This window comes from Carcharodon carcharias, chromosome 10 (genome assembly GCF_017639515.1).
Source record: "Carcharodon carcharias isolate sCarCar2 chromosome 10, sCarCar2.pri, whole genome shotgun sequence".
Classification (NCBI taxonomy): Eukaryota; Metazoa; Chordata; class Chondrichthyes; order Lamniformes; family Lamnidae; genus Carcharodon; species Carcharodon carcharias.
In genome coordinates this window covers 113,207,563-113,325,470 of record NC_054476.1, presented here as the reverse complement: position 1 = coordinate 113,325,470, position 117,908 = coordinate 113,207,563, and the positions used below count along the sequence as shown (strand labels likewise).

Here is a 117,908-nt window from a genome sequence, read left to right as displayed (position 1 = left end):
TCCAGTCACAAGCACACATTTCAGTGCTTCCAGACTGCCACTGCTGCACAGAGAACATGGCCCTGAAACTGAAGAAAACTGAAGCCCCTGGGTTCAGCGAAACATCCCTCGAGCACCTTTTGGATGCCGTGGAGGCCCGCCAGGATGTCACCTACACCCGCTCTGGCCGCAGGATGGGCATCACCAACCAGGTTTGGAAGGCGGTGGTAGTGGTGGTCAGCCCCAATGCCCTTCAAAAGAGAACAGCCACCCAGTGCCACAAGAGGATGAATGATCTCTTTCATTCCACCAGAGTAAGTCACTCTTTTCATCACTCTCAACTCACACACTCTCAAACCCATCACACACCCACAGGGTCTGCACCCACTGCCAGCTCAAGGGACATCACCATTTACTCTTTCACACACATGTTCATTGTCCTCATCCCGTCCATGGGATCACTCACCACCCACACACGGCAGGCATACTTATCATCTGGCCGGCAGCCTCGGGATCACAATCTGATGAGCACAGTGCACTGTCTGATCCACAGCAGGTGGTGGCAGGGATTTCCCAGGTCCCCGGCGCTTGGAGGACTGCTGGAGGCCAGAAATTTGCTGAGTCCGAGGTGCAGGCATCAGTAGTGTGTCCAGGGAGTGTGAGGCCGGACCATCACTTTGGTCCAGAGGTTGCACAGAGCACAGGGAGGAGGCTCTGGACTGAGACACCTGCCTTTATCTTGTGCAGAAGGGTTTCACATCTGAGTGACAAGAACACTGCTCATCAGAATAAGGAGCCATGGGCAGGGAGACATCCTTGGGAGTTTATTGACAATAGTGAACAGTATGTACAAGTGATTAACACCCATGCTTGGGCTGTGATTCTAATCTTAACTTTCCTAACCCTGCTGTTACATCTTGGGGCTCCCTGGACATCCACTGCTGTGGAGGAGGCAGCCTGCTGACTGCTACACCCTGTCTGTGATGGTCTTGGTGGGTGTCCTCTAGAGGGCCGAGACCTGGAGGGCCCCGGCCTGCTTTCGGGATCCTGCTGTGTAGCAGTGGCACCTCCTCGGCCTGTGGAGTTGGAGCTGCTGAGGTCACAGGAGTCACCTGGATGGTTGGCCCTGGAGTGTGCACCTGCTGATCCCCCTCCTTATGGGTGCCCGAGGGCCCCAGGCTGACTCCTTGAGGAGAAGGAGTAGCTGGAGTGAGATCGGCGTGACCCCCCCCACCCATCTTGTGTTCACACTGTTGGAGGCTAACTATGGCCTCAGCGATGGAGTTGAACCTGCGCAGCAGTGCAGAAGCAATGACCTGGACCGAGGTCTCCATGGCAGCCACCATCTTGCCAGTGTTGACCTCGGTACATTGGCATGCTGGCGATATCACCTCAGCTTGAAGAGAGATGCCTTGGAGTCTGAGGAATGCAGTGGACATCCCTTTCTGATGTTCCTGAGCTTGCCGTTGCAGCTCCAGCAGCTGAGACATGACTGAGTCCAGAAGCTCGTCATCTGACTCGGACTCAGCAAATTTCTGGCCTCCAGCAGTCCTCCGAGCGCCAGGGACCTGGGAAGTCCCTGCCACCACCTGCTGTGGATCAGACAGTGCACTGTGCTCACCAGATTGTGATCCCGAGGCTGCCGGCCAGATGATAAGTACGCCTGCCGTGTGTGGGTGGTGAGTGATCCCATGGACGGGATGAGGACAATGAACATGTGTGTGAAAGAGTAAATGGTGATGTCCCTTGAGCTGGCAGTGGGTGCAGACCCTGTGGTTATGTGATGGGTTTGTGAGTGTGAGTTGAGAGTGATGAAAAGAGTGACTTACTCTGGTGGAACGAAGGAGATCATTCATCCTTTTGCGGCACTGGGTGGCTGTTCTCTTTTGAAGGGCATTGGGGCTGACCACCACTACCACCGCCTCCCAAACCTGGTTGGTGATGCCCATCCTGCGGCCAGAGCAGGTGTAGGTGATATCCTGGAGGGCCTCCACGGCATCCAAAAGGCGCTCGAGGGATGTTTCGCTGAACCAAGGGGCTTCAGTTTTCTTCAGTTTCAGGGCCATGTCTTCTGTGCAGCAGTGGTGGTCTGGAAGCACTGAGATTTGTGCTTGTGACTGGAATTTAAATAGGGCACCCAGCGTGATACAGTGGCGGGGTGATGGCGGGCGGGCGAATGAGAGCCCTCCTGCCATCGAAATGGCGTGTTTCCTGGGAGTGTATAAATAATTTGGAGGGTTTGGGACAACATGGAGGCGGGTCAAATGTTGTTTTACCCGCCTGCTACCACACTTAGTGCTACCACACTCCAAATCTGGGACGCCCTTGGTCCCCGCAACCGTTTAAGGATCTCAAATGCAGTAAACCCAGCTCCTTTGCTGCTTATTGTAATCCAACTGGTTGTGGATGCTTGGGGTCAATGTAAAATTTTCAACCCTGATGTTGATATATTTTTGTTAGGCAGGTATATCAAGAGTTAAGGGATACAAAGCCATATAAATGAGGAAGAGTTCAGCCATAATCTAAGTGAATGGCAGAACTGTTCCTTTGTTCATGTGCAGAGTGCATCAAGGAAAATTGCATCTCAGTGAGTGCCAGACCTGTGCAGTCTGATTTTCTGCTCTGTTGCAGGGTACGGTTCAAGCAAATTGTTCCCAAAATAAGCTGGTGCTACAGGTTCCAGTGTTGCCATTGTTGTAGGTACTATCTGTCTCAAAGGGATAATTTGTTCTTGCCAAAAAAGATCTTTATTCTTGGCCTTTTAAATAAAAATTAAGTTTTCAGCCTCAGAATGCTTGAACTCCTCTTCATCCACTGATGGAAGCCCTGTTTGGTACATAGGTTCTCACTTTTTGAGAGATGGCTTGTTTGGAACAGGAGGGAAGCAAATTACATTTAAGACAACCCACAAAAGAAACAAAGGGGGGAGATGAGAAGAATTTTTTTTTCCACGGCGAGTTGTTGTGATCTGGAATGCCCTGTCTGAAAGGGTGGTGGAAACAGACTCCATAGTAATTTCAAAAGGGAGTTGGACAAATATTGGAAAGGGAAAATTTTGCAGGACTATAGGGACAGCGCAGGGGAATTGGAGCTAATTGGATAGTTCTTTCAATGAATCAGCATAGGCATAATGGGACGTATGGCTTCCTTCTATGTTATGGTTCTATGAACAAATGCAAGCCCCTTTGACAAATCCTGAAGATATTCACCTCACCCTCTGCAAAGCCTCCATCAATTGCTTCACTGGCAGAGGACAGGAATCCTTCTTCCATCTTCCTGTTTGCAGTTCAACTGTCCTTTTTGTGATCTGGTGGAATTTACTTGGTGGGGGCACAGCCTGCCTACTTCCGTCCGTCCATTCATCCCAAGGGATTGAAAACTGAGAGGGAGTGTACAGGTGATTTCTTTATCAAGCCACCTGCTGGTGACATTGGGATCACAGAAAATACAATCTTAATGTAAACACTAATAACCTTTTTTAATTAAATAAATCACAAAAATGTGTTGCCACTTTTAAGAATTTCTGCTCTCCTGCGCAGTTTCTCTTGGTCCCATTACAAAAGGTGCTGAAGAGAAAAAGAGCAAAACGATGCAAAAAACCCCACATTTGTGCCTTTCCAAATTTTTTTGTGTGAATTAACAGTCATTACTGAAGCCTCCCACAACTACACCACTCTGTGGCTCATGGGAGTGCAGCAGATCTCAGGCTCCCACCCCACATACTGCAGCAGCATGCTTTAGTCTGCTCATAAATGCCTAAGGTATATACTTATCTTGGACAGTAGTGTTAAAAGGAGCTTAGTGAAACGGTCACCCATTAATGGCCCGATTTTATGATCTGCTGATTTTACACAGGCCAAGATGAATGCTGACCCCATGGTGTGTTGACAGTGTTATGTGTAAAACACTACGTGCATTTATAAAAATATAACTCATAATGGAAACAAATTTCTGTGAGCTCTTTAAAAATGGAAGGCATTAAAGTTGCTTTTATAACAAAACTGGTTTCTAGGATTGTATGGACTACACCCCAACTGTGCGGGTGGCTGTGCTCACTGCACCACTATCACGGTGCATCTCAGAAAACTTCAGATCCAATTTATATCATTCTGATTTTAACTGTTTTTTCGAAGTGTTTGGGAAGAGCTGGTGGGTACTGACATTGACTGACTTTCCCTTACAGCTGAGGTCACAGGATCCACAATATCCTCAGAGGATTTGCAGACTGCAGTGTCTTGACTACAGATGGGTGTGTATCGATGCATTTGTGTGTGTGCGTGTATACCTGGATATATGTTTCTGGATGTGTTGTGAGAGTCTGTATGTATATGTCAGGGTGACCAACTGTCCCTTATTTTATGAAATTGTCCCGTATTTGAGGCCACCATCCCATGTCCCAGTCAAACGCTGCTAGCATGCTGCTTTTCCCATTTTCAGCCCTATAAATCTCAAGCATGCGTATGACCTGCTCTCCTCCTATTTGCACACTCTCACACCCCTGGCAGCCTTTGCCCCCCACCCCGCTCTCACAGCCCTGGCAGCCTCCACCCCGCTCTCCCAGCCCTGGCAGCCTTCACCCCCTACCCTGCTCTCATAGCCCTAGCAGCCTTCGCCCCCCACCCCAATCCCACAGCCCTGGCAGCCTCCCACCCCCCATCCCGCTCTCACAGCTCTGGCAGCCTTCAACCCCCCACCCCGCTCTCACAGCCCTCACCCCCCAGCCCGCTCTCACAGCCCTGGCAGCCTTCACCCCCCCCCCCCCCCCACCCCGCTCTCACAGCCCTGGCAGCCTTCACCCCCGCCCCGCTCTCACAGCCCTGGCAGCCTTCAGCCCCCCACCCCGCTCTCACAGCCCTGGCAGCCTTCAACCCCCAGCCCGCTCTCACAGCCCTGGCAACCTTCAACCCCCCACCCCGCTCACAGCCCTGGCAGCCTTCACCCCCCAGCCCGCTCTCACAGCCCTGGCAGCCTTCACTCCCCCAACCCGCTTTCACAGCCCTGGCAGCCTCCCCTTCCCCATCCCACTTTCACAGCTGCCCTGGCAGCCTTCGGCCCTCACCCCGCTCTCACAGCTCTGGCAGCCTTCACCCCCGCCCCACTCTCACAGCCCTGGCAGCCTCCCACCCCCCAGCCCACTCTCACAGCCCTGGCAGCCTCCACCCCCCAACCCGCTCTCACAGCCCTGGCAGCCTTCACCCCCCACCCCTCTCTCACAGCCCTGGCAGCCTCCCCTCCCCAACTTTAACATACCCCCAGAGTGATCCTTAATCTTCTCCGCAAGAGTTGTTCACACTGGTATTTGTGTGTATTTGTATATACATTTATATGTATCTCTGTGTTGTGTGTATTTTTATGCATATGTATTCTGGGAAGAGAAGAGGAACTTCTGTTTTTGCAGCAAGAGTATCTTGAATCACTGACACATCTGATTTTCCTCCCTTCCTGTTGGGAAGTGTGTCGCCTCTGCTTGGTAGCATTAAAACAGCTTAGGTCAGGTTAGGAGCTTGTAATGTGATACAATTATTATCATAATCCCTTCATAGAACACAGTAAATAAGAGCAGGACTAGGTCATTCAGCCCCTTGAGCCTGCTCCGCCATTGAACTAGATCAAATCATCTGGATGGGGGGATGGAGGAGTGAGGAGGTTGGGGAGGGAAGGAGGGTGGTAGAGGTGGGGAAGTGCAAGATGGGGGAGGGGAGGTTGGGGTGGGTGTGCGAAAGCTGCGGAGACAGTGCAGGGGGGATTTGTAGGGATTATGCCAGAGCAGTAGGGTTGTGGCTATCAGGAAGGGATGAATGGGCTGGGTCTCTTTACTCTTGAAGGGAGATAGCTGAAGGAATGGCCTAATAGGGGGTCTTTTAAATGCTGAAAGGTTATAATACAGTAAACACAGATAGAGTGCTTCTAGTTGTGGGAAAGAGCAAATATAGACACCATCAATATAAGACAGTCACCAAGAAATCCAATAGGGAATTCTGAAGAGACTTCTTTACCCAATGAATGGTGAGTATGTGGAATTTGCTATCACAGTAAGTAATTGAAGTGAATAGTATCGATGAGTTTAAGGGAAAGCTTGATAAGCATATGGATGGAGAAGAGAATAGATAGATGGTTATGCTGGTAGTTAGATGAGGAAGGATGGGAGGAAGTTGGCATAGAGCATAAAAACCAGCATGGAACGGTAAGGCCGAATGACCTGTTTGTGAATTGTATATACTATCCAATTCCATGTAACGTAAATGCCCCCAGCTCCCTGAACAACCATCAAAAATCCCAATGAGCATTTACAGCCTTCCAATCTTTGCCCTCCAAGAATGTAATAAATTTGGCTTGGTCACACAACTCATGGGCTGGATTTTATCAGGTGCCATGGTTCACACACCCCCTTCCCAACCCCCAGCTAAAAAGATCCCAATGGCTGCTCACAGCAATTTAATACACGGAGCAGCATCAATTGCTTTAAACCAAGGGTTCCACCCCTTTCTCATGAAGTCCCACCTTAGAGAACTGCCAGTCAATCCAATTGCCTGGTCAGGTGAATAGAAAACTGGCACATGGAATTCAGTCTGGAGATACACATTAAATGGTGAGATTCTGAGAAGTGCAGAGAAACAGAGAGACGTTGGATTCCGAGGCTAAAACAGGCTATTCGCTTGGTGCCATATTTGACTTGGAGATGAGTTTCCAACCACAAGTAACTAAGAGTGTCTAATTCCACCTCTAGAACATTGCTCAACTCTGCCCTGGTTCAGCTCAGCTGCTGCTGAAACGCTCATCCATGCCTTTTTTACCTCTAGACTTGCCTATTCCAACACACACCTGGCCAGCCTCCCTCATTCTACTCTCCATAAACTTAAGGCCATCTAAAACTCTGCTGCCTGTATTCTAACTCGCACCAAATCTCACTCATCTATCATACTGTGCTCGCTGAACTACATTGGCTCCCAATTAAGCAACATCTCAATTTTAAAATTCACATCCTTTTTTTCAAATCCTGTATTCTCCGCCAGCCCCACAACACTCTGAGATTTTGGCCCTTTTCTAATTCTGCCCTCTTGAACATCCCTATTTTAATGTCTTAAAGGAGGAAAGGGAGGTACAGAGGTGGAGAGATGTCAGGAGGGAATTCCAGAGCTTGAGGCCTAGACAGTTGAAGGCATGCCCACCAATTATGGGATGATTAAAATTGGGGATTCTAAAGAGGCCAGAAATGGAAGAGCACAGAGATATAGAGGGATTATATGGCTGAAGGAAGTTACAGAGATGGGGGGGACAAGGCCATTAACAGAATTCAAAAACAAGGATGAGAATTTAAAAATTGAGGTGTTGGTTAACCGGCAGCCAATGTAGGTCAGTGAGCACAGAGAAAATATATGAAGAGAATTGGTGTGAGTTAGGACACAGGTAGCAGAACTTTGGATGACCTCAAGTTTACAGAGGTTGGAATGAGGAAATAAAAGCAAAAAACTGCAGATGCTGGAAATCCAAAACAAAAACAAAAATAAAAATACCTAGAAAAACTCAGCAGGTCTGACAGCATCTGCAGAGAGGAACACAGTCAACGCTTCAAGTCTGTATGACTCTTCAACAGAACGAGGAAGGCCAGCCAGGAGTGCATTGGAATAGGCAAGTCTAGAAGTAATAAAGAGCTGGATGCAATCTCATAAGGGTAAGCGGCTGTGTATGTGGCGATAAAATTCTTCAGGCACGAATTTCAACTACATTGGCGCAGTTTGCCACAGCAGAACAGCTGGAGTACCACCAGTCACTTCCAGTGTGGCCTGTGAGGCCCACTCCATTGCGAAGGGCACCAGCATGGGGCTCCGCAGAGGGTGCCAGAAGCCTGTGGAGGAGCACTACTCTAGCATCGCACAGCCCAACCTGCTGATTTGACACCACTATACCTAAATTGGACAAAGCAAATCCATGCAATGAATATGTATGCCACTCTACTAACAACAAGTGCCAAACTGCAAGAGAGGCTAGGCACACAAATGTCAGGTAAAGTAATATTTAAGAACTTCTGCTCACACCAGAATTTCTAGCCCCTGGCCTGCTTTTGTAATCACTGTATCTAAGTAACTCGACTAGTTAATTTTCTAGTCAATAGGGAGTGCCCCACCCCCAATAGGATGTTGATGGTGGAAGGGAGTTCAGAAATGGTAATGCCATTGAATCACAAGGGGAAATAATTAGATTCTCTTAGTTGGAGGGGCTTATTGTCTGGCACTTGTGTCATGTGAATGATACTTGCCACAATCAGCCCAAGCCTGAGTTTGTCCAAGTCTTGCTGCTTGTGGGCACAGATTGTTTCAGTAATTTGGTGCAAAGCGGGAATTGAATTGGTAAGTCTTTCTCTTTAATTTCTCATTAATTTTTGTAAGTTCAGTAGTCTAGTTAAAAGGTTGGTAAGGTAGCTGACTCAGTTGCCTGTTTGACAGTTAACTGTCAATCACCTGAAGCCTGATTAGGTGTTAATTACTATTTGAAGCTAAATTAGTGGTGAGTCACTTCAGCTCTATTTAAGAAAGGGACTATCTAGAAGGCTTGCACACAAAAAGGAGAGCGAGCACATCCTGAGCGGGTATTGGCAATTTGGTGCAAAGCAGGAATTCAGTGCATAGGGGACGAGGTGCTCTTTGCATTTTTTCCTTGCTATCCAACTTCTTAAATCTTCAGCATGGATCTTGCCCTGCTGCAGCAGTAGAGGGTACAAGGGAAAGGAATGACTGGTAAGAAGTGGATAAGGTATTTACTACTTTAATCGCTTATAGTTTAAGGTCTTTTTGTGGTTTATAGTTTGTATATTCTACAGTAACAAGGATCAGGAAAGAAGGGCCCTGGAGTAATTGACTTAAAAGATTTAATTTAAAGGGATAAGTCATGGCAGGAGCGCTGAAAGCTGTGGTGTGCTCCTCGTGCTCCATGTGGGAAGCTGGGGACATTTCCAGTGCCCAGGACCAGCATGTGTGTAGGAAGTGTGTCCAGCTGCAGTTCCTGGAAGCTTGGGTTTCAGAGCTGGAACAGCGGCTGAGAACACTATTGAGGATCCGCGAGTCTGAGAGCGTCATGGATAGTATGTTTAGAGAGGTGGTCACACCAAAGATGAAGGAACTTGAGGAAGAAAGCGAATGGGTGACCACCAGGCAGACCAACAGAAAAAGGCAGGAAGTTCAGGGGTCCCGCTCACAAATCGGTATTCCATTTTGGAGGATGATGAGGCCACTGGTTCTTCCAGGGTGTGCGGACAGAGCCAAGCTTCTGGCACCACAAGCAGCCTGTCTGTATAGGAAGGGAGGAAGAGCAATAGTAATAGGGGATTCTATAATCAGGGGAGCAGGCACTACTGTGGCTGTCAACATTACTCCAGGATGGTATGTTGCCTCCTTGGTGCCAAGGTCCAGGATGTCTCTGAACTGCTGCAGGGCATCCTGAAGGGGGAGGGTGATAAGGCAGAGGTCATGGTACATATTGGTACCAATGACATAGGTAGAAAGAGGGATAAGGTCTTGCATCAAGAATTCAGGGAGTTAGGCAGTAGACTAAAAAGCAAGACCTCTCGGGTTGTAATCTTTGGATTACTCCCAGTGCCACGTTCTAGCGAGCTCAGAAATAGGAGAATAGCGCAGATGAATACGGGGCTTAAGCGTTGGTGCAGGAGGGAGGGTTTTAGATTCCTGGATCACTGGGACCGTTTCTGGGGAAGGTGGGATCTGTACAAGCGGGACGGTCTACCTCTGAACCAGAGCGGGACTAACATCCTTGTGGGCAAGTTGCTAGTGCTGTTGGGAGGAGTTTAAACTATTTCGGCAGGGGAAGGGGATTGTTAGCAGAATAGGAACACATCGTAACACCGTAAAACAATCAAGTCAGAGGGAATACAGCTGCATTAAGCTTCAAGGGAGTAAGGTAAGGCTGGATGGCCTCTACTTTAATGCCAGGAGTATTACAGGTAAAACGGATGGGTTAAGGGTGAGGATTGACACGTGGAATTGTGATATAGTAGCCATCACTGAGATGTGGTTGAGGGAAGGGCAGGATTCGCAGCTCAACATTGCAGGATATAGAATCTTCAGGCGAGACAGGGGAGGGGGTAAAAGAGGAGGAGGCGTTGCATTATTAGTTAAGGAATCAATTACTGCAGTAAGGAGAGATGATATCTTGGAGGGGGCATTGAATGAAGCTTTGTGGGTAGAGCTTAGGAATAAAAAAGGGGCAGCCACATTGTTAGGTGTTTATTATAGACCCCCAGATAGTCAGCGGGAAATTGAGCAAATATGTGCACAATTTGTGGAGTTGTGTAAAAACAATAACAATAGGGTAATTATATTAGGTGATTTCAACTTTCCCAACATTAATTGGGATAGACATAGTGTTAAGGGCTTGGATGGAGTGGATTTCTTGAAATGTGTACAGGAGAACTTTTTAGGTCAATATGTAGAGGGTCCAACAAGGGACGGCATAGTGCTGGACCTAATTCTGGGGAATGAAGCTGGACAGGTGGCTGAGATGGTGGTAGAGGAGCATTTTAGCAATAGCGATAGCGACCAAAACATGGTACAGTTTAAAACAAAAACACAAATACCTGGGAAAAACTCAGCAGGTCTGACAGCATCTGCAGAGAGGATTACAGTTAACATTTCGAGTCCGAATGACTCTTCATCAGAACTAAGGAAAGTTCTTAGTTCTGATGAAGAGTCATTCGGACTCGAAATGTTAACTGTATTCCTCTCAGCAGATGCTGTCAGATCTGCTGTGTTTTTCCAGGTATTTTTGTTTTTGTTTTGGATTTCCAGCATCCGCAGTTTTTTGCTTTTAACTATGGTACAGTTTAAGTTTGTTATCGACAAGCTGCAAAAAAATGTTTTGGATTGGGCGAGAGTGGATTTTAGTAAAATAAGGCAGGATCTGGCCAAGGTAGACTGGGGACAGTTACTTGTGGGGAAATCTACAGAGGAACAGTGAGGGGTGTTCAAAAAGGAAATGGGGAGGGTACAGGCTCAACATGTTCCCTCTAGGGTGATAGTAAGGAGTAACAAGCCCAGAGAACCATGGATGACCAGAGATATTCAGGTTACGATGAGAAGGAAAAGAGAGGCTTTTAGCAGGTACATGGGAAGCAAATAAGCAGAGGCATTAGTGGAGTACAGAAAGTGCAGGGTGGAGCTTAAGAAAGCAATTAGGGAGCAAAGAGGAGATATGAGAAAGCTCTGGCTGGTAAAAGTAGGGAAAATCCCAAGATATTTTACAAGTATATCAATGGGAAGAGGATAACAAGGGCCCATAAGGGACCAAGGAGGCAATCTATGGGTGGAGCCAGAAGACATCGCTAGATGTTGAATGAATACTTCACGTCCGTCTTCACCCAAGAGAATGAGGATGAAGGTATCGAACTCGGGAAGCGAGACTGTGAGGTTCTTAAGCAAATTGATATAGGGAGTGACAAGGTATTGAAGGCTTAAAAGTGGACAAATCTCCAGGTCCAGAACATTTGTGACCCAGACTGCTGAGGGAAGCAAGGGAGGAGATCGCAGGAGTTCTGACCCAAATTTTTAAATCCTTTCTGGCCACGGGGGAGGTGCCAGAGGACTGGAGAACAGCTAATGTGGTTCTGCTATTTAAGAAGGGTTGTAGAAAGAAGCCAGGGAACTGCAGGCCAGTGAGTCTCACGTCAGTGGTAGGGAAACTATTGGAGAAAGTTCTGAAGGAGAGTATCTCCACTTGGAGAGGCAAGGTTTGATCAGGGATAGTCAGCATGGCTTTGTCAGAGGGAGGTCATGCCTAACAAATTTGATTGAATTTTTTGAGGAGGTGACCAGGTGTGTAGATGAGGGTAGTGCAGTTGATGTAGTTTATATGGATTTCAGCAAAGCCTTTGACAAGGTCCCACATGGGAGACTTATAAAGAAGGCAAAAGCAAATAGGATACAGGGTAATTTGATAAGGGGGAATTCAAAATTGGCTTAGTTGTAGGAGACAGAGGGTGATGACAGAAGGATGCTTTAGGGACTAGAAGCCAGTGTTCAGTGGTGTAACCACAGGGATCTGCGCTCGGTCCCCTATTATTCGTAATTTAAATAAACAACATAGATGACTATGTGGGGGGTAGAATTAGTGAGTTTGTGGATGACACAAAGATTGGCCGGGTGGTTAACAGTGAGGCTGAGTGTCTTGGGCTACAGGAAGATATAGACGGGATGGTCAAATGGGCAGATAAGTGGCAGATGGAATTTAACCCTGAAAAGTGTGAGGTGATACACTTTGGAAGAGGTAATTTGACAAGGAACTATTCAGTGAACGGCATGACACGAGGAAGTTCTGAGGAACAAAGGGACCTTGGCGTGTGTCCATAGATCTCTGAAGTCAGAGGGGCATGTTAGTGGGGTGGTGAAAAAGGCATATGGGACACTTGCCTTTATCAATCGAGGCATAGATTACAAAAGTAGGGAGGTCATGTTGGATTTGTATAGAACCTTAGTGAGGCCACAGCTGGAGCATTGTGTGCAGTTCTGATCACCACATTATAGGAAGGATGTGATTGCACTGGAGGGGGTGCAGAGGAGATTCACCAAGATGTTGACTGGGATGAAACATTTAAGTTATGAAGAAAGGTTGGATAGACTTGGGTTGTTTTCACTGGAGCAGAGAAGACTGAGGGGGTGACCTGATCGAGGTGTACAAGATTGAGGGTCATGGACAGGGTGGATCGAGAGCAGCTGTTCCCCTTAGTTGAAGGGTCAGTCACAAGGGGGCACAAGTTCAAGGTAAGGGGCAGGAGGTTTAGGGGGGATGTGAGGGAAAACATTTTTACCCAGAGGGTGGTGATGGTCTGGAATGCACTGCCTGGGAGGGTGGTGGAAGCGGGTTACCTCACATCCTTTAAAAAGACCTGGATGAGCACTTGGCACGTCATAACATTCAAGGCTATGGGCCAGGTGCTGGTAACTCTTTCGAGTACAAACACGTTTCCATCTGTTCCTATTCAGATGAAGTTACATTGTTTCATAGTTTGCCATTGTGAGCTTTGAACTCTTGATCTTGGGGTTACAAACCCAGTACCATAACCACTTGGCTATTTAGGCCAAGCTCCCAGGTGCTGGTAAATGGGATTAGGTAGGTAGGTCAGGTGTTTCTCACGTGTCGGTGCAGACTCGAAGGGCCTCTTCTGCACTGTGATTCTGAGAGTTTCAAATGATACTGAATACTGTGTAATCATCAGCAAACATCCCCAATTTTGACCTTATGATGGAGGGAAGGTCATTGATGAAGCAGCTGAAGATGTTTGGACCTAGGATACTACCCTGAGGAACTCCTGCAGCAATGCTCAGAGGCTGAGATGATCCCTCTCCAAGAAACACAACCATCTTTATCCTAGGCATGACTCCAACTAGTGGAGAGCTTTCAATCAATTCTCATTGACTTTACTTCTACTAGAGCTCCTTGATGCCACAATCAGTCAAATGCTGCTTTGATGCAAAGGGTAGTCACTCTTGCTTATGGGTCAGAGGATTTTGGGAAGAAGACCCCCCCCTGGTGCCACATAATGGACTTGTGAGCAAAGTTAGAGGTCATGGAATAAAAGGCACAAAGCAACATGGATATGGAATTGGCTAAGTGACAGGAAACAGAGATGGGTGTTAATGGATGCTTTTCAGACTGGAGGAAGATTTGTAGTGGAATTCCTCAGGGGTCAGTGTTGGGACTCTTGTTCTCCCTGATAAATATTAATGACCGAGATCTTGATGTACGGAGCACAATTTCAAAATTTGCAGATGATATGAAACTTAGAAGCATTGTGAACTGTGAAGAGGATAGTATAGAACTTCAAAAGGATATAGACAAGTTGGTGGGATGGGTGGGTAAGAAGCAGATGAAGTTCAGTGTAGAAAAGCGTGAGGCGATTTACTTTGGTAGGAAGGACATGGAGAGACAATATAAGATAAAGGGTACAATTCTAAAGGGGGTGGAGGGACCTGGGTGAAAGTGTGCATAGTTAATTGATGGAGGCAGGACAAGTTGACAGTGTGGTTAATAAAGTATCCTGGGCTTTATTAATAGGGGCACGGAGTACAAAGCAAGGAGGTTATGTTGATAAAAGCAAAACACTGCAGATGCTGGAAATTTGAAATAAAAACAGAAAATGCTGGAAAAACTCAGCAGGTCTGACAGCATCTGTGGAGAAAGAGAAACAGAGTTGACATTTCGAGCCCGTGTGCCTTTTCTTCGGAGCTAAAGAGAAGTAGATGTGATGAAATTTATACTGTTTGAGAGGGGGGGAGCAGGTAAAGCAGGATAGGTCAGCGATAGGTGGAAGCTAAGGAGAGATTGACAAAGATGTCATGGACATGACAAAGGGAATGCTAATGGTAGTGGTGGTGACTAAAGAAGGTGCTGATAGTGGCATAAAGGTAAGAAAGCAGAGTGTGTTAATAGCAGAACAAGGGTCAGCACTCTGAAAGAACAACATGGAACAAGTAACAGATGGCCCTTTTGGAGGGTCGGTGGGGGATGGGGTGGTGGTTGAGGTAAAAGGATAGAAAAGGAATTTAAAAAGGGGATAAAAAATGCATAAATATAAAAATAAGTGAATAAAAAATAAAAATAAATTTTAAAAAAGGGATTAAAAAAGGGGTGAAGATGGAGGAAAGAGTTCATGGTCTGAAGCTGTTGAACTCAATGTTAAGTCTGGAAGTTTGTGAAGTGCCTAATTGGAAGATGAGGTGCTGTTCCCCCAGTTTGCATTGGGCTTTACTGGTACATTGCAGCAGGCCAAGGATGGACATGTGGGCATGACAGCAGAATGGTGTGTTGAAATGGCAAGCAACAGGAAGGTCTGGGTCATGCTTGCAGACTGACTGAAGGTGTTCTGCAAAGTGGTCACCCAGTCTGACTTCGCTCTCCCCCAGAGACCAAGGGGGAGACCTTGAGAGACCTCTGGAGGTCCCCAGCATCACAGACGCCAGTCTTCTGCCAATAGTGCAAAGACTATGGGGCCTTGACAATATTCCGGAAATAGCACTGAAGACTTGTGCTGCAGAACTTGACACACCCCTAGCCAAGCTGTTTCAGTACAGCTACAACACTGACATCTACCCAACTATGTGGAAAATTGCCCAGCTATGTCCTGTACACAAAAAAAAGGACAAAGCCAACCCAGCCAATTCAACCCCCATCAGTCTACTCTCCATCATCAGTAAAGTAATGGAAGAGGTCATCAATAGTGCTATAAAGCGGCACTTGTTTAGCAATAACGTGCTCACTGACGCCCAGTTTGGGTTCTGCCAGGGCCACTCAGCTCCTGACTCCATTACAGCATTGGTTCAGAAATGGACAAAAGAGCTGAACTCTCGTGGTGAGGTGAGTGACTGCCCTTGACATCAAGGCCACATTTTGCTGAGTGTGGCATCGAGGAGCCCGAGCAAAACTGGAGTCAATGGGAATCATGGGGAAAACTCTCAGCTGGTTGGAGTCATACCTAGCACAAAGGAAGATGGTTGTAGTTGTTGGAGGTCAGTCATCTCAGTTCCAGGACATCAGTGCAGGAGTTCCTCAGCGTAGTGCCCTCAGCCCAACCATTTTCAGCTGCTTCATCAATGACCTTCCTTCCATCATAAGGTCAGAAACGGGGATGTTCGCTGATGATTGCACAATGTTCAGCACCATTCGCAATTCCTCAGGTACTGAAGCAGTCCATGTCCAACTGCAACAAAACCTGGACAATATCCAGGCTTGAGCTGACAAGTGGCAAGTAACATTCGCGCTGCACATGTGCCAGGCAATGGCCATCTCCAACAAGAGAATCTAACCATCGCCCCTTGATGTTCAATGGCACTATCATCACTGAATCCCCCACTATCAACATCCTGGGGTTACCATTTATCAGAAACTGAACTGGACTAGCCGTATAAATACTGTGACCACGCAAGAGCAGGTCAAAGGCTAGGAACCTTGCGACAACTCACCTCCTGACTCCCCAAAGCCTGTCCACTAACTACAAGGCACAAATCAGGAGTGTGATGGAATACTCCCCACTTGCCTGGATGAGTGTAGCTCCCACAACACTCAAGAAGCTTGACACCGTCCAGGAAAAAGCAGCTCGCTTGATTGACACCCCATCCACCATCTTAAACATTCACTCCCTCCACCGCCGATGCACAGTAGCAGTAGTATGTACCATCCACAAGATGCACTGCAGCAACTCGCCAAGGCTCCTTAGACAGCACTTTCCAAACCCATGACCACTATCATCTAGAAGGATAAGGGCAGCATTTGGATGGGAATACCAACACAGGAAATTCCCCTCCAAGTCACTCACCATCCTGACTTGGAAATATATCGCAGTTCCTTCACTGTCAATGGGTCAAAATCCTGGAACTTTCTTCCTAACAGCACTGTGGGTGTACCTACACCACATGGACTGCAGCAGTTCAAGAAGGCAGCTCACCGCCACCATTTCAAGGGCAACTAGGGATGGGCAATAAATGCTGGCCCAGCCAGCGAAGCCCACATCCTGTGAATGAATAAAAATAAATGTAGAGGAGATCGCACTTGGGAGCAGCGAATACTGTAGACCAAGTTGAAGGAGGTGAAAGTGAAGCACTGGTTCACCTGAAAAGAGTGTTTGGGCTCTTGGTGAGGAGGGAGGAGGTAAACAGGCAAGTGTTGCACCTTCTGCGATTGCATGGGAAGGTATCGAGGGAAGAGGATGAGGTGTTGGAGAAGTGGACCAGGGTGTCACAGAGGGAATGATCCCTATGGAATTATGATTTGGGGGGGGGGGGGGGGGGGGGGGTGAAAGGAAGATGTGTTTTGTGGTAGCATCATGCTGGAGTTGGCGGAAATGGCGGAGGATGATCCTTTGAATGCAGAGGCTGGTGGGGTGGAAAGTGAAGACAAGGGGGACCCTATCATGACTGAGAGGGAGGGGAATGGGTGAGGGCAGAGGCGCAGGAAATGCGTCGGACACAGTTGAGGGCCCTGTGAACTACAGGGGGCGGCGAGGGGAGAACTTCAGTGAAGGAAGACATGTCAGAACAGCTGTTTTGGAAGGCGGCCTCATCAGAACAGATGCGACAGAGGCGAAGGAACTGAGAGAATGGGATGGAGTCCTTACTGGAAGCAGGGTGTGAGGAGCTGTAGTCGAGGTAACTGTGGGAGTTGGCGGGCTTGTAATGAATATTGGTGGACAGTCTATCACCAGAAATGGAGACAGGGAGGTCAAGAATGGGAAGGGAAGTGTCGGAGATGGACCATGTGAAGGTGGTAGAGTGGTGGAAATTGGAAGCAAAATTGATCAATTTTCCCGGGTCCAGATAAGAACATGAAGCGGCATTGATGCAATCGTCAATGTACTGAAAAAAGAGTTATTGCAGGGGGCCTGAGTAGGACTGAAACAAGGAATATTCCACATACCCCATAAAGAGACAGGCATAACTGGAGCCCATGAAGGTACCCATAGCCACACCTTTTATTTGGAGGAAGTGAGACAATTTAAAGGAGAAGTTGTTCAGTGAGAGAACAAATTCAGCCAGGTGGAGAGTGGTGGTGGATTGGGATTGTTCAGGCCTCTGCTCAAGGAAGGTTATGTTTAACTTGTATAAAACATTGGCTTGGACCAACTGCAGTATTGTTCCAGCTCTGGGTGTCACACTTTAGGGAGGATGTAAAGGCTTTGGGGAGGGTGCAGGATAGATTCACAAGAATGATTCCAGGGATGAGGAACTTCAGTTATGTAGATAGATTAGAGAAGTTGGGACTGTTTTCCTTGGAGAAGGTTGAGAGGTGATTTGATAGAGGGGTTCAAAATCATGAAGGGTCTGAACAGATAGGGAAAAACTGTCCCCATTGATGGAAGGATCGAGAATGAGAAGACATAGATTTAAGGTAATTGGTAAAAGAAGCAATGGAGACATAGGGAGAAACTTTTTCACTCAGTGAGTGGTTAAGATCTGGAATGAGCTTCCTCAGTGTGGTGGAGGCAGGCTCAATCGAGGCTTTTAAGAAGGACTTGGATTATTATTTGAAAAGGAAGAATGTGCAGGGTTACGGGGAGAAGATGGGAGAATGCCATTAGGTGAATTCCTCATTCGAAGAGCTGGTGCAGACATGATGAACTGAATGGCCTTCTTCTGTATTCAAACAATTCAGTGAGTGGTGGATCTATTCTAGTGGTTAGACAGGGCACTAATGTCTTAAGGGTAGAGAGGTGCCCTGCCCCAACATTGCATCTCTATTAAACACAGTTTGCAGTTTAAATGAAACCTTCCCATTTGCAAGTTGCTGCCCTTTTTGCCATCAGTGTCTGCACTTCAAAAGTAATTCATTGTACCTGATGCATTTTAAGATGCCTCTTACTATTCTCCTATTACAAATAGGTTGCAGGCTTTTTTTTTTGCATCCTACTAATCCTTAGGAAGGAGAATAAGCAGAGAACACATTTCTAGATCTTCATTGATGCAATTTTAGTCCTAATGACTGTGAGGTGTGGAAGTGCTTCCTTTTCACTTTCTGGTGCATCGATCTTTTACAGCTGGACTTACTATTGCAGCTTGCCCCCAACTGGCCCTGCAAAAGAAAATGCCACGTAAGGGTGTTGACAACAATGTTTGGGCATATTGGAGGAGGTTTCATCCCAAAAGTCCCTCACCCACCCCAAATTCTAACCATGGGTCATTCGACATCAATCCCCACAGCACATACCATCTTGCCAATTGGAAAGAAAACAGGCTGTTCATCATTTGATTGAGTGGTTCTTGTCAATTTGTCTTTATGTCAAACAGCCTTTTTTTGCCATCTCCAATATCTGTGTAATGAATAAATGAAAGTGTTCAAAGATTTCTTAATGAGCCTATAAATTATCTCCTAGGTCACTTGCAGCAGTGTCCTGCGGATTAATTCCTGCAGGCTCCAGTAATGCCACCCCAGACTTTATAGCTGCAAACGCCAGAGTAAGCACTGTGGGGTTGAAGGGGAAATTGCCCAGCAGTCATTTTTTGAAATGAGAAAAAAGAAAAAATGCTGTAAACATTGAGCAGGTCAGGCAGCATCTGTGGAGAGAGAAACGGAGTTAATATTTCAGGATCTTTCATCAGAACAGGGGATGTGTGTTTTTGGGCAAAGGTTAGTCCCCTCACTGGGTAAGATGCCAATGTCCCTAATCAACTCGTTCCACCGTGTTGCCCCTGTTTGAAAGGCAGGGATAAAATACATGAAAATGAAGTGAATAATGTCACTTCGCTAACAAGATTTCACTGTTATGTAGTAGGCACGTGGAAAGATTTTCAGCTGTTAACAGTAATAAGTCACCGAGGTGTTAACATTCAGGAGCCTCTCAATGCATATTAATTGTAGGCGACATCGTATTTCTTGAACAGAGGTGCAAAAAAAACCTCGCTGCTGCACTTGGCAATTAATTTAGGAAACAAATTGCGCTACCAATCTGCAGAGCGCTGTGCATTTCCGACCAAATTTGGGGAAGAAGGAGGAGCCGCTTCAACCACACTTGACGCACAAGCCCCCGGGGGGGTGGGGAGAGAGAGAGAGAGAGAGAGAGAGAGAGAGTCGTCCGCTTGATTGACACGCAGTCTAGCCAACCAGGCGCCGAGAATCCAGCCCCACTGGCCTAAACCTATCAATCAGGATGTGAGGTGGGTTTGACGGTCATCAGGTTCGGTTGCACGGCAGGCTGGGCGGAGTGCGCATGCGTGTAGCAGGCCGGCCGCTGAAAGTTGAGGAGAAAGCAAGCGGGGAGCTGGTGCGTGTCGGTGCCGATCGCCAGAGAGAAGGGGGGGAGAGAGAGATAAACAACAACCGTCTTTGTGTGCTTCACGGCCCGTTGAACATGACAGAGCCGCAGTCGGCATTGTTACTCCGAAGGCAGCTGGCAGGTAAAAGGATATGATCAGGACGGGAGCCCCCCACCCCCCCGGTTATCCGCCACCGGGATCCTTCCTCCCCTCCCCCCTCGATGGCGGCGGTCGCTGCACAACCGGGCGAGCGACGCCTGAGCAATTCCACCCGCCCCCTGCTCCAGAGACGGTTTATTCGGAACGATTCTCGGCCCGCTTTAAGCGCCGAATTTTCGGGGTTGTTTAGCGCTCACCGCCTGTTTGAAGCCAGAGGCCGCGTTTCTTTGTCCGGTTACGGTTGCGCTTCCTTTTTTTTTCGTTTGTCGTCGCTCCTCTTCCCCCCCCACCCCCCGTTATTCGTTCTCCCACAACCCCCCTGGCACATATGGACCGGCTTGCGCATGCGTATGGCGCCAAGCATTTCAGGTACTGGCAGTGCTGTCCTGAGCTCTGTGTCTCTATTGTTGCTTTGAGTTCCTCCACCACCCTCCCTCAATTTCTTTCCAGTTCTGCGCCCTCCTGTTCCCAAAACGAATCTCACATTGACACAGTGATGCATCAATTGTTTTATAATGCAGGAGCAGATTTTTATAAACCCATTCGTTATCAATTCATACTAGCAGAACTATTTTTGTTAGTATTGTATTCACGTAGAGAAGGGTTCACTCGATATTTCAATGGACAGCTTGGACCAATAAGTTGTCTCTTTTTCAATGGGCATGGTAAGTTGAATTGAATATTTCCTTCCCCATGCCAAACGATATTACTGTTCTCCTGAGTAGGTACATTGTGTTCATAGGGAAACAATGCCTGAAGTTTGTTTCTGTCATTGGAACATTGCTTTATTCTCAACATGGAGGAGTCCTGCTCCACTAGTTATTGAATATATGGGAAGTGCCCTAGGCACAATGTTGGTCAGGATACTGATCTTTAAATTGTGCTCGATTAGGTGGTTTGATCTTTTGGTCTCCTGTGATAGATAGCAATATGACATTTCCTCAGAGTTGTGCTGAAGATTGTGCCACCTGGAGTGGGCTAGAAAAGATATTCTAAATCTGTGCTATAAATAGTAATGGAGAGCCAAAGGAAGAATGGGGGCTGGTTACAAACGGAGGGGATATTATCTTAGAGGCTTTGGTAATGCATGAGTACTTTACATCTGTCTTCACAAAATAAAGAGGATGTTGCCAGTGTCATTGTAAGGAAGGAGTTAGTAGAGAAAATGAATGGGATAAAATTGATAGAATACTGCCAACCACTTTTAAGTAGAACCCTATCTGGTATGGATGGGTTGTACCCCAAGTTCCTAAGGGAAGCAAGGGTGAAAGTAGCAGAAATACAAGAGTCAAAAGGAAGTTAGTGCCTGTGCCTAGTGTGAACATGCCAGCTATAATGTTGTTTACTGCCTTTCCTTTTCGGACTGGAACAAAATTTATAGGGAATTCCCAGGGGTTGGTGTTAGAATCCATGCTCTTCCTGATATATATTAATGACCTAGACCTTGGTATCCAGGGCACAGTTTCAGAATTTGTGAATGATATGAAACTTGGAGTATGGTGAGCCATGAAGAGAATAGTGTAGGACTTCAAAGGTTGATGGAATGGGTGGACAAGTGGCAGATGAAATTTAATGCAGATAAGTGTGAAATGATTCATTTTGGGAGGAAGAACTCAGAGACAATGTACAATTCTAAAGGAGGTGCAGGAGCAGAGGTACCTGGGTGTATGTGTGCATAATTCACTGAAGGTGGCAGAGCAGGTGTAGAACGCAGTTAATAAAGAACATGAGATCCCAGGCTTTATAAATAAGGACATATGGTACAAAAGCAAGGAAGTTACGAGCCCAAGCCCTGTGCACCACATTTTACGAAAGATGTGAAAGACGTCGGAGAGGGTGCAGAAAAGATTCAGAAGAATAGTTTCAGGAATGGTGAACTTCAATTGCGTGGATAGACTGGAGAAGCTGGGCTGTTTCATTTAGAGAAGAGAAGGCTGAGAAGTGATTTGATAGAGGTATTCAAAATCATGTGGTTTTGGACAGGATAGATAGGGAGAAACATCCATTTGTGGAAGGGTGGAGAAGCAGAAAAAGTGGATTTCAGGTGATTGCAATTGGTTCTTTTGCCAATGTGAGGAAAAACTTTTATGCACTGAGTTGTTAGGATTTGGACTGCACTGTCTTGTGTGGCGGAAGCAGATTTACTCATGGCTTCCAAAAGGGCATTGGATAATTTACCTGAAGAGAAAAAAATTGTAGTGATATGGCACAAAGGCAGGAGAGTGGTGCTAGCTAAATAGTTCTTACAGAGCGCTAGTACAGACAACGGCCTGACTGGCCTGCTTCTGTGCTCTTGACAAGTAATTCAGCTGTTTGCCTGTTCTGGTGGCTGTACATGTTTGCGAGATGTATGTGTATGCTTTGGGGACTGGCTCAGTCTGTATGTAACTTTTTTTGCCCTTGGAATGTCTCAGAGGGCTTCCCATCGAATGAATTACTTTTTTGAAGTGTAGTTACTACTATGAGGAAATGTGGCAGCCAATTTACACACAGCAAGATGTGACAAATGGAAAATTTTAGTGAATAATTTTTTTAGCAAAGTTTAGTCTAAGTACCAAGAAAGCAACCTTCCCTTTTCAATATTGATATAAGATTTTTACCATATACCTGTCCAAGTGGATGAAGCATAGTTTTCTGTGGCAGCCATATTGCACAAAATCACCATTCCTTTCAGAAATGAGGGTTGCAGAGGAATCTGGCACTCAAATTCAGGAGTTTACTATTTGTGGCATTAGGTGATCTTTATCTGAGCACGAACAATAAACCTGAGGATCCTATAACTTTATATCTTGTACCTCTTGTGTACTGGCAAAGAACAGTAGAGATTTCATGGATTAGAAGAGATATAAACAACAGGGTAAGAGCTGCAAGAGGAAGGAAGGGAAAATTTTGAGTGTATCAAGTACACTTTTTCACTCCTCTTAAAATAATTTTAAAAAAGATAATTGAAGAAATGGCAGGCTTACAAAGTAGCTACTTTTGTATCTGTCTTCTTAGAGGATGAATAAAAATGCTTGAGTTTCGAAGAAAAATAAATCAAGGGGAGGCACTAACTAGATTTAATTTAAAATAGATGGAGATATAGAGACTAATATTAAAGATAGACAAATCTTGAGGATCTGATAGTCCACCCAAAGTATTGAAGCAGGTTAGAAAATTGTTGATGCGTTAACCATCATCTTCCAAAAGCACCAATTAAGAATTGTCTCCTTGGATTGCCAATGTCATTCCATTATTTAAGACTAAGATATAGACTAATAGGCATATAATTTCCTAGTTTAACATCAGATGTGAGGAAGTTACTAGAATCTTTGTTTAGGGACAGTGAGCATTTGGACATATATGAGCTGATCAGAGAGGGCCAATACAGATTTGTAAAGGGTAAAATATATTTAATGAACCCCCAGCTGAACTTTGAGGTTGTGCCTGATATAGTAGATAAGAAAGGGTTACTTGTTTATATGGCATTCAACATGGTTCCACCTAAAATCCTGTTAACAAAAGTGAGTGTAGATGGAATTGGAGGCAAACCTATTGAGTTTGGAACTAGGAGATATGGATTGGAGGCTACACAGTTGGCAGGATGTGACCAGAAGTGTCCTGCAGGGATTTGCGCTGCAGCCACAGCTTTTCACTAATTATATATGACTTAGGTGAAAGAATAGGGAGCCATTTATCTAAGTTTGCTGATGACACTGCGTTAGATGGCACAGTAAATAGTATGGATAGGAGTGAAAAATTGCAAAGGGACATGATGTTTGTGAGCGTGCAAGACTGCAACAGATGGAGTTTAGTGTGGGGCAAGTGAGGCTATCGCTACCTTGAACCCTAAGAAAGATGGATTAGAGTATTTTGTAAATGGTGCAAAGGTAGGAACTGTGGGGATCAGAGAAATGCAGGTGTCCAAGTACAGAAATAGCTTAAGGTTAGTGCATAGGTACAAATAAACAATTAAAAAAGCTAATAGAATGTTGGCCTTTATCTCACGGACTGGAATACTAAAGGGTAGATGTTACAGCTGCACGGAGCTCTGGTTAAGCTCCTTCTGGAGACCTGTACTCTGTTCTAGCACCGTACCTCAGGAAGGATGTATTGACCATGGAGGGGTGAAGTGCAAGGTTAAAAAGTTAAATTATGAAGGCAGATTGCTAAGACTAGACTTGTATTTATTTGAATATAGAAAAGTTAAGGGGTAATCTTATTGAGAGGTTTTAAGAGGATTTAAGGATTTGATAGAAAAAGTACATCTTTTGACTGTCGGAAAAGGGGAGAGTAACCTGAACGTAACTGTAATCTGTGATGGTGGGGACTTCAAGAGGAGGCCGGACCCTAACAACATTCTGGCAATGGTATTGAAGACTTATGCTCCAGAAGTAGCTGCACCCCTAGCCAAGTGTTCCAGTACAGTTACAACACTGGCATCTACCCGGCAATGTGGAAAATTGCCAAGGAACGTCCTGTCCACAAGGCAAGACAAATCCAACCTAGCCAATTACCGCCCCATCTGATTACTCTTGATGGAATGGTCATCGACAGTGATGTCGAGTGGCACTAACACAGAAATAATGTGCTCACTGACACTCAGTTCAGTTTCTGCCAGGGCCACTTAGGTCCTGGCCTCACTACAGCCTTGGTCCAAACATTGACAAAAGAGTTGAATTTGAGGTGAGTTGAGTGACTGCCCTTGACATTAAGGCAGCGTTTGACCGAGTATGGTATCAAGGAGCTTGCAATACTGGAGTCAGTAGGGATCGGGGGGGGGGAAATCTCTCTGCTGGTTGGAGCCATACCGAGCACAAAGGAAGATGTTTGTGGCTCTTAGAGGTCAATCAGCTTAGTCCCAGGACATCACTGCAGGACTACTTCAGGGCAGTGCCCTCGGCCCAATCATCTTCAGCTGCTTCATCAATGAGCTTCCTTCCATCATAAGGTCAGAAGTGGTGATGTTTGTGCGTTCACTGATGATTGCACAATGTTCAGTACCATTCACAGTGACTCAGATACTGAAGCAGTTTGTCCATGTGCAGCAAGACCTGGACAATATTCAGGCCTAGGCTGATATGTGGAAAGTAACACTTGTGCCACAAGTGCCAGGCAATGACCATCTCCAACAAGAGAGAATCTAACCCATCTCCCCATGACATTCAATGGCATTACCATTGCTGAATTCCCCATTGTCAGCATCCTGGAGGTTACCATTAACCAGAAACTGAACTGGACTAGCCATATGAATACTGTGGCTACAAGAGCAGGTCAGAGGCTGGGAATTCTACAAGGCACAAGTCAGGAGTGTGATGGAATGCTCCCCGCTTGCCTGGATGAGCAAACTCAAGAAGCTTGACACCATCCAGGACAAAGCAGCCCGCTTGATTGGCACTCCATCTACCACAGACACATTGGCAGCAGTGTCCTACCTACAAGATACGCTGCTGCAAATCACAAAGACTCCTTCTAGACCCATGACATCTACCAGCTATAAGGCAGCAGATGCATGGGAACACGATCCCCTCCAAGCCCCACACCATCCTGACTTGGAACTAAATCACCTTTCCTTCAATGCTGGGACAAAATTCTGGAATTCCCTTCCTAACAGCACTGTGGATGTACCTACACCACAGGGACTACAGCGGTTCAAGAAGGTGGCTCACAACCATCTTTGAGGGCAATTGGGGAATGGCACTAAATGCTTTCTGGCCAGCGGTACCCATACCCCACGAACAAATACATTTTAAAAAAACCTTAGAATTAGAGCTAGACCATTCAGTGCTGATGTCAGAAAATGCTTCTTCACATGAAGGATAGTGGGAATCTGGAAAAGCTATCCAAAAGTCTGAGGCCTGGTAAATTGCAAAGTTTCAAAATTGCAATTGTTTCTTTCGATAGAATATATAAAAGCAAAATACTGTGAATGCTGGAAACCTGAAGTAAAAACCAAGTGCTAGAAATACTCAGATCTGATAGCACCTGTGGAGAGAAACATTGTTGACATTTCAAGTTGAATTATGACTTCTGAATAAGAATTTTGGGCTAGGGTATTAAGGGTTATAGGTCTAAGGTGGATTTAAGATATGAATCAGTTATGATCTAATTGAATGTTGGAATGGCTTAAGATGCTGCATGGCCTACTCCTGTTTTTTTATTCTCCTGCCTACTACATAACCCGTAAGTGAATTTGAAGAATTGAAAAGGTCTATGATGAATTAACTGATCTTTACCAGGGCAGTGTAAGGATGCTACAGTTTGTACCTGGAGTGATGGTAGATGTTTTCACCAGGAACCTCACTAGTTAACTTGTGATCCAGCCAGAAATGTGTCAAATTATGACTAGTCAGATTTTCAGATTCAGCTCCAGGCTGAATAGCCTGCCAGTCCAGCCCATAGTTGTGTAAATAGTCATTTGACTGAAGCTGAGGAGTCATACGGACTCGAAACGTTAACTCTGCCTTCCTCTCCACAGATGCTGTCAGACCCGCTGAGTTTTTCCAGCCAATTTTGTTTTTGCTTTTTGTTTCAGATTTCCAGCTTCCGCAGTATTTTGCTTTTGTCATTTGACTGAGGTGTTGGAGCACAAATGAGAGAGGGGACAAAAGTCTTGGCAGTAAATACTTATTTCTAGATCATCTTTAGAAGCACAAAGCCTTTTTAAACAGAACAATGCCTGTCTGAAAATTGACTTTTGATATATTTGGAATTGGTTGAACTAGGAGAGGGTGGGAAACTAGTATCTCCCCTTGGATGTGCCAGGCTTGGGTGGGGGTAACTTTGACCAAAGTTTCTTTTTGATGGCTAAGTTGGCTAGGTAATGATGCACAGTTGATGAGTCATGTGAGTGGATTGTTAGAGGGCAGTTGGCACTAATTCAGTAAGATCTGCAGATGCTTGCTGTAAAGTAAAAAGACAGTCTAGAATTTTAATGCTGTTACATATATCATGGTAGGGAAGCATTTTGTGCTTTACACAATCTACATCTCTGGCAAAAATAAATGTGCTGGTCTTGAATTGGAAAATGCAATGTGCCTTTACAAAACTATGTAACTTGGTACCAGGAATCCACCACTTTGAAAAGTGTCCAGAATTTGCAATTGTTTGTTTTTTAAATTGCTGTGACTACAAGCTGCTTTTAGCTTTTGCCTGCTTTTGAAGGTTGCATAATACAGCACTTTCTAAAACGTTGACTGGAGAAATTTTTTAAATTGTAGCTTTATCCTTTTTGCAAGTTAACTGCCAATTCTCCATCCCCCCACAGATGCATTAATTTCATTCTTTCACAATACCAATCACACCACAGGTGAAATGTCCTCATCATTTCCACCTTTACCCAAGTCATCTTTCACCTCATGAACCACAAGCTAGGGAATGAAGAATGTCTCAACAGGTGAAATGACAATGTCATTTAGTTGCAGTCTGTGGGTAACCTAGGGTTGTTTGCACTCTATTCCTGTGTGCCCACATGACTGTCAAGAGGTCTTGAGGCTCAGTCAGTAGCACCCCTGTCTCTGAGCCACAAGGTTCCACGTTCAAGCTCCACTTCAAGACTTGATGGCCACTGAAGGAGTGTTCATGATGAGATTCAAACAGGTTGATAATCAGCCTGCTAGCCCTTCCACTTCCACCCTATTCCTCAAAGGGAGAAAGTGTTTGAAGATTGCTTTCTGAAGAGATTGCCGAAGGTTCTCTGGCTTGTTATTGCTCCATTTTTCTGACACAACTTGGATTACCTCAGATTAGGCAGACAGGAACTTCACTGCTTGACTATTGGCTGCTGTATTTGAGTTGCTAATCTTGAGACACTCTGTCTTGGAGTACCAATAAACAGTGTTGCAAAAGAAGTGTCACTGAATGATCTAAGCTGCGAAGGAGCCCTAGCAAGATTTAGTGCCTCCTTGCTGATAAACTTGGGTGAGTGGTGCACTTCCCAGTAATTGGCCAGAGTTCTTCAAAGAAGTAAAAGCTGGCTGCAGTTGAGGCCTGGTCAAGTGTGACCATAAAGTGGCCTTTTTAAGTTCCTGGAAATGAGCTTCTCTGTCCTTTGAAAGTTTAATCTGCTGTATTAAAAATGGAAGGTCTATCTTTTTGTGATGGTGCAGCCCTTTGAATTGGTAATTTTTGGTCTATTGGGCAGTTTCTTGTTAACCATCTTATTTCTCCTCTATCACTAATCTGTATAGTGTTGCGCAGAATGCTACACAAGCAGCTAAAATGGTTATACTGCATTTGTACAGCATTAGGTCTCATATTTGTGTTAACTGAAACTACCATCATAGAATCTTACCTAGAAATCATAACTTTCAAAAAGTTAGGGAATTTGATTTGCAAATACATATGATTTCAGATAATTATATGGCTTAGAACTCTACTTGCTGAGAAGTTAAAAGTTACATTTATTCATCAAACTTAATGTATTGCCTTTCGCTTATGTACCCATGAAGAATGGCAGATGCCTATCATTTTCAGTCTAGGTTATGTGAGCATGGCACTTTTTAGGGATGGTGTGAACATTATTTTCCAGCTAGTGGTACTAAGTTACAGAAGTAAGATGCACTGTTTTCATACCCTTTCAATCACTTTTGCCAGAATTTCTCTTTGAATTTGTTCACGATATCTGCTTCCGTTGAAGTGCTACAACTGAGATGCAAAGAGAGGTGAACTGATTTAAATGCTTTACACAGAGCTTGGTGACTATATTCAATAAATTCCGTATAGATCCATTCTATTAAATTTGTGGTCTGTCCACCTTCCCTTATGAGCCTTGCGAATTTGCACTGATTTCAGTGAGTAATTCAAAAGTACCTCCAAGTTTCTCTCTTGCTTTGTTCTGTGCACTAACACTACTTTGTTTCTTACCATAGCTGTTTTCCCATTTCCAACGCTTGATGTTAAATGTCGTCTGCTTGTCATTTCCCCCATACACAATGAAAAGATTTCAGAATCTGTGATTGAAGCATTCTCTGCCTCAGCAACAAGGGCAAGAAACTCAGATGACTTGATGTTCTTGCCAGCATATGATTTATCAATATAACAAGTTCATGTAATGTACTTTAATATGTATTTATACTCTTACAACATTCTGCCTGTTTAATCAATTTGAATTAAGATTCAGTGTATCTACTACTTCTGAAGGTGCTGGCAATAATGCTAATTATACAATGCAACCTCTAGTTTTTAAAGTTGGGTTTCCTTATCTAGACTTCCCTGTTTAAAATGTCCCCACAGACCAGACCTTAACAGTTGCAGTGCCACAGGGTTATCTTCAAGACCTCTTTCCAAAATGGGCCATTTACTCCAGCAGGTCTGTGCCAGCATTGCCACATGCACCCTCCCACCTTGCTTCATCTCGCCCTATCAACATAACCCATTATTCCCTCCTGCTTCAAGCTTAACTCATCTTACTTCCCTTGAGTGCATCTGTTATTTACCTTGCTCTTCTATGATGTAACAGGTTCCACATTCTGGCCACTCTTGAGGTGGGGGGGGGGGAAAGCTTCTCCTGGATTCCTTTTCTGGATTTATTGGTGACCATCTTGTATTCATGGCCCTTCACTTTGGATTCTCCTGGAAGGAGGCATCTCCTCTACACTACCCTATTAAGCACCTTCATCATTTTAAGACCTCTATCACAATTGCCTTTCAACCATTTCTTTATGGAAAAGAGCCTCAAACTGTTCAGTCTAACTTGATAGAACTGAGATTATAATCTTATCAGATTTGATTTTCCAAACTTTTGGTATACCCCAAAATATTTTGTGGATCTTGCCAATAATGGCAGATACTGGGTGTTTCACTTTATTAGCAACTTTAATTTGAAAGCTGTACTTTCCCTTCTCTCCATTTTTCTTCAATCAGTGGAAGAAAAAGGTGACCTTTCCCAAAGCTGTTCTTTCTCCAATGTGTGGAAGACCAGCTGTTTTGTTTCTGCCCTGTGCAGTACAGCATGTTTTCTGATGAAAACTACTGATGTGGCTGGCATTGGGAACTTTTGTTTATGAACCTGTTGCTCATAATTCTAGTAGGGCATTTTAATGCTCAAACTACTGTTCCATGTTTACAAACTCAGCTTCTGAATTTTTGCAAGGATACTTGGGCATCAGTTCTAGGAGCGCTGTGGGGAAAGTGGCTGTACAGAAGATTATTGCCACAGTGCCACAGCAGAATGGCCTCAGGCCAGATAAAATTAATCTGCTTGTAATGGGGAACAGTTGTACAATTGGACAGTTAATCTCAGCCAGCACAGAATCTAGTGGAATGGGCCACAGTAAAACTACAAATTGTGTTCTTTACACTTGAAACTATTAAACACAATTTTAATTGTTAACAACATGGAAGAAATATACAGTGGTTACTGTCAAATTGATTTTCAGAATTGAGCATGTCCTTATGCTTGCATAATAATGGCCCTGGTGTTCTCCAATAGAAAAAACTACTGCAGAGCAACTTGTTTCTCCTGTGTATTAGTATTTAGTGAGCAACGGATTGTTGGAAAAGAATGATTTCTTATTGATCTTGCATTACAGACTGCAGTTAATTATGGGCGGGAAGAATACGTGTGTTCAGACAAAACCTCTCCAGTCCTTTAGAATACATATAATTTTTTAATATAAAAAAGGTTTTATACTGTCTGTAGAACTTCAGGAAATGTGTGAACAAAAACGCAAACATGAACTTCATAGTACTGCACTGAAAATTTCAGGAGTTATTGTGGCATAGGCAAGATATCTTTGATATACTTTAATTGAGCTTTTGAGGAATTTTTCTTCTCTAGAGATCTACACAAGGACATGGCAGTATTCTGCTGTACAGTTCAAATGACATTTATTCACTATCCACAGTTTGAGAAGGTGATGGGTTTTCTTGAAGCACTGAAGTTTTTGTAGCAATAGTATTCTCGCAGTGGTATTGTGTAGGAAGATTAGAGGTAATGGTGTTTATGATTATGCTTTTGTTTTTGCACAGAATTTTGTTAACGTTGGGCCATTTCACATCTCACTTACATTGGAAGTCAATTTAACCTGGCTTTCTTTCTGTTCATTGTACCCTGTTTGTATTGTGGAGCAGGTGAAGCAACAAAACTATTAATCTGACAGTTGCCATCTTGGATGTGGGAAGCTACATACTTTTTAGGAAGGACGTGAAAGCATTGGAGAGGGTGCAGAAAAGATTCATGAGATCAATCTGTGAAACCCTAAGGTGACAGATCTGATGCAAGACCCATTGTGGGCAAACTCTTCCTAAAGAAGATTATCTCTCTGCTAGTATCCCTCCTTTGCTGAGGTTGTTTCTGGTGCTCTTGGCAGAAAGATAAAACAGGTTTTTTTCCCCATCTTGCTGCCCTAGGGTTGGGGTTTGAGGTGAATCATGTGTCAGTAGGGGAGCGTTTGGGGGGCTGGTGATCATTGTATAACAAGGTTTAGGTTAGCTATGGAAAAGAGCAAGTGAGAACCAGGCTGAATATAGAAAGGAGAGGGGAAGTGAAAAAGGAAATGAGCAGCAAAGAGTGTGAGAAGAGACTGATAGTTATCATAAATGGGAATCCAAAGGTCTTCTGTACACATATAAGTCACAAAGGGACAGTAAGAGGAAGGATGGAGCCGATTAGCAACTGGAGGAATGTATACCCTTTCGCCCCAAGAATAGAAACTAGGAGCAGGAGTAGGCAATTCTAAAGAGGGTACAGGAACAGAGACCTGGAGGTGTGCACAAATCATTGAAGGTGGTAGGACAGGTTGAGAAAGCAGTGAATAAGATATATGGGATCTTGGGCTGAAACATCAGCTGGTGCATGGTGTCCAATTCTGGGCACCACACTTTTTTTAGGAAGGATGTGAAGGCATTAGAGAGGATACAGAAAAGATTCATGAGAATGTAGAAGTTGCTCTACTTTGGAATAATGTGAATGGACACTCAAAACCATGAGGGGTCAGGACAGAGTAGAGTGAAGCTGTTGCCATTCTCCAGAAGGGCTGAGAACCAGTGGACACTGATTAAAGGGGAATAGCAAAGACATTGAATTTTGTTTTATGCAGCGAGTGGTTAGTGCCTGGAATGCACTGCCTTAGAATGTGGTGGAGGTAGATTCAGTTGTGGCTTTCAATGGGGAATTGGATAAGCACCTGAAAAGAAAATTCACAGGGCTATAGAAGAAGGACAGGGTAATGAGACTCGCTCTTGCAAAAAGCTCACATGGACACCAGGTCAAACGGCTCCCTTCTGTGCTGTAACCATCTTATGATCCTAGGCAATATGATCCATGTTCTTTATGCAGTTAGTGTGGCATTAACTTAAATCACCATCTTGCAGATTAACCTGTTCTGAAGGCTGATCCCGAGGTTAGGTTGCTTGGGCCACTTCACTGTATTGGCAGTCAGTGATGGAGGTGACTAGCAGGCACAAATCTAGATGAATTCTTAGTACTTGGAAAGCTATGACTCACCTGGGAGGCACCAAAATGTGTAATGGACTATACTGCAGTCGAATTAGTGCCAAATCTGGGGCCTAAAACTAGATGGAACTCATCTCTTTTTTTTGTAGATTTTCTAGTATAAGTTGGAACTCTTAATTGATGCATTTAAGTTTTGTGTTTTGGAATGATTATTTTCACTTTAATCCAGTGAAAGGATTTTCAAGAGTGCAGGTTTTTATGCTTTTGTTTGATATAAAATACATGTTTATTTAATTTTTATAACTAAATCTTGTATATCAGGTGCCCAATCAAAAGCTTGATCACTGGTCTGTACAGCTGAAACCTGCTTGGCACGTTTCTCTGTCACGTCTGGAGGTGTGGTCTTGGCTCCCAAAACATGCGTTAGAAAGTGGTGGTTGGCTCAAAATCACTTACCTGTCAAGTTACTAATAAATATCTAATTGAAAGTTGTACAGATAAAAAGTAACGAATAATCAGTGTTAAATAAAAAAATCATAAAACACAATTATTGATTCCTAAAGACATTTCAATTCCTAATAAAGCATTAGACACTTTTCTTGCATCTTATCCATGGTTCTTAAAATTTCTGACTCACTTTTAAATATGACAGTTTTTGCAATGCACATAGCATCTTAATCTTTAGTGAATTTCAGATGTTAATATGGGTGCTGGTGGCGGACTTTGACCTAGAAGGCTGTTGGAATCTGAATTGCTATGCCAGTTACTACTCCAGGGATGAATATACTTCAAAGCTGCTAAAATTCAGATACCGTAGATCACAGCACATAGACTAGGTGTGTAAAGTGATCCCTGGTTTTGGATGCGAAAATACATGTTTATACCTGATGTATAACTTGGTTCCCCCTAAACCCCCACCATTTTTTCAGCTAATTACAGCATGTCGATGCCTGCATTAGGAGTTGGCCTCAATTTTTCAACTCGGAAATACACGTTTAGGGTTATATTCCTGCGTCAGCACATGGGATCAAACAGGTGGTATAGGCTATACTTCCAAGAAGAATCATGGGAGTTTAAGACGCCTACACAAAGCAGACTATCAGAAAATTTTTCACATTTCAAAATGGCATGGACCTGCACCAGTATCAGTGGTTCACATTTTATACTCTGCATATAAGTTGACCCCTGTTTCTGGAAGGATTTTTCGAAGCTTAAAAAGTCGACTTATACTCTACAATATCTACAGTATCTATTATAACATTTCCATTTATTTAAAAAAATCTTCAACCATTTTTACTATTTTGATAGAGAACCCAATAGTTTAGTTGCAAGAAGAACTTGTATTTATATATCATGTAGCTGTATAGCATTATATTGTATTTTTATATGATACTTTTCACAACCAAAGCACTTTACGCAGAAAATATTTAATTAGTTGTATAGTTACTTGTAGTGTAGAAAACATGATAGCTGATTTGCATACAGCAAGTGCCCACAAACAACAAGAGTTATTTGATGAACTTTTTTTAAGTGATAGCAGAAGAATAAAATTTGGACAGGGGACTGTCCAGAAGAAAAAGTAGAAGCAGTTTGACCCCTGTATGTCTTGGTGACCTTGTTGAATATCGATATTGCACCCACTTATAATGTTAAATTCTTCAGCTAACCATTCTTGTGTTTAGATTAACACTGCAAGTGAATGCAAGTTTTATCAACGTAGCTTCATTTTAAAGCAAGCAGTGAGCTAAGGCACACACTGGTAATGAGTGGCCTTAATTCTCAATTTATTTCATGTTCACATCGCTTCAAATGTTCGCCAACAAAATTCTCAGTTCTACTTCAAGCCCCTTTCTGTATGAGTAGCTGTTTTTCTTTGCCCTGTGTGCACCTCCATTTATTTTAGATTCAATCCTCAGTGAAATGAAGTTCGAAATATAATTTTTTTCCCCTTATCTGTCAAAATCCTTTGTTCCACGTGAAGGGATACACCAAGGTTTAATTGCTTTAAGAATTTCTTGCTGTTGATCAAGTTTGAATCTAATGCTGAGTGCAACAAAATGCCACTTGTTGCAAGTTACTTAACAAATTGCACATTCTTCTCTTTTATGCTGTGCCAGGGTGTTTTTCATTCTTGGTTCATTTAGCCTGATATGCTGCTCATGAAGATACACAAGTCTTCAAAACCTTGGCATGAGGGAAATGGCATTAGTGACAAGCTGCCTGCTAGCTAGACTGGTGATGCCATGTAGTTGCTGGTATTAAGTTGGGTGATATTGCAGTTGTGAAAGACGAGTGTTGAACCTTGTAATCAGTTACTGAGGTGGAATGGAACCTCTTTAGGCTGCATAGCCTGAACTTCAGATTTAGCATATGTTTGAAGGAAGTTTCCAGCCAATGGTACTTGTAAATTTCCAGGTTTTGATAGAAAGGGGGAAATGATAGGAGGAAAGGTGTTACAATTAATACACAGTATTGCAGTCTAGAGATGGATGAGTAGCTTAAGTTAATTGTGCTGTGTACGTACTGCAGCAGCCTGCTCTTTTTGTTGCTCAAATGTTTTTAGTGGGAACTCTAAACTTCTGGTTTAGGAATAGTTGCAGTTTAAGAGATCTTAATGTCCTCTGTCAGATTGTGTGCTGCAAGTCTGAAGTTAAGTCCTGCTGCCGAAAGCTGAAACTGCAATTTCAGCTTATGATGTAGAGTTGGAGGAAACTGAGCTATTTGATTCTGCTTGACCTAATTATCCCACTGCAATTTGGGAAAGTTGAGAACCTGTACAGAAAACAACTTTTTAAAATAAGTCAGTACCAGAGTTGTATTCCTCACTAATGTTGTGCCTTTAAATGTTTGCAGTGTGGGCCAATTCAGAAATGAATTAAAAAAAAAAATCGGAAAAATATTGCTGCACTAATAATTGAATGTTTGATGGAACTTTTTAAATTGTATTTGTGGCCACCTTACTAACATTGATATTTATACTTGTGAAGTTTTCCTCACTTATCATTTTTTTTTCTTCCCCAACCTCCATGAGTGCTGACTCATGCTGAGAGCTCCTCAGTATCTTGCTGATGATGCGCTCACCTGGGCATGTAAACCTAGATGGTGACAATTTCATACTTAACATAAAGTCAGAAATAGGAGCAAGGGTAGACCATTCAACCCTTATGCCTGTGTTGCCATTCAGTAAAATCATGACTAATCTGATTGTGGCCTTGGCATTACTTTCCTGCCTGCCACCCATAATCCTTGACTCCTTTGTCAATCAAAAATCTGACTCGGCCTTGAATATATTCAGTAACTCAGTCTCCACTGTTCACTGGGGAAGAGAATTCCAAACACTAATGACCCTCTGAGAAGAAATTCCTCCTCATCTCTCTTAAATGAGACCCCCCTTATTTTTGAAACTGTATCTCCTAGTTTTAGATTCCTCCGTGAGAGGAAGTGTCCTCTCAGCATCTACCTTGTCAGGCCAACTCCAGTGAGTATTGGCCCAACTGCTCAACCTTTCCCCTTCATCCCAGGAATCAGCCTAGTGACCTTTCTCTGATCTGCTTCCAGTGCAAGTATGTCCCTCTTTGAGATGACTAAAGCTGTACACCTGTACTCTAGGTGTGGTCTCAGCAATATCCTGTACAGTTATAGCAAGACTTCCCAACTTTTATATTCCATCTCAATAAAGGCCAACATTCTGTTTGCCTTCCTAGTTACCTGCACACTGACATTTTGTGATTCATGTACAAGGGCACCCAGATCCTTCGCCCTGCAGCATTCTGTAGTCTCTCTCCTCCATTTCAATAATAGCCTGCTTTTCTATTCTTCCTGCCAAATGGGACACCCTAACATTTTCCCACCTTATACTTCATCTGCCAAATTTTTGCCCACTCGCTTACCCTATGTCCCTTTGCATACTCTTTGTATCCACCACACAACTTGCTTTCTCACCTCACAACTTGCCTTCTTACCTATCTTCATATTGCAAATTTGGCAACAATACAGTCAGCTTCTTCATCCAATTCATTAATATAGATTGTAAATGCTTGAGGCTCTAGCAATGATCCTTGTGGCAACCCACTAGTTACAGTTTGCCATCCTGAAAATTATCCATTTATCCCAACTCTGCTTCCTGTTCCGAAGAAGTCACATTGGATCCTAAATGTTGACACTTTTTCTCGTTTTCACAGCATTTTGTTTTTGTCTGTTTCCTGATAGTTAGTTAGCTAGCCGTCCCTCCATGCTAATATATCACTCCCAATACCATAAACTCTTATCTTGTCTAGTAACCTTTGTGGCATCTTATCAAATGCATTTTGCAAATCCAAATATAATACATCTACTGATTTCCCCTTTATCCATGCTGCTTGTTACGTTCTCAAAGAACTCTAATAAATTTGTCAAAGAAGATTTCCTTTTCACAAAACCATGTTGACTCTGCCTGATCCATACCGATTTTCTAAATGCCCTGTTACTACCTCTTTAACAATAGATTCTAGCATTTGGAAACTATAGACCAGTTAGCCTACTTTCTGCCTCCTTCCTTTTCTTGAAGAGTAGTGTTAAATTTTGCAGTTTTCCAATCCACTGGGATCTTTTCAGAATCCAGGGAATCTTGGCTACAACCAATGCATCTGCAATCTCTGCATCTGCTTCATTTAAGACCTTAGGACCTGGGCCATTAGGCCTAGGGACGATTAGTCTTCTATTACTTTTTCTCTAGTGATAACGATTGTTTTAAGTTTTTCCAACCTTTTTGTCTTTCAATTTTTTTCCACTATTCTCAGGATACTTTGTGTCTTCTACTGTAATACATCCTTATCTTCCTTAGCCATAGATGTTGCATCCTTCTCGGTTTTTTTTTCTCAATAGAATGAGAGTAATGAAATATCTTAAATTCCTACCACTGCTCCTTTGCCATCTTCCACTTTCACCCATCTCCCCAGTTCACTAGCCAACTCTGTCTTTACACCCTTGTAATTGCCTTTAAGTTTAAGACACTAGTTATGGACCCTCATTTCTCACACTTGAACTGAATGTGAAATTTATCATGTTAGGACCCCTGTTGCCCAGAAAAGCATTACTAGGCCCAAAATAACCTGTTCCCTGGTTGGTTCCAGAACGTATTGTTCTAAGAAATTGTCGAAAAAACACTCTGGCAAAGATAGCCTGGAGAATGAGTTCACAATGTGATTTGTCCAATGTGAAGATTAAAGTCACCTGTGATTATTTCAGCGCCTTACTTGCAACCCCCATTATTTCTTGATTTATACTTTGTCCTAATCTGTAGCTCTGCTAGGGTGAATGTAAACTACATCCACCAGTGATTTTTTGTTTTGCTATTACTTCCTCCACACACACTGATTCTACATCTTGAGCTTCTGAACCAAGATAATATATCATTATTCTACTGATCTCATCCTTTATTAACTACCTTATTAGCTACCCCGCCTCCCTTTCCTCCTATCCTTCTGGAATGTCAAATATCCTTAACACGTTCAGGTTCCAGCCTTGGTCACCTTGCAACCATGTCTCTAATGCCAATCATATCATACTTATACTTATTTATTTCTATTTGCTCTGTCAATTCATCCATCTTGTTACAAATGCTGCAAGCACTCCGAAAAAGACCCTTTTAAGTCTGTCTTTTTACTTTTTTTTTGTCTGATGAGCTTATTTCTGGTGCACTATGTTTGTACACCTCTGTGCCTCCCTGTCATGCTCTGTTACCCTACACTATTGCCCTGTCTTTTCTCTTTAACTTTCCAAATCTCCCCTCATGTGAACCCACCCCATGGTTAATTTGCTCATCCTCCCTGTAGTCCCTGCTCTCGTCCACACAAGCTGCAAGAACATCAAACCTGTTGGACAGTAGCAAAGCCTGAGGCATCTCTAGTGCTACCTTCTGGATCCCAATACCTGCCTCACCCTTCTGTCCCTGACCACAGACCAAATTTTAAATACCTAGCCTAAGGGATGTGACTGCCTCTTGGAACAAAGTGTTTGGGTAACTTTTCCCCTTCCTGATGCATCAGTGTCTGAAGCTCAGACTCAAACTTATCAACTCTGAGCTGCAGTTCCTCGAGCCATGCATACTTACTGCAGATGTAGTTGTTGTAGGATCATATGTCCACCAGCTCTCACATGCTAGAACTGCTACTTATCACCTGCCAGTTGAGATTACTGTGTTTTATTTAACAAATTAGGTTTAGAAATATCACTTAACCATTATCTGTAGTTATATGAAATGATTTAACTTATTAAGCCATAAACTTAATACAGTTCTTACCCCCACAGTACCAGTTTAAGCTACTGACTCAGTTTATAGAGGGAAAAAAAACTTATAAATCACCAACCATTCCCCTACCCACTCATCTAATTAATGCTTCTGGGTTTTGGCGTTCGTTTCCCACCACTGGTCTCTGGCTCCTCCTCTCATGTGGCTCTTTTTTTTTGTAAAAGATCAGAGCAGCACCACCTCCCTCACGTACCAAATTCCCTCTTCTATCAAATTTCCATGCTTCCACTCAATTAAAGCAAGCATGAAAATAGCAGCTCACTTCATACATACTTGCATACAATTGGGAAGTATTGCAGTGACCTGTCCAGTCATATTTGTGCTTTATGGCATAGGTCATTGGTTTTTGTTCCCAACTGTTATCTATTGTCCTTCCTTTCACTAGGTCCGGCACCTTCAGTTCAAATATTTAAGGATAATTAAACCCCTTCTACTACCCTGAGCTGTTAGCTAATTTGAGACATTGATTCTTCCTGGTCTGTGTGACTCCCTTGTGATTGATCTGGGACCTGCTTCTTTAATTGCAATAATGCTGTGTGTCAGTATTAAGTCTAAAACAGCATTCTGCTTTGTTAATACATTGAGCTTTTTAGTAGATTTCTTCAAAGTCCAAACTGTTTTATAACAGTTGGGAAACATGGAAACTTCCATTGTGATTTGGTGTAAAAACTATTTTGAACATAAAGTGTTGACTGGTCCTTGAATATGTGCAGATTTGATAGCTACACTCAGCTGCAACAGCTAGACATTTTCATGTTGTGTTACTTAGTGGTGAATCAGAGATTACTTTCTTGCTGGGAGGAGGTACACATCAAGTTAAATTTAGAAAGTTCGTAAAATCTTAGGAATGGAGTTTTTGACTGTCACATGGAGAATAGTTTTCCATGCCACTAAATTTTATGTAATTGGGGATATAGCTTTGTACTGTCCGCAATTTTAGAGTCATTGACCCAAAACTTCCAATCTCTGGGGTGTTGCACCTGGGGAGTGGAGGGGGGGGGAACCCCAAAAATGTGCTGGGGACCCCCCTCCCCCTATCCCCACATAAGAATTACACAGTAATTGCCCAGGAAGTTCAAACTTCTGTTGGGCAGTTGCCCTGCACTGGGAACCATCGGTACCCAGGAAAAGTTAGAATTAAAAGCACTTCTTAATTCCTTTGTAACAATAGTACTGACACCCACCGCTTGCATCCTACCCCTGCTGGCCAGAACTCCTACGGATAAATAAAAAGAAAGAGTGGCTAAAGTGAGCGTGGAATCCTTGGAGAATGTGACTGGAGAATTGATGATGGGGGAAACAGGGAAATGTCAGATAATTTAAACCAATATTTTTGCATGTGTCTTTAGTGGAGGACACTAAACATCCCAAAGATATCAGATGAGCAAGGAGCTAATGGGAGGAAAGATCTTGTAACGGTCTCTGTCACGAGAAACAAAGTTTTTGGGAAACTAATGGGACTAAAGGCAGACAAGTCGCCAGGACCTGGTAGCTTGCATCCAAGGGCTTTAAAGAACGTGACTGCAGAGATAGTGGAGACATTGGTCAAAATATTCCAGAACTCACTGGATTCCGGGAGGGTTCCAGCGGATTGGAAAACCACTAATGTGACGCCCCTGTTCAAGAAGGAAGGGAGACAAAAAGCAGGACACTATAGGCCAGTCATAAGAACATAAAAAAAGGGAGCAGGAGTAGGCCATTCAGCCCCTCAAGCCAGCCCCATCATTCAATAAGATCATGGCTGATCTCCCCCAGGCCTCAACTCCCCTTTCCTGCCAGCTCCTCATAGCCCTCAACTCCCGATATTTCAAAAATTTATCTACCTCCTCTTTAAATACTTTGTGATCCAGCTTCCACAACTCTCTGGGGTAGAGGATTCCAGACATTCACTACCCACTAAGAGAAGAAATTCTTTTGCATCTGTTTTAAATGAGTGTCCCCTTATTCTGTAACTATGTCTCCTAGTTTGAGATTCCCCCACTAGTTGAAACATCTTCTCAACGTCTACCCTGTCAAGCCCCCTCAGAATCTTGTATGGTTCAGAGTCAGCCAAAAACTGTCGTTGGGAAAATGCTAGAGTCCATTATTAAGGAAGAAATAGGACATTTAGAAAAGCCTAATGCAATCAGTCAACATTGTTTTGTGAAAGGGAAATCATGATTGACAAATTTGCTAGAGCTCTTTGAGGCTAAAGCAAACAGAGTTGATCAAGGGGAACCAGTAGATGTAGTGTATTTGGCTATCCAGAAGACATTTGATAAGGTGCCACATAAAAGGATATTGCTCACGGTATTGGGATAATGTATTAGCATGAATTGAGGATTGGTTAACACAGAAGACAGTCGGGATTAATTGGTCCTTTTCAGGTTGGAAAGACGTAACTAGTGGAGTACCACAAGGATCACTCCTGGGGCCTCGATTTATTTACTATCTATATTAATGACTTGGAGGAGGGGGCAGAATGTAATGTGTCCAAATTTGCTGACGATACAAAAAATAGGTGGGAGGGCATGTTGTGATGAGGACATAAGGAATCTGCAAGGGGATATAGACAGATTGAGTGAGTGTGCAAACACTTGGCAGATGGAGTTTATTGTAGGAAAGTGTGAGGTCATGCGCTTTGGTAGGAAGCATCAAAAGGCAGACTATTATTTAAATAGAGACTCCACAAAAGTGCAGCACAGAGGGTTCTGGGTGTTCTGGTGCATGAAACACAAAGTTATGTGGTGCAGCAAGTAATTAAGAAGTCAAATAGAATTTTGACCTGTATTACTTTGAGGTTGGAGTTTAAAAATAGGGAAGTTTTCTTGCAACTGGTGTCGGTGAGGCAGCACCTTGAGTACTGTACAGTTTTGGCCCCTGTATTTAAGAAAGGATATACTGGCATTGGAGGCAGTTCAAAAGAGATTCACTAGTCTGATTCCTGGGATGAAAGGGTTGACTTATCAAGAACGACTAAACAGGTTAGGCCTTTATTCATTAGAGTTTAGAAGAATGAGGGGTGATCTTATTGAAATGCACAAGATTCCAAGGGGGCTTGACAGAGTAGATGTTGAGGAGATAAAAACAAAAAAACTGCGGATGCTGGAAATCCAAAACAAAAACAGAATTACCTGGAAAAACTCAGCAGGTCTGGCAGCATCGGCGGAGAAGAAAAGAGTTGACATTTCGAGTCCTCATGACCCTTCGACAGAACTTGAGTTCGAGTCCAGGAAAGAGCTGAAATATAAGCTGGTTTAAGGTGTGTGTGTGGGGGGCGGAGAGATAGAGAGACAGAGAGGTGGAGGGGGTTGGTGTGGTTGTAGGGACAAACAAGCAGTGATAGAAGCAGATCATCAAAAGATGTCAACGACAATAGTACAATAGAACACATAGGTGTTAAAGTTAAAGTTGGTGATATTATCTAAACGAATGTGCTAATTAAGAATGGATGGTAGGGCACTCAAGATATAGCTCTAGTGGGTTTTTTTTTTAATAATGGAAATAGGTGGGAAAAGGAAAATCTTTATAATTTATTGGAAAAAAAAAGGGGGAAACAGAAAGGGGGTGGGGATGGGGGAGGGAGCTCACGACCTAAAGTTGTTGAATTCAATATTCAGTCCGGAAGGCTGTAAAGTCCCTAGTCGGAAGATGAGGTGTTGTTCCTCCAGTTTGCGTTGGGCTTCACTGGAACAACGCAGCAAGCCAAGGACAGACATGTGGGCAAGAGAGCAGGGTGGAGTGTTAAAATGGCAAGCGACAGGGAGGTTTGGGTCATTCTTGCGGACAGACCGCAGGTGTTCTGCAAAGCGGTCACCCAGCTTACGTTTGGTCTCTCCAATGTAGAGGAGACCACATTGGGGGCAACGAATGCAGTAGACTAAGTTGGGGGAAATGCAAGTGAAATGCTGCTTCACTTGAAAGGAGTGTTTGGGTCCTTGGACGGTGAGGAGAGAGGAAGTGAAGGGGCAGGTGTTGCATCTTTTGCGTGGGCATGGGGTTGTGCCATAGGAGGGGGTTGAGGAGTAGGGGGTGATGGAGGAGTGGACCAGGGTGTCCCGGAGGGAGCGATCCCTACGGAATGCCGATAAGGGGGGGTGAAGGGAAGATGTGTTTGGTGGTGGCATCATGCTGGAGTTGGCGGAAATGGCGCAGGATGATCCTTTGAATGCGGAGGCTGGTGGGGTGATAAGTGAGGACAAGGGGGACCCTATCATGTTTCTGGGAGGGAGGAGAAGGAGTGAGGGCGGATGCGCGGGAGATGGGCCGGACACTGTTGAGGGCCCTGTCAACGACCGTGGGTGGAAAACCTCGGTTAAGGAAGAAGGAGGACATGTCAGAGGAACTGTTTTTGTATGTAGCATCATCGGAACAGATGCGACGGAGGCGAAGGAACTGAGAGAATGGGATGAAGTCCTTACAGGAAGTGGGGTGTGAGGAGCTGTAGTCGAGATAGCTGTGGGAGTCGGTGGGTTTGTAATGGATATTGGTGGACAGTCTATCACCAGAGATTGAGACAGAGAGGTCAAGGAAGGGAAGGGAAGTGTCAGAGATGGACCACGTGAAAATGATGGAGGGGTGGAGATTGGAAGCAAAATTAATAAATTTTTCCAAGTCCTGACGAGAGCATGAAGCGGCACCGAAATAATCATCGATGTACCGGAGAAAGAGTTGTGGAAGGGGGCCGGAGTAGGACTGCAACAAGGAATGTTCCACATACCCCATAAAGAGACAGGCATAGCTGGGGCCTGTCTCTTTATGGGGTATGTGGAACATTCCTTGTTGCAGTCCTACTCCGGCCCCCTTCCACAACTCTTTCTCCGGTACATCGATGATTATTTCGGTGCCGCTTCATGCTCTCGTCAGGACTTGGAAATATTTATTAATTTTGCTTCCAATCTCCACCCCTCCATCATTTTCACGTGGTCCATCTCTGACACTTCCCTTCCCTTCCTTGACCTCTCTGTCTCAATCTCTGGTGATAGACTGTCCACCAATATCCATTACAAACCCACCGACTCCCACAGCTATCTCGACTACAGCTCCTCACACCCCACTTCCTGTAAGGACTTCATCCCATTCTCTCAGTTCCTTCGCCTCCGTCGCATCTGTTCCGATGATGCTACATACAAAAACAGTTCCTCTGACATGTCCTCCTTCTTCCTTAACCGAGGTTTTCCACCCACGGTCGTTGACAGGGCCCTCAACAGTGTCCGGCCCATCTCCCGCGCATCCGCCCTCACTCCTTCTCCTCCCTCCCAGAAACATGATAGGGTCCCCCTTGTCCTCACTTATCACCCCACCAGCCTCCGCATTCAAAGGATCATCCTGCGCCATTTCCGCCAACTCCAGCATGATGCCACCACCAAACACATCTTCCCTTCACCCCCCCTTATCGGCATTCCGTAGGGATCGCTCCCTCCGGGACACCCTGGTCCACTCCTCCATCACCCCCTACTCCTCAACCCCCTCCTATGGCACAACCCCATGCCCACGCAAAAGATGCAACACCTGCCCCTTCACTTCCTCTCTCCTCACCGTCCAAGGACCCAAACACTCCTTTCAAGTGAAGCAGCATTTCACTTGCATTTCCCCCAACTTAGTCTACTGCATTCGTTGCCCCCAATGTGGTCTCCTCTACATTGGAGAGACCAAACGTAAGCTGGGTGACCGCTTTGCAGAACACCTGCGGTCTGTCCGCAAGAATGACCCAAACCTCCCTGTCGCTTGCCATTTTAACACTCCACCCTGCTCTCTTGCCCACATGTCTGTCCTTGGCTTGCTGCATTGTTCCAGTGAAGCCCAACGCAAACTGGAGGAACAACACCTCATCTTCCGACTAGGGACTTTACAGCCTTCCGGACTGAATATTGAATTCAACAACTTTAGTTCGTGAGCTCCCTCCCCCATCCCCACCCCCTTTCTGTTTTCCCCTTTTTTTTCCAATAAATTATAAAGATTTTCCTTTTCCCACCTATTTCCATTATTAAAAAAAAACCCACTAGAGCTATACCTTGAGTGCCCTACCATCCATTCTTAATTAGCACATTCGTTTAGATAATATCACCAACTTTAACTTTAACACCTATGTGTTCTATTGTACTATTGTTGTTGACATCTTTTGATGATCTGCTTCTATCACTGAGATAAAAACAAAAAAACTGCGGATGCTGGAAATCCAAAACAAAAACAGAATTACCTGGAAAAACTCAGCAGGTCTGGCAGCATCGGCGGAGAAGAAAAGAGTTGACGTTTCGAGTCCTCATGACCCTTCGACAGAACTTGAGTTCGAGTCCAGGAAAGAGCTGAAATATAAGCTGGTTTAAGGTGTGTGTGTGGGGGGCGGAGAGATAGAGAGACAGAGAGGTGGAGGGGGTTGGTGTGGTTGTAGCGACAAACAAGCAGTGATAGAAGCAGATCATCAAAAGATGTCAACAACAATAGTACAATAGAACACATAGGTGTTAAAGTTAAAGTTGGTGATATTATCTAAACGAATGTGCTAATTAAGAATGGATGGTAGGGCACTCAAGGTATAGCTCTAGTGGGTTTTTTTTTATATTTTATATAATGGAAATAGGTGGGAAAAGGAAAATCTTTATAATTTATTGGGAAAAACAAAAAAAGAAGGGGGAAACAGAAAGGGGGTGGGGATGGGGGAGGGGACTCACGACCTAAAGTTGTTGAATTCAATATTCAGTCCGGAAGGCTGTAAAGTCCCTAGTCGGAAGATGAGGTGTTGTTCCTCCAGTTTGCGTTGGGCTTCACTGGAACAATGCAGCAAGCCAAGGACAGACATGTGGGCAAGAGAGCAGGGTGGAGTGTTAAAATGGCAAGCGACAGGGAGGTTTGGGTCATTCTTGCGGACAGACCGCAGGTGTTCTGCAAAGCGGTCGCCCAGTTTACGTTTGGTCTCTCCAATGTAGAGGAGACCACATTGGGAGCAACGAATGCAGTAGACTAAGTTGGGGGAAATGCAAGTGAAATGCTGCTTCACTTGAAAGGAGTGTTTGGGTCCTTGGACGGTGAGGAGAGAGGAAGTGAAGGGGCAGGTGTTGCATCTTTTGCGTGGGCAAGGGGTTGTGCCATAGGAGGGGGTTGAGGAGTAGGGGGTGATGGAGGAGTGGACCAGGGTGTCCCGGAGGGAGCGATCCCTACGGAATGCCGATAAGGGGGGTGAAGGGAAGATGTGTTTGGTAGTGGCATCATGCTGGAGTTGGCGGAAATGGCGGAGGATGATCCTTTGAATGCGGAGGCTGGTGGGGTGATAAGTGAGGACAAGGGGGACCCTATCATGTTTCTGGGAGGGAGGAGAAGGAGTGAGGGCGGATGCGCGGGAGATGGGCCGGACACGGTTGAGGGCCCTGTCAACGACCGTGGGTGGAAAACCTCGGTTAAGGAAGAAGGAGGACATGTCAGAGGAACTGTTTTTGAATGTAGCATCATCGGAACAGATGCGACGGAGGCGAAGGAACTGAGAGAATGGGATGGAGTCCTTACAGGAAGTGGGGTGTGAGGAGCTGTAGTCGAGATAGCTGTGGGTGTCGGTGGGTTTGTAATGGATATTGGTGGACAGTCTATCACCAGAGATTGAGACAGAGAGGTCAAGGAAGGGAAGGGAAGTGTCAGAGATGGACCACGTGAAAATGATGGAGGGGTGGAGATTGGAAGCAAAATTAATAAATTTTTCCAAGTCCTGACGAGAGCATGAAGCAGCACCGAAATAATCATCGATGTACCGGAGAAAGAGTTGTGGAAGGGGGCCGGAGTAGGACTGCAACAAGGAATGTTCCACATACCCCATAAAGAGACAGGCATAGCTGGGGCCCATGCGGGTACCCATAGCCACACCTTTTATTTGGAGGAAGTGAGAGGAGTTGAAGGAGAAATTGTTCAGCGTGAGAACAAGTTCAGCCAGACGGAGGAGAGTAGTGGTGGATGGGGATTGTTCGGGCCTCTGTTCGAGGAAGAAGCTAAGGGCCCTCAGACCATCCTGGTGGGGGATGGAGGTGTAGAGGGATTGGACGTCCATGGTGAAGAGGAAGCGGTAGGGGCCAGGGAACTGGAAATTGTTGATGTGACGTAAGGTGTCAGAGGAATCACGGATGTAGGTGGGAAGGGACTGGACAAGGGGAGAGAGAAGGGAGTCAAGATAACGAGAAATGAGTTCTGTGGGGCAGGAGCAAGCTGAGACGATCGGTCTACCGGGGCAGTTCTGTTTGTGGATTTTGGGTAGGAGATAGAAGCGGGCCGTCCGAGGTTGGGCAACTATCAGGTTGGAAGCTGTGGGAGGGAGATCCCCAGAGGAGATGAGGTCAGTGACAGTCCTGGAAACAATGGCTTGATGTTCAGTGGTGGGGTCATGGTCCAGGGAGAGGTAGGAGGAAGTGTCTGCGAGTTGACGCTCAGCCTCCGCGTGGTAGAGGTCAGTGCGCCAGACAACAACAGCACCACCCTTGTCAGCGGGTTTGATGACAATGTCAGGGTTGGACCTGAGAGAATGGAGTGCAGTAAGTTCAGAGAGAGACAGGTTAGAATGGGTGAGAGGAGCAGAGAAATTGAGGTCAGCAGAGAAATGTCAGGTCCAACCCTGACATTGTCATCAAACCCGCTGACAAGGGTGGTGCTGTTGTTGTCTGGCGCACTGACCTCTACCACGCGGAGGCTGAGCGTCAACTCGCAGACACTTCCTCCTACCTCTCCCTGGACCATGACCCCACCACTGAACATCAAGCCATTGTTTCCAGGACTGTCACTGACCTCATCTCCTCTGGGGATCTCCCTCCCACAGCTTCCAACCTGATAGTTGCCCAACCTCGGACGGCCCGCTTCTATCTCCTACCCAAAATCCACAAACAGAACTGCCCCGGTAGACCGATCGTCTCAGCTTGCTCCTGCCCCACAGAACTCATTTCTCGTTATCTTGACTCCCTTCTCTCTCCCCTTGTCCAGTCCCTTCCCACCTACATCCATGATTCCTCTGACACCTTACGTCACATCAACAATTTCCAGTTCCCTGGCCCCTACCGCTTCCTCTTCACCATGGACGTCCAATCCCTCTACACCTCCATCCCCCACCAGGATGGTCTGAGGGCCCTTAGCTTCTTCCTCGAACAGAGGCCCGAACAATCCCCATCCACCACTACTCTCCTCCGTCTGGCTGAACTTGTTCTCACGCTGAACAATTTCTCCTTCAACTCCTCTCACTTCCTCCAAATAAAAGGTGTGGCTATGGGTACCCGCATGGGCCCCAGCTATGCCTGTCTCTTTATGGGGTATGTGGAACATTCCTTGTTGCAGTCCTACTCCGGCCCCCTTCCACAACTCTTTCTCCGGTACATCGATGATTATTTCGGTGCTGCTTCATGCTCTCGTCAGGACTTGGAAAAATTTATTAATTTTGCTTCCAATCTCCACCCCTCCATCATTTTCACGTGGTCCATCTCTGACACTTCCCTTCCCTTCCTTGACCTCTCTGTCTCAATCTCTGGTGATAGACTGTCCACCAATATCCATTACAAACCCACCGACACCCACAGCTATCTCGACTACAGCTCCTCACACCCCACTTCCTGTAAGGACTCCATCCCATTCTCTCAGTTCCTTCGCCTCCGTCGCATCTGTTCCGATGATGCTACATTCAAAAACTGTTCCTCTGACATGTCCTCCTTCTTCCTTAACCGAGGTTTTCCACCCACGGTCGTTGACAGGGCCCTCAACCGTGTCCGGCCCATCTCCCGCGCATCCGCCCTCACTCCTTCTCCTCCCTCCCAGAAACATGATAGGGTCCCCCTTGTCCTCACTTATCACCCCACCAGCCTCCGCATTCAAAGGATCATCCTCCGCCATTTCCGCCAACTCCAGCATGATGCCACTACCAAACACATCTTCCCTTCACCCCCCTTATCGGCATTCCGTAGGGATCGCTCCCTCCGGGACACCCTGGTCCACTCCTCCATCACCCCCTACTCCTCAACCCCCTCCTATGGCACAACCCCTTGCCCACGCAAAAGATGCAACACCTGCCCCTTCACTTCCTCTCTCCTCACCGTCCAAGGACCCAAACACTCCTTTCAAGTGAAGCAGCATTTCACTTGCATTTCCCCCAACTTAGTCTACTGCATTCGTTGCTCCCAATGTGGTCTCCTCTACATTGGAGAGACCAAACGTAAACTGGGCGACCGCTTTGCAGAACACCTGCGGTCTGTCCGCAAGAATGACCCAAACCTCCCTGTCGCTTGCCATTTTAACACTCCACCCTGCTCTCTTGCCCACATGTCTGTCCTTGGCTTGCTGCATTGTTCCAGTGAAGCCCAACGCAAACTGGAGGAACAACACCTCATCTTCCGACTAGGGACTTTACAGCCTTCCGGACTGAATATTGAATTCAACAACTTTAGGTCGTGAGTCCCCTCCCCCATCCCCACCCCCTTTCTGTTACCCCCTTCTTTTTTTTTCCCAATAAATTATAAAGATTTTCCTTTTCCCACCTATTTCCATTATATAAAATATAAAAAAAAACCCACTAGAGCTATACCTTGAGTGCCCTACCATCCATTCTTAATTAGCACATTCGTTTAGATAATATCACCAACTTTAACTTTAACACCTATGTGTTCTATTGTACTATTGTTGTTGACATCTTTTGATGATCTGCTTCTATCACTGCTTGTTTGTCGCTACAACCACACCAACCCCCTCCACCTCTCTGTCTCTCTATCTCTCCGCCCCCCACACACACACCTTAAACCAGCTTATATTTCAGCTCTTTCCTGGACTCGAACTCAAGTTCTGTCGAAGGGTCATGAGGACTCGAAACGTCAACTCTTTTCTTCTCCGCCGATGCTGCCAGACCTGCTGAGTTTTTCCAGGTAATTCTGTTTTTGCTTCTATCACTGCTTGTTTGTCCCTACAACCGCACCAACCCCCTCCACCTCTCTGTCTCTCTATCTCTCCGCCCCCCACACACACACCTTAAACCAGCTTATATTTCAGCTCTTTCCTGGACTCGAACTCAAGTTCTGTCGAAGGGTCATGAGGACTCGAAATGTCAACTCTTTTCTTCTCCGCCGATGCTGCCAGACCTGCTGAGTTTTTCCAGGTAATTCTGTTTTTGTTTTAGATGTTGAGGAGATGTTTCCACTGGTGGGGGAATTTCAAACTAGGGCACATAGTTGCAGAATAAGGGGACACTCATTTAAAACAGATGCAAAGGAATTTCTTCTCAGGGTAGTGATTGTCTGGAATTCTCTGCCTGAGTTGTGGAAGCTAGATCATTGGAAGTATTTAGAGGAGGTAGATAGATTTTTGAAATGTCAGGGAGTTGAGGGAAATGAGGAGCTGGCATGAAAGAGGAGTTGAGGCCTAGGGCAGACCAGCCATGATCTTATTGAATAGCAGGGCAGGCTTGAGGGGCCGAATGGCCTAACCCTGCTCCTATTTATGTTCTCTCCAGTCCTTCCAGAATCAGCACTGCAGTGGCCAAAAGAGGCACTGCAGGGAGCTGCCTAGAACTAAGTATTGGGAACTGGGAGAGGTAAGTGGCAGGGGTCCCAGGGTGGGGAGGGTAGGGAAGGCCTGGGTGTGGGGGTGATTGGGAGGCTGGGGTGGGAGAAGGAGGGTCCGGGGGTTACTGAGCCTTGAGAGGAGGGCACCCCTAGTCAGAAGGGGGCTTCTGATGGAGGCACCCCCCTGTCTGAGATCGAACTCTATTTGTTTTCAGGTTTGAGCGCCTCAAACTCATTTGCCTACCAGCCTAAAAATTGAGGTTGGATGGGAAAAGGCCATTTAACGGCCTTAATTGCGGCAAGGGCAAGCTTCCCATTCAAGGCCCTGCCCGGCCCAGCGTAAAATCGCAACCAGGTCAGGATGGGCAGGATCCCAAAGGGAATCCTGTCCATACAATTTAATGCCCCTCCTGCCCCCAGAACCCGTCAGGGGAGAGCATAACATTCTGGCCCATGTGTATTAACTTCAGGGTGTAGTTGTGGGAGATCAGCTAGTAAATGTTAACTACTGCAGATGTTGGAAATCTGACATCAAAACAGAAAATGTTTAATGGCCAGCAGGTCAAGCAGTATCTGTTGAGAGAGAGAAACAGTAAAAAGTTTCAAGTTGATGACCTAGAGATGCAATAGGTGTTAAGTAAAATTGGGGGTTGGTGGAATAAAGAACAAAAATAATATGGTGGAAGATAGGAGGGACTAAATGACAAATGATTGAGGCTGCAAGGCCAAAGGGGTTTGTAATGAAACAAGTAAAGAAATGAAAGATGTGTCTAGAGGAGATGTGCATGGTCAAATTCTGAATAGCCGCTGTCAGAAAGCAAAAGGAGGAAAATCAAAACCAACAAAGAAAAAGGAAACAAATGGGGTAGTGGTTATTATCTCAAATTATGAAACGTAATGTTGACTTCAGAAGGCTGTAAAGTACCCAGTCAAGCTTGTGTTGAGTTTTGTTGCAACTCTATGGGAGAACAAGGACAGATCGGGGAGACTGGATTTATCAAGGGACATAACTTGCCAATTTCCACGTTGTCGGATAAATGTCAATATTGTAGTTGTACAAGGACGGTTTGTCTAGGGATGTGGCTAATTCTGAAGCATAGGTCTTCAGCACCAGAACCAGGATGTTGTCAGGGATGATAACCTTTGCTTTATTCAATGCTTTCAGCTGTGCTTTTTTTTTTGAATCGGCTACACTTGCTGCCAACACCATGCAGATGTATGCTGATGACAGGTGTGGTTTAATGGCCACTGTATTTATAGGGGGCAATGTGCAGCAGGGTGCATGGATGTTCATCACTGGCAGCAGGAGGAGAGAAAGTTGTGAATTTCTATCTTGGACTGAAAGTAATCAATTTTTGAAGCTCCTTTTACAGGGCTTAGAAGACAAGGATTTGCAGATAGGAAACTAAAATCCTTTCCTTATTTTACTACAGTCATTTTGTTGAGTGTTGCTAAACCCTGTCCCTATCCTAGTAATGTAAGTGGATTGTGGATGGCTGTGACTGTTAGACTATACTACCTCGTCTACCAGAGCAACCCACAGTCCAGTTGCATCACAGGAATAGTGAGACAGAGTTTAGCAACACTCCTGCCCAGAGTTCTTCAGGGTAGTGCCCAACCATCCAATGCCCAATTATCTTCAGCTGCTTCATCAGTGACCTTCTGCCCATCGAAAGGACAGAAGTGGGGATGTTTGCTGATGATTGCACAATGTTCATGACTCCTCAGATACTGAAGCAATCCCTAAAGGACATTAGTGAACCAGATGGGTTTTTATGACAATCGGCAAAGGTTCCATGGTTGTCATCAGACTTTTTAATTCCAGATTTTTAGTGACTTCACATCTCACCATCTGCTATGGTGGGATTCGAACCTGGGTCCCCAGAGCATTACCCTGGATCTCTGGATTACTAGTCCAGTGACAATCCCACTATGCCACCGCCTCCCCTCCGACAAGAGAGAATCTAACCATTGCCCCTTGACAGTCAATAGCATTACCATTGCTAAATCCCCACTATCAACATCCTGGGGGTAACCTTTCTCCAGAAACTGAGCTGTAGTAACCATTGAAATACTGTGGCTAAAAGAGCAGGCCAGAGGCTGGGAATCCTGTGATGAATAACTCGCCTCCTGACTCTCTGAAGTCTGTCCACCATCTATGAGGCACAAGTTAGAAGTGTGACGGAATGTTCTTCGCTTGCCTGGATGAGTGCAGCTCCAACAACACTCAGACTCAACATCATCCAGGACAGCAGACTGCTTGATTTGCAGCCCATTCACATACATTCATTTCCTCTACCACCGACACAGTAGCAGTAGTGTGTATTATCCACAAGATGCATTGCAGGAAGTCACCAAGGCCCCTTGTCTTTTGCACTGATGTGTATCTGGATCAGTAAGGGGTGCGCGAGGAGACAGACAACACTCTCGGGGTGGATGGAGACTGAGTGAATAGCGAATTAAGTTCCTGTGGTAAGTTCTAGGAAGTCCTTTTCGGGTTTTAACTATAGATTAAGAACAAGATCTGACATAATACTAACCTTCAAGTGAGTTAGGTTAGCTTATTTGGTGAGTGAGGGAGGTGAAGAGGGAAGTGATCCTTTCATTTTCTAACTTTCCCCATCTCCAGTAGCTGGCTCTTACATTGGTACAGGGGAAACCTATAAAGCAGCAGGAGTTCAGAGAGAGGGAGAGAGAGCTATGAGTTTACAGATAAAACCCAAAAGTGATGTCACAGGAGTCCTGTAAGTTGATTGGTGGTAATTATTGGCCCTTCTGGACTCAGCACAGAAACAATTGGGGAGTGACAGGGAGTTATTATTACCATACTGTAGTAAACACTTTATATAAAGTTTAAGGTATGTCAATGCAGTTTGGCCATGTGGAATGTGCATCCTGCAGGATGTGGGAAGCTGTGCAGGCACAAAGTGCCCTCTGACTACATCTGCAGGAAGTGTCACCAGCTGCAGAAACTTGAGCTCTGAGTTGCAGAACTTGAGCAGCTGGAGTCACTGGTGCATCTGCAAGGTTGAGGATTAAGTATAGTGCTTTGAAATGCACAGGCAGAGAGGGAGTGGGTGACCACCAGGGCATCTAAGAGAAACAGGCAGGTAGTGCAGGAATCCCCTGAGACTATCTTGCTTTCCAATGGCTTTTCTATTTTGGATACTGATTCCTCAGAGGACAGTTCATGGACCAAGTTTGTGGCAGCATGGGTGGCACAGCTATACAGGACTGGGGGAGGAAGAGTGTAAGTGCTATGGTGGTAGGGAATTCCATAGTTAGGGCAGCAGACAGCTGCTTCTGCGGCCGTAGGTGTGACTCCAGGATGCTATGTTGCCTCCCTGGTGCCAGGGTCGAGGATGTTAGAGTGGTTGCAGGACATTCTTTTGGGGGAGGTGAACAGCCATAGGTCATGGTCCACATTGATCTATGACAATAGGTAGGAAAAGGGATGAGATCCTGAAAGCAGATTTTATGGAGTTAGAAAGAGAATTAGAAAGCAAGACGAGCAGTAATCTCAGGATTACTCCCAGTGCCACGTGATAGTGAGCATAAGAATAAGATTGAGCAGTTCAACACATGGCTGGAGAAACGAAGTAGAAGCGAGGGCTTTAGGTTTCTGAGGCATTGGGACCAGCTCTGGGGCAGGTGGCACCTGTCCAAGAAAAGAAGTATGGGTTACAGCTTAACAGTTCTGAGCCTAATGTCCTGCTGGGAGGTTTGCTAGTGCTTTTGGGGAGAGCTTAAACTAGATTGGCAGGGGGATGGGAGTCTGAGGGGAAATTGAGTGGAGAGGAGAAAAACTGGCAGTGAGAAGTAGAGAAGTATTAACTGATGAGGATATATCAGAGTAGTATCAAGGTATATAGAATACTTGGAGAGTTTGGTAGAATTAGAGTAGGCAATAGTAAGTCATTAGATGGGGTCAAGTAAGGGGGAAAGTAACCCTGATTTAGGCTTTTTTTAATGTGTGTGTATGTGAATGCATGGAGTGTGGTTGATAAGATCTGTGAAATACAGGCACAGATTGACAAGTAGAATTCTATTATTGAGCCAGGTTTCTGTTACAGCAAATGGCAGGACTGGTTGTTAAATATTGCTGGGTTCAATGTATTTAGGAGAGACAGGAAACAAGAAACAGGGTGTTTGGGGGGTGGGGGGGTGGTGGTGGTTGGACTAGGTGGTGGAAGTGGCAGTATATATTATAGATGACATTACAGTACTGGAGAGAGGATGTTTCAAAGGGGTCAAAGACAGAATCTCTAGATAGAGGTAAGGAATGAAAAAGATACAATAACATTGATTGGTGTGGTATATAGACAACCAACTAGTGGAAGGGATGTGGAGAAACAAATTTGCAAAAAAATTAGAGGTGCAAGAATTTTAGAGTAATTATAATAGGGGATTTCAAGTATCCAAATAAAGACTGGAATAGGAATAGTGCAGAGGGGCAGGAGCTCCTGGAATGTGTTCAAGAAAACTTTCTGCAGCAGCATGTTTCTGGTCCAGAGGGCAAGCACTGTTGTACCTGGTTATGGGGCATGAGTTGACCCAAGTGGATCAAATATCAGTGGGAAAGCATTTAAGGGACAGTGACCATTGTATCATATAAGGTTTAGGTTGGCCATGGGAAAGGATAAGAAACAATCCAGAGCAGAGATAATTAACTAGGGGAAAACCAACTTCAGTGCTGTGAGAATGCATCTGAATTGAATGAGTTGGATTCAAAGAAGAAAATATTGTGGCTGAACAATGTCAAGGTGTATTCCCTTGAAGGGGAAAGGTAGGACAAAAAAAATCAAGAGCCCCCTTGATGACGAGAGAGATAGAGGTGGAGATGAAAAGGAAGAAGTGAGTGTGTGATAGATATCAGGTAGAAAATACAATGGAGAATTGGGCTGAATATAGAAGGACCAGAGGAGAAGTGAAAAATCTAACAAAAAAGCAAGGAGAGAGCTTGAAAAGAGACTGGTAGTTAAAATAAAAGAGAATCCTCAGATCTTCTATAAGCATATAAATAATAAAATGGTGGTAAAAGTGTTGGGCTGATTAGAGATTTTAAAAAAGGGTAGCCACACATGGAGGCAGGAGAAATAGCAAAGGTATTAAATGAGCACTTTGCGTCTGTCTTTACAAAGGAAGAAGATGCTACCCAGGCCAAGGTAGAGGAGGTAACTGGTACGTGAAGAATTTAGTTGAGAAGGAGGGGCTTTTTAAAAAGATTATCCTTTCTTAAAATAGATAAGGTACCAGGGCCAATTGAGATGTATCCAAGGGTACTGAGGGAAGCAAGAGTAGAAATTGAAAGGCGCTAGTGATGATTTTCCAGTCTTCCTTAGACACTGGGCTGGTGCCAGAGGACTGGAGATTTTTAAATGTTACACCCTTTTTCAAAAAGGGGTGCAAGGATAAAGCTGGCAACTACAGACCAGTCAGTTTGACTTCAGTGGTAAGGAAACTTCTGGAAGCTATAGTTAAGGATAAAATCAATAGTTACTTAGACAAGTGCGAGATTAAAGGAAAGCCAGCATGGATTCATTAAGGGAAACTCACTCATAATTAACTAACTTGCTGGAGTCTTTTGAGGTAACACAGAAGGTTGATAAAGGCAATGCTGTTGATGTGGTGTATACGGATTTTTAAAAAGTACTTGATACAGTGCCACATGACAGACTTGTGAGCAAAATTCAAGCTCATGAAATAAAAGGGAAAGCAAGCACTTAGCTAAGAAATTGGCTGAGTGACAGGAAACAGTAATGATAAATGGTTGTTTTTCAGATTAGAGGAAAATTTTGTAGTGGAATTCCTCAGGGGTGGTGAGTGTTGGGACTCTTGCTCATTTTGACATATGTTAATGACCTAGACAAGTGTTCAGTATATGATTTCAAATTTTGCAGATGATATAATTGGAAATGTTGTCAACTGTGATGAGGATAGTCTTGAACTTCAAAAGGACATAGACATGTTGGTGGATTGGGCAGATAAGTGGCAGATGAAGTTCAATTTGGAGAAGCATGAGATGATTCATTTTGACAGGAAGAAAATGGAAGAAAGTATAAACTAAAGGGAGCAACTCGACAGGAGGTGCAGGAACAGAGGGACCTTGGTGTATATGTACATAATTCATTGAAGGTGGCAGGGCATGTTGAGAGAACAGTTAATAAAGCATAAAGTATCTTAGGCTTTAATAATGGGGTCATTGAGTACAAGAATAACAAGGTCATGTTGAACTTGTGTAAGACTAGTTAAGCTTCATCTGGAATACTGCATTCTGTTTGGGCGCCATACTCGAGGGATGTGAAGGCATTGGAGAAGGTAGAGGGTGATTCACAACGATTCCAGGGATGAAGAATTGTAGCTATGAGGATAAATTGGAGTGGTTGGGATTGTTTTCCTTGGAGAAAAGAAGGCTGAGAAGGGACTTGATAGAGGTGTTCAAGATCCCGAGGGGTATGGACAGGGTAAATAGTGATAAACTGTTCCCCTTTGAGAACATCAAGAACTAGAGGGCACAGATTGAAGATAATAATTGGCAAAAGGAGTAAATGTGAGGAAAAAAAATTTCACCCAGAGGGTGGGGTTGGAATCTGGAGCAAACTTCCTGAGAAGGTCGTGGAGGCAGGTTCGATTTGAGATATCGAAAAGGGATTTGGATTGCTATGTGCAAGGCTATGGGATAAGACAGGGGATTGGGACTAGGTAGAATGCCCTTTTAGAGAGTCAGTGCAGACTTAATGGGCTAAATGGCAGCCTCCTGCACTCTTAACATGCTGTGATGTGCTGGGTCCCACCGCCATTCAGAATGTGGATATTCATGGAGCGCTGCTGCTGCCTCCTCTTTAATTGACCCCCCACCATTCATAACTGGATGAATATAGTTGCTACTTTAAACTTGGAGTTGCACAATGTGGAGGAGATGGAATTGAGACTTAAGGGAACCAAAAAGAGACCATTTGACCTGCTGTTAGTTGTCAATTGGAACTGATCCTGTTCCCTTGTATCCTATATCCTTGTCAGTTTAATCACTGTTCCAAATGACTACTTGTAGTAAAGTATCATCCTTCTCTACACCTGCCTACTTTGCTAATATGTACTCTGCTAATATGCAGCTAATACGTAGCTGCCTTCTTGCATACTTGCACACTTTTACCATGGTGTTCAGTACATTTCTTGTGCTTAAGTAGCACTTATCAAATTCTATATGCTTTTGCTTTGAGGCTGTATTCAGACAGCTCTGAGCATCCTCAGTCAGGCTAGAAATTCTAATGCATTTTGGCCGAGGATGCAATCCTGACTAGTTCAATTACAGTTTAGTACATATACATGCACTCCACCCTAACTTCTCAAGACAACTTCTCAAAGTGAGCTTAAGTCACCATATTGGTGCTATTTGCTAACAAAGAATTACTTGACAGTTGAACAGATACCCTAGTTGTAGTAATTAATTCGTTGAATTGAACCATCCAATTGAACCATGGAAGAATAAACTTGTTCGGGCTGTAAAAAAAGAATTTGAGTTTGGGATTATGCATTCAAGCTGATGAATGGCCTACTCCTAGTTGCTTCATTTTATGAGATGAAAACTAAATTGAAAGACTTGAGATTCCTTCATTTAATGTAAATGCCCCTTGCTATTTCATAATTCTTATCTCCTAAAATCAGAAATAGGAGCAGGAGTAGGCCATTTGGTGCTTGGAGTCTGCTCTGCCATTCAATTAGAATCGCATCAACCATAATTAGGAAGGTAAGTAGAATGCTTATTGCAAGGGAGATGGCGTATAAAGATAGACAAGTCTTGCTACAGCTGTGTACAGTTTTGATCTCCTTACTTAAGTGGGGATATATTTGCATTGGAAGAAGTTCAGAGAAGGTTTACTTGGCTGATTCCTGGGATGAGGAGGTTTGTCTTATGAGGATAGATTGAACAAGCTGGGCCTGGACTCATTGAAGTTTAGAAGAATGAGATGTGATCTTATAACAAAGAAGACTCTGAGGGGGCTTAACAGGGTAGATGTTGAGATGTTTCCTTTCATGGGGGAATATAGAACTAGGGGGCAGAGTTTAAAAATGTCTTCCATTTAAGATGGAGACGAGGATTTTCTTCTGAGAATTTGTTAATCTTTGGAATTCTCTTCCCCAGTGAGCAGTGGAGACTGGATCATAGAATATATTTGAGGCTGCGTTAGACAGATTTTTGATCTACAAGGGAATCAAAGGTTATGGGGCACCAGCAGGAAAGTAAAATTTAAGGCTACAATCTAATCAGGAACATGGCAGCAGGAGTAGGCCATTTGGCCCCTTGAGCCTCCTGCCATTTAACTAGACCATGGCTGATCATCTACCTCAACGCTATCTTCCTGCTATCCCCACAGCCCTTGTGTTATTGGTGTCCAGAAATCTATCAACCTCTCTTTGAACATTACTCAATGACTGAGTCTCCACAGCCCTCTGGGGCAGAGAATTCCCAAGATTCATCACCTTCTGAAGAAATTCCTCCTCATCTTGGTCCTAAATGGCCTACCTCTTATGCTGAGACTGTCCCTAGTTCCAGACCCCTCCCCCACACCAGCCAGGGGAAACATCCTTTTTACGTCTACCCTATCAAGCCCTTAAGAATTTTGTACACTTCAGTGAGATCACCTGTCATTCTCATTCTTCTAAATTCCAGGGAATACAGGTCCAGTTTCCTCAGTCCCACCATCCCAAGGATTGGTTTAGTAAACCTTCATTGCACTCCCTCTATGGCCAGTATTTTCTTCCTTGATTAAGGCAACCAAAACTGCATGCACTACTCCAGCTGTGGTCTTGCCCTGCTCTATACAACTGCAGCAAGACACTTAAATCCCCTTGTAGTGAAGGTTTACATACCATTTACAAACATACAAATTAGGAACAGGAGTAGACCACACGGCCCCTCAAGTCTGCTCCGCCAATCTGCAAGATCATGGCTGATCTGATTGTAACCTCAACTCCACATTCCTACCTACCCGCTTGCTTATCAAGAATCTATCTAGCTCTGCCTTTAAAAATATTCAAAGACTCTGCTTCCACCACCTTTTGAGGAGGGGAGTTCAAAGGCACTCAACCTTCTAAGAGAGGGTCTTTCCTAATTTGCCGCCTTAATTGCTTGTTGTACCTGCATGTTAGCTTTTAGTGACTTATGAACAATGACACCCAGGTCCCTTTTGGGCATCAACACTTCCCAACCTCTCCCTATTTAAGAAATACTCTGCATTTCTGTTTTTACTACCAAAGTGGATAACTTCACATTTTTCCACATTGTTCTATCTGTCATGTTCTTGCCCACTCACTTAGCCTGACTAAATCCCCTTGAAGCCTCTTTGCATCTTTCTCACACCTCATTCCCACCAAGTTTAGTCATCAGCAAAACTTGGGAAATATTACATGTGCTTGCCACACCCAAATCATTGATATGGGTTGTGAATAGCTGGGGCCCAGGCACTGATCCTTGTGGTATCCCATTAGTCCAGCCTGCCAACCTAAGAATGACCCGTTTGTCCCTACTGTTTCCTGTCTGTTAGCCAGCCCTCAATCCATGCCAGTATATTACCCCCAAACCCATGAACTCTAATTTTGCTTACGGACCTTACCGAAAGCCTTCTGAAAATCCAAATATACCACATCCAACACCCACTTATCTAATCTGCTAGTAACATCCTTAAACTCCAGGTTTGTCAAACATGATTTCCTTTTTATAAATCCATGCTGACTCTGCCTAATCCAACCATTTATCAACCATGATCTTATTATAAGGGGCTGTGTGGCCTACTCCTGCTATTCATGTTCGTATGTAACTGAAGCTGTGTAAAATCCCAATTCTGCCTATTACAAAGCAGCCATTTTGTTCTTTATATTGGATTCAGTGTAGTTGATTCTAAATACCTTCTGAAGTGTCTGATAAATCACACTTACTTGATGAGCAGGTTCACATCTTCTAAGAATGGCTGATGAATACTGGCTCACATGAATCTTCGCTTTGGACAATGTTAATGCACCAAGTGATCACTGGCTAAGTGCAGGTCATCTTCTGAGGTTTTGAAATGGTTACTATGTTACCCCTTGGTGAGAGGGTAAGCAGGTGAAGTGATTCTGAAGTCTGACACCTCTCCTTGATGCTTTCCTGCAAAGTTATAGCATACATTTTGAGGCAACATGGAGTTACAAGTGAATAGATTTGCCTACCATTCATGGAGATGCATATCTCCAGCCTTTGAAGCTTCAATGAATTGCCACCCTGACTGAATTTTTCCTAATTTGTCTACATTGTTGCCAGTTTTTGAAGGATTTGTCATGTAAAGTGCTCTTGATGTTTCACTATTATCAGTATTTGTCAGTTACAAATGTAAACATCACAGGATGATTCAAAGGCTTTCTCACTCAAAAGTTATGAATTAATTTTGTTGGATTTTGGATGTGCATGATTTACCTATAAACTCCAGAGACCTGTATCTAGTTCAATCAAATAGCAGTCTGACTGAAAGCCAAAATAAAATTCTGGAGCAAGTCTTCAGCTAGTAGTCAAAACACATTTTATTCTTTTCATAGGCTCAACACTCCAATACAAGTTGTGTTGAAAGCTTCGCCAGCCATTTTGGGTTTATTTTTCTTCTCTCTCTCTCTCTCCACCACACTATATATACACACACACACACACACACACACACCCCACCCCCACCCTCCTAGTTGTCATTGGGTTGCAATTCCATGTTTGGTTACAGCAATGGAATTTTGGATATCCAAATTTAGCCCTTACCACCTTATTGACAGAGCATGAATGTAGCAGTTGAAACCTGTTAGAGTGGGTGTCAGAACACTTAATCAAACTAATCCTTTTGATTTTTTAACTCGCAACACAGTTAGTATAAAATCCCAGAATGGTAAAGAGGATGTTCGGCCTGTCATGTCTGTGCTGACTCTCTGAAGGGGCAATTCATTTAGTGCCATTCCCCTGTCCTCTCTCAGTAGCCCTGCACAATCTTCCTTTTCAGATATCCAATTTCCTCTTGAATACCTCAATTGAACCCGCCTCTACCGCACTCTCCGGCAGTGCAATCCAGATCCTAACCACTCACTGCATGAAGTTTTTCCTCATGTCCCCATTTACTTCTTTTGCCAATTATACTTTAAATCTGTGCCTTCTTGTTCTTGATCCTTCCACCAATGAGAACAGTCTACTTTGTCCAGACCCCCTATGATTTTGAATTCTTCTATCAAATCTCCCCTCAACCTTCTCTTCAAGGAAAACAGTCCCAACTTCTCCAATCTAAGTCAGGCTTGTCTAACCTTTATCGCTTGGGGAGGCCCACGTTTCCATTTTTTTTCTCCCTCAAGGGGTCGATGAGAAAATTTCAGAAAGATAAGATTTGGCATGATACTTTTGAAATTTTCTTCAAAATTAAGAAAAGAAACAATTGCTGAGCAAAAATAAAGCAATGTCGTAGGAATAAATAAGTTTTTAAAAAGAGCACTTTTGAGAGTGCTGAGAAAAGGGATGTGTGCGCGCTGGGCTCACTCCCAGTCTTGGGGCACTAACTCTCCTGCACATGTACGCACTGAAAGAGACTGGGACTGAGGCAGACACACTCTCTCTCGCACGTGCACACATGGGCCCCCTTGCCTCCCACCTGCAATATGCCAATCGGCCTCTTCAACCACTTCTCCGACCCAGGGCTCCACAGCGTCTCATTCCCAGGTCTCGCAGCCAATATCTCCTCCCCCGGGGCCCAGGCACTCTGTTCCCCTGCTGTCTCCCCTGAAAGAAAACCTCTTTCCAGCAAACTTGCCACCACTAGTGTATGCTGCTCCTCCAATCATGGGATGTTTCTCTTGCACACTTGCTGCTGATAGGCTCACAGTGAGCCTTTGAAGAGATTATGGGAAAGGACCGGCCTATGATTGGAGGAGCAGCTCTTTGCAGAGTCTTCCACTCCAACATACCTGTTTGACCAGCATTTTGAAAACTGGCTCAGTGGGGGACCACATAGAATGGCTTCAGAGGCTGCACCTGGCCTGTGGGCCACCAATTAGACAAGCCTGATCTAAGTAATTGAAATTCCTCATCCCTGAAAACATTCTTGTGAACCTTTTCTGCACTCTCTAATGCCTTCACTTCCTGTGGCGCCCAGAACTGGACATAATATTCCAATTGAGGCCAACTCATTCAATACAAGTTTAGCATAACCTCCGTGCTCTTGTACTCTGCGCCTACTAATATACTGTATGCTTTATTAACTGCACTCTCAACCTGTCCTACCACCTTTCATGATTTATGCACAAATACAGCCAGCTCTTTGCTCCCGTACCCTCTTTAGAAATGTACCCTTTTATTTTATATTGTACTTCTGCATTCTTTCTACCAAACTGAATCACTTCTCAATTATATTTCGTCTGCCACTATGCATCCGCCCATTCTACTAACTTGTCCATATCCTTTTGAAGTTCTACGCTATCCTCTTCGCAGTTCACAGTGCTTCCAAGTTTTGTATCATCTGCCAATTTTGAAATTGCCCTGTATACCAAGGTCTAGGTCATTAATACATCAGATAGAGTAGGGGTCCTAACACTGACCCCTGGTGAAATCCTTTATAAACCTTCCTCCAATCTGAAAGATATCCATTAACCACTACTCTCTGGCTGAGTGACAGGAAATAATTTCATATCCATGTTGCAACTGTGCTTTTTATTCTCTGAGCTCGAACTTTGCAAACAAGACTGTGTATCACTTTCAAATGTCTTTTGGAAGTCCATGTACACCACATTAACAACTTTCATCAACTTCTCTGCCTCATCAAAGAATGTCAAGTTAGTTGAACACGATTTTCTCTTAACAAATACATGCTGGCTTTCCCTAATTAACTTGCATTTGCCCAAGTGACTATTAATATTGTCCTGAATTATCATTTCTAGAAGCTTCCCCACCATCGATGTTAAACTGACTAGCCTGTAGTTGCTGGACTTATCTTTACACCTTCTTTGAACATTTGCAATTCTCCAGTCCTCTGGCACCAACTGTGAGTATAGGAAGACTGAAAAGTTAGGGCCAGTGCGTCTGCAGCTTCCACCCTTGCTTTCCTTAGTATCCTTGGATGCATTTCATCCAGTCCTGGTGCCGCCTCAACTTTTAGTACAGACAGCCTATTCACTGCCTCCTTAGCAATTTAAAATGCTTAGTGTCTGAATTACCTCCTTTTTCACCATGCCCTGGGCAGCATCTTCCTTGAAAAAGACAGATCTGAATTATTCATTTAACACCTCTGCTATGCCCCACCTTGATGTGTAAATTCCCTTTTTGGTCCCCAATTGATTCCCTCTTTACCACACATTCATTTATATGTCTATAAAAGACTTTGAAATTCCCTTTTTATGTTAACTGTCGATCTCTTTTCATGCTCCCTCTTAGTTTTTATTTGTTTTCTCAATTCCCCTCTGAACATTCTATATTTAGCCTAGTTCTCCATTGTATTATCCATCTGACATCTGTCGTAAGTACATTTTTTCTCCATATCAATCTCTTTTATTTTCATAAACTGCCATGATCACCGATATTCACATTGTTGATGCATTTAAGTAAAAACTTTTTTCCTGTTGACTGATGCTTTGGAATCCTCCTTTAACAAGACTGCTTTCCCATTTGTGATGTGAAGGCGTGAACCATGATAAACTAAAATTTGAGTTGAGGAAGTTTGATTTAAAAATTAAATGGTCTTGCTCTGTATCACACTGGTTAGTTTTAATGATTTACAGTCACCTTCACCCGGGCCTTGGAGAGACATGGTTACAAGATTGTCTTTATTTGTGTGTTGCAATGTCTTCCCAGCTGTTCTGCAGCTTTTACACCTGATCTATTCAGTATTGCACCGTTGCAAGTGATTGATGGCCTGAACTGACCTGACCTTGTAAAATATATTCACCATTTTTTAAGTTGGTATTCACTCTCGCTGGTTTTTCTGGGAGCTTCTTTCTAGCATGGTGCTTTTCTGTTTTCTCCAAAAGCCAAGTTTCCCACCCCAATGTTTTGCACAATTTGAGGCTTTCCTGTCCAGTATCATTTACACCTTTTGGCAGAACTTAAGCCCTCAGAAAGTATAAACTCATTTTGACCTGTTTAAAATATTCCAACTTTTTACTGTTGTACTCTTTGCAACTTTGACCATGTGTGGAAGAGCAGTTTGCTTTTGAAAAGGGGTGGAAAATAAATGGTTACTGCAGGTTTTGGTTGCTCTCCATTGCTTCTTATTTTCCATTGTGCTGGCTTTATTTCCTGTAAAGAGTATTTAGTCATTACTACTATGAAATGAATGTTTTGACTCAGTGCAATCAATTTTCTGGCTGGGTTTTAATCAGAATGTTAATGGTGAAAGGAGGCACAGATCCCAGTGTGAGTTTGCTTGTGCAATTTCTTGCGAATGCAAGGTTAAATCGTGCAGAATTTTCATACAGTAAGGTTTGGACTTTTGCCTGTATGTTTCTGATTGTGATACTTTCTGGCATGCAGCAACGCCAGCTGGGAATAGTGCAGAGACTGAACTGTAGTTTTTTTTTCTCTCTTTCTATGCTCATCTGTCAGCAGAACGCAGTCGGCTGGAGGGAGGGTAGTGGTTCCTAATTGAGATTAAATCATTTGTGGTGAGCTGTTGAATATTTTGACAAAAACTGAGTTTGAGATGGGCAGTCCAGTGCTCTTAACTTCTAACCATTTTCTTGGCTTTGAGTAGTACTCTCTTGCTTGAGCTTTTTTTGTACTATTAAATTGGCGATCCTACTGCACTGAGTCTTGATAATGAAGTTGCTAACTTGATAATCAACACATGATCAATTGATCTACTGAAGGTTGTCTTCAATAGACTTGGATAGCTTATTTTTCTGATTTCTAATCATTTATTTTTGTATTGTGCAGAAGGGAATGAATACTAATATAAATATCTGCAGTTGCTGCTAAGTGCAATGTTTAAATGCTATCCCACATATTTCCTGCTACCTCTGAATTCATCTGCATTGAGTGAAAATGCTAGAGGCAAAAGTTCCAGTGTCAGTCTTTGGTTGTGTTCATGACCAGAATAGAACAGGCTTTTTAGTTTCGCATAGAAAAAATTTACATAAACTAGCAAGTTTTGAAATATTGCTTGTTGCCGTCTCGGAGTATTTTTTGTGCCCGCCATGATGTGATTTAATGTCTGTTCAGACCCTTGTTGCTTGCCCCAACTGCTAAGTACTGATTTCAATGTTAAATCCGAGGACATTTGGCAGTGAAACTGGAATTGTGAATGCATTTGAGTTTGTGCATGCTTACTGCCATGTACTTTCTTCTTTTTGAATTATTTCTTCTTCCTTGCTACCTCGCCCTCTCTCCCCACCCCAAACAACACACCCCCAATCTCCTGTAAGCCTATATCATTTTGAGTTGCCTAGTTGAATCCTGCTTCCTACCTCTCCTTTTGTTTAAGTTATACCACTTTCAGTTGGAGACTGGGTGTATTGCCAACAATCCTGCTTCTTCACAAACCACTCCAACATTTGGTCTAAATTGAAGTACATCAGTGACTTGTTTTCATTCTACAATTTCAGGATCCTGCCCTTTTTTTGAAAGCAATCATGAGCTGCTAAATGCCTGTATTTCTTCTCTCACCCCACTAGAGAGTATTAACTATAATCCATGTTTTTTCAATCGTGGCTACCATACTGAATGGGGTGTGCTGTAGGCACTTGGCTTAAAGTACTGCCGCTTAGCAAAATCTGTATCTCTACTTCAGGTCAGTAAATGTCAGCAGGAGTTGCTGGATATTGATCAAGGCCTCACGCAATGTTAGTTTCAAATCCACCACTATCCTGACTGAGACTGGCCACTCAACATCTGCCAGAGGTGTTTTGTTTTGACTTGACTAGCTACTTGATGTGTGAGCACCTATCCCACACTTCAGTCTTAGTCAAGCTGTCTCAATCAATTCTTCATAAGTTTGCATTTGTTTAATAATGGATTGTATTATTCTTCCCTCACACGCTGCATTTGAGACTTGTCTGTGTTGGCAGGTGCTGAGGCCTGTGGGATCCCTCTCCATGGGTAGGAGTTTGAGTGCCAGCATAGTAAATCTGTTTAGTTTTAGTGACACGATCCAGAGCTGAGCCCTTGGGTGTTTAGACATTTTATGGATCAGAGCTGATCAACCTACAGATAATGTATACCTTTGCGTCTGCCAGAGGCTTTACTTCCATTCTAGTCTGCATTGGCAAGTTTGTCATCTTGGGGCCAACTTGACCCCTCAGATTCTGCTTGCAACCTACCATATCTCCACAATAACTGAACTATGAGGTAAAGTGCAATTTGTTGATAAGATTGAAAGATTACTTCATCCCGATTATTCCATGGGCATGTGCACACAGGCCAGCTCCACCAACTAACACAGCAGAACTTGAGCAGGAGAACTTTACAACCGTAAGAATTTATACTTGAGCTTGTCATAATCCATGGATAAAGCAGTGTTCATACAAACCAGTGTCCAATATGATGGCAGTCTGTTTTTATTGTGATGAAAGGACCTAATCAAGATGGGTTACGAAGTGCTAGATACATTGATATGTTTGATACCAAGTCTGTACCAGGGATTCTCAATATTTGGACTTTGTTTAATTTCTGTTATTGTTTTCTTCTAATGGTGACCTGATTAAATTGGTTTCGTAGTGTAGTCTATTGGTGTGATGTCCAATGTTAATTGTCCTTGTAACTGACTTGGTGCACAGCAGAAATCCTACCTTTTAAATCCAAGGGCAAACGTTTGGTTTTTTTCTCACCAAGTGCACTATCTCCAATTCTAGACAGTTCATGGGAAGTGCAGGCTTACTCTTGTCATTGGGAATGTGGAGATTGCTGTAAGATGGGCTGGAATCCATCGCCCCTTTTATTCTCTTCTCCACCGCTCCGCATCTCCTCCCCTCCCCCCAACACACCATCTCAACCCCATCTCACATTCACCTGCTTGCTTCATCTTGGATCTTGTGCTTGGGCTGAAAGACTTTTTTTTTTCTGCTGAGATTGACTGACTTCATACAGCAGTAATTGAAACTGAAAAGTTTGCTGCTTCTCTGTGCAACTTTGCTGCCATGTGTGGTGCTTATGACAAACATTCAACGATTTCCTTGGAAAATGAAGACCATCCCTAAAAATTACATGTGAATTGAAGCTGATGGAATTAAGAATTTGCAGGAATGATCAGGAGCATATAATAGTCTTGAATTAGAATCAGTTTATTTATGTTGCAGTGAATTATGATGGCTCAGCATTTTTCTCCCTCTGCTAGAGAACCTGTTGCATTTATGTTGCAACTTGAGCAGAAGTTTACTGGTGACTTATTTTTAAAAATACTGAGGCACAGTTGTGTATGTATATCACTTAAACTAAAATCAGTGCTGCATTAAGATTCCAAGTTAAATCAGTGAATTTTGCTCTGCATATTAACAAAGCAGAAGTTCCAGCTTTTCTCCTGCAAGAGCTTGTACTTTGTGGTATCTTTGGGTGATAAGGTGTAAGGTGCTTCAAAAAGACTGGACATTTTATTGGTTGTGAAGTGATTTATTTAGGGATGTGCAATAAATACTGGCCTTATCCCTTTTTTAAGAAAAAAATTCTGACCTGGCCCCACACCCTAGTGATTTTTTTTAAAAAAAACTTTTTCCTCTTTACCCCTGAAAGATGTTTTCCCAACCTCATCCCAGGTCTATATTTGGCCCCACACCCTAACTGCTTGCATAGATCCTCCAATGTATCAATGGCATCTTCTGTACCCCTTGGTCATCCAACATTTACCCACTGCAAACGGCAAACTGGCAGATGCAGTGTTTCCCTTGTCTTGTATGAATTTTAGATATGTATGCTGAAATATATGGATAGATGTGCTGATCAAGCTGCCCTTTCTCTTCCTCCCCATACTAAGCTAATGTATTGCATCAGTGAGCAAGCTGCTTTCATGACTACTCTACCTCCTTATTGATGTTTAGGCAAGTTGCAGATGTAAAAAGTTAAGATGCAATTGTTACCTCCAAAAATGTTGTTACTTTTTTCATTTTTGACCTCCCTGCTCAGATTTGGATTTTGCAGTATTTGTTGAAGATGCAAGTACTATTTTTCTTTTCCTGGTCCTTTTTTTTTATGATTTTTGATTTTAAATTTATCTGTGCTTACCATTGGATTTGTGACTTTCGCTAAAGTTGATGCACTGGCAAGTCAAATTTTTCTCATGAATAGGTAATCACCTGGTGATTCAGGTGTGAATGTTTGGAATCACCATTTAAAAATGCCACAAAATATTGGTTACCCTTGGCAGTAGGCCTAAAAGTCCCAAGCAAAACATTATTATTTTAAATGATCTAGACCATATGAAAAGCAAGATTTAAAAAAAAATCTCTGCAGATGCTCATGCCTCTGTAAATTTTCTGCCTGACTTACTGAATGCTCAGGCAGGAAAAGAAAGACTTTCAATTGTATAGTGCCTTTCTTGACTGCTGGACATACCAAGGCACGTTGCAACCAATGAAGTACTTTTTTTTGATAAAAGAGCAGTTGGTGTTCAATGTAACCAATGGCAACTAATTTGGTCAGGTAATCTCTGATCGAAGGGTCATGAGGACTCGAAACGTCAACTCTTTTCTTCTCCGCCGATGCTGCCAGACCTGCTGAGTTTTTCCAGGTAATTCTGTTTTTGTTTTGGATTTCCAGCATCCGCAGTTTTTTTGTTTTAATCTCTGATGTTGGTTGAAGGATAGATATTAACTGGGATTCCATGGACAATCTCCTAGTTCTTATTCAAATAACACTGTAGGAACTTTACATTCACTTGAGAAGGCACACTGGTTCTTCGTTTAATGTTGTTTCCAAAACACTGCACCTCAGTACTGCACTGAAAAGTCTTCCTAGATCAGTTCTTCCTAAATTTTTCCTGCTGGGACCTCAATTCGATGCTTTGAAATTGCTGTGACCCCTCTGTGAAGGCGAGGAGTGGGGTTGCAGGTTGAGGCTTTAATCTTCATTTTAAAAAAGCCTGCCTTTTCTGTTGGCTTTCTGGAGCAGGAATCGAGCCTCAAGCATCGACCATTTAGGCCATGCCCACCATTTTTAAAAATCAGTGAGGATTTAAAGGGGCCTCACAGTTGTTAAATATTCAGTCAGAGCTCTGCGGCAGCCATTACTGCTGCAGAGCTCGCAATACCAGTTTGGGAAGTCCTATTCTAGACTCTGCTCAGGTCACTGAGTGGCTCTTGAACATACAGCCGTCTGACTTGGTTGAGAGTGCTACCTGCTGACCATGGCAATCGCACGATTTTATAGCAAAGCTTTCAGTCATATTCTGAAGAATCTGTAATTAGTAGACTAGGGTTTGGTGAAGAGAGGAAATGAAGAATTTTGCATGACTGACTTGGTTTGCTGTTTTACCATAAATTTGCGTGAAAGTTTACAATTTGACTAACGAGCAAAATAAGCTGGATGGAATTTGTCATGAGTTTAGCTTTGTGTTGCTGGTATGAATACAAGAATTCCGAGCAAAAGTAGGCCACTCAGCCCCTCAAGCCTGCTCCATCATTCAGTAGGATCAGTGCTGATTTTTCTACTTCGGCAACACCTTCCTACACTATCCCTACATCCCTCCATTCCCTTAATATCCAAATAGCTATTGATTTCTGATTCGATGACTCAGCATCCAGACCCCTGTATGTTAGAATTACACAAGTTCTCAAATAATTCTTCTGAGATTGGACCCCCATGTTCTAGATTCTCCAGTCAGGGGAAACATCCTCTCAGCAACCACCCTGTCAAGTCCCTTCAGACTCTTGTACCTCCTGAGTCATCTTTCATTTCTCTAAACGCCATAGGCATAGTCTCCTCAAAACAATTCCCTCTTTCCAGGAACTAATCTAATCTAGTGAAGCTTCTGCAATCCCTCTAGGGTAAGCATCTCCTTCCTTGGGAAAGGAGACCAGAACTGTACATAATACATCATGTGGTCTTGCCAAGGCTATATAATTTAGTAAGATTTCTTTACTCTTTATGCTCCAATCCTAATGTCATAACTGATATGTGATTTGCTTTCTACTTGCTTTACCTGCAGGTTATTTTTCTGTGATTTGTGTACAAGGACACTTAGGTCCCTCTGAATACCAACATTTCAGTCTCTCAATGTTTAAAAAGAATTGCCTTTCCTGAAGTGGATAACTCCACACACTCCACATTTTATTCCATTTGCCATATTCTTGCCTACTTAATCTGTCTATTTCCCCTTGCTGCATCTTTATAGGTGGGAAAATAAGCTATAAGCAAACATTGCTAGCGAATTTGGATACATAAAACTTTGTCCTCTTTTCTAAGTCATTGATATAGATTGCAAATAGTTCTACCTCAAGGATCATTATGGTACCCCACTAGTTACAGCTTGTTAAAAATGACCCAGTTTTATTCCTATAATTTTTGTTAGGCATGGACTGAGGATTGGTTAATGTAATCCTGTGACTGAGCCCTAACTTTGTTTAATAACCTTATGTGTCACCCTATCAAATGTTTTTTGAAAATCCAAATACACCACATTCACTGGTTCCCCTTTATCTACTCTATGGTTGTTACATTTTCAAAACTCGTTTGTCACACAATCTCCCTTTCATAAATCAGTGACTCCAAAAAAACATTTCTTTTTCTAAGTGCTCTGTTATCATATCTCTAATAGATTCTAGGATTTTTCCAAACTACTTAAATAGTGGTTATGTTTGCTACCTTCCAGTCAATGAGGACTGTAAGAAAATTCTCCATATTCTACAAGAGAAAATCCATCGCATCCAGTATTTCAAGGGTTCAAGTCATCATCTTCAGGGGACTTGTCAGCCTTAAGTCCCATTAATTTCTCCACTACTACCTCCTTACTAATATCCTTGAATTCTTGGTTCCCCATTATTCCTGGGATCTTTTGTTGTCCGTTGTGAAGTCAGATACAAATTATTTGTTTAATGCTTGCCACTTCTTTATTCTCCATTATAATTTCTTCTATCTCTGGGCCTCACATTTATTCTTTTCCTCTTTACACACCTATAGAAATTTTTGCAATCTGATTTCTCTTGCCTCTTGTATCCTATTTTCTCTATTTTGCTGTCTTCCTTTGAATTTTAAAATCCTCCCCACCCTCAGGCTTACTAAACTTTTTTAGTAGCGTTGTAAGCTTCTCTTCCTTTAAGCTTATCTTATCTTTAACTTGCTGGCCATGTTTGGGCCACCTTTCATGTGGACTTTTTATTCCTTTAAGGGATTGTATAATCATTGCAGATTATGAATTCTTCAAATGTTTGCCCTTGCCTTGCCTATCTAGCATCATATCTTTTTTAGTGTAGTTTCCCAATCTACCATGGCCAACTTATCCCTCGTTGCTACATTTGTTTGCTTTCTCCTAGTTTTAAGACTCTAGTTTTGGACTTAACTGAATTGCTCTCAAACTGGACATAAAATTCATCATCGCCCATCCCATCACGTCTTTTATTTCAAGTTATTAGCAAACTTTTCTCATTGCACAAACTGTTTCAATTCAAAGATTTATTTATTTAAAAATCAACTTCTGTGTGGCCATGAAACAAGCTTTACAATCAATCATTCCAAACAAAATACAAAAGGTAGAACATAGTAGAATAACATGCCTATCATCAGTATTTGCATTTTTGAGGTTCAAAGATAATCATTAGAGTTTGTTCATTTTGCAAATGCAATGTGGGATTAGACTATTCTTAACTCCTGTCATTTTACACCTTGATTTAGTTAGTTTTGAATTCTGAGCTGGTAGCCACTAAGATCTATTTTCAGGTAATAGTAATGAAGTTTGGCAACAATATCACACAAGAACGACAGATTTGATTGTGCCTGTTTTCATGTAGTTCAAATGCAATTCTGTAAGTCTTCTGAGTAACTATAGAATTAGGGCCAAGAATGACCCTGAAAACCCTTTGTTGAACACTTTCAACGGCTTTGCATTGATGCTTTGTGATTCTGCTTGACCACATAGGCGCCCGCATTCCAGTCAAGGAGGTGGTTACTAGATCTAAATAGCCTCTTCCCTAGTTGGTTCTTTTCATGCTGATCTAGAAAACTAACTTGAATGCATTTCATGAGCTAGTGCCCCACACTATTACTGCAGATTTGGCTTGTCCAGTCTATATGAAGATTAAAGTCCCTCACGATTACTGCATTACTCTTGTTACATCCTGATCTTATTCTCTGTCTGACACTTCAGCTGCTTTTTTGGGGGAGGGTTGGCAGGGGGTGGGTCTAGTAGATAGGCTATAAATAATCCACATTTTCTGTTCCTTGTTTCTTAGCTCCACAGAAACTGATGCTACATTTTTAACTTGAATCAAACAAAATATATCTGCAAGGGGGGGTTATTGTGGTGTGGTTTTGTAACAAATGAAACTCTAGCAGTGGTCACATCGGGTGATTTACTATATGAAAATTACAGTAATTCCTTCCCAACAGCCCCACCCTTCCAAAGTTTACTAACAAATTTGCATTACGTAACATTTATGACACCTGAAATTGAAAGGACGTGACTTGTTTACATTTGGAGTAGGGTGGTTTCTGGCAATGACAAAGATGTTTGTTTTAAGCAATTCGCAAAAGATTAATCTGATTTTAGGATAAATTTGCCAGTTTCACTTTATGCAGCAAGTAATTTGGCTGTGGTGTAGACTGAGATAATGAAACAATTGCACTGAAAACATGGCATGGCTAGCCAGCTGTTACATTAAAATTAGTTTAGCCTGCCAGCACAACTTGCAAAACCTGTGTACTCCTCCTAAATATTTTTCACAAAAGCCCCTCATGCAATCTCCTTCAGCAATAAGACAATCAGATGCTCACAAACTCTTGCGTGTGCTCTCTCTCTCTCTCTCTCTGAAGGAATGTAATCATATTTTGAAAGCAATGGCAATGAGTGACTTTTTTTTTCAAGAATAACATTAACCAGATGCAGGATTAACTTTTTCAGGCATGCAGCCTAGTTTTGTTTTTTTGGCTCAATTTCCTGATTAAAGTATGTTTTTTGTGTGGAGGCTCTGCAGTTAAGTCTGGTGATCAGTCATGAAAATTAACTAATTGCTTCTAGTTGTTAAAGGATGATAATTTTCCAATCTGTTAAATGTTTAGTTTCTAAATTGATCTACTTTGGTTAGGCTGTACAGACCATCCCAATGTTGTTCCTAGATAGCAAAATTCTAACTTTGTGCAGCTTCACAGTGAAGATGAGGAACGCATCCTCCAGCGCAAGTTAATTTCTTGCCAGAATTGGGTGAAAGTAAGTTGCTAGCCATGTTGCATTGCTGCAAAAACCATTAGTTTATCAACTTGAAAATGATATTCACAGTAATAACTTCTAAGATTACCTTATCTGACCAATGTAACGATATTTTCTAACCATATTGAATACTCTGCTCAATGTTATGCTCATTCTCATACCATTGCAGTACCAACAAATAGCAGTTTAAATTATTCTTCCCTATTCTGATCTTTGCTGAAGAGACACTGAATTGTGACAAGATCTAACCTTGTGAAGAGGCAGAGCTTTCTTCCTGTAAGCTGATGTATTTATTAACAGGGGAATGTAATTGAATGCTAAAGCATCAGACTAGGTTGTTTAAACATGTCTAGTGCAGAAGAATGGTAAAGGTTATATACTCTAGCACCTAATTTTGTTAATTATTTGGAAATCAAGTTGACCTTATGCTCAAACCAAATGAGAGAGCTCTGGGAAGGCAAATGGAATTTCCGGTTGTATTTCCAGGACTATCTGGTCTTATACCAAGAGCACTAGCCTAAGTAAGACTTTGATATGCTTGCATTAGAGCAATGTTGTCTAATAGAATTTTGGTAACTTGCCAAACTTTGTCACCTGATATAAAATGTATGAAATATTAGTAAAACAAATGCATAATATTTTAAAAATGGAGTTGAGGTTTCAAGCCATCAGCAATCAAGACCAATACACACAATGTCAGAGCCAGGGGAATAAATCCAACTGTTCCGCAAAGCAAGTCTGCTGTACACACTTTTCAAAGGGTTGTGAAAAATAAGTTTTTACGGAGTGAACTGTCTTCATTTAAATGAATTGTATATTCTGAGACTCTGGGAGGGAAAAGAATTACCAAATCACCATGTATTGGCTTCTGCGCTCTTGGCTGCCATTTCCAACACATCTGGACATTTTAATAGACCTTTGGCTCATGGCCAGCCTCCTATAATCTCCTTTTATGCCAAAAGTACCCTATTCCTTTAAATCGTTTAACAGATCATAACAGAACACATTTGAATGTTGCTGCATCATCCCAGCTTGCCAAAATTGTAGATTTCCACCCTAATTGGTATCTATGCGATGTTGTTTGTCACTCACACACCTCAACTGTTTTTTGTAAAAACTGCCAGTTACTAGCTAAATAAAACCAACTTTTTCAGTTAGCAACTGCTGTGTCACTAGATTCCCCAAGAAAATTTTGCAAGTAATTTGACTGCTGTCCTTGTAAAAGCAAGCTCTCACAGCACTTCACAGAACATCTCTCAAATTCATCACCATTTAGAACAGGAACAAAGAAGGTAACTGTTGGGTTCCTTCAACACTGAACAGAAACCCAACCCTGCATATTTTATCCTTATTACTATTTCTTATTTTTAAACTGGACTTTTCTGCTAAACCAAGACAAGATGGTTGACCCTCTGTCTAGAAATTATCTCCCAGCGGCCTTCCGAACAAAAGAGTTCTCTTAGTTTCGGGACTGTCTCACCTTGCTGTGGCTAAGGAGCTTCTAACCGACCACCTGGGCTGTACGTACCAATTACAAAGGGAGCTGCCATTTGCATTTGATATGCTAACCTTGCTAGCAGATTCTGTGGGCCTGTTGAGACAATAACTTCCCAAACACCAGACCCTCTACACGAATGGCACCCCTTTCAACCCATAGTGGCTGAGGCGTTATCAGTCCCAAAAACAAAGCCAAATTCCAAGCGCTGAATAAGCATCCTTTGTTGAAGTCACTGTGGCGAAGCAAGATCACATGACCCAACACTGGCCTTTTGAGCAGTTTAATATTACCTTTCTTAGCTGTGCAGCCAGCCTGCTGTTTAACATCTAATTGGCAGGCCACACAGAAGCAAGCTCTGTTCAGGATGGACCACCAGCTCATCTAACCTGACTCTACTGGAAGATTTTGTATCCTTGCCTACAGAACTGACGCTATCCCTGTGTGCTTACTTGACATCAACACCACCTGAAAAAGTGAATCTTACATTACCGGCCTTTAGCCAACTGACCATCGAACGACCACGTGAAGGAAAGACTTCCTTCATTGGACTCTAACTTTGGGTTCTGGAACTCATGAACTATTATTCAGTTTTTCTGTGGTCCTTGTAAACCTCCTTTCCTCTTGTTACTATGTGAATGCAGAGTGGGAAGTTGTGGACTCTCCTTTTCACTGGCTTTGAATGTGTACGATAAACTAACCTGAGTTAATCCTAACTAGAGTTTGCTGTGGGATTATTAGTAAAATTAGTTCACACAAAAACCAAGGGGTTGGGAAAATATGCCACCATTTATTCTTAAAAACTAATTCACAACACATTCTGTTTATGGACAGGTGGTAAGAGGACAACCGTGCTGTTTGAACTGACCCCCTCCTGTCCATAACAGTAACAAAGGGTGGAATATTTTTCTTGTTTGATTGAACAAGTGGCCCTTCAGCTTCTGAGTCACTAGATACCCAACAACTAAATTATATTCCGATAAACATAATCACAGTTGGACTGATATGTAATTCATGTCTAATAGCAATGTGGCTGATTCTTCCTTGCTTAATTCAGGACTGATGACAAATAGCGGGCTAGAGAGTGACACCCATACTCATACCCAGCACTGTAACTTTTAACACATCTGAGTCTTGCATGGCTCTAAAAATGAACAGAATTAATTTTCCATGTGTATGTGGCCAATTAGTCATGCAGTGAGCATATTAGACAACAATGCAATAATGTGCCTAGTTTTGTTCCATGCACATGAAGGCTGCCTAGGTTCTGCAGGCTGTGCAAAGAAGTGACAAGAATGATAACCAAAAGTCCTGCTACTGTGCAACAGCAAGGCTGATTTGGTAATTTTAATTTAATGAAATGTATGTGTGGAAGGGACATGATTGAAGTTTTCAAAGTAAAACTATTTGGTAGAGCATGGTTGAGAAGGATCATGTTTAACGGCGAGAATGATGGCATGTGTGTACAATTTGAAGGCAGTCAGTTTCATCTGTGCTGACTTTTCTTGGCGAACTTTTTGCATGCTTTCTCTCCTCTCTTAGCCAACTGGAACTGTATCCAATCTTTTTTGTTGTCTCAATGTTTGTATTTCCCCCAGCAAAAGCTTTTGGACCAAGCTTAAGTTCCTTCTGGAACAAACTGCTGAAGTGTAGTGGGTGTGGATTTTCTGCAGAGAACTTGACAAAATTCTTTGAAAAGAGGACAATTTCTGTTAAAGAATAAATTGCTATTTAGCTGGGATTTTGAGGAACATTGAGCTCTTTAGTCTCTAGATTGTTGCCTTGGGGTCAGGAATATGCCTAAACATGTTGCCCATCCTAAGGAGCCTCTCCTTGAGGGGTGAGTCGATGATGTAAATGATTGCAGAATGTCTGAGGGTGTTGGGGAAGGGACCTAATGATTTGTTCCCACGCTTTGTGTGTTGCACTTGGGGGTGCAGTTTCCAGTCAGTCTATACTGTGGCTCAGGATATAGGAAAAACACATTCCTGCTTACCTTGGCCATTAAATTGCAAATTCATTATACTTGTCCTTTCCAATGCCATAATTGTTATCACTGCAATTTAAAGATAACATAGAGGAACACTTCAAAAGAACAATATTGCACATGTTTTCATGAATAGACTTTTGATTTATAGTGATAAAAACAAAAAAACTGCGGATGCTGGAAATCGAAAACAGAATTACCTGGAAAAACTCAGCAGGTCTGGCAGCATCGGCGGAGAAGAAAAGAGTTGACGTTTCGAGTCCTCATGACCCTTCGACAGAACTTGAGTTCGAGTCCAAGAAAGTTGAAATATAAGCTGGTTTAAGGTGTGTGTGTGGGGGGCAGAGAGGGAGAAGTGGAGGGGGTTGGTGTGGTTGTAGGGACAAACAAACAGTGATAGAAGCAGATCATCAAAAGATGTCAACAACAATAAAACAAAAGAACACAGGTGTTAAAGTTGGTGATATTATCTAAACGAATGTGCTAATTAAGAATGGATGGTAGAGCACTCAAGGTATAGCTCTAGTGGGGGTGGGGAGAGCATAAAAGATGTAAAAAAATAAATAAATAAATATTTTTTTTTCCTTTTTCTCTTTTTATAATGGAAAAAGGTGGGAAAAGGAAAATCTATATAATTTTTTGGAAAAAAAAGGAAAAGGAAGCGGGAAACAGAAAGGGGGTGGGGTGGGGGAGGGTGCTCACGACCTAAAGTTGTTGAATTCAATATTCAGTCCGGATGGCTGTAAAGTGCCTAGTCGGAAGATGAGGTGTTGTTCCTCCAGTTTGTGTTGGGCTTGACTGGAACAATGCAGCAAGCCAAGGACAGACATGTGGGCAAGAGAGCAGGGTGGAGTGTTAAAATGGCAAGCGACAGGGAGGTTTGGGTCATTCTTGCGGACAGACCGCAGGTGTTCTGCAAAGCGGTCGCCCAGCTTACGTTTGGTCTCTCCAGTGTAGAGGAGACCACATTGGGAGCAACGAATGCAGTAGCAGTAGACTAAGTTGGGGGAAATGCAAGTGAAATGCTGCTTTTACCCATCTCCAATATTCTCCCTCCACCTGGACCCCTCCCTCTGGATTCTTACCTTCTCTTGATCTTTTCATTGAGAACTGTCGGCGCGACATTAGTCATCTCAATTTCTCTGCTCCTCTCACCCATTCTAACCTGTCTCTCTCTGAATTTACTGCACTCCGTTCTCTCAGGTCCAACCCTGACATTGTCATCAAACCCGCTGACAAGGGTGGTGCTGTTGTTGTCTGGCGCACTGACCTCTACCTCGCGGAGGCTGAGCGTCAACTCGCAGACACTTCCTCCTACCTCTCCCTGGACCATGACCCCACCACTGAACATCAAGCCATTGTTTCCAGGACTGTCACTGACCTCATCTCCTCTGGGGATCTCCCTCCCACAGCTTCCAACCTGATAGTCGCCCAACCTCGGACGGCCCGCTTCTATCTCCTACCCAAAATCCACAAACAGAACTGCCCCGGTAGACCGATCGTCTCAGCTTGCTCCTGCCCCACAGAACTCATTTCTCGTTATCTTGACTCCCTTCTCTCTCCCCTTGTCCAGTCCCTTCCCACCTACATCCATGATTCCTCTGACACCTTACGTCACATCAACAATTTCCATTTCCCTGGCCCCAACCGCTTCCTCTTCACCATGGACGTCCAATCCCTCTACACCTCCATCCCCCACCAGGATGGTCTGAGGGCCCTTAGCTTCTTCCTCGAACAGAGGCCCGAACAATCCCCATCCACCACTACTCTCCTCCGTCTGGCTGGACTTGTTCTCACGCTGAACAATTTCTCCTTCAACTCCTCTCACTTCCTCCAAATAAAAGGTGTGGCTATGGGTACCTGCATGGGCCCCAGCTATGCCTGTCTCTTTATGGGGTATGTGGAACATTCCTTGTTCCATTCCTACTCCGGCCCCCTTCCACAACTCTTTCTCCGGTACACCGATGATTACTTCGGTGCCGCTTCGTGCTCTCGTCGGGACTTGGAAAAATTTATTAATTTTGCTTCCAATCTCCACCCCTCCATCATTTTCACGTGGTCCATCTCTGACACTTCCCTTCCCTTCCTTGACCTCTCTGTCTCAATCTCTGGTGATAGACTGTCCACCAATATCCATTACAAACCCACTGACTCCCACAGCTATCTTGACTACAGCTCCTCACACCCCGCTTCCTGTAAGGACTCCATCCCATTCTCTCAGTTCCTTCGCCTCCGTCGCATCTGTTCCAATGATGCTACCTTCAAAAACAGTTCCTCTGACATGTCCTCCTTCTTCCTTAATCGAGGTTTTCCACCCACAGTCGTTGACAGGACCCTCAACCGTGTCCGGCCCATCTCCCGCGCATCCACCCTCACGCCTTCTCCTCCCTCCCAGAAACACGATAGGGTCCCCCTTGTCCTCACTTATCACCCCACCAGCCTCCGCATTCAAAGGATCATCCTCCGCCATTTCCGCCAACTCCAGCATGATGCCACCACCAAACACATCTTCCCTTTACCCCCCCCCTATCGGCATTCCGTAGGGATCACTCCCTCCGGGACACCCTGGTCCACTCCTCCATCACCCCCTACTCCTCAACCCCCATCTATGGCACCACCCCATGCCCACGCAAAAGATGCAATACCTGCCCCTTCACTTCCTCTCTCCTCACCGTCCAAGGACCCAAACACTCCTTTCAAGTGAAGCAGCATTTCACTTGCATTTCCCCCAACTTAGTCTACTGCATTCGTTGCTCCCAATGTGGTCTCCTCTACATTGGAGAGACCAAACATAAACTGGGCGACCGCTTTGCAGAACACCTGCGGTCTGTCTGCAAGAATGACCCAAACCTCCCTGTCGTTGCCATTTTAACACTCCACCCTGCTCTCTTGCCCACATGTCTGTCCTTGGCTTGCTGCATTGTTCCAGTGAAGCCCAACACAAACTGGAGGAACAACACCTCATCTTCCGACTAGGCACTTTACAGCCATCCGGACTGAATATTGAATTCAACAACTTTAGGTCGTGAGCTCCCTCCCCCATCCCCACCCCCTTTCTGTTTCCCCCTTCCTTTTTTTTTTCCAAAAAATTATATAGATTTTCCTTTTCCCACCTATTTCCATTATAAAAAGAGAAAAAGAAGAAAAAAAAAATTATTTATTTATTTATTTTACATCTTTTATGGTCTCCCCACCCCCACTAGAGCTATACCTTGAGCGCCCTACCATACATTCTTAATTAGCACATTCATTTAGATAATATCACCAACTTTAACTTAACACCTATGTGTTCTTTTGTTTTATTGTTGTTGACATCTTTTGATGATCTGCTTCTATCACTGTTTGTTTGTCCCTACAACCACACCAACCCCCTCCACTTCTCTCTCTCTCTCCGCCCCCCCCCACACACACACACCTTAAACCAGCTTATATTTCAACTCTTTCTTGGACTCGAACACAAGTTCTGTCGAAGGGTCATGAGGACTCGAAACGTCAACTCTTTTCTTCTCCGCCGATGCTGCCAGACCTGCTGAGTTTTTCCAGGTAATTCTGTTTTTGTTTTTGTTTTGGATTTATAGTGTTGTCTGCAGGGCTAACTGAAAGGTAACTGATGGTGTGGTTCTTTTTGAACAATGCTCTGTCACAATTTTATGTGAAATATTAGAAATTGCTAGAAATGTAACTTTGTCCATACTTATCATTCTAGAGCTGAACAAGAATCCTGTTGATGGTTTTTCAGCGGGGTTGATCGATGACAATGATCTATACAGATGGGAAGTACTTATCATAGGCCCTCCTGACACACTATAGTAAGTATTGCACCTATGCCCTATTTCAGGGTGGGTGATTATGCTTTGCTTCATCTTTAGAGTCCTGCAATACGCTGAATAAAACGGTTTGCAAAGTCTGCAAAGGAGAAACAAAAAATGGGTGACTCTGAAATGCTTTAGTTTTAACCAGAATTCTGGTTAAACAGATTCTTAATAAAATTGCCCCTCCTTTTGATTGTAACCAAGCCAGTGATTCAGCAATGCTTTAACCGTACCAGCCCAGCCAAGTCCTAAGGAAATGAAATTCTGCACTAAGCTGCATGGAATGAGTTAAACCACTCATTTAAGCCCAATTAGTGGATGTGGGTCCACTGTACAAAATAACTGGCCAAATGCCCTACATGGCTAATGTGGAAATCGTGATTTTGCGGTTGAGGAGAAGAAAGAAATTGGAGCTTTTTCTTGCTTATACTGTTCAGAATAATATGTGCAAACCAACCTAGTGATGTAGTAAAACTGCAAGTGCTGACTCCTTCAGGAGATGAACAAATGGCTTTCATGTTATAATTAATGCCATACACTGAATTGAACTGTGCAAAATTTTAGATTATTTCATGATCCTGAGGCTGGCTTGTGGGAAGGTAGAGTTGTGGCTTCTCCATCCCAGGGAGGGTGAAATTGTGTCTATAAAGCAAGGTCCTGTGAATTTAAAGGTGCAGTGCTACTGTACAAATAGTTTTCATTGGTAAACATGATTTATGTAACAAAATAGTGTGGTGCTGGTATGTTTGTTACACGCATCTTACAAAAATTGTAGTGACATTATATTAAAATGGAATCAAAACTAAGGCTCTGGTGCTGTGACACCAAAGGAAATGCTTTGTGGTTTTGTCTTCTAATTTTTCTCATGTTGGGTTTTGTTTTCACACTTTTTGTTCTGCCCTCAAAGACTGATTTTTTTTAAACCCAATCCCTCATACTTGCGTAGCCAGTGAAGATGAGTGAAGTGGAATATTTGTTTCCATATCTTTAGTTCTAGTAAACTAGCCTTACAAAAGCTGTGCATTTGAATCAGCTGCTTTTTTGCTGTTCCTCCTTTTTTTCGTGTTGGCAACTTGAATGCATTGTGATGTAAATATCATCACTGTGTTGCAAAGATGCATCATTTTATCGTTGACAAGAGTTACCTTAATGACACTGGCCAGCAATGTAAACCATCAAAGGAAAGGTATGGAGGTGGAAGGGCTGGAGATCTGTAGAGTGTCAGCCCCAAATCTCAATAGAAGCAGCTCTTGGAATCTGGAGAATCTAAGGATTATAATCGGGGCCTGTAGAATTCTGCAGCACCTTGAGATCAGGTTCTATGACCAGTCCAGCCAAATTCTGATCTAAGGATGTAAGATTTCTGGGGCATGTCTATTCAAGTTCTGCAGTACGTTACTTAACATGCTGTATATTTGCTATCTTGTGGTGCTTTTATATTGAAGACTGGTTTGTGGCTTTTTAGGCTCTGGCAGCCTAGCTGGAGCTTTTAACTAGCTTCTGTGCAAGGTTGGATATGGACAGAACTATTGCCCAGAAGTTAGAAATGTGAATGTTCATAATGATAAGGGAGAATCCATGCAGTCTATACTTAAATGGGATTAAGTGTCCATTAGACTTGGAGTACTTCATAAACTTGGTTTAATACTGCACTGGGTTTACACTCTACTGAATGACGAGTCTAATTGGTGAGATTGCTTTCTCCCGAGAGGGTTTCTCTCCAATTGGGTTGAGTCCAGGAATTACTTCAGACATTGAGCTTGCAGTCTAGTTGCACCCTTAATTAGCAACCAAAATAGTAACTCAAATGCACATGGTCTGGCAGAATTCTAAGTGCAGGAGCCGGGGATCAAAACACAGGCTGATCATTCAAGTGGTCACTTGTGCTGTGACGGAATGGATCAGAAAATGGGGTTGGTTCGCCCTGCTGAAATTACCAGCAATTCTAATTTTTAAAGATCTTTGCCTAGCAGGGAAGCCTGTGACATGGATGCAGTAGAAGAGCAGAGGAGTTGATCAATGATTTCAAAAGAAAATTGGAGGGTGCTTGAAGGAAATAAATTAGGGCCACTGAGGTAAAGCAGGAGAATGGGACTGACTGGTTTGCCTTACAGAGAGCAAGCGTAGATTTGATGGGCTGAATGGCCACCTATGCTGTATATGACTGTGAGCAAAAGATCGGAGATTGGATTGTGTTTTATTGTTGAGGGAGGGATTGTGGTGGTGGGAGTCAACCAATTAGAGAGGAAAGCACGTTGGGTCTATAGGAAACATTGCTTGTGGGCCAGGAGGAACAGCAAGTTGTAAAGGCACTTGCCTTTTTGATCCAGCCGTTCTTTTATCTGTCTAGTTTCCCAAGGTCTAGGAAACCTTGGCCAAAATGCATTTTGAGAACCGGGCGGGTGAAGAAAGCCTTAAAAATGAGGCATGCAACCGCCTTGAGCTCTTATTGACTGACCAGCCTCCTGAGTGTGGATTGATCGTCTGGCCTTACCTCTGTTTAAACCTGAAATGGCCAGTTCAGGTTTTAATTTTGGTTTCAACTTCTCACATTACCTCAGCCCATTCATTCTAGGGGTTAAAATTACACTGCTGTTTGCTGTACTTCAATGTTTTATGTTGTGCTGATTTTCACAGGCACAGGTCTCTAATAGAAAATGTACACTTGAAGCACAGGAAATATTATTAAGGGTTGACTTTTTTTCTAGCCAAACTAATTGTCAATTCCAAACTACAGTTTGATGGAGAAACCAAGATGGCAGCCAAAATTATTTTTTGAAAATACTTGATTTTAATTTGTTCCCTTCTGTTTGTGCTTGACTTGTATCTTTAGTTCATACCTTTCTGCTATTGATTCACACTTTCCTTGCATCAGGTTTCTTTTTGTTCCCATACTGTCATTCCAGAAGCTGGCACAACTTATCTACCAAGGCTTTAAAAGTTAGAAAAAATCTGAACATTTAGATAAAGGAGCATGTAATAAAGCACACTGCTGAAACTCCAGAATGAATTGCAGAACGTATGTAGAAATTTATCCCTCAAATGCTGTGCAATTTTACTGTGATATTTTTCACAACAGCGTATCCTACTGCTAATACATATTGAAAACTACATTGAACATTTCTTCTCACTTGATTGTTTTATAAATATGGAATTCCATTGCCACAACTAAAGAGATTGCTCTCCAAATTGGATAGAATAAAGCAGTTGGGGCTGACTAAGCACTTTACAAATCAGCTATCACTAATCTGCAAGAGTCCAGTTGGTCATGGTGTCCCTACCATTACTCTTCTTTGGCGTACTCCACCAAAAACAAATTACTTTATCATTCACTGCTGTGTTTTTATGAACAGACATGGCTGCACTTAAAAGTAATTAATTGGTAGTGAAGCACTGTCACAGGATGTGGGCTGTGTGTATAGCATGTTCTCTTATTGTTCAACTTTTCCAATCACAAGGAGTGGAAATACAAGCAGAAGTTGTATTATATTCTGTGTTGTGTATATGTGTGTGTGTGGTGTACGTAACGTTGACTGGCTTCAAATTTAGCATCTAGCAGCTACTACCCAGCTGGAGGCCAATCAAACCAGTAACAACAACAGCAGTGACTTTGTATAGCATCTTTTTAATGTAGGAAAATCCCTTGAAGCAATTCGCAAAGGTTGATCAGACAAAATTTATACAAACCAAAGAAGACAGAATCAGAAGACTGAAAGGTACGACTTAGGGAGAACAGTCACGGCCCAGATAAATGAAAGCATGGCTACTAATAAGGCAAGAAAAGTGAAGGACCCTGTGGCCAGAGTTTGATGACTATAGTCATGGAGGGTGTAGAAGAGGATGGGGCGTGACCATGAGGAATTTGAACATGAGATGAAGAATTAAAATTGAGCTGTTTGTGGACCAGGAGCCAATATAGATCCTTGAGCAGGTTTGATGGGTGAGCATGCATTAATTAAGATATGGGTAGATGACCTCTGGAGGAACTAAAGTTTAAACCATAGAAGGTGGGAGGCCACCCAAAAGCATTCCCAAAAGTAGAGGTAACCACAGCATAGATTTCAGCCGCAGATGAGATGAGTCAGGGGCAGCACCTGGCAATATTATGGAGATGAAAAGTCAGTAGTCTCTGTAATGGAGGAGATATCTGATTCTTGGTCCAATAGGGCATTAGGGTTGAAAACGATCTGGTTTAGCCAGAGTGTCCAGAGAGAGAGAGGGGATAAAATATGGGACAACACTTGCCTGGAACCAGTCAATATTTTTGGGGTTTTGGTCTTCCCACTATTTAATTAAGGAAATTGTGGCCCATTAGAACTGGTTATTTGATGAGGCATTGGAGGAGTTTAGAGAGGTGCTGGTGGTGTGCAGGGGGCTGCCATCAGCGTAAATGTGACAACAAACAAGTCTTAGGGTTCTTGATACTCTGGAGATAAATATGTGGGAGTGAGAAAAGAAGTTATTGTGATTTATTCTCTGCCTGATTAGATGGGTAAGGACAATCCCACTCAACAGGATGTAGTGATTATTTGAGAGCTGCAGAGCAGCAAAGAAGGATCATGCACCTCAGTCAGTCACTGAGTCTTTTGTTACGTTGATTTAGAGCATTTTCTAGTCTGTGGGCAGGGGTGGAAATCTGGACTGGTGCAAACCATTTTCATGTATTTAAAAGCACTTTAGTCAGGTATAAGCTGTTGGTCTGTTACTCCTGAGGCAAGTATCCTTGTTTTGGAGGATTGTTTTGAATGCAGCATCAACCTGGTGATGCAAAGCAGTGACTCATAGTGTAATCAGTTTTGTGTTGGTGCTGTACAATTTGCTGCACTTCAGCATTGAACAAAATCAGTTCTCTGTGGATTATTATTTTAGATGGTTTTGTCCAGATATCACTAACTTTGCTGATGACTTATCAAACATGAACTGCAAACAGCGTTCTGAGACTTGGAAAAACTCAGCAGGTCTGTCAGCATCGGCGGAGAAGAACAAAGTTGACGTTTTGAGTCCTCATGACCCTTCAACAGAACTAAGCAGAAATAGGAAAGGTGTGAAATATATTTCACCACTTTCCTATTTCTACTTAGTTCTGTTGAAGGGTCATGAGGACTTGAAACGTCAACTTTGTTCTTCTCCGCTGATGCTGCCAGACCTGCTGAGTTTTTCCAGGTATTTCTGTTTTTATTTTGGATTTCCAGCATCTGCAGATTTTTTGTTTTTAGCATCTGAGACTTATAAGCTAGATGGTTAAAACTTGTCAAATTTTGTTTATCCTTTTTATACTTGGCACTTTAAAATAGTGCCAGAAACAAATACAGTCTACCTTTTGTAGGTAGCATTTCTTCTTCTTGGGCAGTCCCTTGGGATCGAGTATGAATTGCTTCTATTGCAGTTCAGTGGATTCAGAGATGTGATCTGCAGACTCTGCCACATGTGGGGCAGGTGTTGCTTGGTAGGTGAGTTGGGAGGTTTGTGTGCTGTCTCCATGCCTTGACTTTGCCTCTTTGTTCCCGAAGAAGGCTTTCAGTGGGTTTGGTGCCTTCCTGAATAAGCCTTCTCTACTTTGGCTGGCCTTGACTTCCATGAGTTGGTGGGAATATTTGACCTCTTCAGGGATGCTTTTGAGGACGTCCCTAAAGCCTTTCCATTGTCTTCCTGGGAGCCTCCTGCCACGACCAAGTTCCGAGTAGAGCAGTTGCTTCACGAGATTTGGAGGATCTTACAGTGGCACGGCTGGTGATACTTCTCGGAGGTGCCTGCTGTAGGTTGTCTCATCTTCAAAGCATGTAGGAGCACGGGGATCACTGTTGCCTGGTAAACCTTGACCTTAGTTTCCGGTTTGAGATCCTGGTCCTCAAATACACTTAATTTTCCTCGGGGAGGTAGCATTTAGCAACTGTCATCATGGCAGGATGCTACACTCGCTTAAAGGTTGCTGATCTTCTGATTCAGCTATAATTGGATTTTGTGTTGCAACCTACCCATTTCCCAATTTAGAGAGCCAGGAGGAGGTAGTCCTAGGTCTTTGCTCTGCAATCTGGTATCTGCAGGAAAAATCCCTTTTATGGGATTTGGCAACTTGCTTGATTCCTACCTAATGTTTGGAGCTGGACGTCTTATTATTACAACCAAGTTGTGAATGAAACCTATTTTGTGACACTTTCTACAGTGACACTTGTTAGCATCTGCCTTGCAAAGTGTTCATTTTTAAATGTAATGAACTTTTCTAAAGGAAAACGGGAGTTTGCTGCTGTAAGAATTGGTTTTAAACCAAACTGTTCAGTTGTATTGCAAGGCCATAAGTCAGGTCTAGTTAAGTCTAATAGTGCATGCACTTTTTACTAGCAATCATAATATGATTGTATTCAAAGTAGTGTTTGAAAGGAAAAAAATGCAAAACAGGTACTAAGATTCTAGATTTGGGTAAGGATGGCTTTAATAGTATGAAACAGACCGTCCACAGTAAATTGAACAAATCTATTAATGGGCAAAAAAACAGGACCTGTGGGAGGTATTTCTTCACTGTGATAAAGAACCGTTTATACCCCTGAAGGATGAGAGTACTACTTTGCAAAAAAGACAGCCATGGACAGATAAGAGGTAAGAGATTATGTAAAACTAAAAAAGCAGAGATTGTGGTCAAAAGGAAAAATGTTTAAGGATGACAAAGCAGATGGTAAGAGCTACAAAAAGGAGAATGAGCAGAAACTTGTAAGGGGTGTCAATCAACATGGCCTTTACAATTATTAGCAAAAAGAGGATGATCAGAAGCAATGTGGGCCCACTTTGCATCAGTATTTACCATAGAGGAAGAGGTCAGCATGCTAGACATCTAGAGAAAACTTATTGGGACAGGGACGCAGCAAAATTAAAATAAGCAAGATAACAGTAATGGAGAAATGAATGGCATAGTGACAAATCCCCAGGACCAGAGTGTTTCCATCCCAGGGTTTTAAAAGATACGGATGAAAACATTGTAGATGTCCAAACTATAATCTTCCAAAATAAAAACAGAAAATGCTTGGAATACTCAACAGGTCCAGCAGCATCTGTGGAAGTAAAACAGTTAATGTTTCAGGTTAAACTTTTCATCAGTTTACAATAAGTGGCTATCCTTGAGAATGTGCCTAGTGGTGGCCTGCAAAACTCTGTATTCACTGTATTAATAATTTAGATGATGGGATAGAATGCTGCATACCAAATTAGCCAATGATACAAAGGCAGTATTATAAACAGGTGGAAGTGTCATAGTACAAAAAATATTGATAGGTTAAGTGAATAGGGAAATCTGTCAAATAGATTTCAATGTAGGCAATTGTGAGGTGATCCACTTTGGATCTAAAAAGGACAGAACTGGTACATGGAAGAGGTTAAGAGGGAGGAACAGCGGAGGCCCAATGAGACTTATTGAATATGTGTGTTGGGGTCCAGCTACTCAGATCATTACAAAGTCATTAACAAGATCAGAACGTTATCAAAGGCTAATGGAATGCTGGCTTTTGGAGGACTAGAATATAATGGGATAGAAGTCCTGCTTCAGCTATACAAAGCCCAGGTTAGACCACAGCTGGTGTACTGCAGGCATTTCTGGCCACCACAATTTAGGTGGGGTCTATTGGCCTTAGAGGGAGTGTAGTATAGACTTGGAATAATATTTGGACTCCAAGGGTGAAGCTACGAGGAGAGATTGTTGTGTTCCTTAGAATTTAGATGGTCAGGGGCTGATTTGATTGAAGTATTTAAGATATTATGGGAACAGTTTCCCAGTTGAGGAGTCTTGGACTAAATAGCAAAAATTAATCTAAAATTAGAGCCAGAAGATCATAGGCAGTTGAAAATCTCTTCCACATATGGTAATTGATGTATTGTTAATTTTAAAACTGTATTTTGTTAGCTAGAGATATTAAGGAATATGGGACAAAGGCAAGTACATGGATTTGGCTCACAGATCAGAAATGATCTCGTTAAATGGCAGAATAGACTTGATGGCTAACTGGCCTACTCCAGTTCCAGACAAGACATGCAATGTGATGTTGGAGGTACATTCAGGCAATTTGTATATGAACTGTAAAACATGATTTTTATTTCTGAAAGACCACTTCCAGTTAGTCCAGGCACTTAGAATCTCCATGATGACATTTGTAAATGATGAGCAAAATAGTGTGCGCACAATTTGGCAAAGGTTTCCTTCCTGACAGTGCTGTGGATGAACCTACACCACCACATCTGAGATTACCTACCACTTGGTGTCAGCATTCAATATCGTCTGGATGGGAAGCTCTTAACCTTGGTTGTTTCCGGGCAAAACAAAACTAACCACCATGGGCATCATGGAGTCAGAGTTTGACAGCATGGAAAGAGGCCCTTTGGCCCATCATGTCTGTGCCGGTTCATCAAGCCCCTATCTACTCTAAAGCTCATTTTCCAGCACTTGGCCCATAGCCTTCTATGCTAATAGACTCATAGAGAATCCATGACCTTAGTTTGCGGATGACTGCTGCATGATGGCTCACTCTGTACAGGGCATGCAAAGGACGCTTGACCTCTTCATCACCTCAGATAAGAGGCATGGCCTGTTCTTAAACATCACCAAGACGGAGGTCCTTCACCAACCTTCTCTGGGCTAGTTGAGCATCCGCTGCGTCATCCATGTAGATGGGGTGGCTCTGGAGCACGTGCAGCACTTCCCTTAACTCGGCAGCCACTTCTCCCAAGGGACTAGCATCAATGAGGAAGTCCAACACTGAGTCAACTGTCCTGACGCTGCCTCCTTCAAGCTGTGCCAACGTGTCTTTGACAGCAGGGACCTTTGCAAGTCAACAAAGGCTGTGGTTTACACGGCCATTGTGTTGACCATCCTCTACTGCAGCAAAATATGGACTGTCTACCAACGCCACATTAAGATCCTTGAGACCTTTCATCAGAGGTGCATCGCATCCTGGGGATCAAATGGGAGGATGGCCGGACTAACGCAAGCGCCGACCATGAGCTGCATCTACCAGCATTGAAGCCCTGCTCCTGTGGAACCAACTCTGATGGACGGGCCATTGCGCCTGGATGCCCAAAAACGGCCCCCCTCGGCAGGTTCTCTTCTCAGCTCTCCATTGGCTGGCGCTCAAAGGGGGGCCTAGGAAATGGTATAAGGATATGCCCAAAGTTGCTGTAAAGCATGGAGGCATTAACACCACTGACTGGGGGGAGAATGCTGCTGATCACTCACATGGCACCACCTGGTCCATCTTCAAGCCACTTCAAGGCTGAGCGACTCGACAGTGAGGTGGAATGGCAGGGGCAGAGAAAGGAGAAGAAAACCAGGACTGCGATTTCCATTCCCATGCACAACAGCTTCCCATTGCGGAAGAACATGTGGATCCAAAATTGGGCTTCTCGGTCATCTGAAGACTCACCAAGCCTGACGGACGTCGTCCTTTATTCCGAGGAACCACTGATGATCACCACCAGATGGGCTTCAGTGGTTAATCATCACCTTCTCAGGGCAGTTGGGGATGGGCAATAAATGTTAACCTAGCTAGTGACACCTATATCCTGTGAAAGCATTAAAAAAAAGGTAATTTACCAAAAGTGAGACACCTAGATGACTTAAAAATTGGTGTTCGCTGTGACTCAAGCTCCAAGATCCTTCTCCCAGTAGATATGTGTATTAAGTGTCTTTTACCAATTGGACATCTCACTTATGTTTTTGTCCTTATTTCAACCAATAATAAGAAATTGGAGCAAGAGTAGGCCATTTGGGCCTTCGAGCCAGCCCCACCATTCAATAAGATTATGGTGGATCTGATGGTAGCCTCACTCCACTTTCCTGTCCACTTCCCATTTTCCTTGGCTCCCTTGTAGATCAAAAGCCAGTCTAACTCAGCTTTGAATATGTTCAGTGACCCCCTGGGATAGAGAATTCCAAAGATTAACGTCCCTCTAAAATAATTCCTTGTCTCAATTATTAAATGGGAGACCTTTTTATTCTACAATTGTGTCCCCGGTTCTAGATTCCCCTATGATGGCAAACATCCTCTCAGCATTTACCCTGTTAAGCCTCTTCAGAAGCTTGTTTCAAGAAGATCACCTCTCACTTTTCTAAACTCCAATAGCATAGTCTCAAATTGCTGAACCTTTCCTTGCTTGCTGCCAGTGAAATGCCTTTTGAAGTGTGGCTACTCCTATAGGAAATGCAGCATTTGGCTTATGCACAACAATCCAATAGAGGGTGGTAGTAAGAAGTGACTGAGAAGCATTCTGGGAGAAGTCAGCGCAGTCACTGCAACTCAGAAGGGGCTCGAGGAAAAGGACCCTTTCCCTCAACAGGAGGAAGAGCATCCAACAGCAGGTGGTAGTGAGAAGAGACTGAGAAGCATTCTGGGAGAAGTCAGCACAGTCACCGCAACTCAAGGGGATCGAGGAGGACCCACTGTCAAAGAATGGAATAGCCCCAAACATTAGATTGTTGTGGTGTTTCCATCCCTTCCTCCTCCTCAAACCAAAAAGAGAGGCAGAGGCAGTACCTTCAGGAGTGCGCCAGACCTGTGAGGGACGCTCTTCTGAAAGTGGATTTTTTTTAAAAAGCAGCTGATTGGTGAGTAAATCCTGGTGACTTTTTTTTTCTCAATCTATTAAAGTAATTTATTGCTTAATACTGAGGTAGGAACTTAAAAAGAAAGTATAGAGTAGTACCGTACAAGTATAATTAGTCAAGAAACAAGGTTCCTAGCTAATATAAATAAGGCTGTGAGGTAGCGTATTTTTTAAGGGAGTAACTAGCTTAATCAAAAGGGACGTCTTGGCAGGAGAACTCAGACCCGTGGTATGCTCCTCCTGCAGGAGGTGGGAAATGAGGGACGCTTCCAGCGTCCTTGGTGACCATGTGTGGGTAGGTGTGTCCAAATGCAGCTTATAGCTAACCAAATTTTGGAGCTGGAGTGGACTCATTGTGGTGCATCTGCAATGCTGAGCAAGTCGTGGATAGCACGTTTAGCGAGGTGGTCACACCACAGGTGAAGATTACACAGGCAGAAAGGGAATGGGTGACCATCAGGAACAGTAAAAGACTCGGGAAGGTAGTGCAGGAGTCCCCTGTGGTCATCCCCCTCTCTAACAGATATACCGTTTTGGATATTGTTGGGGGGAGGGGCCTCTCGGGGGAAAGCAGCAACAGCTAAGTTTATGGCACCGTTGGTGGCTCTGCTGCTCAGGAGTGGGAGGAAAATAAGTGGCAGGGCTATAGTGATAGGGGATTCAATAGTTAGAGGCACAGACAGACGCTTCTGTGACTGCAAACATGAATCAAGGATGGTATGTTACCTCCCTGGTGCCAAGGTCCAGGACGTCACGGAGTGGCTGCAGGACATTCTGGGGAGGGAACGTAAAAAGCCAGTGGTCGTGGTGCACTTTGGTACCAACAACATAGGTAAACTAAGGGATGAGGGCCTGCAAGATCAGTACAGGAAGTTAGGAGTCAAATTAAAATGCAGGACCTCAAATGTAGTAATCTCAGGATTACTCCCAGTTCCATGTGCTAGTGAGAGCAGGAATAAGAGGATAGACCAAATGAACATGTGGTTGGAGAGATGGTGTAGCCAGGAGGGATTGAGATTCTTGAGGCACTGGGACCGGTTCTGGGGACCTGTACAAACCGACGGGCTGCAGAGCTGGGATCAGTGTCCTTGCGCGGGCTTTTGCTAGTTCTGTTGGGGAGTATTTAAACTAGTGTGGCGGGGGATGGGATCCCTGGAGTAGGATCAGATAGGTCAGATTCAGATCAGAAAAAGGTAGAACATTAGCTAGGGACGTTGTGATAGACATGGAGTTACAGGAGAAGCAAAGTTTACAAAGTGTCCAGCAAGGGAAATTGAAGGGGTTAAACTGCTTATACTTCGATGCAAGGAGTATTACAAACAAGGTAGATGAGTTAAGGGCACAGGTAGACACATGGCAGCAGGATGTCATTGCTATAACGGAGACCTAGCTAAAGGAGGGATAAAACTGGCAGCTTAATATTCCTGGTTATAGAGTCTTCAGACACGATAAAGTAGGAGATTATAAAAAAGGAGGGGGAGCTAGCACTAATGGTTAAAGAATCAATTCCAGTTGTGAGAAGGGATGATATACTAAATAGATCAACAAACAAGGCTTTATGGATTGAGCTTATAAATAAAAAAAGGGGCAGTCACACTACTGGGAGTATACTACAGACCCCCAAAAAGTGAAAGGGAGATAGAGCAAATATGTAGGCAAATTTCTGCTTGTAAGAACAAGAGGGCAATAATAGTAGGAGATTTCAACAATCCTAATATCAACTGTGATTCAAACAATATAAGAGGCACTGAGGGAGAAAGATTCATGCAGTGTGTACAGGAAAATTTTTTCAACCAATTAGTGACAAACCCAACGAGAGGAGATGCAACTCTAGACCTAGTCTTGGGGAAATAAAGAAGGGCAAGTGGGTGAAGTGACAGTTGGCGACCATATTGGAGACAGTGATCACAACTCAGTTAGATTTAGCATTAGCATGGAAAAGGACAGAGATAAAGCAGGAATAAAATTCTTGAACTGGGGAAAGGCAAATTTTGCAGAAATGAGAAGGGACTTGGCTGAGGTGGACTGGACAGCACTGCTGGAGGATAAAACAGTGGAAAACCAGTGGGAAGCACTAAAAAGCGAGATCTAAATTGTACAAAGTAGACAGATCCCCTACAAAAATAAGAGTGGTACTGCCAAATCTAGGCGCCCTGGTTGTCTAGAGGAATACAGGGGAAGATCAAACAGAAAAAGAAAGCGTACGATAGGCACAAAGAACTAAGCATTGCAGATAGCCTAGACACATATAGGAAGTGCAGGGATGAAGTAAAAAAGGAAATAAGGAAATCAAAGAGAGGGCATGAAAAAAGATTAGCAAGTAAAGTTAAAGATAACCCAAAGATGTTTTACCAATACATTAATGCTAAAAGGTTAGTTAAGGAAAAAGTTGGACCTATCAGAGATGAAGATAGAAACTTATGTGTAGATGCAGAGGCTGTGGGAAGGGTTTTGAATGAATATTTTGTCTCCATGTTTACAAAGGAAAGGGAGGATGTAGATATAGTAGTCCAGGAGGAACACTGCGAGATATTGGACAGGATAGTCATAAAGAGAGAGGGTTGAAATCTTTGAAAGTTGATAAGCCACCGGGGCCAGATGGATTGTTTCTGAGGCTGCTGAAGGAAGTCAGGGAGGAGATAGCAGATGCTCTGAGGATGATTTTCCAATCTTCACTAGGTACAGGGGAGATACAGAGGACTGGAGAAATGCAAATGTAGTTCCATTGTTTAAAAAGGGATCAAAGGAAATGCCAAACAATTATAGGCCAGTTAGTCTTACATTGGTGGTGAGCAAGTTAGTAGAATCAATCCTGAGAGATAGGATTAACTGTCATGTGGAAAGGCATAGACCAATCAGAGATGGTCAGCATGGATTTGTTAAAGGAAGGTCTTGCCTCACAAATTTGATTGAATTCTTTGAGGAAGTGACAAGAAGGGTTGATGAAGGTAGTGCAGTGGATGTTGTGTACATGGATTTTAGCAAGGCATTTGACAATGTCCCACATGGCAGATTGGTCAGGAAAGTAAAAGCCCATGGGATTCAGGGTAATGTGGCAAACTGGATAAAAGGTTGGCTTTGTAACAGGAAACAAAGGGTAATGGGGGATGTATGTCCTTGCGAATGGAAAGTTGTCTCAGTGGTGTTCCACAGGGCTTGGTGTTGGGACCCTTGCTGTTTGTGTTATATATTAACGATTTGGACGTGAACGCGGGTGTCACGATTGGGAAATTTGCTGATGACACAAAGATTGGCCAAGTAGTGGATAATGTAGAGGGTAGCCATAATCTCCAAAATGATATAGATGGGTTGGTGGAGTGGGTGGTAAAATGGCAGATGGATTTTAACATAGAGAACTGTGAGGTCAAACAGTTACGGGATTACACAATAAACAGGAATATACTAAAGAGGGGTAGATGAAGTGAGAGATCCTGGCGTACAAGTACACAGGTCCCTGAAGGCAGCAGGTCAAGTAGACAAGGTTGTAAAGAAAGCATATGGAATGCTGTCCTTCATTGGCAGAGGTATAGAATATAAAAGTAAGGATATAATGTTGGAATTGTATAAAACACTGGTGAGGCCACAACTGGAGTATTGTGCGCAGTTCTGGTCACCACATTACAGGAAGGACATAATAGCTCTGGGGAGAGTGCAGAGGAAGTTTACAAGAATGTAACAAGCCTTTGACAAGGTCCCACATGGGAGACTTATAAAGAACGTAAAGACACATGAGATACAGGGTAATTTGATAAGGTGGATTCAAAATTGGCTTGTCGGAGGCAGAGGGTGATGACAGAAGGATGCTTTAGTGACTGGAAGCCAGTGTCCAGTGGTGTACCACAGGGATCTGTGCTCGGTCCCTATTATTCGTCATTTATATAAATGACATAGGTGACTATGTTGGAGGGTAGGATTAGTAAGTTTGTGGATGACACAAAGATTGGCTGGGTGGTTAACAGTGAGGCTGAGTGTCTTGGGCTACAGGAAGATATAGACGGGATGGCCAAATGGGCAGATAAGGGGCAGGTGGAATTTAACCCTGAAAAGTGTGAGTTGATATACTTTGAAAGGAGTAATTTGACAAGGAAGTATTCAATGAACGGCATGGCATTAGGAAGTTCTGAGGAACAAAGGGGCCTTGGCGTGTGTGTCCATAGATCTCTGAACGTGGAGGGGCATGTTAGTAGGGTGATGAAAAAGGCATATGGGACACTTGCCTTTATCAATTGAGGCACAGATTACAAAAGTAAGGAGGTCATGTTGGAGTTGTATAGAACCTTGGTGAGGCCACAGCTGGAGTACTGTGTGCAGCTCTGGTCGCCACATTATAGGAAGGATGTGATTGCACTGGAGGGGGTGCAGACGAGATTCACCAGGATGTTGCCTGGGATGAAACATTTAAGTTATGAAGAGAGGTTGGATAGACTTGGGTTGTTTTCGTTGGAGCAGAAAAGACTGAGGGGAGACATGATCGAGGTGTACAAGATTGAGGGTCATGGACAGGGTGGATAGGGAGCAGCTGTTCCCCTTAGTTGAAGGGTCAGTCACAAGGGGGCATAAGTTCAAGGTGAGGAGCAGGAGGTTTAGGGGGGATGTGAGGAAAAACTTTTTTACCCAGAGGTGACGGTCTGGAATGCGCTGCCTGGGAAGGTGGTGGAGGCGGGTTGCCTCACATCCTTTAAAAAGTACCTGGATGAGCACTTGGCACATCATAACATTCAAGGCTGTGGGCCAAGTGCTGGTAAATGGCTTTAGGTAGGTCAGGTGTTTCTCAAGTGTTGGTGCAAACTCAATGGGCCAAAGGGCCTTTTCTGCACTGTGATTCTGTGAATTTTGCCAGGGTTAGAAAAGTGTATCTACGAGGAGAGATTGGATAGGTTGGGGTTCTTTTCCTTAGAACAAAGAAGGCTGAGAGGTGACTTGATTGAGGTGTACAAAATTAAAAGGGGAATAGATAGAGTGGACAGGATAAAATTGTTTCCCTTGATGGAGAATTCTAGAACCAGGGGACGTAGATTCAAGATAAGTGGCAGAAGGCATAGGGGTGACATGAGGAAGAATTTTTTTAACGCAGAGGGTAGTGGGTGTCTGGAATTCGCTGTCCAAGTTGGTGGTAGAGGCAGAAACTCTAAACTCTTTTTAAAAAGTACCTGGATCTGCACTATAAGTGCTGTAAGCTGCAGGACTATGGGCCGGGAAGCAGGAAGGTAGGATTAGAAAGGGCACCTGAGTGTTCTCGGGCTGGCATGGACAAGATGGGCTGAATGGCCTCCTTCTGTGCTGTAATTTTTCTATGGTTCTATGAGATGGTGACCAAGCAATCTGTTTGCTTTTATTTCACAAAGTGCTGGAAAAACCCAGCATGTCTGACAGCATCTGTGGGGAGAGAAAGAAATGATTAATGTTTCAAGTCCAATATTTTCTTTGGAACTCCATCTGTTGGTTGAGGAACAAACATTGGATCGACACTGGGAAAACTTTCCTCTTAAAATAGTGCTGTGGTATCTTTCCATCCTGCTGTGGCAAATCAGTTCAGCACCTTATGCAAAAGATAGCACCTTCAACAGTGCAAGCACACCCTCACTACTGTATTAGTGTCAGCTTAGATTATGTAGTCCTAACTGCAGTCTGAGTTGAACCAGCAATATTCTTGAGGTAAGAATGCTACCACTAAGCCACAGTTGACTGTCAATTCTTTTCCTCTAGTTTCTGACTGGCTAGTGAAAGCCGTTTTCTCTTTTTTTACTACCTTCTCTCTCAACGCACTTTGAACCCATGTCACTTTTACCACTAGAAAAGAGAAGGTTTCATTAGTCTTGTCTCATAACTATAGCCTCTTGATCTTGATATCTAAAATTCTTCTATACTCATGGAAAGAGTTTGACATGCTTTATAAATTTAACATCCACAACTGGGTGCTGTTCTAACCACAGGCTAGCCAACAATGTGCCCATGTTTTGCTGTTGATTCAGCTGCTTGTATATTTTGCTCATGGATCTTTTCTATGTTTCTTCTATATGTGCCTAAATGGAGAAAATTTGTATGGAATATCTCCAAACCACTGCAAGTGTTCAACGGGGGTCTCAACCTTGTTTCCAGGCAAGCAAAGTGGCCTGGTTTGGCTACTACAGATCAGTATCAGGGTCTTTCTGAAGTGTGGAAGTGAAGGTCCTCTTCTGTTGCACAAATACAAAACTCAACCCTTGGTTTATGTTTAGACTTGTGCAAATAGTTTTGTTAATGGGTTTGACCTGTTACCCCTCAGCACTGCTTAATTTCAGATTTGCCAGTTTGATATATTTTCTATGAAGTAAATATGACTGTTGTTTGCTATGGAAAGTAACTGTTGTATCTTTATTCACAGTGAAGGCGGTGTGTTCAAAGCTCATCTTACCTTCCCCAAAGACTATCCCCTCAGGCCGCCAAAAATGAAATTCATCACAGAAATCTGGCACCCAAATGGTGAGAATAAAGTTGTCATTGTTTACAATGCTTGACCATAGATTGGGGCATTGGTGGGAATGAAACGGGAGGATAATGAGGGGTTAGCACAACCTTGCATTTTAGCAAAATCTGCTAATGTAAATCTCCTGTAATTTTAGTACTTTTTGTGTGGTGAGGTTGGCACATAGAGGGTGTGTTGAGTATATCAGGTGAATTATGCCCTGCATACTACTGTTTAATGAATGAAAAGCACTCCAACCTGCACGTTTTTCTCTGGTTTCCAAGAATTAAATGAGCAGAAATGGAAGTAAAACATACAACCCCTTACATACATCTCTTGGTATATGCACATCATTTGTCCCTTACACATGAGGAAAATTCTGCAGATATGGAAATTCTGAAATAGAAAATGCTGGAAATATTCAGCAAGTCAGGCAATATCTGCACGGAAAGGAAGGTAACGTTTCAGGTTAACCTTTCGTCAGGACTGAAACAAGTTTTAATGTAACTGGTTTTAAGCAAGTAGTGGTAGGAAAATTGGGGGAGGGGAGGTGGCAGGAAGGAAGAAAAGGTCTGAATAGAGTGGAAGCCAGGAGAGATTAAATGGTGCATTTTTTTTTAGTGACCAGCTTTATTTGTTAACTTCCCTGCAATTTTTGCATCTCTTTGTCTAGGCCGTTGTGGTTTTGGTTCCTTTCGAGTGCATTGTGCTTCACTTTTTTTATAGAATCGTGGCTCACTTGGTCTAGCAGGGAACACAGCTCAGCTTCATGGTTTTTTGCAGCTGATCACTGGCTGGAGATTTTGTGCTCATGGCTGTCAGAATTGGTTTTATACCCAAAGGGAATGTAATGAAGTGCTACTGTCCATGTTTGTTGTACCTGTCCATCATTCCAGCAACCACAAAGGAAGAGAGCCTGGGCAGATAAACCCAAACCAGGCCCAGGTGGAGATACAGCCTCAAGCTTTGAGCTATCTGATCTTGAAGTTAGTGCTAGGGAGACTCTCACCCTCTCAAACTGCCATTTTCTAATTCTTAGGAGGTGGAATATAAAGAGTTGGTCTTATGTTTTAAGTCCTTAACTTAAATGTTTTTGTCTTGTGGGGTTCTGAGAGAAACACAGTCTTAAAATGGTAAAGGCTGGTTTGCATTCTCAATATATTTAGCAGCTTATGAGTTGAAGCTGGACATTTCACCGCCATTGAAGCAAAGATAACAACTTTCTACTTGGTCCTCTGGAAAAGATTTCCATTGTTGGCGATGAGTAGTGCTGTACACTTACTCTGCCTGAAGTAGAAACAATTGGGTCAATCAGACAACAGGTGAAATGTACATGGATGTACAAGAGAAAATAACATGACTTGTAAAATGTTTAAATGGAAAACGAGATAGTTAAAGGGTTGATTAGATTTAGCATGAGCCAGTAGGAGGTAAAATAATTGAACTGAGACATTTACAGGCAAAAGATGTGTGAAAAGCTGAGGTAGTAAGGCAGATAGAAATGGAAACAAGAAAACTAACTGAATAAACAGAGCAGGTCAACACTGATCATAGACTGCCCTATTAGCTCACCCCAAGCACTAACATATTGCTTTTCCGCCCCCCCTTCGCTCCTTCTCTTCCCTTCTTTACCACCCCACTCTCCCTGGGAGCCCCAACCCTGTTCCTAGATTGATGAAACCCAATAGTTTATTGATAGGGAGTAAAGACACATCTACTTCACTATTGATACCCGTCAGACATTATAGGCACAGCATATTTCTTAGGACAATAGAGCCAGGCATTCAGGCGGAATAATTGAAGTTGCCTTTGTTTGCATTTGTTTATTATCCATGTCAAAAATTCAGGTTGGCATTTTTAGATCTTTGTTTCTTTTAAACCGTTCCACTGTTGTATGGCCTTCTCCATCAATGATCAACTTTGAACTCATTTAAAAAAAAAGTTATTTTCTGGTGCCAAGCTAGCCAGTTATCTTGGGTATTGACCTATTATGATCAATTTTGCCACAATCACTTTCCCAAGCCAATGACTACTGATTCTACATTCTAAATCTGTCACATGCTATTCTTTACAGTAACGAGCTCGATGCTGGGCTACCGTCTTCCAATATTGGGATGTGATGTCTGCTTCACCATACAGCACCACAGTTCAGATTGATTTATTGTAACTAATCTTGTATTCCATCTGTTTAGAAATGCTCCTCCACTCCTTGGTTAACTAAGCACTAATGGGACTGTTTCCAAGGGTGCCCTTGTTAAGATATGCGGTAACAGAAGAAGGCACTGATGTTAGTAGCCATAACCTTCAATTGGTTTGCACAAATGTTGCATTTGGCTGTCCTGTCTCTTGAATCTGGGTTGGGAATATAGTAGAGTAGGCTGATGCATAGTGGGTACCACAGGAGCCTCATGAAATCTGATGGCTTTTAAAAGTAATCTGTCCATTTTTTGTAGCCATGTTGAGATTGAGCACCAGGACAGAAGAAACAAGGGGATTTGTATTGTGGTGCACTAGCACACCCAAATAAGTTGGCCAGTGTTAAATACTGCATTTCACATTAGCAAAGCCATTTAAGCAATTTATGGAGTAGAGCACAGTGCTTGTCTCAGTGGTCTTTGGTTTTGCATGCCTGTGTTTTTGTTTCCTGACCACTACATCCCCTCTTTTTTTCCTCCTGCCATACCGTCCCCCACCTACCACTTGTTTCTTGGTTGGTCACAGTGAACCTGGTAGGATGATGCAGCTGGCTACTTGATTGGTCTTCAGAGCAGTTCTTCCTGGAGAAGAGCCCAAAAAGCTTGGGAAGACCTGTTCTAGGTTTTCCTATACTTCTGTGACCATGTTTAATACAATTTGCATATTTGTTCTTTACAGTGGTCTCATTGTCACTGCAAGAGTGGGATTTTGTAAGCTTCAATTTCTCTGCAATTGAGTTCTATATTGATGTATTACTAATTCAGTGGCCAGGTAGGGGAGATTGCTGCAATATTTACAATACTGAATGCTTGTTCTAACTGTTCACCAGCATGTGCAACACTTGTCAAAGTCTTCATCTGGAAATTGAAGATATCTCTTTTTAGGTCTCTGGCTCTAGCCTATAACATAAAAATTCAAGTTGTACAAACCTGAGCTTTTCAAACTGACTTTGGGTGACCGGGGAGTGCTGTTGACATGCAGATTGGTTCATTGTTTTCTAGAGGAGTCAATTGTACACTGAGATTCAGTGTTCTTACCTGGTATGGAAATGTTAGATCATGTTTCTTATTTTCTTAATAAAATCTTATCACTTCACCTTCAGTTGTAATTGCTTTGTATGTACATTTCAATCTGTACAGCAGTATCTTTGCAGCTGTTCGTGAAGCAAGACTTGAGTGCTATACTATAATCTGACTTGGCTGTAAGGATTATATTTTCATAATGCTATTTGTCTCTGCTTTGATTCCTCAATAGATGGTGCTTTACTCCTATAATTGTTTAATGGGAAGATGCATTGTTGAGATTTTAATGGTTTATTGGGTGATTGTGATGCAACATAAAGTGCTGAATAAGTATTGACTAATTTGAACACTGTAAAGAATTTTTTGTTATCCAATCTAATTGGCAACAGTGAACTTGAGTTAAGAAAGTGACTTTGTTCTGTTACAGTTGATAAGAATGGTGAGGTGTGCATCTCTATCCTTCACGAGCCTGGGGAAGACAAATATGGATATGAAAAGCCTGAAGAACGCTGGCTGCCAATCCACACTGTAGAGACTATTCTTATTAGTGTGATTTCAATGTTGGCAGATCCAAATGGAGACTCGCCCGCCAATGTAGATGCAGCGGTAAGAGCTTTTTGTTTGAAGTCAGAACTTTGGCTCCAACGTCAAAACATTGGGGAATTTGGTCACGAGAAGCAATTTAGTTATTGTTCTAGTAACCCCATCTACAAACATTCACTCCGTCCACTACTAACGCACAGTGGCAGCAGTGTGTACCATCTACAAGAAGCCTTTCAGGAACTCACCAAGGCTCCTTAGACAACACCTTCCAAATCCATGACCGCTACCATCTAGAAGGACAAGGGCATCAGGCACATGGGAACACCCCATCTGGAAATTCCTGTCCTAGCCATACACCATTCTGACTTGGAAATATATCACCGTTCCTTCTCTGTTGCTGGGTCAAAATCCTGGAACTCCCTCCCTAACAGCACTATGGGTGTACTTACACCACATGGACTGCAGCGGTTCAAGAAGGCAGCTCACCACGACCTTCTCAAGGGCAATTAGGGGTGGCAATAAATGCTGGGCGGGCTAGCCAGCGAAGCCCACATCCCATGAATGAATTTTTAAAAAAATTTTAAAAATTATTTGTAAACCTTTTCAGACTAAAGAATGAATCTGAGACTAACAGTATACTTACTAAAACAAAAACAGAATTACCTGGAAAAACTCAGCAGGTCTGGCAGCATCGGCGGAGAAGAAAAGAGTTGACGTTTCGAGACAAGAGTTTTATCTCTGTTTTTACCTTAGTATACTTACTAACACTGGCTTCAACTATAAGTAGCAGCAAAACCAAGACTGCTAATTATAGAGCCTGTTTAGACGTCAAATTAAACCAACTAAATTCTCAAATCCCATAGCAAATCAACCAAAAGCAGCTTAAATCTGAAATCAAAAATAAGGGGGATGAAGTGAGCTGCTCAATTGGTAACTGCTTTGCATATTAGTGCACCTAGGTGGACTAATGTTTGTTTGAATGTAATTTAGCAGCATTACTACTTAATGATTTTTATGATATTTTTATATAATATATTTTTCTGATCATGAGTATTTGAGTATTTCAAAGATATTTAGAAGTTTTAAAAGTGGCATCCTTTAATTGAGGTCTCAGGTGGTTGTTAATAATTATATAGCACTATTCAAAGGCCAGAGGTCTAGTCAACATGTCACCTTTGATAAATAGCAGTATTTTTTTTAAATAGTTAAATGGTCATTTTGCCTGCTATTGTGGGGTCTTGCTATATGAAAACCTGCCACCACGTAACATAGGAACAGGAATCAGCTGTTTTGTCATTTCAAATAGGTAAAATTGTGTTCCTCCATTCCCTTGTACCTAGGAATACCTGCTTTAGTTACCCTCCCAATATTCCCTAAATGACGTTGGGGGATCTCTTAGGCAATATGCTGCAACATCACTAATTTTTCTACACAGTCCTGTGTGACCAAGTTCATGAATGATGTCTGGGAAGTTCAACACTATCAGACCACAGCTACTCTAGAGGTTATCGTTGAATTTTACACCAATGGTGTCTTATTTTGTTTCTTACTCATGTGGGAAAAGGGCATTCACTGGCAAGGCCAGTATTTATTGCCCATCCCTAACTCCCTTTGAATGTGGTGGTGAATTACTTTCTTGAAATGCTGCAATCTTAGTGGTTTGGTACAACAATGGCTTGCTAGACCATTTGAGAAGGTAGTTAAGAGCCTGCCACGTCACTGTGGCTCTTAAGTTTCAGACCAGCTAACAACAGATATCCTTCCCTAAAGGACTTTGGTGAATAAGCTAATTTTTTTTAATGGCAACCTGATAGCTTCTGATATTACCAGCTTTTAACTGATTTACTCCCACCACTATTGCCAGCCATGAATCTGTAGTTGTAATTTCTCTCTCTGGCCACCCCTGCCCCATTTCGCCCTTTTAGCTCAGCATGATTGTTTAGCAGAACAAGGCATTCTTAATTGGATTGGGGTAGTTTCAGACTAATGTGGAAATTTAACATACAAGCCATTATGGTTTTGTTGAATTTCCAGTGACCGCGCCCCTATGCCGCCACCACTGCCGCCGCTCCCCCAAAACATCTGCATCTTGCTTTCCAGGTATCTCATGATAAAACACTTGCACATTCTGGCCCCAGATTTGTATTCTAAATTTCCAGTCTATCCACTGTCCATTTCTTTTAACTTGCATTGTGAGATCACCCCCCAGCTGGCCTACAGCTTTAACTCCAATTCATCTGGTGTTCTAGAGTCAGCTTAAGACTTAAATTCCTTAAAATTAATGTTTAAAATTCTTCATTCCCTGCCCTCCCAACCTAACAGTTGGTATTTGTTGTAGTTTCATTGAATCTTTAGTCAAAAGAATAATTATGGAAAATTTTGTACTTGTTTTGTAACATGAAATTTTGATGCTTTTTAATTTAAAAAAAAAATGGTCATTTTGTTCCATTTAAGGTTAAATATCTTTGTTCTTGCACCATCAATTTGGAGACCTTTGGCTTACTTATGCCACCCCGGAGTTGATTTTTGGAGGCGGGCTGCTGTGTAATATTGCAGCTCAGTTTTGTATGAAGCATCCACTTTGGCTCAGTGGTAGCATCTACCGATTTGAGTCAAAGTTTAAGCCCCACTTGGTGACTTGAGCGTATAATCCAAGCTGATTAGTGCAGCACTCCCGCAGTACAGTCAGAAAGATTGACTTTCTGATGAGATGCTCAAAGGTTTGTTCTGCCTCAATGCCAGGCGATCCTTTGTATTTGCCAATTGCAAGAATTAACAGTCCCCATGTTCTGGCCTATGTTTCTCTCAACTAACACTTGAAATGATCTGATCATTCATTTCACTGCAGTTTGTGGGGCTTTGTTATATACTAATTGTTTTGCTACACTGGCTGTAGTTACTGCTAAAATGAAATACTGTTTAAAGTGTTTTTGGACATTTGGAAATGTGTTATGCAAATAGAAGTTCTTCAATAGGAAAGAAGTTCCAATGTTGAAGGTACTTTGCTTTGCAATTTGCATTCATCATCTTGCAGTTCACCAGCTTTAATTTTGGGGACAGATGCTCATTTGTTGAATTGTTCATTACTTTGTTCTGACTTGCAATTTGTAGAAAGAATGGAGGGAAGACCGTAATGGTGAATTCAAAAGGAAAGTTGCACGCTGTGTAAGAAAAAGTCAAGAGACTGCATTCGAGTGATACTTCATTCACCAGGAAGCTTCACTTTCTGGGTAAGCAAAATCGAGAACTGTCAATCTGGCACAATATTGACTAATTGGGATCTTTCTGCCATCAGCAGGCTCGTTTGTGTCATGTTGAGTGACTGAGGAGTTAAAACAGCAGTTAAGCAGTTGCAAACCTGATATTGTAAATCGCTTTAGTTTACTCTAACGATTTTATAAGCCACAACATTCAGAGATAGAATTACAGCTCTATCTCACTGACCTTAGTTACAATCCTTCTAACTATATTATACAGCAAGTATGTTGAAGGGTAATGAAACAGATAACCTTGTTAAAGCCAATACAAAAGATTATCAAAGTACCGTTCTCTGGTATGAGTGTACATGTGCATCATTGCATTTAATCATATCAATGCACTTAACTACTAGTCAACATTAACTTTCAGGATGAGACAGTAGTCAGGTTTAGCATGGATTGAAACATAGTCCAGTTTCAGAAGTTTGTGCTGTAGTTGGAAAGTTATACTTAGCTTTAAAAGTGCTTTTTTGCAGACTATAGGCCAACTGAAATGCTGTGTATATATCTATCTCCATTAAGCACCAAGTTCATTTCACTGTTTCTCTGAACTTTATAGCATTCTGGCTGGTATCGATATGCTATATATTTTTTAAAAAAGCACTTAAGCCATTACATTGATACTGTAAGGTACATTTATGTATTATTCCCAATGTTTGCACCTATTAATATTTTAGTGTGATGCAACCCAATGTTCTTTTAGTTAAAGCCCAGATTTGGAAGGATAGTTAATACAGTTGCACTGCTGGTTATTTCTTGCAGGCAGTGTGCACATTGAAAATTTCACATTTCCATTTATTCTTGACTGAAATCTTGTGTAATCTCAGCATGTGAAAATGTGCACTATTGAGACTTTTTTTGGAAGGGAGGAGAGTTTGAAAGAAATTCTGGCCTTGCTAGCCAAGGCAGCATATTTGGTCTAAATGTACTCCTGGCCCTTATTGGATTAACTATTTTTCTTAATCCCTGTTGAATGTGAATAGTATAGTCAGTAAGTTTTTGTCTTCCAAAGTAAAAAATCTTTGATTAATGTTTCACTGTTTAGGTTACAATAATTGCTAATGTAAGGCAAGAACCATTAAAGTAATGGTTACCTTTTTTAAATCCATTGTGTATCCTGAAAACCTAACCTATGTACTGCCTGGATGTTGAGTGCAAGTGATTAAAAGGCACCTTTAACTCTCCCACAGTTTGCAGTCCTGTGGATTAATCAAAGTAATTTGCACATGTTCTGAGACTGCAACATCCCTAAAGTTTCCACCAATAGTTTTTTTTAGATTTTCTTTCTTTTTCTTTCATTCATTCATTCATTCATTCATTCATTCATTCACAGGATGTGGGTGTTGTTGGCAAGGCCAGTATTCATTGCCCATCCCTAAGTGCCCTTGAGAAGGTGGTGGTGAACTGCCTTTCTTGAATAGAATCAAAAACAGAAATACCTGGAAAAACTCAGCAGGTCTGGCAGCATCGGCAGAGAAGAGCAAAGTTCATGTTTCGAGTCCTCATGACCCTTCAACAGAACTAAGTGGAAATAGGAAAGGGGTGAAATATAACCTGGTTTGAGGGGGTGGGGGGGAGAAAGAAGGGGTGGTTGTTGGGACAAGCAAGCAGTAATAGGAGGAGATAACAAAAAGATGTCACAGACAAAAGAACAAAGAGGTGTTGAAGATGGTGATATTATCTAAAAGAATGTGCTAATTAATAGTAGAGAGCAGGACAAGCAAGGTAGCTCTAGTGGGGGTGAAATAAACCATGGATGGAAATACATTTAAAAATAATGGAAATGGGTGGGAAAAGAAAATTCTATATAAATTATTGGGAAAAAACAAAAGGGATGGGGAAGAAACGGAAAGGGGGTGGGGATGGAGGAGGGAGTTCAACAACTTTAGATCTTGAACTCCCTCCTCCAGCCCCAACCCCTTTCCATTTCTTCCCCCCTCCCTTTTGTTTTTTCCAATAATTTATATAGGTTTATTTCACCCCACCCCCACTATAGCTACCTTGCTTATCCTGCTCTCCACTCTTAATTAGCACGTTCTTTTAGATAATATCACCACCTTCAACACCTCTTTGTTCTTTTGTCTGTGACATCTTTTGGTTATCCCCCCCTATCACTGCTTGCATGTCCCAACAACCACCCAACCTTCTCTCTCCGCCCCCCCCCCCCCCCCCCCCCCCCCCGCCCCGCTGCCAAACCAGCTTATATTTCACCCCTTTCCTACTTCTACTTAGTTCTGTTGAAGGGTCATGAGGACTCGAAACGTGAACTTTGCTCTTCTCTGCCGATGCTGCCAGACCTGCTGAGTTTTTCCAGGTATTTCTGTTTTTGTTGAGTAAACTGCATTGTTGTGGGTTTGGAACCACAAAGGCTAAACCAGGTAAGGATGGCAGATTCCCTAAAAAGATACTAGTGAACCAACTGACTAGTTTCATGGCCACCAAAACTGATGATAACTTTTTAATTCCAAATGTAATTGAATTTAAATTCCCCAGCTACCATGGTGGAATTTGAACTTGTGTCTTTGGATTACTAGCCTAGTAACGTGATCTATATGCTACCATTATCTGGATGCTATCTCCTTTAATACTTTAGAGTAACTTAACTAGGAGACATTGGGCATTGAATGTATGGGAGACGATCCAAAGATGTTCTGTTAAAGGCATATAGTTCATGAACTAATGTTCAAACCCAAATTGCTTTTTAACACATTTTCTGCACTGACTTGTTTGTTCAGCAATGCTTCCTCCAGTACAATGTTTGATGTATGCATGTATATGTTACTGAAAAACCTTAAATGTTGTTGATTAGTGGTTTTTCTTCCCTACTTCCACCCTACACACCACCAAAACCTAGATAATAGAACTTTAGATAAATGTAAAATCTTTTCCAAAGCATGCATTTTCTTCAAGGGGTTACATTAATTCCTATTAAATCCCACCAACCAGTATGTTCACATTTCTCCCTTGTAATTTTTTTTCAAAGTACTGGGCAATAATTTTTTTTTTTTTTTTCAAAGTACTGGGAACAGGAAAGTAAAATATAATTTGTTGCTTCAAGTGATCAGCATGCAGCTGTTAAACATTGAAGGCTGCTTAGTTGATCAGGAGGAGAGGGGTGGAAGAGTAACATTTGGAGTTGATGAGATCTAATCCTGATCGCCAGTTGAACAACTTGAATAAAACATGTAAATGAAAGCTGGATATCTTCCATCAGGGAGGGGTTGCTAAGTGCCACATTTGTTTTTAAGGGTATGGAAGTCAGAAGTTGCCCCATTGAAGTTCCCAACAATAAATGCTGTACCCTTTTTTATTTCTGTCTTGCAGTCAATATGAAATTCAGGAAATTTGGAGCCACTTGGATTCTTTGGAGTCAAAAATTGTGTACTGTTGGATCACATAATGCATCAGTTACAATGTTTGAAATCCAACTAATTGATTTTAGGCTTTTTTGCACTGGGGGAGTAGATTTCCATGGCTTCTATTTCTCCAGCACATTTGTTCTTCACTAATAAAAGTACCTGAATAAGGAGAGCCATGATATAAATTCTTCTGAAGATCTCTTGGAGAGAGATGTGGCTTGTGTTAGGTTGCGTCTGATGTAATTAGGAAGGGGCTTTTTTTTTTTTTTGCACCATGGCATGCACAAAAGGTGTTGGAGGTGGTTTTAAGTGTTTGGATTAAACTGTCGCAATAACTAATGGGAAATTTCTGAGTTGCAGGTCTCCAATTAAGAACCAACATGGCACTGTTGACTTTCTGCACTCAACCCACCAATTGTTGGACCTCTTCAAACTGGTAACAAGTTGGTAATCCTGGATTGGCATTATGGAGTTGAGTGAATTATGCCATCCTCATTGTGGAGTAAAGCCTATCGTGCCAACTTGGGGAGGGGGGAAACAAAATGATGCATCAGGATTCCTGTGAACTGCTTTGATCTTCAGGAAGAATTGTAAAGACCTGTACATAGCACAACATTATCTGGATATTCTATATACTGTACTTAGACACCCACAATATGCATTGTACCAAATTAAAGCTTGCTTATAGTTAGAGAATCGTGTAAATTCTGAAAGATTTTAGCAAGGGGGCTTTGTGCATTCAATTTTCTTAAGTTTACTATTAAAAAAAAGTCTTGTAAAAGGTATCTTGCACTGTAAAACTAAAAGTAGCATTTATTAATCTTTAAGATGGATTCCATAGTGAGAATGTTTTTTTCCAGATATTTTGATGCTGCGTTAACATTTGGTGGCCTAAAATATTTTGGGCGTAAATACTACTACTTTGCAGATGTTCAAATTTAATATGCAGATACTTTTGGTTCTACAGAAAGGGGGTAAAGTTTATACCTGAATTTGAAATTAGCCAAGGTGACCTCATTAGTCTTCACTGCCCAATTGATGAAGCAAATGTTTTCCGAGCTTGACTTTGTGGGGAGTGTCTGAAGTAGGCTTCGTGGTGTTTAGGTGTAGGCTTTTGCCCTTCTAAATGGGAGTTTGAGGAATTTTGATATTAAAATGCTGTTTGTGTGTGTGTTTTTCTTTCTAGCTATACTGCAGATTTTCTGCCTGATGTACAAAGACAAATGGTGATGTATATTTTCATGTAATTTGATTTTTGGAATTCTGTCACCTGTAGTGAAAGTTCTTCCAAAATATAATTGTTTTCCAGTATAAGTTGTCAGTTTCAATTGTGTAAAGCCTCTCAATTAACTTTTTTTGTTTCATGTGAAAATTGTTGAAATTTGAACTCCTACACAAAATAGGGATGAAAACCGATCGAATTCTATGCAAACAGCTATACTTTAGTATAAGAACTTCACCATTGTATTTTGTAGGTTCGACTTACAGTGCACTTAAACGCAATCTTGAAACTGAGGAGATCTCATGAATACTAATTTTTAAACCCGTTTTTCTTCGGGCTTTGTGCAATGGCCAGAATAGGCTGGGGAAGGAAAGGGGAGAGGTTAATTCTTGCAATTCACTAGTGAGTCCTGCATCTCTTCAGTGCATTGCTTAATTCTAATCTTCATGATGAGACCTTTTTTGGGATCTAGTGCAGTTTTGATTGGAGCTGCACTAGGCTGTTAGTCTTGAGATCAGAATGCACCATAACTTTGAATCCAATATCCTTTGAAACTCCCGGAACTGGTGGAAAAATGCAAAGGATTTATTGGACTTTTAAACTGACTTTATTCTCCCATTTGTGGCATGGCTGGATAGAAAACTGGGATGTAGGAGGCAGTGTTGGGTTAAGAGACTCTGAATTGATAGTCAGTGACTATAGTGCCCCCGAGGATGAATGCTGGAGCTGCAGCTTTTTGATCTACATAAAGATAACATGGAGGTGGAGTTATGCAAAAAGAAAAGCAAAAACCCATTCTGTATTAGCAGAAAATGGCAAATGTATCTTGAGGTAAAGGAGAGGTAATATAAGGGCAGATGAGTATAATCTAAATAAAATGCAAGGTTGAAAAGATCAAAAGAATTTTAGGGCTCTATATACATAACTCATTAAGGTGCAAAGTATTATCAAAGCAAAGATTAAACTTCAAGGCATGAAATGGCACTTTTGGTAACCTTCAGTTTTATCCCTTGGATACTAAGAGTTGAACTGATTTTCAAGATATGCAAAATAATGGCAGGGTATTGAGGTTAACTGTTCAACTCTGGGGGATCTACACTAAGGGATATAAACCTGATAATTTGAGCTAAACTAGTTTAAAATTGTATCCAAGAAAGCTTCATGCTGAGAATATGGAATTAAAAACCATAGATACAAAATACACAGGTGTTTAAGAAAAGAATATTGAGGAATATGAAGAAGAAACCAAAAATTAAGGTGGTGAGATAGATGTCCTTGCTAATGAACTAATACAAACTCAATGCACTGAATGGTCTGATTTTTCTGGGTTCTGTATCTGTGCAACTCGTGGCTGTTAAAGATCTAGATTTGAAGCTCCAAGATGAGTTTAGCTCAATGCTGACAATAGAGACTAATCAGGCCTGCAGTTTCCGATGCTATTGAGCCACTTTGAAGTAGTTCTAAGGACCGGTGAATAATATTGTATCTAATGAAATAAAAGTGCATGTGTCAAGTGATCTGAGACATCAAGACCTCCTATCTGAGCCAAGAATATGCCATTCCTATGTTGTCAGCCATTATGCATTAAGTACAACTATGCCTGTGGAAGGTGTATATTAAAAACCTTTACTGCAAAATTTACTGCTGATATTTACTTTCTTTGTTAGAAGTTCACTAAGATTGTAACTTTAGTCAATTCTAGAATCCACAAAAGCATTTTTTTGTTAATATTGTTGGACAATTTTGTGCCACATTTTAACATGGATGTACAGCAATGCCGGACAACGTAATCAGCCACCCCAGGCACAGTCAACAAATAGTTATTTCACTTAGATGCAGTGGTGTAAACTTTTTCAGCACATCAACAACAATTAGCACCCCAAGGTGCTTTACAAATATTATCAAACAAAATTTGTCACTGAGTCACGTATTGGGAGGTGGGGGGGGGGCGGGGGGGGGAGCGGGCAAGACTGGAGGATTTCTGGCTTTCTGTTCCTATATAGAGAGGCGAGGGCATAGAGGAATTTGAAAACAAGGATAAGAAGCTTCAGATGGAAGCATTGCTGACCGGTATACGATGTAGGTCAGTAAACACAGAGGAGATGGGTAAGCAGAACTTGGTATGACTTGGGACATAGAAAGCAGAGTTTTGGATGATTTCAAGTTTGCAGAAGGTATTGGCCAGAAATGCTTTTGAAGCATGTATGAAGTTTTCAGCAGCAGGTAAGCTGTGACAAGGGTGGAGTTGCGCAATGCTATGGATGTGACAGGCAGCCTGTAGTGCAGATTGGTAAGAAGCTCATCTTGGTCAAATTTAGCAGCAAAATTGCAAACAATCTGAGCATCAAGGACTAGGGAGAGGAACCGATTATTGGCAAGGGAGTGAACTTTCTGATGGGGAACGAAGACAGTGCCTTCTGCCTCCCCAGTATTTAGTTGGAGGAAACTTCTTGTCCATTACTGTTGTCGGATAAGCAGTTCGATGTTTTAGAAACAGTGGAGGTGAGGTAGAACTGGGTGTTGTCAGTATATTGTAACAATCAGGTGAGGAGGGGTTGAATGGCTCCCCTCTTTCTCCCCCTCCTCATTTGACCGCAACAGGCTTTTTGTTTGAGAAGGTTATACTTGCCAATTCAGTGAGTACTTAACTGTTTACGCACTGTGATCATAAAAGTACCAATCGGATGAGTTTTGAGTTTAACAAAGAAAGAGGTTACCTTTTATTATACTTAAAATTGATCTAAGCATAATAATATATGCACTGACTTCCACTCACGTGCACATGTACAGATTAGAGTGGGGAAAGATAGGTTGGCCAAATTAGTCGATTTTTAAAAAATAGTAAGAGGATGCAATCCATGGTTTGACTCAGCTGGCTTCAGGATGAATCCAGTAGTTTTCTGCTTTGTGTCAAGGTGATTTAAAACTGCAGATGGATGAATTTGTTCTTCTGTGTGGAATTAAGTCCTTTCTTTTAAGCTCTATCTGCTGCATATAGTCAAACAATAGTAGACAGGGCCCAAAAGCTTGCAAGTTGGATGGAGAGAGAGGGGGAGGAGGAATCTCTCAGCTTCTTGTTCAGTTCTGCAGAGAGTATGTGCTTAAAACACCTAAGGGGTTTGCTACCTAACCAGTAAAACTCAAAAATGATCATGTATTCCAATTGTAATTTAATTAGCTCATGCCTGAAAACAATCTTAAACCAGGGTCCCAATGTCCAAGCAATCAGACTTGATGGTCTGTCTCCAACAGTTGAATACTTCAGGGCATTCCCATAGTCTGTGTTACAACTGGGATGGGAGGAGTGTGGAGTTTCTCTAGCCCTACTACTCTACAGGTTGCACCATAAGTGTACATGTTTAGCTCATTCACCAAAACAGCCAATTGTTTACTTTCACTACTGCTAGACCCTGAAGAAAAATCACTTTAACCAGACTTCTTTCAATAAACCCAATAATTGAATTTTATAAAAAAAAAAAAAAAATTTTTTAAGTTGCAAAGTTGGTTAATGTACCATTTGTAATCTGGAAGTGTAACGGTTTATCCCTTTTTAAAATCCCACGTATGTGCGCATACATAACAAAGGACAAGACAAATAAGGTCTCTGCAGAATTTGGCATACGGGAACATTGAAAATGGTAAAGTTTGAAAAGGTCTTGATGCTTTCGATTTGGTGCTCCTGCTTGCAAAGACTGAATGCTGGTCATGGTAGTCTGGAAGTCCTTTCCATTGGATCTTCGGTACAACACTATCTTTGTTAACTCTCTCATTGCAGGCTCACAGGCTTTCAAATACAGAAGAGTTATGCAAAGATGAGGATTTTATGGCTAAAGGTCCCACTCTGGACTAAAGACAATGTGAGAGAGAGAGAGAGGGGAGCAATCTTCACAGTTCACTCCCCAAGAGAGACACTGAATTCAAAAAAACATGTTCAGACAGAACTTCTCCCCCAGGCCAGGTGTTTTTCAGTCAATCAGGAGCCCACAGCCTGGCAACAGCAGTTTTTAAAATTTTATTTAACTCCAGTAAACAAAATAACTCATCTCAGGTGTCTTGCTGGTTGCTTAACTGAAATGTGATTTCTTGGAAAAAGCAGCTTGCTCACACAAAGTGAACTTGTAACCATTTAGAAAAAAAGTATCTAAAATGTTCAATGCCCTTCCAATTTTTTAAAAAAGCATATAGTTCTTGGAAATGTGGATTCCTAATGCCTGCAAATGAAACAGGCATGGGGTCTTTTACAGTTCTTAAGGGGCTCTTGTCTTTGGTGGCTTTTGCAGACTTGCTGCCTCTTTCTCAGTGGAGATTGGGATGTGGAATGAACTGTAACACAAATTATGTAGCCACCTTGGCTGTGTGTTCAAAACTCTGGTTTTTGAAAAGTCTGTTTTTAAAAGTTCAATTCATGTTTCCAACCATTGGATTAAAACTTATTTTTTAACATAAGTGTGTCTTCATGACAATATGTGGAAGCTGAGTTTTCAGAAGATGTTGCGATGGGGCAGAATGTAATGAGAAATTGAAGGGGGCCAAGGATAGACTCTCAGGAGACACTAGAGGTAATGCTGCAGGAGTGGGAAGAAAAACCATTCCAGGTGATTCATCAGTTTCTGATCCAAGCTGTTTAATAAGTCATTGAACTTGTTTTGTTTTATTTTGAACTTTAAACATCTATTTTGAACAATTCCTTTGAGTGTGCGCCCTAGCAGCAGTTTTGTATTTTATGGTGAGAAAGCCTCCCAAAGTGCTTCAGGAGGAAGAAGAAATGGTATAATAAGTAATGGAAACAGAAAATGCTGGAAAAGCTCAGGTCTGGCAGCATCTGTGGAGAGAGAAACTCCACTGTATGACTCTTTGGAGACTCTGGGTGTTGACTCTGTTTCTCTCTTCGCAGATGCAGTTAGACCTGAGTTTTTCCAGCATTTTCTGTTTTTATTTCTGATTTCCAGCATCTGCAATATTTTGCTTTTATCTTATGGTATAATAAGTATTTGGGATATTCTCCAGCTTAAGCCTCAGCCTGTTGCTAGGGCGAAGGATGGAGTTTAATTGGAAATCAAAAACAATGGCTTCAGTTTTTTCCTGATTTAATTGGGAGAAATTTCTGCTCATCCATTACCGGATGTTGGATAAGCAATCTGATTTAAGAACCATTTCCACTGTGGAGTTAATGACAACCGATTGTCAAGTTAAAATCCTCAGAAAAAGTTTTTGTGCAGAATTGGAGCTACTTTGCTAAAGGGTTAAGGAAGAAAACATCTTTTTAAAGGGAAGAGTTGATTAACATTGAAGCAGAGGGAAGAGATAGAGACCTAGTTTCACTTTAGTCTGAATAGAGCAGGACACTGGGATTGCTTTCGCATTACTGTAGCTGACATTATCTGGGGCTTTAACTCTTTCAAATATACTCCTGGATTTAAAGTGTTGACTCCTTGCTGAGTACTGTACATAAAGCTGGCTGCCCTCTGGTACACAACAATTGGTAATTCATCATATGCTGATCTGGATAACAGGCTACTCACTCTGGGAAGACCTCACTGTAGTGCTCAATTCTATTGTCATCCGATCTTCAAACAGTTCCACTGCTGCAGCATTGCCGTGGCTGTGTCTCCAAAACAAATAATCATTAGCCTCCCATATGGCCCATTGTGTCCCTGCTGGCTCTCCACAAGAGCCATTCAGCTGTTCCCACACTTTCCCTGGGCCTTGCAAATCTTTTCAGATAATTAGCCATTCCCTTTAGAAAGTCACTATTGACTCTGCCTCCACACACTCTTTGGCAGTACATTCCAGATCCTCAGCACTTGCTACATTTTTTTAAAACCCTTTCTCCCCCTTACTAGCCATAGATTGGTAAAATAACACTGACTAGCATTATCTCAATAGTTTATGGCTCAGCCATCAATTAGCTTTTGCAATTGAGCACTAGTATGGGAGGCTCAGGATGGTGTGGGAGAAGAAAGGGAAAAAAATTGTAAAATTGACATTCATGTAGGTAGGACTGTTTTGAACTGCAGTGCTTCCCAATGGTATGTAAGGGTACTGAATTATTAATGCCATAAATGTAAGGCTTGTATTCCCAATGGCCAGCATGTAGATTGTGGAGCAGGCGTGCACCTTGATACTGCGGCTGCTGCAGCAGTTATTTCTAAGAGGAAGTGGGAATCTGATTCCTTTGAGAATAAAGATTTTTGTAATTATTTAAAAAAAATAATCACTTAATGATGTGAAATTATGTCCATGTGGCAGTGAAATGATTTCCCCCTCACAACATCTCATGACAATTCAGCTAATTTAATAATGTGACTGAGTCTGATGTCACTGTATAATAAATTGCAGTGCTTTGGTATTTTAATGCAACCCAATTCATTTCCTATGAAACAAGGAGCTAGTTTGCTGTAAAATGTTTTATGCTGAACATCTGAGGATTAAAATTGATCAATTTTTTTCTAACATTCTAGTCCTGTCAAATGTGCTGCTACAGTACACCAGTTTTTGGGTTGGAATTTGGCAGTTTACTATGCAATGCCATGGCATACAAGGCTATGGGATTAGTGCTGAAAAATTGGATTAGAATAGGTTAGGTACTTGTTTGACAGGTGCAGACTCGATGGGCCGAAGGGCCTTTTTCTATGCTGTAGACCTCATGACTCTTGACTATTCTCGCTAACACCCAGTGAACCCAGACTTACCTTCAACACCCAACTTAAAGGATGCTTTCCTGTTCTAGTCATGGAGATACCAGTAACTGGGATAATTCACCAGCTCCCCATTATCTTATTTGGTACTTAATTAACTGAACTGACTAATAGATCATAAATCTGATCTGAGATGCACTATACATTAGTAATCTTGGTACACTTATCAAAGAGAAAGAAGCAAAGCCACAAAGCAGGAGGAGGTTTCCAGGTCTTTTTAGTTACACTGAGATTATTCACAAAGGATGGAAGAAATTTCTTATACTCTTATCAAAGGACCTCAGCAACGGCTTCTGTTTCCAACTTGATACTTCCCGATTCCACTTTTGGCCCCCCGCCCCCCCCCCGCCCAAACAAAGATCCATCTTTGGTCTTTATCACCAAGGGGCAGCAGTAGACTTGAAGATTGTAGGTATGGAATTTGAACACATGATAAGCTCAGTTCTATCTCCCCACCATCCCTTATTAACTACTCCACTTGCTGATTGTCAGCCTGTTGGTCCAACATCATCCAGTCTTGTGGCTACACTTGCAGTCAAAAATTGAGAACTGAAGTCAACACCTTCTGCCTCTGCCATAAGTTTTTCACTGCTTAGTATTCTGCCCAGCTGCCCCCTCCCTGTCCAGCCAAGATGTCACATGTTGAACAAAACAGTTCACACACCCTGAGCTGATTCTAAACCTGCATTCTCTATCACAAAGATTAAAGTACACTTACTTAGCAGCTTGCTCAAACAGAATTGCTTAAGTTCTGTTGGGGTGATCAGTTTAACCTGTTGGGTAAATCTATCCAAATTCAGTGTCGTACCATGTTTTTTTTCTTCCTTCAAATATTTTCCCTTCTTTTCCTGATGAGCCTCTAACATCATATGTACTTTTTGTCACCCTCAGACTCAACCATTCTAACTCTCCTGGCCAACCTCCCATTCACCAGCTTCCATAAAATTTGGTTAATCCAAATTTGGCTTTCTGGTCCCCTACTGCCTTCGATTTGAACTTCTGACACTTGTTTAAATCTCCACTAGCTTCAATCCTGTCTATCTCTGTAACCTTCTTCAGCCCTGTCAATCTCAAGGAATGCTGAATTCCTCCAACTCTGCCCTATTCCTTCTAAAATGTGTTTGTCTCATTACTGGGAGCGGTGCCTTAAACTACATAGGCCCTAAAGTCTGGAATTCCATCCCCTACTATAAAATATTCCATTCAAAAACCCACTGAGTAATACCTCCTAGACTCTTTGGCTTCGTGTCTGTACTTCTGGAAAGGGCCTCGGGATGTTTTTCTACCTTTTTAGCGGTGCTATTTAAATGCAATTTCTACTGAAAGAGTACACTGCAATTCGACAGAATTACAAAATAAATCACTATTGCCTTGTAAGGATGTAAAAAGGCCGAGGAATTAAATCAACAGTAGGAGTCAAATTCTAAGCAAAAGCCCTGAGCCCTGTGCAAAGAACTAAGTGTTAACTGGTACATTGCTTTCATTCTACAAGTTAATACAAAGGGAACATTCAAACAGAACTGTGCCAAAACTATTGAAGTGTCAAAATGTAATCCTGATGCTTTAAAATCTCTACTTAATTTGTTCTAACAGTGAAGTTGGAACTGTCAATTGAAAAAATTATCCCATTTTCCGAGAAGCAGCGAAATGAAATCCTTTGCTACTTCAAAGTTCTAACTCCAGCCTTTACAGAAATTATGCAGCCAGTGATGACCAGATTTGACTGGGAACAGTGCCTGTGCTGGAAATCTTATCGTTATTGTCCCCTTGTACACCGAGGATCAGAGGTGCCAGTTTCAGAATGGTATGGAACTGCCACTTTAACTAAAGTGATGGGGGTGTAATTGCCCAAATAAAATACAGACTAAGGCCAATACCAGTCACCTGGAGGGAAGGGAGGATAGGAAATGGTGGAACTTGATCC

At 42.7% G+C, this 117,908-nt stretch overlaps 1 protein-coding gene across 1 annotated transcript; it reads left to right on the top strand.

The window, feature by feature from the left end:
- The first annotated feature begins 19,665 nt into the window (after positions 1-19,665).
- ube2g1a (ubiquitin-conjugating enzyme E2G 1a (UBC7 homolog, yeast)) lies at positions 19,666-109,375 on the top strand. Its single transcript, XM_041197681.1, has 6 exons — positions 19,666-19,868; positions 80,556-80,658; positions 97,607-97,704; positions 101,333-101,511; positions 104,560-104,678; positions 108,425-109,375. Exons 1-5 carry the CDS (start codon positions 19,682-19,684, stop codon positions 104,644-104,646), a joined length of 654 nt encoding a protein of 217 aa, XP_041053615.1. The 5' UTR covers positions 19,666-19,681; the 3' UTR covers positions 104,647-104,678; positions 108,425-109,375.
- The last annotated feature ends 8,533 nt before the right edge of the window (positions 109,376-117,908 follow it).

What these genes read in the sequence shown, in the direction of transcription:
- ube2g1a (XM_041197681.1), top strand. Translation starts at nt 19,682, where the DNA reads ATGCGTGTAGCAGGCCGGCCGCTGAAAGTTGAGGAGAAAGCAAGCGGG. An exon ending in GGCCCTCCTGACACACTATA is followed by an intron (nt 80,659 to 97,606) that starts GTAAGTATTGCA and finishes CTTTATTCACAG; the next exon opens with TGAAGGCGGTGTGTTCAAAG. An exon ending in CCGCCAATGTAGATGCAGCG is followed by an intron (nt 101,512 to 104,559) that starts GTAAGAGCTTTT and finishes TGCAATTTGTAG; the next exon opens with AAAGAATGGAGGGAAGACCG.